We start from the raw sequence: 144,179 nt of genomic DNA on the forward strand, positions 1-144,179 counted from the left end.
TCCATCACTCCCCTGCAGCGCGTCGACTGTGTTATTTTAATAAAATGATGCCGGAATCAGCGCCTGTTTAGCGCAATATCCGGTGCAATTTTAGTGAAGACACATTTGCAGAGTCTATTCAACAAAATGGCTCCAGAATCCATGCGTGTCCACACCGCACTACAAATGTGTCTTCACTAAAATGGCGCCCGATAGTGCGCTATGCGCATGCGCTGATTCCATCACCACACTCCTCCCTCGGCCTCTGGACAGAACAAAGGCGCCGCAGCAACACTCCTCCTGGTCAGGTATGTTCTTATGGCACCAGAGATCCCTGTATGCCTACGCGTACTGCGATCTCCGGCGCCATACCCCTCTTACCTGTAACGGCTGGATGTGTTCTTCTGTCTGGGGCAAGACTGCGCAGGTGCATCGCGTGCAGTCTATAGAGGCTTCAGACAAACAGACACATCCCTGGTTATATTATAGATGTTATTTTACTGTGGAGGTCATGTGGTTACGTGACAATACAAGTAGGAATTTCAGTCAGTAAAAAAGTCTACTGGTGGGACTTAATGTGCTCATAGTTGGAAAGAGTTGTGAGCACGATCAGGATTTGAAGCAGAAATTTCCTGAGCGTTTCTGCATCTCCTTGGCAGGAAAAACGCTGGCCGTTTTTGATACATTTCTGATGCGGTTTTGATGCATTTTTTATGTTTTTTTATGCATTTTTTTAAGTGTTTTTGTACATCAATGAATGTTTTTTGGAGATAAATAGAGTTATATAGTGGGACATTGCTTAAACCTTCGATTACCATCAGAACTGGGATGAATATATTGGTTAATTTGAATGATTAAAGAATGTGTCTGTTTTAATTCAAATAAAGTGTTTGCTATGTGTCTGTGTGTTTATTTAACTCTTTACTTTACTTTTAATTAGTTTTGGTCATGAAAAGGTCTGATTGACACCTTGTTATCACCAAACAAAAGAGCTAGGTGTCAGCTAGTTCCATTCACCCAATCTTCATTAGCATTTCTATTCACGTAATTTATGCGGCTACTGTGAGCTGGTATTTTTAGCCTGGGAAGGTGCCATTTGCAAACATGGTCCTTGGCCATTAATAACAGTTCACAGTTGTTTTGTTAGCCGCTACATTCCCCCGATCAGCACTCAGCAGCCCTTTGGATGCAGCGCATTTTTGTTGCGTCCAAAATGTGGTGTTCTAATGCTGCACTTTTGTTGTCGGTACATGTGAATCCACCGCATATAATGATACTTCAATCGGTGTCAATCGGTGACACTCTCTGCGTGAAGCCCTCGGTCTCCTGAAAAAAAACGTAAAATAACTAACAACCATATCCCTCATCTGTCCGCCGTAAATGACGTAGTCCATGATTACGCCAACAAGAGTCCCACAGCGATCTGGGTCACTTCTACAGCAGTGACATAAGCCATCCCTGATGTCACTTCTGTAGAAGATAGCAATGAATACTGACAGGAGTGTAAAATCACCCCCTATCAGTATACATGCTGCAGGAGGTGAATGGGGTTGATCAGCTGAAGATCAGCTGATCAGCCCCGGTGAGCTTGCGATCAGCCGCCAAACAGGTGAGTATAGAGGTTTATTTTTTCTTTTTTTCTTATTTTTTTTACAGCGTGTGGTAGCTGGCTTGGCTGGAAAGACTACCACTCCTCCCATCCACGCCACTCCCGCTGTTATCAGCGAGAGCGGTGGTTGGGATGAGAGGAGTTGTAGTCCTCCTCTCCAACCCGGGTACCACACGCACCGCGTTTCCGGCATAATTGAAACACAGCAAATCCACATATACCTGCGGGTTTGCTGCGTTTCAATGGACCTCAATGGGCGCAAATTCACTGCGGGATCTTGCTAGAAATGGTCCTGCTGCGTTTTTTAAAACAATGTAAATTCAGAGTGGAAATTTCCGCATCATGAGCACAGCATTGCTATGCATGGCTGACCTATTAACAAGCATTTTCGCAGCGTTTCTGCGGCGGGAAAAGCGCAGTGAAAACGCATCAAAAACGCATCGTGTGAACTTAACCTAAAAGAAAATTTGCCTTGTGTTATCTATAGTAATCCAATCACAACACAGGTTCCATTTTACCAAAACTGTTTAAAAATGAAAGCTGAGCTCTGATTGGCCCCTGTGGTAAATAGAGAAGAGAGCGATAACAGCCTCAATGGTAGCATAAAGTATCTTCTTCTTTATTAATACATCACATAATACAGGGAGACAGCAATGTTTCGACCTCACAAGATAGACAGCTCTTTATCAGTACTTACAGTATATATTAGTAAGTGCCACAAAATAATAATAATAATCTTTATTTTTATATAGCGCTAACACATTCCGCAGCGCTTTACATACATTTTCGTCGCTGTCCCCATCGGGGCTCACAATCTAGATTCCCTATCAGTATGTCTTTGGACCTCCAACATACGGTATTTGTTAAAATAAAGAAAAAGGCACTTCTTTTGATATTAGTTGCCATTTTTGTGCCAAATTCACCAAATTAGCACACACAATTCATGAATTTGGCGCAAAGTCTAAAATGTTTTTTTTATTCCTGTCTTGAACTGTTTTTACGGCTTTTGCCATCCAAACTCACACTGGCGCCAGAAGTCACAAATATGCACCAAAATGTGGGTGTACTCTGAAATACACCAGAGAGGTGTGTGTGTGGGAGACGGGTACTGGAGTAAAGCTGCCATACATTTTGGGACTTTTTAAAAATTTGCAATTAATGAACAAGGAGAAAAGAACTAGAATCATTAAACTCCTCCCAAAAAGCACAAAACCAAAAAACAGGCGAGCACATATAAAATAAACTTTAAAAAGGTCTCAATAGAATAATGAGTCAGCTGCAAACCAAAAAGGCACAAAACAGGCACAAAGGCAAAGATGAATTGGGGAAATAGTGGCTAAACATAATTTTAACAAAACTTTTGTAATCATAATGTTGCCACAAACATTGTAAGACCTTTGGCATGTCAACTATGACAAAAACTTTATTTTGTTTTCATTTGTCATCAGGGAATAGGTTTTATACACAGTTATAGGATTATAGTCATTTGATAATAGTTGCAACATAATTACATTGAATGTTTAGTTACATCTTACATCAAACAATGGAGTATAGCAATACATTCCTGCTCAGAGGTAAGTGACCAAACTAAAAGGTAAAAAGCAAGGTTCCAGATAGCAATAAAAGAACAGTTGCCAAGCTTGCCACCATGGGGTATGTGCCTGAAAAAGAAAAGAAAATACTATAAGGTACTGTGAAGATTATGTAGCTACTACCTATATCCATCTGTCTGTATGGAGGGCATTACTCAGAAAGATGGATCCCAGTCTTAGCCTTTCACCCAGCCAAATCAGATCTCATACTTTGAACTGATGAGGGGCAATACCCAGAAACACCATATCTATAAATTGAGATTCTGATTTGGCTTTTATCCTAAGTCATATTTCATATTTCAAGGCTTGTTAAAGGGTCGATATTGACTTTTAGAATTGTTACTTCCAAATAGGTGGCGGTAGAATTCAAACCCTCTTCCTCTCTGAAGAGACAATTAGCATACTCAGAAAGATGATATGCACTAGTGTGTGACATGGAAACCAATAGAAGCAAAGTACAAAATTAAATAATTCTAGTTAGATAAATAGTAAATTTGAAAAAAATTGTACCGTCTACACTACCACTAGATAAGGTTCTGCATATATAGATATAAACAAAAATGAACAAAAATAATGCATAATGATGAGCCAAATAATGTCCATGACATATAAAGATAAAAAAACATACAAATTACAAAAATGACATATACCAGAAAATTTTAAAAATAATGTGTGACGCAGCCATCATGGAAGTTTTACACCACACAGTATAAAACTAGCAAAATGCAGAAAATGGGTTGCTGAGAAAAAATACATACAAATGACCACCTACTTATAGCATATACATTAAAGTGCAAAGCAATTGAAAGAATGCACGCGTATGTAAAAAAGTGCAAAAAATACAAGGAAAAAACAAAAAGGGCCAAATAGCCACACAATGGGTTATAGAGCCTAATAGCTCATGGACAAGTCAACAAAACTAATCATATACCCTGGAAGGGAAGTGTGCTATCTCCAATATGGCAGAGATTTCTCTGATCTTCACTATTGGAGAAGGCCTAACACTCTATGTGACGATACAACTTATAATCTTAATCAACCAGATGATTAGACTTGATAAGTCAAGAGAAATACACTATTATATTCATGTTGACTTGCAAATGTGTGTGTGTTTCTGTGGCTGGGGAAAGACAGACCAGTATTTGTATAACCCTGAATGTTGTCTTCTCTTTGATTCTGAAACAATGATATTTATTTACAAGAGCCCCTGCAATACCTACTATGTAAATTGATTAGCTCAAACAATGAGAGCTGAGCTCTATGAGTAATGCCCTCCCTATCCCCGACCAATGACTGATGACCTTTATATGTAAATATTAAATGTTTTTTTTTATCCTGCTGAAGAGAGACTTGAGACAGAAATTGGAAAGAGACTTTACAGGGAGAATCAAAGATCAGACTTTCTGAGACCATCAGCTTGGAAAAATGGCTTTACCCAAAGAGACACAGATTTGGATTCTACATGATTCCGGCCTAAGGGTACGAGGCCCTGTCTGGAAAGATACGGATCTGCTCTATTGACCATCAGCAACAGAGACCATCAGAGAACATGGAGACATACGGAGAAGACAGATTGGGACCAGCCGGTCATCTCGCCCCATGGAAACTCTCGGAGAGGCCAGGGTGGGACTCTCGAGTCTCCTGGCCTTGTACCTCAATGGACTGCTAGCTTTCTAAGCTTGCCGCCACCTTCTCTCTGTGGGAGCCAGGGGGCCACTGGTTGAGGTAGTTGGTCCTGGAAGTCCCAAGGTGGCAGCTGTTCTATCCCAGGCGGGCCAGCGGAAGGATGAGACTGTGTAATTTTGCACCATCTTAAGTATTTGCTGGGACTGTTCTATGTGGTTATTGTACACTTTGTGGTTCAATAAAGTATTGCCACACTGATTTACCCTCACCCTGTGTTGTCTGACTAGTATTACGCCCACAGAAGACCCCGTGTTTTCACACTGTATTACAGTCACTGGTCCTGGTTGTGATGGCATAAGCAGACTACTGGAGTTCATGTGATCAGGACGATGAGTATGCTTGTCATGATGTGGCAACTGTCTACTGTTTCTGGTGAGTATTAGGTTAGGTTCAAACTTATACAGTGCTCTCTGATGAGCACTATGTCGGGGGTTTCTCAAAAAACAAGATTCAGATGGTAAATCTGATAGCTGTCCCATTTTATGAAGCCTCCGGAATCATTATCGACACTATTTCATCTTGGCAATATTCGTCTTTTACAGACATGCACAAAAATGTGGTCTGATACTTTTTTGTTCATGTCTGAAAAAGAAGAATACTGCCAAGATGGAGTTCAAACAGTGTCCAAAGTTACTTCAGTTGGTTCATTTAAATTAATAGCTCTGTTGGGGTTCCTGTCAGAATCCTAATTTTTGAGAATTCGAACAGAAACTGTGACATAGTGCTCAGTAGAGAGCACTGTATGAATGTGAACCTTGCCTTAGGGCAGCGTTCCCCAACTCCGGTCCTAAAGAGCCACCAAGAGGTCATGTTTTCAGGATTTCCTTAGTATTGTACAGGTGATGGATTTCTTGCCTGTCCAGGTGATGCAATTATCACCTGGGCAATACTAAGGAAATCCTGAAAACATGACCTGATGGTGGCTGACGCGCCCCCTGGGCCATATTCTTTTAGGGGGAATATCCGGAGCCGGATCAGATGGGGGTTGTAGTCTTCCGAGTGGCTGTGACCCGGTCCGTGCCCAGGGTGTCAAACTCAGTTGTATGTGGCAGTCATACAGATGTTATAAGTTCTTTATTTGTCGACTACGCCACCCGTTGTGTTGCGGTCACTGTGGCCGCCGCTGCAGCAGGGTCCGCTGAGGCTGGTGGTGTAGGTGCAGCTTTGGTGATATAACCCCCAACGGGTGGGGTATAGCCTCAGGGGGATCAGGTGCAGAGGATGGGAGTTGTGGTGATGCAGTGTAGACGGCAATCAGAGACAGAGTCGGGTTATGCAGTTTAGGATGTTTTACTCACTGCTGATGTTCTGGTCACTCCAGCTTCGAGTGACCTCCCGAGCCGTGCTGCGTCCACCAGGTTCTGGATCCAGCCAACTCCCAAATAAGTCCGGAGCGTGACCCTGAGCTCTCCTTCAGTCCTTTCTCTGGCCGTCCCCACTATTGATCCACCCAGGTCCAGCTCCCTCGGGCCTTCTGTTGGGACACCCTTGGCCTTGGGTTCCCTGACCCTCCTCGTGGTATGCCTTCGTGGTGGATGTGGTGGGTGACCGTGGCAAACGCTGCCCACGGTCTCCGGTCTCTGGCTGGGGAGTGTTTTTACCCCCACCAGCTTGGGTTCCGGTACCCTGATGCCGACTCTTCACCCGGGGATTTAAGTTGGGTTCTTGGAGTCCTTTTCTGCTGTTTCCCCCTCTGGGTCTCTCTTTCTCCTCTCTCACTCTGGGTCTCTCTTCTCCTCTGCTCCTGACTTTCTCTCTGCAACTGACCCTGTTCTTAGTTGGTGCCCACCTTATATACACCCTCTATGTGTGAGCTCAGGTGACCAGCACCCAATGAGCTCCTATCTTTACCCAGGCTGCTCCCCCTATCTGCCCCTACACTACTTGGGATGTACCACCCCCCTCCCACTCCAGCCAGGAACATACTCGGTCGTACCTGCACATTTCTAAGTGGGAGTACCGTCGGTCTGCTCCTCGGAAATGGGATGTGTGTAGTGCATGCAGCCTACCGAGCTCAGTTCCACACTCCTTCCTTACCCGGGAGTGGAATATCACACCTCTGGGTTGAGGTGCAATACCCCTGTAGCAGCCGAATCCTCAGGGTGCTACATTCCCCCCTGGTAAATCACAGCACGTCCTCGGGCTGTAAGACAAAAAAAACAACACCAAAACATACAAATTTTTTTTCATAAACATATAAAACATATAAAACATTATATAAGTTAGCAGCATCAATAAAACTTTTTTTTTTTTATAATAAACATTCTCGTCGTCTCTTGTTCCTCCTCCGGTCACTGTGCAACGTGTGACCGGGTAAAGTGCGACAGTCTCTCTGGAAAACTGGTTTTCCTATAAAACCGGTAGGGGGCGCTTTAGGACGCGCAACTATATACAGGGGATATGGCCGCTCTCAGTCCTCGGCCAGGTAATGGGAATAGGGATGACCGCTCTCAGTCCTCGGTCAGTTAAGGAGGGAAAGGGAATGGCTGCTCACAGTCCTCAGCCTGTGGGATTAAGGGTAAACGGGTAAACAGTTCACTCAGCTGGTCCCAACGGGGACTATATTTGCAGTAACAGTTTCTTTATACCCCGATCGGGTAACTATTTACAGCATCTACTCCGCTGTACTCAACAACGTCTTCCTCCTGCTCTTTCTTTGGGGATCTCAGCTTCAGACCCGTCCGGGTCCTCTTGCTCTTCCTCCTCACACCGCAGCTCTTCCTCCGTCAGGCGATGCACATGGAGGGCGTAGGGACCTTTGGCACACTTGTGCCGGGTGAAGGTGACCTCGTCCCCGATGTAAAGGTCACGACCTCTGTGTCCCTCCGGTAGGTGGGACTCAACGTCTCTCCTGGTTACGAAGACGTCGCCTAGGGTGTGGTGGTCTCGGATGAAGCCCCACCCATGCTGCAGGTTAAACTTTATCACAGTCCCGGTGGTGCGGGGACTATGCGCTGCACGGGGGTCTCTCCTGGCCCGGCTCTTCTGCTCCGCGCTCCTTATTTGAGCTTGTTGTTCCCGGACCCGCCTCTCTCTCCGCTCCCTCTCGAAGTCCTCGAGCTGTTGGCGGCAGCACTCAGCACGCTCCGCTGCAGCTGCCCTGGTTTCTTGAGTGAACCCCATTAGGTCTTCTCCGGTGGGGTCCCACTCAAATTGGGTCTCTTCAAGCGGGGGCGAGATCCTTATCACGGGCTTCGGAGCCGGAATCAGGGGTGCACACATGGCCCCAACCCTCCTCTGGTGCTCCAGTTCATAATATTTCTGGGGCCAGATGAAAGGCTGCCCGTCCGGCCACGTGTGCTGGGCAAACAAGTCCTCTCCCAGACGCGGCACCCTTGGTTTTACGGGTGCGGGCGCGGTGGTGGTGGCGCCCGGGTTGCCCAGGCCTTGCGGCCAGGCCTGGGGCACCTGGAAGGTGAAGGGCACCGTCAGGACGGCGGCGCCCTGGGCTACCTGGCCTTGCGGCCAGGCCGGAGGCTCCGCGGAGGTAGGGGGCGCTGTTGGTGATGCGACGCCCGGGAATTCTAGGCCCTGCGACCAGGCTGGTGGTACTTCCTGCTTGGTCACGCTCGGGGTCGAGGCGTGTGACGTCACAGGGGTCGCGGCTGCGGCTTCCGGTTGAGGCCTAGTCTGTGTCGGTGACATGGCGTTTTCGGGCACAGCAGGGGGACTTTCGGGCTCTGCGACGGGGAGCTGGGGCAGGTAAGCGGTGTCCTGGTTTGGGGTATAGACGTCCCCTTTACCTGTCTCCATGCGTTCGGCTCCCTTCTCGGCGTCGTCTCCGGCCTTGGGTCCTCCCGCGCCATCCTCAGAGGCGGTCTGTCTCCTCATCTTGGCTGGCGTGCTCCGGGTCTTGGTTTGCTGGGCCATCTCTCGGCTCCACTCCGCCAATGTCTCTCGCTGTACCCGGGCCATCCTCCGTGCGAGGCCCTCCAGGGCAGTCTGTGCACACTCCCGGTCTCGGGGGAGCTGTGCGAGGACCTCCACTAAGCCTAGTGGGGTCGTGGTTTCCAGCAGGCTCCTGACCAACGGGTCGGTGCTGCTCTGCTCTTCTTCCAGCAGGCTCCTGGCCAGCGGGCCGGTGCTGCTCTGCTCTCTGGACATCTCCGGGTGAGCTTCTCTGCTCCTCCTCTCCAGGCTTCTTGCCTCCGGGTGCGCTCGCTCCAGACTGCTCCAAGCGACACCCATCTTCGCTCTCTCCTTTCGTCTCCTCCCCCTTCGAGGGCGGTCCCGGGGCCACTTGGTGACTGTCAGCTCCAGGGGCTGTTCTTTCACGCTGACAGACACCTCTAGCATCACAGTCTCTGTTGGTGGGGGCGGTTTCCACTTTTGGCGCCATTTTCGGTCCTGGCCCACGATGGGAGGTGGCCTCTTGCCACCCTCTGGCACGCCCATAATGGCGTCCGCTCTGACAAGGCGGGAAACCTTTGGAAATGGCGGGAACCGCTTCCCAGTGGCGGGAAACTCTGCAGATGGCGGGAAAAAGCTGTTAATGGCGGACAACCGGCGGGAATCGACTGGTGATGGGGTCCGATGGCGGGGACCCTCCGGAACCGGCAGGAGACTTCTTTTTGAGGTAAACTCGCACTTTTCTTCAGGCACGCAGTACCCGGTTGTTGCGGGCACGTTATCCTGCCGACTACGCCAAAGTTGACGCGCCCCCTGGGCCATATTCTTTTAGGGGGAATATCCGGAGCCGGATCAGATGGGGGTTGTAGTCTTCCGAGTGGCTGTGACCCGGTCCGTGCCCAGGGTGTCAAACTCAGTTGTATGTGGCAGTCATACAGATGTTATAAGTTCTTTATTGTCGACTACGCCACCCGTTGTGTTGCGGTCACTGTGGCCGCCGCTGCAGCAGGGTCCGCTGAGGCTGGTGGTGTAGGTGCAGCTTTGGTGATATAACCCCCAACGGGTGGGGTATAGCCTCAGGGGGATCAGGTGCAGAGGATGGGAGTTGTGGTGATGCAGTGTAGACGGCAATCAGAGACAGAGTCGGGTTATGCAGTTTAGGATGTTTTACTCACTGCTGATGTTCTGGTCACTCCAGCTTCGAGTGACCTCCCGAGCCGTGCTGCGTCCACCAGGTTCTGGATCCAGCCAACTCCCAAATAAGTCCGGAGCGTGACCCTGAGCTCTCCTTCAGTCCTTTCTCTGGCCGTCCCCACTATTGATCCACCCAGGTCCAGCTCCCTCGGGCCTTCTGTTGGGACACCCTTGGCCTTGGGTTCCCTGACCCTCCTCGTGGTATGCCTTCGTGGTGGATGTGGTGGGTGACCGTGGCAAACGCTGCCCACGGTCTCCGGTCTCTGGCTGGGGAGTGTTTTTACCCCCACCAGCTTGGGTTCCGGTACCCTGATGCCGACTCTTCACCCGGGGATTTAAGTTGGGTTCTTGGAGTCCTTTTCTGCTGTTTCCCCCTCTGGGTCTCTCTTTCTCCTCTCTCACTCTGGGTCTCTCTTCTCCTCTGCTCCTGACTTTCTCTCTGCAACTGACCCTGTTCTTAGTTGGTGCCCACCTTATATACACCCTCTATGTGTGAGCTCAGGTGACCAGCACCCAATGAGCTCCTATCTTTACCCAGGCTGCTCCCCCTATCTGCCCCTACACTACTTGGGATGTACCACCCCCCTCCCACTCCAGCCAGGAACAGACTCGGTCGTACCTGCACATTTCTAAGTGGGAGTACCGTCGGTCTGCTCCTCGGAAATGGGATGTGTGTAGTGCATGCAGCCTACCGAGCTCAGTTCCACACTCCTTCCTTACCCGGGAGTGGAATATCACACCTCTGGGTTGAGGTGCAATACCCCTGTAGCAGCCGAATCCTCAGGGTGCTACAGTGGCTCTTTAGGACCGGAGTTGGGGAACCCTGCCTTAGAACATATCGGAACCATAAATATCGGAGCCCGGTAAATTTTTATTATGAATGTTCTAATAGGACTGCTGACCTTTATCTTTGTGGTTAGTAAAAAAAGGATGTTAATTTGGATAACCCTGCCTGAAACATCACTCCTTATGATGGATACCAGCAGTACCACCACCATTGTTAATTGCTATATGTCTTTTCAAGGGTTAATATTTTCCCAATAGACAAGTTGACAAATTAATATTCAGTGCTTACCTCCAACAACGGTGCTGAGAGTGGTATCATCTGCCAATACAATAAAATGTTTGTTAGAGAAAAGAAAATGGGGTCATCTTCAATTTAGAACAGACATCTGAGACCACAGGACTGATTTTAAGAACAATTTCTATTGAAAGCACAGTAGTCTAGAAGTGCTCGTATGACACAAGTAATGATAAGAACAGGCAGACCCCAGTAAATGGGGTAACATTCTAGGGATCGTGGAAAACAGGTACTACTAAGAGCAAAGCGTAAGGGGTCTTCCATCTCAAAGGAATTCAAGATGACTTTAGATAATGGAAGAGGAGTCTTGAAACTTGAACATGGTCTTATATCATCAGATGAATTTTCTCTGATTAGTGACATCACTGTGTTTATTATCCTTATTCTATGACATCACGCTGCACATTACGTAACTTCTGTGTTATGTCCATGACTACTAGGTGCTTGCATTCTGTCTAACTTTGCTTTCCGCTGTCTGTTTTTAAGGTAAATCTGTCTTTAGTAACAGAAACGCTAAGATAGATTACAAGAAGTGCAGGGCAGGTCATTCACTATGAAAGGCAGGATTTCATCTTACAGAGAATCTTTTCTCTAAGCTACAACATCTCTCCTGTGTTAAATGTTGAGTCAACAATCCAGACTCTAGAGAATAAACTCCATATATCTGTTCCACGATTATTCTACTTTAGCTGGATCACTTTTAGGCTATGTTCACACATCATGGTTTTTTCAGCGGTTTTTGATGCAAATTTTCAGCTGCGTTTTGCAGTACCATCAAAGTCTATGAGATTTCAGAAATCTCATGCACACATCATGTTTATTTTTTTGTTCAGGATTTTGTTTTTTGCATGTTTTTTTTGTAAAATAGAGCATGTCACTTCTTTCAGCATTTTTTCACCCATTGGAAGTAATGGGTGGTGAAAAAAAACGCACCAAAATGCAGGTGTCAGGTTTTCAGCGTTTTAACAGCATTTTTTGTGCCTAAACCAGAATGAGATTTTTTTTGTCACTCAACTTTATGTACATGCATAACAGGGACAAAAGGACAGTAAATAAAAAGGCTGAAAAAACGCACCAAAAAAAGCAAGAAACAGCAACAAAAATCCTGAACAACCTCCTGGAAAGAGATCAGGTTTTGCTGCAGAAAATCGACACTGAAAAAAACACTCTCTAACATATGCCTTACCCTGCATATATTAGAGAGCTGTTTCGCTGCAGGGTATCTCACTTTTGTATATCTGTGTATATCTGCTCACAGTGATGCGTAAGATGGCAATCTGCAGTATGTCAGCTCTGTAATACTTGCAGAAGAGTGATTTCTCATAACCTAAATACTTGCAGAAGAGTGATTTCTCATAACCTATCACTCATTAAGCTTCCATAGCATTTTATAGGTGGAACAGGAGGCATTTGTAGCACCCTGAGGATTCGGCTGCTACAGGGGTATTGCACCTCAACCCAGAGGTGTGATATTCCACTCCCGGGTAAGGAAGGAGTGTGGAACTGAGCTCAGATAGACTGCATGCACTACATACATCCCATTCCAGAGGAGCAGGCCGACGGTACTCCCACTTAGAAATGTGCAGGTACAACCGAGCCTGTTCCTGGCTGGAGTGGGAGGGGGGTGGTACATCCCATGTAGTGTAGGGGCAGATAGGGGGAGCAGTCTGGGTAGTGATAGGAGCTCATTGGGTGCTGGTCACCTGAGCTCACACATAGAGGGATATATAAGGAGGGCACCAACTTAGATCAGGGTCAGACGCTGAGAACAAGTCAGTTGGAGAGGAGAGAGAAGGAAACAGCAGCCCTGGAGAGAGAGAGAGTGGAGCAGAGAAAGACCCAGAGGGGGAAGACTGAAGGGACCCAAGAACCCAAATTAGAGCACCGGGTGAGGAGTCAGCATCAGGGTACCGGAACCCAAGCTGGTGGGGGCAAAGACATTCCCCAGCCAGAGACCGGAGACCGTGGGCAGTGTCTGTCACGGTCACCCACCACATTCACCCCGAAGGCACACCACATGAAGGGTCAGGGAACCCAGGGCCAAGGGTGTCCCAAAAGAAGGCCCGAGGGAGCTGGACCTAGGTGAATCACTGGTGGGGACGGCTGAAGAAAGGACAGAGGGAGAGCTCAGGGCCACGCTCCGGACTTGTTTGGGGGTTGGCTGGATCCAGGACCTGGTGGACGCAGCACGGCTCGGGTGGTCACTAGCAGCTGGAGTGACCAGTACAACATCTGCAGTAAGTAAACACCCTTAACTGCATAACCCGAGTCTGTCTTCATTGCCGGCTGCATCGCACCACCACAACCCCCATCCTCTGCGCCTGTCCCCTCTGAGGCTATACCCCTCCCGTTGGGGGTTATCTCACCAAGCTGCGCACCCACCATCAGCCTCAGCGGACCCTGCAGCAGCGGCGGCCACAGTGACCGCATCACAACGGGTGGCGTAGTCGACACAAAAGAACTTTAGTAACATCTGTAAAGCTGCCACATAACACTTAGCTTGACGCCCTGGGCACGGGACCGGGTCACAGCCGCTCGGAGACTACAACCCCCCATCTGATCCGGTGCCGGGTATTCCCCTCAAAAAGGAATATGTCCCAGGGGGCGCGTCAACTTTGGCGTAGTCGGCAGGATTACGTGCCCGCAACACCCGGGTACTGCGTGCCTGAAGAAAAGTGCAAGTTTACCTCAGAAAGAAGTCTCCCGCCGGTTCCGGAGGGTCCACGCCATCGGACTCCATCACCAGTCGTTTCCCGCCGATTGTCCGCCATTTCCAACTTGTTCCCGCCATCTGCAGAGTTTCCCGCCACTGGGCGACGCTTCCCGCCAAAACCGCAGATTTCCCGCCTTGGAAGAGCAGCGGACGCCATTATGGGCGTGCCAAAGGAGGGCAAGAGGCCACCTCCCATCGTGGGCCAGGACAGAAAATGGCGCCAAAAGTGGAAACCGCCCCCACCAACAGAGACTGTGATGCTGGAGGTGTCTGTCAGCGTGAAAGAACTCCCCCTGGAGCTGACAGTCACCGAGTTGCCCCGGGACCGCCCTCGAAGTGGGAGGAGACGAAAGAGAAGAACAAAGATGGGTGCCGCCTGGAGGAGTCTGGAGCGAGCGCACCCGGAGGCAAGAGGTCTAACAAGGAGTAGCGGAGAAGCTCACCCGGAGATGGAAAGAAAGCAGAACAGCACCGGCCCGCTGGCCAGGAGTCTGCTAGAGACCGAGGAAGGAGGGCAGAGCAGCACCGGCCCGCTGGCCAGGAGCCTGCCGGAAGCCGAGCAGAGCAGCACCGACCCGATGGTCAGGAGCCTGCTAGAGTCCACAACCCCGCTAGGTCTAGCGGAGATCCTAGCGCAGCTCCCCCGAGACCGGGAGTGTGCACAAACTGCCCTGGAGGGCCTCGCACGGAGGATGGCCCGGGTACAGCGGGAGATACTGGCGGAGTGGAGCCGGGAGATGGCTCAGCACGCAGAGACCAGTCAGCGGAGCACGCTACCCTGGAAGAGGAAGCAGACCGCCTCTGAGGATGGCGCGGGAGGACCCAAGGCCGGAGACGGCGCCGAGGAGGGAGCCGAACGCATGGAGGCAGGTAAAGGGGACGCCTATACCCCAAGCCGTGACACCGCTCACCTGCCCCAGCTCCCCGTCGCAGAGCCCGAAAGTCCCCCTGCTGTGCCCGTCGCCGCCACGTCACCGCTATGGACTAGGCCCCGACCGGAAGCCGCCGCAGCGACCCCTGTGACGTCACGCGCCTCGACCCGGAGCGTGACAAAGCAGGAAATACCACCAGCCTGGTCGCAAGGCCTAGTACCCCCGGGCGCCGCATCACCAACAGCGCCCCCTACCTCCGCGGAGCCTCCGGCCTGGCCGCAAGGCCAGGTAGCCCAGGGCGCCGCCGTCCTAACGGTGCCCTTCACCTTCCAGGTGCCCCAGGCCTGGCCGCAAGGCCTGGGCAACCCGGGCGCCACCACCACCGCGCCCGCCCCCGCAATACCTAGGGTGCCACACCTGGGGGAGGACCTCTTCGGCCAGCTCACATGGCCGGACGGGCGGCCCTTCATCTGGCCCGAAGGGTACCCTGAGCTGGAGCGGCAGCAAAGACTAGGGCCCTTGTGTGAGCCCCTAATCCCGGCTCCGAAGCCCGTGGCTCGGGTCTCGCCTCCTCTAGCAGAAGCCCAATTCGTGTGGGACCCCACGGGAGAAGATTTGATGGGGTTCACCGGAGAAACTCGGGCAGCCGCAGCTGAACGTACTGAGTGTTGCCGTCAACAGCTGGCAGAGTTTAAGAGAGAACGGGAGGAGAGGCGGGTCAGAGAACAACAGGCCCAAATCCAGAGCGCGGAGCAGAAGAGCCGGACTAGGAGGAACCCCCGTGCAGCGCATTGTCCCCGCACCATCGGGACAGTGATAAAGTTCAACCCGCAGCATGGGTGGGGCTTTATTCGGGACCGTAACAACCGCGGTGACGTTTTTGTGACCCGCAGAGACGTCGAGTCCCACCTGCCGGAAGGTCACAAAGGCCGTGACCTCTACGTCGGAGACGAGGTCACTTTCACCCGGCACAAGTGTGCCAAAGGACCTTACGCCCTCCACGTACACCGCTTGACGGAGGAGGAGTTGCGGTACGGGGAGGAGGAGCCAGAGGACCCGGACGGGTCTGAAGAAACATCATATCAAGAAAGAGCAGGAGGAAGACGCCGTTGAGTGCGGCAGAGCAGGAGTTGTAAATAGTTACCCAATCGGGGTATATAGAAACTGAAACTGTTGCTGCTAAAATAGTCCCCGTTGGGACCAGGGAACTGTTACCCGTTAACCCCTTCATCCTACAGGCTGAGGACTGTGAGCAGCCATTCCCTACCCTCTACCTGGCCGAGGACTGAGAGCGGCCAACTTCCAACTTCCCCTGTATATAGTTGCGCGTCCTAAAGCGCCCCCTACCGGTTTTATAGAAAACCAGATTTTCTAAGAGACTGTCGCACTTTTCCCGGACACACGTTGCACAGTGTCCGGAGGAGGAACCAGAGACAAGAGAAGTCTACGAGAATGTTTATATAAAAAGTATTATATATATATAATGTTTATATGTTTTATATGTTCATATAAAAATTTTGTATGTTTTGGTGTTTTATGTCTTTACAGCCCGAGGACGTGCTGTGATTTACCAGGGGGGAATGTAGCACCCTGAGGATTCGGCTGCTACAGGGGTATTGCACCTCAACCCAGAGGTGTGATATTCCACTCCCGGGTAAGGAAGGAGTGTGGAACTGAGCTCAGATAGACTGCATGCACTACATACATCCCATTCCAGAGGAGCAGGCCGACGGTACTCCCACTTAGAAATGTGCAGGTACAACCGAGCCTGTTCCTGGCTGGAGTGGGAGGGGGGTGGTACATCCCATGTAGTGTAGGGGCAGATAGGGGGAGCAGTCTGGGTAGTGATAGGAGCTCATTGGGTGCTGGTCACCTGAGCTCACACATAGAGGGATATATAAGGAGGGCACCAACTTAGATCAGGGTCAGACGCTGAGAACAAGTCAGTTGGAGAGGAGAGAGAAGGAAACAGCAGCCCTGGAGAGAGAGAGAGTGGAGCAGAGAAAGACCCAGAGGGGGAAGACTGAAGGGACCCAAGAACCCAAATTAGAGCACCGGGTGAGGAGTCAGCATCAGGGTACCGGAACCCAAGCTGGTGGGGGCAAAGACATTCCCCAGCCAGAGACCGGAGACCGTGGGCAGTGTCTGTCATGGTCACCCACCACATTCACCCCGAAGGCACACCACATGAAGGGTCAGGGAACCCAGGGCCAAGGGTGTCCCAAAAGAAGGCCCGAGGGAGCTGGACCTAGGTGAATCACTGGTGGGGACGGCTGAAGAAAGGACAGAGGGAGAGCTCAGGGCCACGCTCCGGACTTGTTTGGGGGTTGGCTGGATCCAGGACCTGGTGGACGCAGCACGGCTCGGGTGGTCACTAGCAGCTGGAGTGACCAGTACAACATCTGCAGTAAGTAAACACCCTTAACTGCATAACCCGAGTCTGTCTTCATTGCCGGCTGCATCGCACCACCACAACCCCCATCCTCTGCGCCTGTCCCCTCTGAGGCTATACCCCTCCCGTTGGGGGTTATCTCACCAAGCTGCGCACCCACCATCAGCCTCAGCGGACCCTGCAGCAGCGGCGGCCACAGTGACCGCATCACAACGGGTGGCGTAGTCGACACAAAAGAACTTTAGTAACATCTGTAAAGCTGCCACATAACACTTAGCTTGACGCCCTGGGCACGGGACCGGGTCACAGCCGCTCGGAGACTACAACCCCCCATCTGATCCGGTGCCGGGTATTCCCCTCAAAAAGGAATATGTCCCAGGGGGCGCGTCACATTAGTAGGGGCGGAAAGTATAGGGGGCATTATAGCAGATTGGAGGCACAAAAGAAGCACTGTCACAGGTTGGAGGCACAGGAGAGGGGGTATTATTACCAGTTGGAGGTGCAGATAATTCATTATTACAGTTTTCAGGAACAGAGGGGGCATTATTATTAGAGATGTGCGTTGTTCTACTCGAACTGTTCGCCAATCTCAAATTCGAGCTGTTTTGGGCGGTGTTCGAGCCGTTCGGCGAACACGAACAATTTGAGAAAAATTCGGCTGTTCGAGGTTATGTTCGATAACTGTTCGTGCACCAAAATCATAACTGGATTTTTTCTCAGTAATGATGAAAATTAATGTTAATACGCAGTTTGAGTGTACAGCGGGGTGGGGGGAGGGGCAGGGGATGGATCTCTGCAGGAACAATGAAGATCTCCATTTTTTTTCTCTTTCCCGCATTTGCAGTGGGGAGGTGCAATCTGTCAGCCTATCAGCAGTGCACACACGGAGCGAAGTGCTTTTTTTTCACACAAGCAAGGGCATGTGTCATTGGCAGTGTATGTCACATGTCCTTGCCCTATAAGACCAAGCCATTTTCCCCGTCGCCACCATTTTCTCACTGCTGCAGCTGCGTGTTAGACGGCACCGCTGTTGCTGTGTGCACTATACCTTGTTAATTTCAAGCCAATTTTCGCACAAATCTACAGATAGCTTGGGAGTAGGGAATAGTTGTGATTGCAGTCCTTTTAAGGACTAGGTTACAGCATTTCCTACGACTTTTATCAGGCAGGTCTGTGCTCTTAAATAGATAGATTGTGGGAGTAAAGACTAATTGTAATTGCAGTCCTTTTCAGGACTAGGTTACATCAGTTCCTATCAGTTTTTGCCAGGCAGGTCTGTGCCAGTGCTGTGCAAGTTTTTTTCACAGCATTTGGCTGAATCTAGCAAAGCTAATCCTTTTTGGCCTATTGCAGAGTGTGTTAGTCAGTGGAGTAGCCTCTCTGTGTTGCAAGATATACCACCTGTGTATAGAATACCATTTTTTTTACTGCACCTAGTGAAGTAAAATCTTTTGGGCATAGCATCATTCTATTAGTCCATCTATACTGACCTCCATCAGGTTGCAAATTGAATATAATTTTTTTCTGCATCTAGCTCTGAAAAAATATTGGGCTTCTAGCTGTGTGTGGGACTTGTTGTATTAGTCCATCTATACTGACCTCCATCAGGTTGCAAACTGAATATATTTTTTTCTGCATCTACCTCTGAAAAAATATTGGGCTTCTAGCTGTGTGTGGGACTTGTTCTATTAATCCATCTATACAGACCTCCATCAGGTTGCAAACTGAATATATTTTTTTCTGCATCTACCTCTGAAAAAATATTGGGCTTCTAGCTGTGTGTGGGACTTGTTGTATTAGTCCATCTATACTGACCTCCATCAGGTTGCAAACTGAATATATTTTTTTCTGCATCTACCTCTGAAAAAATATTGGGCTTCTAGCTGTGTGTGGGACTTGTTCTATTAATCCATCTATACAGACCTCCATCAGGTTGCAAACTGAATATATTTTTTTCTCCATCTACCTCTGAAAAAATATTGGGCTTCTAGCTGTGTGTGGGACTTGTTATATTAGTCCATCTATACTGAGATCCATCAGGTTGCAAACTGAATATATTTTTTTCTGCATCTACCTCTGAAAAAATATTGGGCTTCTAGCTGTGTGTGGGACTTGTTCTATTAATCCATCTATACAAACCTCCATCAGGTTGCAAACTGAATATATTTTTTTCTGCATCTACCTCTGAAAAAATATGTGGCCTTCTAGCAGTGTGTGGGACTTTCTCTATTAGTCCATCTATACTGACCTCCATCAGGTTGCAAACTGAATATAATTTTTTTCTGCATCTAGCTCTGAAAAAATATTTGGCCTTCTAGCAGTGTGTGGGACTTTCTCTATTAGTCCATCTATACTGACCTCCATCAGGTTGCAAATTAAAAATAATTTTTATCTGCATCTACAGTACCTCTGAAAAAATATTTGGGCTTCTAGCTGTGTGTGGGACTTGTTCTATTAGTCCATCTATACTGACCTCCATCGGGTTGCAAATTGAATATAATTTTTATCTGCATCTAGCTCTGAAAAAATATTTGGCCTTCTAGCAGTGTGTGGGACTTTCTCTATTAGTCCATCTATACTGACCTCCATCAGGTTGCAAATTGAATATAATTTTTATCTGCATCTAGCTCTGAAAAAATATTTGGCCTTCTAGCAGTGTGTGAGACTTTCTCTATTAGTCCATCTATACTGACCACCATCAGGTTGCAAATTAAAAATAATTTTTATCTGCATCTACCTCTGAAAAAATATTTGGGCTTCTAGCTGTGTGTGGGACTTGTTCTATTACTCCATCTATACTGACCTCCATCAGGTTGCAAACTGAATATATTTTTTTCTGCATCTACCTCTGAAAAAATATTTGGGCTTCTAGCTGTGTGTGGGACTTGTTCTATTACTCCATCTATACTGACCTCCATCAGGTTGCAAATTAAAAATAATTTTTATCTGCATCTAGCTCTGAAAAAATATTTGGCCTTCTAGCAGTGTGTGGGACTTTCTCTATTAGTCCATCTATACTGACCTCCATCAGGTTGCAAATTAAAAATAATTTTTATCTGCATCTACAGTACCTCTGAAAAAATATTTGGGCTTCTAGCTGTGTGTGGGACTTGTTGTATTAGTCCATCTATACTGACCTCCATCAGGTTGCAAATTGAATATAATTTTTATCTGCATCTAGCTCTGAAAAAATATTTGGCCTTCTAGCAGTGTGTGGGACTTTCTCTATTAGTCCATCTATACTGACCTCCATCAGGTTGCAAATTGAATATAATTTTTATCTGCATCTAGCTCTGAAAAAATATTTGGCCTTCTAGCAGTGTGTGGGACTTTCTCTATTAGTCCATCTATACTGACCTCCATCAGGTTGCAAATTAAAAATAATTTTTATCTGCATCTACATTACCTCTGAAAAAATATTTGGGCTTCTAGCTGTGTGTGGGACTTGTTCTATTAGTCCATCTATACTGACCTCCATCAGGTTGCAAATTGAATATAATTTTTATCTGCATCTAGCTCTGAAAAAATATTTGGCCTTCTAGCAGTGTGTGGGACTTTCTCTATTAGTCCATCTATACTGACCTCCATCAGGTTGCAAATTAAAATTAATTTTTATCTGCATCTACCTCTGAAAAAATATTTGGGCTTCTAGCTGTGTGTGGGACTTGTTCTATTACTCCATCTATACTGACCTCCATCAGGTTGCAAACTGAATATATTTTTTTCTGCATCTACCTCTGAAAAAATATTGGGCTTCTAGCTGTGTGTGGGACTTGTTGTATTAGTCCATCTATACTGACCTCCATCAGGTTGCAAATTAAAAATAATTTTTATCTGCATCTACAGTACCTCTGAAAAAATATTTGGGCTTCTAGCTGTGTGTGGGACTTGTTCTATTAGTCCATCTATACTGACCTCCATCTGGTTGCAAATTGAATATAATTTTTATCTGCATCTAGCTCTGAAAAAATATTTGGCCTTCTAGCAGTGTGTGGGACTTTCTCTATTAGTCCATCTATACTGACCTCCATCAGGTTGCAAATTAAAAATAATTTTTATCTGCATCTAGCTCTGAAAAAATATTTGGCCTTCTAGCAGTGTGTGGGACTTTCTCTATTAGTCCATCTATACTGACCTCCATCAGGTTGCAAATTAAAAATAATTTTTATCTGCATCTACCTCTGAAAAAATATTTGGGCTTCTAGCTGTGTGTGGGACTTGTTCTATTAATCCATCTATACAGATCTCCATCAGGTTGCAAACTGAATATAATTTTTTTCTGCATCTAGCTCTGAAAAAATATTTGGCCTTCTAGCAGTGTGTGGGACTTGTTCTATTAGTCCACCTATACTGACCTCCATCAGGTTGCAAATTAAAAATAATTTTTATCTGCATCTACCTCTGAAAAAATATTTGGGCTTCTAGCTGTGTGTGGGACTTGTTCTATTAGTCCATCTATACTGACCTCCATCAGGTTGCAAATTGAATATAATTTTTTTCTGCATCTAACCCAGCCAATAGTTTTGGCCTAATACCACAGTTTGGCCATTCAGCTCTGCTCGGTTCCCATCCATTGTTTTTTTGTGCAAACAACTCCAGAGTTGTGAATTAGTTAACCACCAAAATGAGTGGAAAAAGGCCTGCTGCTGGTGGAAAGGGGAATAGGCGTGTTGGGAAGGGGAAAAAAGGTTGTGTCCGTGGGGTAGGTGTTAAAGCAACAGTAACATCTGCAGAAGAAAGACCATCTTCCAGCCAAACTAAAATGTCTACTTCTTTTAGCGGACAATGTGATAAGATCCCTTTCTTACGGCCACGCCAATCGCTACAAATTCCAGATGAGGCACAAAAACAGCAGGTGCTTCAATGGATATCAAGTGCTCCTTTAAGTGGGCTCTCCTCCACATCAACTTCAACATCACAAATACTCCAGTCCTCAAAGGTGTCACCCCAATCGCACTTGCTTCCTCACAGCTCCCAAATCTCCAGCTGCCCGTCTGAGTATGAGGTAGAACAGATGGTTGAGTCTGCAGAGCTGTTTACTCATACTATAGCCTGGGAATCAGAGGTCGACTCCAGCGCTTCTGTGAATCCAGACGAGGAAATGATCTGCACTGATGCCCAGAATCTTTATGAGTCGGATCCAGGACCAGATGCAGAAGGTTCTGACCATAATGTAGACCCTCATTCCCAAACTGTAACTCTTGTTGGTGGAGACAATGAGGAAGACGATGATAAGACTCAAATACCTGATTGGAGCGACAACTTTAGTTTTTTGTCAGGGCAGGAACAGGTTGGCTCTGAGGACGACGGGTGTGATAACGCACAGGGTGATGATGATGAGGTTGGAGATCCCACTTACTGTCAACCCACAGTCAGCCAAGAGATGAGGTCAGCAGAGGAGGTGGAGGAAGATGCTAGTGACGACGAGGTCAGGTTGCGCCTTCCTGGACAGAGACGTAGTACTGGAAGCACGTCAACAACTGCATCCTCAAACACAACTCTGCCACTCACCACAAGTCGTGGTGGCTCTTCAGGTCGCATGGGTGCTAAGCCTTGCATAGCCTGGGCATTTTTTCAGATCGATAAAGATGACCCAACTCGTGTTATCTGTAACATTTGTCAGCAAAAGCTAAGTAGAGGCCAAAAAATACATAGTTTGAGTACTTCATGCATGAACGGCACATGGACATGAAGCATAAGTTGCAGTGGGAAGCTCAGTGTGCTACAATGCGGCCTAGCCGGCCGGGCCAACCACCGTCTGCCATATCTTGTGCATCCGCGGCCTCTTCATCCTCTGTGACTGGGGGGACAGTAGTCACACCTGTTTTGGGGCGCAGACCTGCCACCTCTTTACCCGCAACAGCCAGCGTGATTGGCAGGTCATCATTTTCTTTGGAGGTGGTAACACCAGCTGGTGTTGAGCGCTGTCTGACATCGATAGCACCACCTTTGGATCAAGGCAACCTAACATGTCCGCCTGCATCTTCCTCACAGACCGGCAGTTTGCCGGGGACACCCTTATCAACCCCGTCTAAGCACAATAGCCAGCCCTCGGTCCCTCAGATGTGGACAAGTAAAAGACCATTTCCTCCTAGCCATGAGAAAGCTAAGAGGTTGAATTTCACCATCTGCAAGCTCTTGGCTACAGAAATGCTGCCTTTCCGCCTGGTGGACACAGAGGATTTTCGAGACCTTATGTCCGTCGCAGTGCCGCAGTACCAGATGCCCAGTCGGCACTACTTCTCAAAGAAAGGTGTGCCTGCGCTCCACCAGCATGTCGCACACAACATCACCGCTTCTTTGAGAAACTCTGTGTGTGACAGGGTGCATTTCACCACAGACACTTGGACGAGTAGGCATGGACAGGGGCGTTACATGTCGCTGACTGGGCACTGGGTAACTATGGTGACAGCAGGACAAGGGGCTGCTGTCCAAGTCTTGCCGTCCCCACGAGTTGTGCGTCAATCCTCTTTATGTCAAAGTTCCTCCACTGCTTCTGCCTCCTCAACCTCCTCTCGGTCTTCCACCTGCACCCAAAGCCTGTCTGGTCATGCCACAAGCTTTCTAACTGCGCAGAAGGGATCCTGCACACCTCCTTACTATGCTGGCAGTAGGGCTCAACGTCATCAGGCGGTTTTTACATTGAAATGTCTGGTAAATGTGAGTCACACAGCTGAGGAGTTGTGGTCAGCTCTGGAGAACCAATTTCATGAATGGTTGTCTCCACTGGACCTGAAACCAGGGAAGGCCGTGTGCGACATTGCTGCAAACCTGGGTGCGGCCCTTCGCCGGGGCAATGTCACACACGTGCCTTGTATGGCTCACGTGTTGAACCTGGTTGTCCAGCAATTTTTAGCCCACTATCCCAGACTAGATGGCCTTCTGCAGAGGGCACGGTCACTGTGTGCTCACTTCCGCCGTTCGCATCCCGCAGCTCAGCGACTTACATCTCTACAGAAGTCGTTGGGCCTGCCACTTCACCAGCTAAAATGCGATGTGCCTACCCGGTGGAATTCAACTCTGCACATGTTGCAGCGACTGTGGCAGAACCGACAAGCCCTGGTGCAATACGTTCTGACGTATAGCCTGGGCCAACGAGATCCAGACGTGGGGCAAATCACGCTGGAGGAGTGGTCTCAGATCAGGGACCTATGCACCCTTCTGCACAGTTTTGAAATGGCGACGAAGATGTTTAGTGCTGACGATGCCATTATCAGCATGACTATTCCGGTGATTTACATGCTGGAGCACATGTTAAACAGAATTCGGAGTCAGGTGGTGGCACAAGAGGAGGTGGAGGAAGTAGAGGAGGAGGAGTTGTATGCGGAAGGGCTAACATCTGCAAGGTCCAGACGGTCGGCAGCACCAAGGCTGCAGGCATGTGAGGGTGGGGGAGATGGTTTTACCAGGGTGCATGGTAGCAGCCAAACTAGTGATGTTTCGACCTCACAAGATAGACAGCTCTTTATCAGTACTTACAGTATATATTAGTAAGTGCCACAAAATAATAATAATAATCTTTATTTTTATATAGCGCTAACACATTCCGCAGCGCTTTACATACATTTTCGTTGCTGTCCCCATCGGGGCTCACAATCTAGATTCCCTATCAGTATGTCTTTGGACCTCCAACATACGGTATTTGTTAAAATAAAGAAAAAGGCACTTCTTTTGATATTAGTTGCCATTTTTGTGCCAAATTCACCAAATTAGCACACACAATTCATGAATTTGGCGCAAAGTCTAAAATGTTTTTTTTATTCCTGTCTTGAACTGTTTTTACGGCTTTTGCCATCCAAACTCACACTGGCGCCAGAAGTCACAAATATGCACCAAAATGTGGGTGTACTCTGAAATACACCAGAGAGGTGTGTGTGTGGGAGACGGGTACTGGAGTAAAGCTGCCATACATTTTGGGACTTTTTAAAAATTTGCAATTAATGAACAAGGAGAAAAGAACTAGAATCATTAAACTCCTCCCAAAAAGCACAAAACCAAAAAACAGGCGAGCACATATAAAATAAACTTTAAAAAGGTCTCAATAGAATAATGAGTCAGCTGCAAACCAAAAAGGCACAAAACAGGCACAAAGGCAAAGATGAATTGGGGAAATAGTGGCTAAACATAATTTTAACAAAACTTTTGTAATCATAATGTTGCCACAAACATTGTAAGACCTTTGGCATGTCAACTATGACAAAAACTTTATTTTGTTTTCATTTGTCATCAGGGAATAGGTTTTATACACAGTTATAGGATTATAGTCATTTGATAATAGTTGCAACATAATTACATTGAATGTTTAGTTACATCTTACATCAAACAATGGAGTATAGCAATACATTCCTGCTCAGAGGTAAGTGACCAAACTAAAAGGTAAAAAGCAAGGTTCCAGATAGCAATAAAAGAACAGTTGCCAAGCTTGCCACCATGGGGTATGTGCTTGAAAAAGAAAAGAAAATACTATAAGGTACTGTGAAGATTATGTAGCTACTACCTATATCCATCTGTTTGTATGGAGGGCATTACTCAGAAAGATGGATCCCAGTCTTAGCCTTTCACCCAGCCAAATCAGATCTCATACTTTGAACTGATGAGGGGCAATACCCAGAAACACCATATCTATAAATTGAGATTCTGATTTGGCTTTTATCCTAAGTCATATTTCATATTTCAAGGCTTGTTAAAGGGTCGATATTGACTTTTAGAATTGTTACTTCCAAATAGGTGGCGGTAGAATTCAAACCCTCTTCCTCTCTGAAGAGACAATTAGCATACTCAGAAAGATGATATGCACTAGTGTGTGACATGGAAACCAATAGAAGCAAAGTACAAAATTAAATAATTCTAGTTAGATAAACAGTAAATTTGAAAAAAATTGTACCGTCTACACTACCACTAGATAAGGTTCTGCATATATAGATATAAACAAAAATGAACAAAAATAATGCATAATGATGAGCCAAATAATGTCCATGACATATAAAGATAAAAAAACATACAAATTACAAAAATGACATATACCAGAAAATTTTAAAAATAATGTGTGACGCAGCCATCATGGAAGTTTTACACCACACAGTATAAAACTAGCAAAATGCAGAAAATGGGTTGCTGAGAAAAAATACATACAAATGACCACCTACTTATAGCATATACATTAAAGTGCAAAGCAATTGAAAGAATGCACGCGTATGTAAAAAAGTGCAAAAAATACAAGGAAAAAACAAAAAGGGCCAAATAGCCACACAATGGGTTATAGAGCCTAATAGCTCATGGACAAGTCAACAAAACTAATCATATACCCTGGAAGGGAAGTGTGCTATCTCCAATATGGCAGAGATTTCTCTGATCTTCACTATTGGAGAAGGCCTAACACTCTATGTGACGATACAACTTATAATCTTAATCAACCAGATGATTAGACTTGATAAGTCAAGAGAAATACACTATTATATTCATGTTGACTTGTAAATGTGTGTGTGTTTCTGTGGCTGGGGAAAGACAGACCAGTATTTGTATAACCCTGAATGTTGTCTTCTCTTTGATTCTGAAACAATGATATTTATTTACAAGAGCCCCTGCAATACCTACTATGTAAATTGATTAGCTCAAACAATGAGAGCTGAGCTCTATGAGTAATGCCCTCCCTATCCCCGACCAATGACTGATGACCTTTATATGTAAATATTAAATGTTTTTTTTTATCCTGCTGAAGAGAGACTTGAGACAGAAATTGGAAAGAGACTTTACAGGGAGAATCAAAGATCAGACTTTCTGAGACCATCAGCTTGGAAAAATGGCTTTACCCAAAGAGACACAGATTTGGATTCTACATGATTCCGGCCTAAGGGTACGAGGCCCTGTCTGGAAAGATACGGATCTGCTCTATTGACCATCAGCAACAGAGACCATCAGAGAACATGGAGACATACGGAGAAGACAGATTGGGACCAGCCGGTCATCTCGCCCCATGGAAACTCTCGGAGAGGCCAGGGTGGGACTCTCGGGTCTCCTGGCCTTGTACCTCAATGGACTGCTAGCTTTCTAAGCTTGCCGCCACCTTCTCTCTGTGGGAGCCAGGGGGCCATTGGTTGAGGTAGTTGGTCCTGGAAGTCCCAAGGTGGCAGCTGTTCTATCCCAGGCGGGCCAGCGGAAGGATGAGACTGTGTAATTTTGCACCATCTTAAGTATTTGCTGGGACTGTTCTATGTGGTTATTGTACACTTTGTGGTTCAATAAAGTATTGCCACACTGATTTACCCTCACCCTGTGTTGTCTGACTAGTATTACGCCCACAGAAGACCCCGTGTTTTCACACTGTATTACAGTCACTGGTCCTGGTTGTGATGGCATAAGCAGACTACTGGAGTTCATGTGATCAGGACGATGAGTATGCTTGTCATGATGTGGCAACTGTCTACTGTTTCTGGTGAGTATTAGGTTAGGTTCAAACTTATACAGTGCTCTCTGATGAGCACTATGTCGGGGGTTTCTCAAAAAACAAGATTCAGATGGTAAATCTGATAGCTGTCCCATTTTATGAAGCCTCCGGAATCATTATCGACACTATTTCATCTTGGCAATATTCGTCTTTTACAGACATGCACAAAAATGTGGTCTGATACTTTTTTGTTCATGTCTGAAAAAGAAGAATACTGCCAAGATGGAGTTCAAACAGTGTCCAAAGTTACTTCAGTTGGTTCATTTAAATTAATAGCTCTGTTGGGGTTCCTGTCAGAATCCTAATTTTTGAGAATTCGAACAGAAACTGTGACATAGTGCTCAGTAGAGAGCACTGTATGAATGTGAACCTTGCCTTAGGGCAGCGTTCCCCAACTCCGGTCCTAAAGAGCCACCAAGAGGTCATGTTTTCAGGATTTCCTTAGTATTGTACAGGTGATGGATTTCTTGCCTGTCCAGGTGATGCAATTATCACCTGGGCAATACTAAGGAAATCCTGAAAACATGACCTGATGGTGGCTCTTTAGGACCGGAGTTGGGGAACCCTGCCTTAGAACATATCGGAACCATAAATATCGGAGCCCGGTAAATTTTTATTATGAATGTTCTAATAGGACAGCTGACCTTTATCTTTGTGGTTAGTAAAAAAAGGATGTTAATTTGGATAACCCTGCCTGAAACATCACTCCTTATGATGGATACCAGCAGTACCACCACCATTGTTAATTGCTATATGTCTTTTCAAGGGTTAATATTTTCCCAATAGACAAGTTGACAAATTAATATTCAGTGCTTACCTCCAACAACGGTGCTGAGAGTGGTATCATCTGCCAATACAATAAAATGTTTGTTAGAGAAAAGAAAATGGGGTCATCTTCAATTTAGAACAGACATCTGAGACCACAGGACTGATTTTAAGAACAATTTCTATTGAAAGCACAGTAGTCTAGAAGTGCTCGTATGACACAAGTAATGATAAGAACAGGCAGACCCCAGTAAATGGGGTAACATTCTAGGGATCGTGGAAAACAGGTACTACTAAGAGCAAAGCGTAAGGGGTCTTCCATCTCAAAGGAATTCAAGATGACTTTAGATAATGGAAGAGGAGTCTTGAAACTTGAACATGGTCTTATATCATCAGATGAATTTTCTCTGATTAGTGACATCACTGTGTTTATTATTCTTATTCTATGACATCACGCTGCACATTACGTAACTTCTGTGTTATGTCCATGACTACTAGGTGCTTGCATTCTGTCTAACTTTGCTTTCCGCTGTCTGTTTTTAAGGTAAATCTGTCTTTAGTAACAGAAACACTAAGATAGATTACAAGAAGTGCAGGGCAGGTCATTCACTATGAAAGGCAGGATTTCATCTTACAGAGAATCTTTTCTCTAAGCTACAACATCTCTCCTGTGTTAAATGTTGAGTCAACAATCCAGACTCTAGAGAATAAACTCCATATATCTGTTCCACGATTATTCTACTTTAGCTGGATCACTTTTAGGCTATGTTCACACATCATGGTTTTTTCAGCGGTTTTTGATGCAAATTTTCAGCTGCGTTTTGCAGTACCATCAAAGTCTATGAGATTTCAGAAATCTCATGCACACATCATGTTAATTTTTTTGTTCAGGATTTTGTTCTTTGCATGTTTTTTTGTAAAATAGAGCATGTCACTTCTTTCAGCATTTTTTCACCCATTGGAAGTAATGGGTGGTGAAAAAAAACGCACCAAAATGCAGGTGTCAGGTTTTCAGCGTTTTATCAGCATTTTTTGTGCCTAAACCAGAATGAGATTTTTTTTGTCACTCAACTTTATGTACATGCATAACAGGGACAAAAGGACAGTAAATAAAAAGGCTGAAAAAACGCACCAAAAAAAGCAAGAAACAGCAACAAAAATCCTGAACAACCTCCTGGAAAGAGATCAGGTTTTGCTGCAGAAAATCGACACTGAAAAAAACACTCTCTAACATATGCCTTACCCTGCATATATTAGAGAGCTGTTTCGCTGCAGGGTATCTCACTTTTGTATATCTGTGTATATCTGCTCACAGTGATGCGTAAGATGGCAATCTGCAGTATGTCAGCTCTGTAATACTTGCAGAAGAGTGATTTCTCATAACCTAAATACTTGCAGAAGAGTGATTTCTCATAACCTATCACTCATTAAGCTTCCATAGCATTTTATAGGTGGAACAGGAGGCATTAGTAGGGGCGGAAAGTATAGGGGGCATTATAGCAGATTGGAGGCACAAAAGAAGCACTGTCACAGGTTGGAGGCACAGGAGAGGGGGTATTATTACCAGTTGGAGGTGCAGATAATTCATTATTACAGTTTTCAGGAACAGAGGGGGCATTATTATTTGAGATGTGCGTTGTTCTACTCGAACTGTTCGCCAATCTCAAATTCGAGCTGTTTTGGGCGGTGTTCGAGCCGTTCGGCGAACACGAACAATTTGAGAAAAATTCGGCTGTTCGAGGTTATGTTCGATAACTGTTCGTGCACCAAAATCATAACTGGATTTTTTCTCAGTAATGATGAAAATTAATGTTAATACGCAGTTTGAGTGTACAGCGGGGTGGGGGGAGGGGCAGGGGATGGATCTCTGCAGGAACAATGAAGATCTCCATTTTTTTTCTCTTTCCCGCATTTGCAGTGGGGAGGTGCAATCTGTCAGCCTATCAGCAGTGCACACACGGAGCGAAGTGCTTTTTTTTCACACAAGCAAGGGCATGTGTCATTGGCAGTGTATGTCACATGTCCTTGCCCTATAAGACCAAGCCATTTTCCCCGTCGCCACCATTTTCTCACTGCTGCAGCTGCGTGTTAGACGGCACCGCTGTTGCTGTGTGCGCTATACCTTGTTAATTTCAAGCCAATTTTCACACAAATCTACAGATAGCTTGGGAGTAGGGAATAGTTGTGATTGCAGTCCTTTTAAGGACTAGGTTACAGCATTTCCTACGACTTTTATCAGGCAGGTCTGTGCTCTTAAATAGATAGATTGTGGGAGTAAAGACTAATTGTAATTGCAGTCCTTTTCAGGACTAGGTTACATCAGTTCCTATCAGTTTTTGCCAGGCAGGTCTGTGCCAGTGCTGTGCAAGCTTTTTTCACAGCATTTGGCTGAATCTAGCAAAGCTAATCCTTTTTGGCCTATTGCAGAGTGTGTTAGTCAGTGGAGTAGCCTATCTGTGTTGCAAGATATACCACCTGTGTATAGAATACCATTTTTTTTACTGCACCTAGTGAAGTAAAATCTTTTGGGCATAGCATCATTCTATTAGTCCATCTATACTGACCTCCATCAGGTTGCAAATTGAATATAATTTTTTTCTGCATCTAGCTCTGAAAAAATATTGGGCTTCTAGCTGTGTGTGGGACTTGTTGTATTAGTCCATCTATACTGACCTACATCAGGTTGCAAACTGAATATATTTTTTTCTGCATCTACCTCTGAAAAAATATTGGGCTTCTAGCTGTGTGTGGGACTTGTTCTATTAATCCATCTATACAGACCTCCATCAGGTTGCAAACTGAATATATTTTTTTCTGCATCTACCTCTGAAAAAATATTGGGCTTCTAGCTGTGTGTGGGACTTGTTGTATTAGTCCATCTATACTGACCTCCATCAGGTTGCAAACTGAATATATTTTTTTCTGCATCTACCTCTGAAAAAATATTGGGCTTCTAGCTGTGTGTGGGACTTGTTCTATTAATCCATCTATACAGACCTCCATCAGGTTGCAAACTGAATATATTTTTTTCTCCATCTACCTCTGAAAAAATATTGGGCTTCTAGCTGTGTGTGGGACTTGTTATATTAGTCCATCTATACTGAGATCCATCAGGTTGCAAACTGAATATATTTTTTTCTGCATCTACCTCTGAAAAAATATTGGGCTTCTAGCTGTGTGTGGGACTTGTTCTATTAATCCATCTATACAAACCTCCATCAGGTTGCAAACTGAATATATTTTTTTCTGCATTTACCTCTGAAAAAATATGTGGCCTTCTAGCAGTGTGTGGGACTTTCTCTATTAGTCCATCTATACTGACCTCCATCAGGTTGCAAACTGAATATAATTTTTTTCTGCATCTAGCTCTGAAAAAATATTTGGCCTTCTAGCAGTGTGTGGGACTTGTTCTATTACTCCATCTATACTGACCTCCATCAGGTTGCAAATTAAAAATAATTTTTATCTGCATCTAGCTCTGAAAAAATATTTGGGCTTCTAGCTGTGTGTGGGACTTGTTCTATTACTCCATCTATACTGACCTCCATCAGGTTGCAAACTGAATATATTTTTTTCTGCATCTACCTCTGAAAAAATATTTGGGCTTCTAGCTGTGTGTGGGACTTGTTCTATTACTCCATCTATACTGACCTCCATCAGGTTGCAAATTAAAAATAATTTTTATCTGCATCTAGCTCTGAAAAAATATTTGGCCTTCTAGCAGTGTGTGGGACTTTCTCTATTAGTCCATCTATACTGACCTCCATCAGGTTGCAAATTAAAAATAATTTTTATCTGCATCTACAGTACCTCTGAAAAAATATTTGGGCTTCTAGCTGTGTGTGGGACTTGTTGTATAAGTCCATCTATACTGACCTCCATCAGGTTGCAAATTGAATATAATTTTTATCTGCATCTAGCTCTGAAAAAATATTTGGCCTTCTAGCAGTGTGTGGGACTTTCTCTATTAGTCCATCTATACTGACCTCCATCAGGTTGCAAATTGAATATAATTTTTATCTGCATCTAGCTCTGAAAAAATATTTGGCCTTCTAGCAGTGTGTGGGACTTTCTGTATTAGTCCATCTATACTGACCTCCATCAGGTTGCAAATTAAAAATAATTTTTATCTGCATCTACATTACCTCTGAAAAAATATTTGGGCTTCTAGCTGTGTGTGGGACTTGTTCTATTAGTCCATCTATACTGACCTCCATCAGGTTGCAAATTGAATATAATTTTTATCTGCATCTAGCTCTGAAAAAATATTTGGCCTTCTAGCAGTGTGTGGGACTTTCTCTATTAGTCCATCTATACTGACCTCCATCAGGTTGCAAATTAAAATTAATTTTTATCTGCATCTACCTCTGAAAAAATATTTGGGCTTCTAGCTGTGTGTGGAACTTGTTCTATTACTCCATCTATACTGACCTCCATCAGGTTGCAAACTGAATATATTTTTTTCTGCATCTACCTCTGAAAAAATATTGGGCTTCTAACTGTGTGTGGGACTTGTTGTATTAGTCCATCTATACTGACCTCCATCAGGTTGCAAATTAAAAATAATTTTTATCTGCATCTACAGTACCTCTGAAAAAATATTTGGGCTTCTAGCTGTGTGTGGGACTTGTTCTATTAGTCCATCTATACTGACCTCCATCTGGTTGCAAATTGAATATAATTTTTATCTGCATCTAGCTCTGAAAAAATATTTGGCCTTCTAGCAGTGTGTGGGACTTTCTCTATTAGTCCATCTATACTGACCTCCATCAGGTTGCAAATTAAAAATAATTTTTATCTGCATCTAGCTCTGAAAAAATATTTGGCCTTCTAGCAGTGTGTGGGACTTTCTCTATTAGTCCATCTATACTGACCTCCATCAGGTTGCAAATTAAAAATAATTTTTATCTGCATCTACCTCTGAAAAAATATTTGGGCTTCTAGCTGTGTGTGGGACTTGTTCTATTAATCCATCTATACAGATCTCCATCAGGTTGCAAACTGAATATAATTTTTTTCTGCATCTAGCTCTGAAAAAATATTTGGCCTTCTAGCAGTGTGTGGGACTTGTTCTATTAGTCCACCTATACTGACCTCCATCAGGTTGCAAATTAAAAATAATTTTTATCTGCATCTACCTCTGAAAAAATATTTGGGCTTCTAGCTGTGTGTGGGACTTGTTCTATTCGTCCATCTATACTGACCTCCATCAGGTTGCAAATTGAATATAATTTTTTTCTGCATCTAACCCAGCCAATAGTTTTGGCCTAATACCACAGTTTGGCCATTCAGCTCTGCTCGGTTCCCATCCATTGTTTTTTTGTGCAAACAACTCCAGAGTTGTGAATTAGTTAACCACCAAAATGAGTGGAAAAAGGCCTGCTGCTGGTGGAAAGGGGAATAGGCGTGTTGGGAAGGGGAAAAAAGGTTGTGTCCGTGGGGTAGGTGTTAAAGCAACAGTAACATCTGCAGAAGAAAGACCATCTTCCAGCCAAACTAAAATGTCTACTTCTTTTAGCGGACAATGTGATAAGATCCCTTTCTTACGGCCACGCCAATCGCTACAAATTCCAGATGAGGCACAAAAACAGCAGGTGCTTCAATGGATATCAAGTGCTCCTTTAAGTGGGCTCTCCTCCACATCAACTTCAACATCACAAATACTCCAGTCCTCAAAGGTGTCACCCCAATCGCACTTGCTTCCTCACAGCTCCCAAATCTCCAGCTGCCCGTCTGAGTATGAGGTAGAACAGATGGTTGAGTCTGCAGAGCTGTTTACTCATACTATAGCCTGGGAATCAGAGGTCGACTCCAGCGCTTCTGTGAATCCAGACGAGGAAATGATCTGCACTGATGCCCAGAATCTTTATGAGTCGGATCCAGGACCAGATGCAGAAGGTTCTGACCATAATGTAGACCCTCATTCCCAAACTGTAACTCTTGTTGGTGGAGACAATGAGGAAGACGATGATAAGACTCAAATACCTGATTGGAGCGACAACTTTAGTTTTTTGTCAGGGCAGGAACAGGTTGGCTCTGAGGACGACGGGTGTGATAACGCACAGGGTGATGATGATGAGGTTGGAGATCCCACTTACTGTCAACCCACAGTCAGCCAAGAGATGAGGTCAGCAGAGGAGGTGGAGGAAGATGCTAGTGACGACGAGGTCAGGTTGCGCCTTCCTGGACAGAGACGTAGTACTGGAAGCACGTCAACAACTGCATCCTCAAACACAACTCTGCCTCTCACCACAAGTCGTGGTGGCTCTTCAGGTCGCATGGGTGCTAAGCCTTGCATAGCCTGGGCATTTTTTCAGATCGATAAAGATGACCCAACTCGTGTTATCTGTAACATTTGTCAGCAAAAGCTAAGTAGAGGCCAAAAAATACATAGTTTGAGTACTTCATGCATGAACGGCACATGGACATGAAGCATAAGTTGCAGTGGGAAGCTCAGTGTGCTACAATGCGGCCTAGCCGGCCGGGCCAACCACCGTCTGCCATATCTTGTGCATCCGCGGCCTCTTCATCCTCTGTGACTGGGGGGACAGTAGTCACACCTGTTTTGGGGCGCAGACCTGCCACCTCTTTACCCGCAACAGCCAGCGTGATTGGCAGGTCATCATTTTCTTTGGAGGTGGTAACACCAGCTGGTGTTGAGCGCTGTCTGACATCGATAGCACCACCTTTGGATCAAGGCAACCTAACATGTCCGCCTGCATCTTCCTCACAGACCGGCAGTTTGCCGGGGACACCCTTATCAACCCCGTCTAAGCACAATAGCCAGCCCTCGGTCCCTCAGATGTGGACAAGTAAAAGACCATTTCCTCCTAGCCATGAGAAAGCTAAGAGGTTGAATTTCACCATCTGCAAGCTCTTGGCTACAGAAATGCTGCCTTTCCGCCTGGTGGACACAGAGGATTTTCGAGACCTTATGTCCGTCGCAGTGCCGCAGTACCAGATGCCCAGTCGGCACTACTTCTCAAAGAAAGGTGTGCCTGCGCTCCACCAGCATGTCGCACACAACATCACCGCTTCTTTGAGAAACTCTGTGTGTGACAGGGTGCATTTCACCACAGACACTTGGACGAGTAGGCATGGACAGGGGCGTTACATGTCGCTGACTGGGCACTGGGTAACTATGGTGACAGCAGGACAAGGGGCTGCTGTCCAAGTCTTGCCGTCCCCACGAGTTGTGCGTCAATCCTCTTTATGTCAAAGTTCCTCCACTGCTTCTGCCTCCTCAACCTCCTCTCGGTCTTCCACCTGCACCCAAAGCCTGTCTGGTCATGCCACAAGCTTTCTAACTGCGCAGAAGGGATCCTGCACACCTCCTTACTATGCTGGCAGTAGGGCTCAACGTCATCAGGCGGTTTTTACATTGAAATGTCTGGTAAATGTGAGTCACACAGCTGAGGAGTTGTGGTCAGCTCTGGAGAACCAATTTCATGAATGGTTGTCTCCACTGGACCTGAAACCAGGGAAGGCCGTGTGCGACATTGCTGCAAACCTGGGTGCGGCCCTTCGCCGGGGCAATGTCACACACGTGCCTTGTATGGCTCACGTGTTGAACCTGGTTGTCCAGCAATTTTTAGCCCACTATCCCAGACTAGATGGCCTTCTGCAGAGGGCACGGTCACTGTGTGCTCACTTCCGCCGTTCGCATCCCGCAGCTCAGCGACTTACATCTCTACAGAAGTCGTTGGGCCTGCCACTTCACCGACTAAAATGCGATGTGCCTACCCGGTGGAATTCAACTCTGCACATGTTGCAGCGACTGTGGCAGAACCGACAAGCCCTGGTGCAATACGTTCTGACGTATAGCCTGGGCCAACGAGATCCAGACGTGGGGCAAATCACGCTGGAGGAGTGGTCTCAGATCAGGGACCTATGCACCCTTCTGCACAGTTTTGAAATGGCGACGAAGATGTTTAGTGCTGACGATGCCATTATCAGCATGACTATTCCGGTGATTTACATGCTGGAGCACATGTTAAACAGAATTCGGAGTCAGGTGGTGGCACAAGAGGAGGTGGAGGAAGTAGAGGAGGAGGAGTTGTATGCGGAAGGGCTAACATCTGCAAGGTCCAGACGGTCGGCAGCACCAAGGCGGCAGGCATGTGAGGGTGGGGGAGATGGTTTTACCAGGGTGCATGGTAGCAGCCAAACTAGTGAGGAAGGTGCAGGAGCCCACTAAGAAGTGGAGGATGAACTGATGGAAGACTCATCAGATGAGGGAGACCTTGATCACATTTCTGTTGTGCGAGGTTGGGGGGAGAGGACAGAGGAAGGAAGCATGATTGTTACCTCGCCACCAACACAACAGGGACTTGGTGCTCCTGGATGCGCAACACACATGAGTGCCTTCTTGCTGCACTACCTGCAACATGACCCTCGAATTGTGAGAATTAGAAATAATCCTGACTACTGGGTTGCCACACTGTTAGATCCCCGGTACAAAAGTAAATTTGCAGAAATTATTCCTGCCATAGAAAGGGATGCACGCATGCAGGAGTATCAGCAGAGACTGTTGCAGAATCTTACATGTGCTTTTCCACAAAATACCAGTGGTGCACGTAGTGAATCTCACAGTTCCAACTTGCCAACCGTGGGACCGTCAAGTGTTCAGCACTCAAACCGTAACAGAACCACAGTATCTGCTGGTAACATCAATTTTGCGGTATCATTCCACCACTTTTTTAGCCCATCCTTTGCAAGGCCACAGGAGACAAGAAGTCTGACACATAGTCAACGCCTAGAGACGATGGTACAGGAGTATCTCCAAGTAAACATTGAAGCCATGACTGTGTCACTGGACCCTTGCTCTTTTTGGGCTTCCAATCTGGATAAATGGCCGGAGCTAGCCACTTACGCCTTGGAGATCTTGTCATGCCCCGCAGCCAGCGTTCTGTCTGAACGTGTGTTCAGCGCTGCTGGTGGTGTGCTGACAGATAAGCGCACGCGGCTCTCCACTGATAATGTAGACAGACTCACGTTCATAAAGATGGACAAATCATGGATCCGAAACGACTTTTCTACCCCTGTGTCATCCTGGGGAGAGTAAAAGCTTGATGATTGGTTAAAATCACCCTACCAACCGTTTTAAGCTTTCAAATTACTAATCATGTTTATCTGTATCTTGGCTGGAAAATAATTTGGGCTTTGTAGCAGTGTGCAGCACTGATTCTATTAGACCATCTATAATAAGCTCCACCAGATTTTAAATTACTAATCATGTTTATCTGTATCTTGACTGGAAAATAATTTGGGCTTTGTAGCAGTGTGCAGCACTGATCCTATTAGGCCATCTATACTAAAGCTTCACCAGATTTAAAATTAATAATAATTTTTAGCTGCATCTAGCCCGGAAAATAATTTTGGGGCTCCGAGATGCGCAAGACACATAAGTGCCTTCTTGCTGCACTACCTGCAGCATGACCCTCATATTGTCAGAATTCGAAGTAATCATGACTACTGGGTTGCCACACTTTTAGATCCCCCAAACTTTTCGATCAACCTTTTCATTTTAATAAAGACCAAAAAAATGGTCATTTTTGAAATTATAAGCATTAGCAGGTTGTTAGAAACTGAAATCAAACAGTTTTCAACTCAAAACTTTATTCTAGGTGATGTTACATTTTCACATAGGACCCCTTGTTCGAAAGGAGCTTCTGAACTCTCTCGTCCATTGAATTTGTCAGGTTTTGGATGGTTTCTGCTTCAATTGTTTTGCATGAGGACAGAATACCCTCCCAGAGCTGTTGCTTAGATGTGAACTGCCTCCCGCCATCATAGACACTCCTTTTAATGATGCTCCAAAGGTTCTGAATGGGGTAGAGGTCAGGGGAGCATGGGGGTCACACCATAAGTTTGTCCCCTTTTATGCCCATATCAGCCAGAGATGCAGATGTTTTATGTGCAGCATGAGATGGTGCATTATCATGCAAAAAAATGATCTTGCTGTGAAATACACGGTTCTTCTTCTTGAACCATGGCAGGAAGTGCTGTTTGAGAAAATCCACATACATTATGGAGTTCATCTTTAGCGCCTTCAGGGATCCTAAAGGGGCCGACAATCTCTCTCCCCATGATTCCAGCCCAAAACATTACTCCACCTCCTCCTTGTTGGCGCTGTAGCCATGTTTGCGTGGGGTGTCCATCAACCAGCGATCCTCCACTCCATCCATCTGGACCATCGAGCGCTGCACGGCACTCATCCGTGAACAAAACAGTTTTGAAATCAGTCTTCATGTAATGTTTGGCCCACTGGAGCCGTTTTTGCTTGTGTGAAGTGGATAGAGGAGGTCGACAGGATGGCGTATGCACAGCTGCAAACCTCTGAAGGACCCTGCATCTTGTTGTTCGGGGGACGTTGGAGGCACAAGCAGCTTCAAAAACTTGTCTGCTGCTATGACAAGGCTTTTTTGCCGCTGCTCTTTCAACCTGACGTAATTGCCTGTAGGAAAGAGTCCTCAATTTGCCCTTATCAGCACGCACACGTGTGTACTGTGAATCAGCTACATACTTCTTGATTGCCAAGACACTTCATCCTGATCATCGCACAATGTTGATTGTAGTCATGCCTTGACCTAAACACTCCACAATTTGTTGCTTCTCAGCAGCCGACACATCCTTTTTCTTTCCCATTTTGGCAGAAAATGTAGGCTGCTTAATAATGTGAGACAGCCTTCTTAAGTAGTCTTGCCTTTCATTGGACACACCTGCCAAACTAATTAGCACAGGTGTCTGCAATTGCTTACAGTGATATAAAGAGCCCTGACACACATCACCATCAATGAGTTTAACTGACAAACAAACAAATTCTTCCCTTATCACTCCTAAACACTTTTTGCATAATAATTTGGAACACAGTGTACATGTGCTTTTCCACAAAACACCAGTGGTTCACGTAGTGAATCTTACAGTTCTAACTTGCCAACCGTGGTCTGTATGGAGTTGTTCAATAAAGGGCCCAAAATTAAGATAACATAGATGGGAGAGGTCTCTATGAATAGGAATTCCTAAGTATTTGATACCCTGTGAGGGCCAGGCAAAGGGAAAGTTGGACTGGATGGAATCCTATATGGATTTGGGGAGGGAGACATCGAGGGCCTCAGACTTCGCTGCATTGATTTTAAAATTTGACCATGTAACAAAGTGATCTATTTCAGCCATAACAGCATGGATGGATATATGTGATTGAGTGATATATACTAGGACATCATCAGCAAATAGAGAGCACTTGTACTCGGTGCCTCCCACCTCAATCCACCTAATATTGGGGTTATGGCGAATTGATGAGAGCAGGTGCTCCGTCACTAGGATGTATAAGAGAGGGGACAGAGAACATCCCTGCCTTGTCCCATTGGTGATTGTGAAAGGTGATGAAAATGTTCTGACGCGCCCCCTGGGCCTTGGGACACCCGGAGCCGGACCCTTTTTGGTGGATGCTGGTGGTTGTAGTCTCCTTGGCGGCGACCAGGTTCCGTGGCTCAGGGCGGTCAAACCAGTGGCGGAACTATTTATGTGGTTTTGATGTTTAAATGTCCGACTACGCCACCCGTGGATTGCGGTCAGAGTGAACCGCCGCTCCAGGGCAGACCGCTGAGGCTGGTGTTGTGGGTGCAGCAGAGCGTAGCATAACTCCCCACGGGAGGAGTATAGCCTCAGGGCAGTGTATGCGGAGGATGGGGTGATGGTGCAGGGCAGCAGCAGTAACGACACGGAGTCAGTGATGCAGTCCAGGGCCTTTACTCACAGTTCTTATTATCCAGACCACGTCTGCAGGTAACGGCTGCCCACGTCGTACTGTGCTCACCAGGTGAGGGGCTCAGACAACTCCCAGATAACTTTGGAGCGCTTCACAGGACCCCCTTTGTGTGTCTTTTGTCTGGCCTTTCTTACCAACCCTTCTGTCCGGCTGCCTCGGGCCTCCTCTTGGTAAACTTGGCGCCAGTTTCCCTGACCCTATGTGGTGCCTTCCTAGCAGGTGTAGCGAGGGGCTGCGCCATATAAAATGTCACAGCCTCCTGTTTCTAGCTGAGGGTCGTTTCCTGCCTCCACTAGTTTCGGGGACCGGTCTCCCCCTTTGGCCTGACCCCTCCACGCAGGTGGATTCGGGCGTGCGGTGGCGACTCGCCCGTCCGCACCCCTGGGATCCCTTCGTTCCTCGTTCCTGGAGCCTTCTCCGCTCCTCTTCCTTCCTTCTCCCTCTTCCAGGCCTGGGCCTCTGTTACTAGGCCCGCCTCCGGAGCAGAGCTCATGCAGAGCCCCTGCTCCCTGCCACTTCTGCTCAGACTTCTCTGCACTGAACTAAGATGGTGCCCAACTTTTATACTCCCTTCTCAATGCACCCAGGAACTGCTTCCTCCCTGCTCCTGCACTACAGGGTTCCCCTTCCTCAGTGTTCCCTCCCCCCACTCCAGCCAGGGACAGGGACTGTCGTGCCCATCTCAGGGGCATATTAGTCGCCCTGCCCCACGGCAATGAGGTGTAATGCATGCAGGTGTCGGGTCCTGATCCACACTACATCCTTACCTGAGAGTGAGATATCACACCTCTGGGTGAGGTGCAATACCTCTGTAGCAACTAAGCCCTCAGGGTGCTACAGTTCCATTTATCTTCAGCCTAGGTGACGTATTGCGATACAGGGCCGTGATTTTGGCTATAAAAGGGTCCCCTAGACCCCTACCCCAAGCTTTTTAAGAGAATCATATATGGCGTGCCAGGAGACTCTATGGAATGCTTTCTCAGCATCCAACGAGAGTATCTAATTACAAATTTTTAACTGCATCTAGCCCAGGAAATACTTTGTGCCTAGTAGCAGTGTCTGCTAGTCAGCGGATTATCCCGGCTGTTAAGCAAGTTACACCACCTGTAGTTTGGACACTTAATTTTTTCAAAGGAAATGCTTCGGGACCACGGGATACTCAGTGAAGAGCATCAGGAGGCACCCCAAGGCATAGGGGCTGGGACTGGCAGTAGGATGCCTTGCGGTGGACAGCCGAGCTCGATCCTTATAAAAGCTTTTTAACTGCAGCAGCTTTAGTGGACGCTACTGGAGCTGGAATTACGCGGCTGCTGGCATGAGACTTGCCCTCCAATAGATCCTTGTAAATGGATTTAAAGTGTATTCATTCAAATTAGAGAGACAATTTAAATTAAAAAGCTTAGAGCTGCCTCCACCACAGGGGGGCTCGCTCGACTCACCAGCGGACAGGCACCAGTATTGGGAGAGGGGGGCTGGCCGTCAGGGTTCACCGCGGCTCTGGCACAAACCCGGCGACGCGGAGGTGGCACGGGCAGGAGCGGACTGAACGTGTCGGCTTCTCACTTTTTGGATTTTAGAAGGGCATGACATGCCTATATCTGTGTCTCCCCCTCCTTTTACTCCTCCACCTCTTTTCTTTTCGCATGACTATATGTACTTGTCACTTTTCCATGTGTTAGTTGTGTCTTCTGAGCAGTTTGTCAGCTTTTGGACACCTTTGAAGGTGTTTTCTATGTGTTTCTATGTGTTTTTGTTTGCCTGCCATTGGTTTTAACGGTGTTCGAAGGTGTTCGACGAACAGTTCGACGAACACACGGGTGTTCGACGAACCGAACCGAACTCGAACACTACGGGGGTGGCTCAACACTAATTATTATAAGTTGGGGACACTGAGACATCATTATAGGTTGAAGGTACAGAGGACACATTGTTACAGTTGAGAAGCAAAAAGGAGGCATTTTTTCAGGTTGGAGGCACAGAGGAGGAATTATTACTGATGGGATGCACAGAGGGGGCATAATTACCGGTTGCAAAAACATAGGGGGCATTAGGTTGAGGGAACAATGGAAGCATTATTATAGGTTGATGGCATTGAGGAGACATTATTACAGTTGAGTGGCAAAGAGGAGTCATTTTTATTGGTTGGAGGCATAGAGAAGGAATTATTACTGTTTCAGTGTAGAGAGGGGACATAATTACCGGTTGGAGGAACAGACGAGGCATTATTTTAGGTTGGGCACACAGAAGAGGCATTTTTAGAAGTTGGAGGCAAAGAAATGGAATTATTAATGGTGGGATGCACAAAGGGGGCATTATTACAAGTTGGAGAAACAGATGGGGCATTATTGTAGGTGGGGCACAGAGGAGGCAATTTTACAGGTAGGAGGCACAGAAAAAGCATTATTACTAGTGATGAGCGAGTATGCCTCATTAACTCTTTCGGCGAGCACGCTCGGATGCTCGCCAAGTATTTTGGCATGCTCGAGGTTTCATTCATTGTCGCCGCACCTGTTCGCCAGGCTATCTCTGCATGTGTCACAGCTGTCAAACAGCCGTGACACTTGCAGGTGCAGCGACAATGAATGAAACCTTGAGCATGCCAAAATACTTGGCGAGCATCCGAGCATGCTCGTCGAAAGAGTTAATGAGGCATAATCGCTCATCACTAATTATTATTGGTGGGATATATGTAAAGGGAATTATTACAGTTTGAATAATGACATAAATAATAATAATAACAAACAATAATAGAGAGAAAATATTTTTATAACTGTTAGCTTCTTATTGGTCAATGCATGTTGGGAAGTAAGGTAAAGAAAGTGCCTGTATGTTCAGCGAGGGCAGACTGCTTACACTGCTCACTCCCCCGCGATAGAGTGGATGTCAGGAAGGAGCACAGCAGAATTGTGACACCATAAGAGGGAGATAAACCGGGTAAGAGCAGGAAACATACTATAAATGGCATCTATAATGGAAAAGGAAGAAGCAGATGAATTTACTTCATAATTAGTGTTGAGTGATACCTTCCGATATCAGGAAATATCGTATCAGATTGGATCGGGCCGATACCCAAAAAGTATCGGATATCGCCGATTCCGATACCGGAAACCAATGCAAGTCAATGGGACACAAATATCGGAATGAAAATAAACCCTTTCTTTCCTTGTAGGTTAATTCTACATGAAGTAAAACAACTAAGAATAATGTAGAATGACATGAAAAGCCGGCAATTCATCAGCGCATACACCGGTACCCGACAATTTACAACAGAAAGAATAGAGCTTCACACATAGATTAGATAGATAGAAACATGTCAGTCACATATATATGAAGTACAGTGACAGTGTTGATTACTGTACTTGTCATTTAGTGTAAAGGATTTATTTTAAAAAATATTAGTGTTTTCATGCACCGTCTCTTTAAAAAAGCCGGCCGGCAATTCAGCATCTGTACCCCACAATTTATAACAGACAGAATAGAGCTTCACACATAGATTAGATAGATAGAAACATGTCAGTCACATATCTATGAAGTACAGTGACAGTGTTGCTTACTGTACTTGTCATTTAGTGTAAAGGATTTATTTAAAAAAATATTAGTGTTTTCATGCACCGTCTCTTTAAAAAAGCCGGCCGGCAATTCAGCAGCGGTACCCGACAATTTATAACAGACAGAATAGAGCTTCACACATAGATTAGATAGATAGAAACATGTCAGTCACATATATATGAAGTACAGTGACAGTGTTGCTTACTGTACTTGTCATTTAGTGTAAAGGATTTATTTAAAAAAATATTAGTGTTTTCATGCACCGTCTCTTTAAAAAAGCCGGCCGGCAATTCAGCATCTGTACCCGACAATTTAGAATAGAAAGAATAGAGAATCATACATAGATTAGATAGATAGAAACATGTCAGTCACATATATATGAAGTACAGTGACAGTGTTGCTTACTGTACTTGTCATTTAGTGTAAAGGATTTATTTAAAAAAATATTAGTGTTTTCATGCACCGTCTCTTTAAAAAAGCCAGCCGGCAATTCAGCATCTGTACCCGACAATTTAGAATAGAAAGAATAGAGAATCATACATAGATTAGATAGATAGAAACATGTCAGTCACATATATATGAAGTACAGTGACAGTGTTGATTACTGTACTTGTCATTTAGTGTTAAAATAAAGGATTTATTTAAAAAAAAATTGGCGTGGGGTTCCCCTTAATTTTAGGCTCTAGCGGAGGTTAAGCAGACAGCTGGGGCAAATGTTTGAAGCCTGGGAAGGGGGTAATACCCACGGAGCTTCCCAGGCTACTAATATCAGCCCCCAGCTGAATACCTAGCCTTTACTAGCTATTAAAATGGGGGAACCCCCCCAAAAAAATAACGTGGGGTCGCCCCTAATTTAATAGCTAGCAAAGGCTAGGCAGACAGCTGGGGGCTGATTTTAATAGCCCAGGAAGGGTGCCATGAATATTGGCCCCCTCCCAGGCTAGAAACACCAGCCGTCAGCCGCCCCAGAAATGGCGCATCCATAGGATGCGCCAATTCTGGCACTTAGCCTCGCTCTTCCCACTGCCCTGTAGCGGTGGCAGTGGGGTAATAGGGTTGGGGTTGATGTCAGCTTATAATGCCAGCTGACATTAAGCCCAGGTTAGTAATGGAGAGGCGTCTATAAGACACCCCCATTACTAACCCCATAGTCAAAGTTAAAAAAAAAAACACAAACACCCAGAATAAAGTCCTTTAATTGAAATAAAGACACAATTCTTTATTGTTCTAAATTAAACCATACTTACCATCACGCCCATTCCAGCTGAAGCCAACGATCTCCTGCAATAAAAGAAAAATAATAAAGCAACCTCATCCTTACCTTTCCATGGTTCCCACGACAGCTTCAGCTCTGCTACATCGAGATGACAGGCTGGACCGCAGCAGAACGCTGCCATCCAGACTGTCATCCCGCAGACACTGAGAAGCGCTGGCATGCTTGCGCTCCTCAGTGTCTCTCTGTGACGTCATCCAGATGAGCCGAGTTCATGTCCAATGAACTCAGCTCACCTCATGCACGTCACTGACAGCGTGGGAAAATTCTCACGCTGAAGTGCTGAGTGCAGGAGAATTTTCCCACGCTGTCAGTGACGTGCATGAGGTGAGCTGAGTTCATTGGACATGACCTCGGCTCATCTGGATGCCGTCACAGCGAGACACTGAGGAGCACAAGCATGCCTGCGCTTCTCAGTGTCTGCGGGATGACAGGCTGGATGGCAGCGTTCTCCTGCGGTCCAGCCTGTCATCTCGATGTAGCAGAGCTGAAGCTGTCGTGGGAGCCATGGAAAGGTAAGGATGAGGTTGCTTTATTATTTTACTTTTATTGCAGGAGATCGTTGGCTTCAGCTGGAATGGGCGTGATGGTAAGTATGGTTTAATTTAGAACAATAAAGAATTGTGTGTTTATTTCAATTAAAGGACTTTATTCTGGGTGTTTGTGTTTTTTTAAATACTTTAATAGAAATTCATGGTGGTCATGTCTAATATTGGCGTGACCCCATGAATTTCGGGCTTAGGGCCAGCTGATAATGCCAAGCTGGCCTTAACCCCTTTATTACCCAGTGAGCCACCGCACCAGGGCCCTGGATGAGTTGGGTACAGCGCCAGAAGATGGCGCTTCTATGAACGCGCCATTTTCTGGGGCGGCTGCGGACTGCAATTTGCAGCGGGGGTGGCCCAGAAAGCTTGGGTCTCCCTGCGCTGCGGATTCCAGCCCCCAGCTGCCTAGTTGTACCTGGCTGGACACAAAAATAGGGCGAAGCCCCCCGCATTTTTTTTTTAAATTATTTCATGAAATTCATGGAATAATTAAGAAAAAAAGGGCTTCCCTATATTGTTGTGTCCAACCAGGTACAAAGAGGCAGCTGGTGGTTGGGGGCAGCCCATTCCTGCCTGCTGTACCTGGCTGGACACAAATATAGTATGAAGCCCCACGTCAATTTTTTTTTAATTATTTCATGAAATAATTTTTTTAAAAAAGGGCTTCCCTATATTGTTGTGTCCGGCCAGGTACAAATAGGCAGCTGGTGGTTGGGGGCAGCCTGTTCCTGCTGCTGTACCTGGCTGGACACAAATATAGGGCGAAGCCCCACATCAATTTTTTTTTAAATAAATCCTTTATTTTAACACTAAATGACATTTGAGGAGTTAATAAAGATGCAGTCCCTAAATTATTATTTCTTTTTTAATTAATTTTTCCCAAAACTTTTGACGTGGGCTTCGCCATATTTTTGTATGCCAGCCAGGTACAGCATCCAGCTTGTATGAACGCGTCATTTTCCGGGGTGGCTGCGGACTGCAATTTTCAGCGGGGGGGGGGGGGCAGAAAGCTTGGGCCTCCCTGCGCTGCAGATTCCATCCCCCAGCTGCCTAGTTGTACCTGGCTGGACACAAAAATAGAGAGAAGCTTCACGTATTTTTTTTTTTTAATTATTTCATGAAATTCATGAAATAATTAAGAAAAAAGGGCTTGCCTATATTGTTGTGTCCAACCAGGTATAAATAGACAGCTGGTGGTTGGGGGCAGCCCGTTCCTGCCTGCTGTACCTGGCTGGACACAAATATAGGGCGAAGCCCCACGTCAATTTTTTTTAAATCATTTCAGGAAATTCATGAAATAATTAAAAAAAATTGATGTGGGGCTTCGCCCTATATTTGTGTCCAGTCCGGTACAGCAGGCAGGAACGGGCTGCCCCCAACCACCAGCTGCCTATTTGTACCTAGCCGGACACAACAATATAGGGAAGCCCTTTTTTTCTTAATTATTCCATGAATTTCATGAATTTAAAAAAAAAATACGTGGAGCTTCGCCCTATTTTTGTGTCCAGCCAGGTACAGCAGGCAGGAACAGGCTGCCCCCAACCACCAGCTGCCTATTTGTACCTGGCCGGACACAACAATATAGGGAAGCCCTTTTTTAAAAAAATTATTTCATGAAATAATTAAAAAAAAATTGACGTGGGGCTTCGCTCTGTTTTTGTGTCCAGCCAGGTACAACTAGGCAGCTGGGGGCTGGAATCTGCAGCGCAGGGAGGCCCAAGCTTTCTGGGCCCCACCCGCTGCAAATTGCAGTCCGCAGCCGCCCCGGAAAATGGCGCGTTCATAGAAGCGCCATCTTCTGGCGCTGTACCCAACTCATCCAGGGCCCTGGTGCGGTGGCTCACTGGGTAATAAAGGGGTTAAGGCCAGCTTGGCATTATTAGCTGTCCCTAAGCCCGAAATTCATGGGGTCACGCCAATATTAGACATGACCACCATGAATTTCTAGTAAAGTATTTAAAAAAAACACAAACACCCAGAAAAAAGTCCTTTAATTGAAATAAACACACAATTCTTTATTGTTCTAAATTAAACCATACTTACAGTCACTCCCATTCCAGCTGAAGCCAACGATCTCCTGCAATAAAAGTAAAATAATAAAGCAACCTCATCCTTACCTTTCCATGGCTCCCACGACGGCTCCAGCTCTGCTACATCGAGATGACTGGCTGGACCGCAGCAGAACGCTGCCATCCAGCCTATCATCCCGCAGACACTGATAAGCGCAGGCATGCTTGCGCTCCTCAGTGTCTGGCTGTGACGGCATCCAGATGAGCCGAGGTCATGTCCAATGAACTCGGCGCACCTCATGCACGTCACTGACAGCGTGGGAAAATTCTCACGCTGAAGCGCTGAGTGCAGGAGAATTTTCCCACGCTGTCAGTGACGTGCATGAGGTGAGCTGAGTTCATTGGACATGACCTCACCTCATGTATGTCAATGACAGCTTGGGAGAAGTCTCACGCTGAAGCGCTGAGTGCAGGAGAATTTTCCCACGCTGTCAGTGACATGCATGAGGTGAGCTGAGTTCATTGGACATGACCTCGGCTCATCTGGATGCCGTCACAGAGAGACACTGAGGAGCGCAAACATGCCTGCGCTTCTCAGTGTCTGCGGGATGACAGGCTGGATGGCAGCGTTCTGCTACGGTCCAGCCTGTCATCTCGATGTAGCAGAGCTGAAGCTGTCGTGGGAACCATGGAAAGGTAAGGATGAGGTTGGTTTATTATTTTACTTTTATTGCAGGAGATCGTTGGCTTCAGCTGGAATGGGCGTGACTGTAAGTATGGTTTAATTTAGAACAATAAAGAATTGTGTGTTTATTTCAATTAAAGGACTTTTTTCTGGGTGTTTGTGTTATTTTTAAATACTTTACTAGAAATTCATGGCGGTCATGTCTAATATTGGCGTGACCCCATGAATTTCGGGCTTAGGGCCAGCTGATAATGTCAAGCTGGCCTTAACCCCTTTATTACCCAGTGAGCCACCGCACCAGGGCCCTGGATGAGTTGGGTACAGCGCCAGAAGATGGCACTTCTATGAACGCGCCATTTTCCGGGGCGGCTGCGGACTGCAATTTGCAGCGGGTGGGGCCCAGAAAGCTTGGGCCTCCCTGCGCTGCAGATTCCAGCCCCCAGCTGCCTAGTTGTACCTGGCTGGACACAAAAATAGGGCGAAGCGCCACACATTTTTTTTTTAATTATTTCATGAAATTCATGGAATAATTAAGAAAAAAAGGGCTTCCCTATATTGTTGTGTCCGGCTAGGTATAAATAGGCAGCTGGTGGTTGGGGGCAGCCCGTTCCTGCCTGCTGTACCTGGCTGGACACAAATATAGTGCGAAGCCCCACGTCAATTTTTTTTAAATTATTTCATGAAATAATTTTAAAAAAAAAGGGCTTCCCTATATTGTTGTGTCCGGCCAGGTACAAATAGGCAGCTGGTGGTTGGGGGCAGCCCGTTCCTGCCTGCTGTACCTGACTGGACACAAATATAGGGCGAAGCCCCACATAATTTTTTTTTAATTATTTCATGAATTTCCTGAAATAATTAAAAAAAAATTGACGTGGAGGTTCTCCCTATTTTTGTGTCCAGCCAGGTACAACTAGGCAGCTGGGGGCTGGAATCTGCAGCGCAGGGAGGCCCAAGCTTTCTGCCCCCCCCCCCGCTGAAAATTGCAGTCCGCGGCCGCCCCGGAAAATGGCGCGTTCATAGAAGCTGGATGCTGTACCTGGCTGGCATACAAAAATATGGCGAAGCCCACGTCAAAAGTTTTGGGAAAAATTAATTAAAAAATAAATAATAATTTAGGGACTGCATCTTTATTAACTCCTCAAATGTCATTTAGTGTTAAAATAAAGGATTTATTTTAAAAAAAAATGGCGTGGGATCCCCCATAATTTTAGTCTCTAGCGGAGGTTAAGCAGACGGCTGGGGCAGATGTTTGAAGCCTGGGAAGGGGGTAAAACCCACGGAGCTTCCCAGGCTACTAATATCAGCTCCCAGCTGAATACCTAGCCTTTACTAGCTATTAAAATGGGGGACCCCCCCCAAAAAAATGACGTGGGGTCCCCCCTATTTAAATAGCTAGCAAAGGCTAGGCAGACAGCTGGGGGCTGATATTAATAGCTCAGGAAGGGTGCCATGAATATTGGCCCCCTCCCAGGCTAGAAACACCAGCCGTCAGCCGCCCCAGAAATGGCGCATCCATAGGATGCGCCAATTCTGGCACTTAGCCTCGCTCTTCCACGCTGCCCTGGTGCGGTGGCAGGGGGTAATAGTGGTGGGGTTCATGTCAGCGCCAGCTGCCATGAAGCCCAGGTTAGTAATGATGGCCGTCTATATGACACCCCCATTACTAACCTACAAAGTGTTAAAAAGAAAAAACACACTACACCCAGAAAAAAATAATTTATTTGAAATAAAACACACCATTTTATTTAATTCTTAGTTTACTAAAAAAAAATAGTTACCTGTCCACGTTCCTGCGCTGATCTCCCATGCACAGCTGTCACATCTGGAGATGGTGACAGCTGTGCATGGCTGCTGTAAGCTCACGCTGCCGGGAACACGTCCGCTCCCGGCAGCAGGAGCCACTGACTGAGGTCACCGGAGTGCATTCAGGCAGCGCAGCTCCGGAGACCTCCTTTACGGCACTGCTGTACCGTGGGAATTTCTCACGATACAGCAGTGCCGTAAAGGAGCTAACCGGAGCAGCGCTGCCTGAACTCCGGTGAACCCTTACGGCCCCGTCATTCTAGCGGCGGCAGCGGTTCAGAGCGGTCACATTCTATGTGGCTGCTCTAAACTGGAGATCTTCGTGGGACACTCGTGGACTACTACGGAGGGGTAAGGATAAGGTTGTGGTTTATTATTTTATATTTTATTACAGGAGATCGATGGCTTCGGGGAATTAGGTGTCTAGGTGAGTATAGGTGTAGTTTTTTATTTTTTACTTTATTTTAGGTGACGATCGGCGGGGACAGGTAATGTATGAACTAATTTCTTTTAGGTAACCACTGGCCACCAATGACATGTATCTAACATTTATTGGGGACACAGTAGGGCAATTTAAATAGCAGGATCAGGCTAATGGGAACTACTGCTCCCATCAAGCTGATCCTGCTGGCACGAGTGGACGGGGGACAGACATAGGCCGATGGGAGTAGTAGTGTCACATCGGCCTATGTCTGCCTGCACGCACAGACACATCGCACAGACACCCCGCACACAGACACCCCGCACACAGACACCCCGCACACACACACCCCGCACACACACACCCCGCACACACACACCCCGCACACACACACCCCGCACACACACACCCCGCACACACACCCCGCACACACACTAATCACGACGGGTCCGGGAGGTGAGGCTGACCTGTGCGGCCGTGGGAAAGTTCATGTGAGTTCATGCAATGCAGTCAAGCATGAACTCACATGAACCCTCTGAGGGCACCGCGGCGACTTCAAATGAACAGCTGATCGGCATCACCTGATACCTCAGCTGTTCATTTGAAATAACCGGCGGGAAAGCGCAGCACAGAACGGGAAAGCCGGCGGTGAAGTCTTTTCACTGCCGGCTTCCCCGCCCGAGTCCTTCACTCCTTGGTGCTGCGCTCCCCGCCCGGTCCTAATTTACGATTGGGATTGGAGGTGGTGAGGGGAGCGGAGGATCGGGGTGGGAGGCTGCGGGGAAGCGAGTATGGGGCTGAGTGATTGTTTAAAAGCCGGCGGCTTTTTACCGCCCGCCGGCTTTTAAACAATCAGGAGAATTCTCCCCCGCTGGGATGGCATTCTGATGACAGGCTGGATCTCAGCTGAGCGCTGCCACCCAGCTTGTCATCCTTCAGAGACACTGCAGAGCGCAGGCATTATGGGAACTTCCGAGTCCGGTATTCGATATTATAAAAGTATCGGAATTAAGTATCGGAATTCCGATACAGTGAATATCGGCCGATACCCGATATTTCAGTATCGGAATGCTCAACACTATTCTTAATGCATCCAAACGATGGGCACATGGAATTGCTGATGTTCGATATTGCCCAAGTCAAGATGTATAACTTGAATGTTGACTTGAATGTTATCAATAACTTTTCACTGTCACCTAAATAAAAAATTCTAACTGATAATAAAATATACAAACCTTGTCTAATTATAGGGCCCACAACCAAATGGGCATCAGAGGTAACGCTTTCACTGGTGCTCGCAGCTCTCGCTCCAGTGCAAACCTAAAAAATAAAAAGATTTGATGCAAGTGTAAAAACTGCAAAAATCACTCATATTAAGATTTTATTCACAGATCAGTTTTTTCTTTACTATTTCATCCGTATTCATAAGTCAAAACCACGAATGACCTCAATAGTGAAGAAAAAAAAGAAAGATATAATTAATTTGTGCCACTCCTGATTTTGGCTTAGAAATAATTTTAAAATATTGACAAAAATATTGATGTGTGTATATGGCTGACGTAAAGGATGGTCTCATTAAAGGGTTTCTCTAGGCAGTATTTCACCTATTCTTAGATGGATATGGAGTGATGTTATTGCTCCCTGGGCTATATGGTTTTTAAGGCAAATGTTTGACCACTGTAGGACTTTTGCATTTTCCCCATAAATTAGAATAGAGTCCAAGTGCAATACTCATTAAGCAGTGGATAGTTGGCAAAGCAACAATACAGCCCTGCATGCATTAGCATCTTTCCAAGCCTGTAATAAGATTGGGTGAGAGATTATGTCCTGGTAACCCTGTTTTTCTCTAAAAACAGACACTGTAGGTGATTTGGTATTGCATGTCAGCCATTCCTAATAATTAGTGTCCATGTAATATATAGTCAGGCATAGGGCAAAGTCAGATGGTCATATAAATTGGAGCAAGATCGGAATGCAGTGCAAGGACTGGCCAGCAGCTCTCCCAACCCGAGCGTGACAGCTGTATAGAAATACATGATGTCACGCTCAGGTTGGGAGAGCTGCTGGCAAGTCTGTGCACTTTTTTCTTCTACAATGCAAATTTCCCATTGAAATCTATAGAAGGTGGTTTGTACTCAAATTTCTCTTGGGTTTAGGTGAAGAATATGCACCAATATCTCTGTGTAAATACTCCTTATACAATATGTCTCATAGAACACAATTAGTTTTAATTACAATCAGAAGTTTCGACTCTATTGTACTTGCATTTAATTCCTAATTTTTTAAAGATATCTGATTGCTTTCAGTGCATTACCCCTTCCTGATGTAGAACGCAACAGTAAGTCTTAGGCCACATTCACATGTTCAGTATTTAGTTCAGTATCCTGGTTTTGTAAGCCAAAACCAGGAGTTGGTGAGAAATGCATTAGTGGTGATGTGTTTCTATTATACTTTTCCTCTGATTGTTCCACTTCTGTTTTTGGCTTACAAATACTGATGTAAAAAAACTCACTAAATACTGAATGTGTGAATGTGGCCTAGCATTTGGGCTGCATGTATGGAGCAGGATCAGTAGTAGTGTCCACACCATACCCGGCATATGATGGCTGTCTTATACATCTGCCTGTAACAACTGCAACCAGAGCTCTGATTATTGTTGTTTAATCATTTAAATGTCTTTGTCAATCACTGACAATGGTATCTAAATGGCTTGGCTGCTGTGCACTGGCTTCTAGCCACCCCTCCAATGCCATTGTGGTGTACTGATGAGTTGTCGTGGGAGGACAAGATTGAAGACCACCAGTGCTGCCATCTTGGTCCTACTATGAAGTCCATCCTGTGGGCTTCATAGAAGAATGTAATTTCCATTATATACTACAATGCTGTGGTATTGTGGTATAAAAAACAAGCTACCGAATGTCTGCAAAATCAAGTACCCTAAGGTGACTAAAAAATAGTTGCATAGGTTGAAAAAAGACAGGTCCATCAAGTTCAACCTTACAAAGCATTTTTCATCACTTAAATAAGAAAAAAAAGAAAAAAAAAGGTAAAAAAAGAAAACTATACAAGGAATTGCCATAATCATGGTGACTTGGAGGATCATGCTGCCGAATAGTTTTTATCGCACAATGAACCATCCACCATTTCACCCCAGTTTGATTTTTTTTCCATTTTCTAGTTCATTGAATGGTACTAGAATAGTGAAATTCAAAATTACAACTCGTCCTTTTTATTGTTTTATGTTTGATACATAAACTAAAGTAGCGAGTAATAGCAATACTAAACTTACCGGTGCGCAGGTCTTATTACAAATATGGACATCACAGTACAGATACACAATATTTGAATCCTTTAGGTATCCAAAAAGCTGAACAGAAAATTGTGCATTCACAGATACTCCATTTTTGATCACATTAATGGTAGAATCTTGTTTGCTGGGGCAGCTGAAAAAAGAGTCATTCAGGTATCAGTATTAAGGCACAAATTCAGGGAGTATAAGGGGTAAAGTTTCTCCATGTGGAAAAATGGGAGAGGAGAGGACAGGAACATTAGCTCCACTTATTGGATGAAGCAATCCTAAAAATTAATATTGAATATTGTCACATGACTTAGGATAAAAAGCCAAATCAGAAGCTCTATTAACAGGTGCACGTTTCGGAGTGTTTTCCCCTCAACAGTGCAAAGCAGGAGAGCTGATTTGACTGGGTGAAAGGTTTCTGAAAAGGGATTTAAAGGAGTGTCTCCTTCTAGAGAGTGCCAAGCAGTGTCTGGCTGGTCCATCAGAACAGCAGACTACACACTGACACACAAATGGGTCCCAAAGGGCGAATACACGTCATCCATATCTGATTTTGGAGCTAATCACATTCCACTAGGATCTCTTTCCTATGGGATGACTCACGATTACCACATTAGATCTTATTGACAATACTTCCATACTTACCAACTAATATATTGGTAAAATAAGGATTTTTAAGATCAGCCCCAGGTAACGCCTCTAAGAATTTCAAAGTAGATAGAACCACCATTTACTGGGTGAGATTTATATAGACAAATTTTGCCCGGGTTGTGTCTGAAATTTTGGGACAGTTCATGCAAATTCGGAACTGTTGGATCTATGTACGTCCTACTGTATTTGTACAATAATGACAAAGTTTATGATGGGAAAAAGTGGATGTGCATGTGATCGCTATGGGTGATGGGAGAGTCCTCAGGATCATATCTTCTTATTGGGCCATAGAATTCTAGTTTGGCATATAATCTATGGGAACCATAAGATAAGCGACACATCAGCAGAGAAACTTCTTGTATACTAATGAAATACATACCTGTCCTTAATGACGTCATATTTAGATGTGGCGTTTGCTGAGGCTGCAGCATAGCAATTTGTTATCTGCACTGCATATTGAGAAATGTCTCCGATTTTCAGCATAATTCCAATAAACAGATTGGTCTTAGATGTCATTAGAACCTCAGATCCTTCATAGGGAGCTGTGTAAGTTGAGTCTTTATAGAGAGCCATAGCTAACTCCAACTTTCCTGTACCTACAATTTCCACAATGACTGAGCTGTAATGATAAGTAAAGTCTGTGTGAGGACACTAGAATATTTTTGGGGTGACAGAGACACAACTTGAAATTCCTAGCCCAAATGTCAAAAATCTGTAACAAACCCCTCATCTACCATTTATAAAACTTTCTTCTCATGTGGTAAAAGGTCCATTGGACACCTTTAAGGACCATGGTCTGAGTGGCACTGCTATCTATATACCCTAAATGTTATACCCAGAATGGTTTGGTCTATATAATTATTTTTATGGGCTGTATATATAAAATATTGCAGAGCACAATCTCATAATGTAGAAAACCTATAGCCAAAAGTGAACTAAATGGTAGATGTCAAGTGTGAAAATTTTTGGAATGTTGGAAGACAGACATACAAGAGCATGGACAGATCAATTGGATTGATCACTAGTAGTATAGATTTTGTGAAAGAAACAGCTACCACAATGTGAAAGATAATGAGTTGTATACATGCTGTATATATACAGTTTATATATATATACACACACATATATATATATATATATATATATATATATATATATATATACAGTACAGACCAAAAGTTTGGACACACCTTCTCATTTAAAGATTTTTCTGTATTTTCTTGACTATGAAAATTGTACATTCACACTGAAGGCATCAAAACTATGAATTAACACATGTGGAATTATATACTTAACAAAAAAGTGTGAAACAGCTGAAAATATGTCTTATATTCTAGGTTCTTCAAAGTAGCCACCTTTTGCTTTGATGACTGCTTGGCACACTCTTAGCATTCTCTTGATGAGCTTCAAGAGGTAGTCACCGGAAATGGTTTTCACTTCACAGGTGTGCCCTGTCAGGTTTAATAAGTGGGATTTCTTGCCTTATAAATGGGGTTGGGACCATCAGTTGTGTTGTGCAGAAGTCTGGTGGATACACAGCTGATAGTCCTACTGAATAGACTGTTAGAATTTGTATTATGGCAAGAAAAAAGCAGCTAAGTAAAGAAAAACGAGTGTCCATCATTACTTTAAGAAATGAAGGTCAGTCAGTCCGAAAAATGGGGAAAACTTTGAAAGTGTCCCCATGTGCAGTTGCAAAAACTATCAAGCGCTACAAAGAAACTGGCTCACATGAGGACCGCCCCAGGAATTGAAGACCAAGAGTCACCTCTGCTTCCGAGGATAAGTTTATCCGAGTCACCAGCCTCAGATATCGCAGGTTAACAGCAGCTCAGGTTAGAGACCAGGTCAATGCCACACAGAGTTCTAGCAGCAGACACCTCTCTTCAACAACTGTTAAGAGGAGACTTTGTGCAGCAGGCCTTCATGGTAAAATAGCTGCTAGGAAACCACTGCTAAGGACAGGCAACAAGCAGAAGAGACTTGTTTGGGCTAAATAACACAAGGAATGGATATAGTGGAAATCTGTGCTTTGGGCTGATGAGTCCAAATTTGAGATTTTTGGTTCCAACCACCATGTCTTTGTGTGACACAGAAAAGGTGAACGGATGGACTCTACATCCTGGTTCCCACCTTGAAGCATGGAGGAGGAGGTATGATGGTGTGGGGGTGCTTTGCTGGTGACACTGTTGGGGATTTTTTCAAAATTGAAGGTATACTGAACCAGCATGGCAACCACAGCATCTTGCAGCGGCAGGCTATTCCATCCGGTTTGCGTTTAGTTGGACCATCATTTATTTTTCAACAGAACAATAACCCCAAACACACCTCCAGGCTGTGCAAGGGCTATTTGACCAAGAAGGAGAGTGATGGGGTACTAGTCCAGATGACCTGGCCTCCATAGTCACCAGACCTGAACCCAATCAAGATGGTTTGGGGTGAGCTGGACTGCAGAGTGAAGGCAAAAGGGCCAACAAGTGCTAAGCATCTCTGGGAACTCCTTCAAGATTGTTGGAAGACCATTCCCAGTGACTACCTCTTGAAGCTCATCAAGGGAATGCCAAGAGTGTGCAAATCAGTCATCAAAGCAAAAGGTGGCTACTTTGAAGAACCTAGAATATAAGACATATTTTCAGTTGTTTCACACTTTTTTGTTAAGTATATAATTCCACATGTGTTAATTCATAGTTTTGATGCCTTCAGTGTGAATGTACAATTTTCATAGTCATGAAAATACAGAAAAATCTTTAAATGAGGTGTGTCCAAACTTTTAGTCTGTACTGTATATATATATATATATATTTATATACAGGTGCATCTCACCAAATTAGAATATCATCAAAAAGTACATTTATTTCAGTTCTTCAATACAAAAAGTGAAACTCATATATTATATAAAGTCATTACAAAAAGAGTGATCTATTTCAAGTGTTTATTTCTGTTAAGGTTGATGATTATGGCTTACAGCCCATGAAAACACAAAAGTCATTTTCCCAGTAAATTAAAATAATTAACAAAAAACACCTGCAAAGGCTTCCTAAGCTTTTAAAAAGGTCCCTTATTCTGTTTCAGTAGGCTCCACAATCATTGGGAAGACTGCTGACTTGACAGATGTCCAGAAGGCAGTCATTGACACACTCCACAAGGTCCCAGAGTGTCAATTTTTATTTGGAAATCAAGGTCCCAGAGTCTGGAGGAAGAGAGGAGAGGCCACAATCCAAGCTGCTTGAGGTCTAGTGTGAAGTATCCACAATCAGTGATGGTTTGGGGAGCCATGTCATCTGCTGGTGTAGGTCCACTGTGTTTTATCAAGACCAAAGTCAGTGTAGCTGTCTACCAGGAGATTTTAGAGCACTTCATGCTTCCCTCTGCTTTTTGGAGATGAAAATTTCATTCTCCAGCAGGACTTGGCACCTGTCCACACTGACAAAAGTACCAATACCTGGTTTAAAAACAACAGTATCACTGTGCTTGATTGGCAGCAAACTCACCTGACCTTAACCCCATAGAGAATCTATGGGGTATTGTCAAGAGGAAGATGAGACACCAGACCCAACAATGCAGACAAGCTGAAGGCTGCTATCAAAGCAACCTGGGCTTCCATAACACCTCAGCAATGCCACAGGCTGATCGCCTCCATGCCACACCACATTGATGCAGTAATTGATGCAAAAGGAGCCCCGACCAAGGATTGAGTGCATTTACTGAACATACATTTCAGTAGGACAACATTTCGGATTTTAAAAACATTTTTTAAGCTGTTGTTATAAAGTATTCTAATTTACTGAGATAATGACTTTTGTGTTTTTATTGGCTGTAAGCCATAATCATCAGTATTAACAGAAATAAACACTTGAAATAGATCACTCTGTTTGTAATGGCTCTATATAATATATGAATTTCACTTTTTGTATTGAAGAACTGAAATAAATTAACTTTTTGATGATATTCTAATTTAGTGAGATGCACTTGTGTGTGTGTGTATGTATATATATATATATATATATATAGTTACCTTGAAAATGGATCCAGTGCTGTTTCGAGGGACAGCTGCATGTCTAGTGGATATACACAGGAATAACTAATTTCCAGCACATCTTCTCCACCAAGTGATGAGTTTGTTTCCATGGACAGGAAAATGGTGTTTTTATAAGTAACATATGAGCCATTTATCTGTAAATGAAAAAATAAAACAAAAAAAAGAGAATACAATATTGTTATTTGATTTTCTTGGGTGTTGGTAGGATGGGCCTCACAAATAGAAACTCATTTGAGCTTAACTGTGAATTCCTCAAATTCCAGCATTCCCCAGAAACCTAAATCCCATATCCATACTCACCCCATAAAAGTCAATTAGGTTTATTCACAATTGATGTATGAAAACAAACGCCGTACTTCTGTAAAAAGAAGATTGCATACGGACGACAATACAGATGGAAAAATTGTCTAATTTTTCTGAATGAAAAGTAAACAAATTTTTTATACGATTCTGTGTGCATAGTTTTATAGGTGTGTATTCTCATGCAAATAAATAGGGTTTAGTCTACTACAAACATTTTTCTGAAGTGAAAATGTGGCGCCCCTGAAGGGTTCAGTCGCCACAGAGGTACTGCATCTCATTTAATGGTGTAGTATCTCCTCTCCCAGGTAAGGATGGAGCATCATCCAGAACACCACCTTTGCACTCAACACTACACCATTTTAGTTCTTAGGGGGCCATATAGCACCAGGGTGCTGCCCCGGGCAAGAATAGTAGAGATGGGGGCGGGAACCATGTAGTGGGTGAGGTGGAGGAAGCAGTCACAGTAGCTCATTAACATAAGCATATATATTAGCCAGTCATCTTGGTTCTTGGTTCTTTGATTGTGAGGTCTTCAGCTGGGAGCTAGCAAGAGTCTATAGCCACCTGAAGATACACGGTCATCGCTCTCAGGCCTCGAGGCGAGGAGCAGGCAGAGGTAACTAGAGCACTCTGTCCTGGTCAAAGTCCTTGAACCAAGAAGGCCCTGGAGGGAAGCAGAGGAGAGAGGCTCCACAGGCAAAAGGATCCCAGGGGGATACGGACGGAGTGGAGTCGCCACCTGTGTTCTTCACTCTGGCCTAGTCAGAGGGACTCCTGCTGCAAAAGGGGTGACCGGCCCCCGATATCTGACTTTGCACTTCACGTCACTGTTAGAGAAGCCCGGCGGCCTAGAGGATCCCAGGGGAACACACAAAGTGAGAGAAGGAAGGAAGGAGAGAAACACACTGACGGGATCCTGGCGGATGCTCTTGATTACCTGAGAAGTGCTGAACCCCTTCCTGGTGGCCCCAGTGCATTACATGCAGCAGAAAGAAGCTTTGCGGCTAAAGTGCACTTAAAGTGAGTAAAGACCTGGAGGACTACAACATCTGTCTCAGTCTGTCTTTATTGTGCGGCACTGCACCCACCATTCTCCACTACTCACACACTGCCCTGAAGCCTAGCTCCGCCTGTGGGGAGCTATACCAACACAGTTGCAGTAACACCGGCTTCAGAGGACTGTAGCAGTGCTGGTGACCCTCACCAGACACCACGGGTGGCGTAGTCGAAAATCTACCACAAAGCCCATCTTTTCATGTGACAGCCCTGGGCACGGACTGGGTCACGGCCGCGACTTACACGACAACACACCACCCATTGGCCCGGCTCCGGGTGAGAGACTGCTACCCGAGGAGGAGAGAGAGAGGGAGCGGGACAGTCTTGAGCTCAGGGAGGGCGTCACAGAAAGCCATTGAACGACAATGAGGGGTGAAGGTTTTTTTTCAAGCTCTTGAATCAGTAAAATTGCAAAGTGTTTGTTAAAACAAGTTTTTAAGAATCTTCTCTGTTCTCAATTTTTATGCATACCATTTATTGCTTAGGTTATCAGCCACCGCTGCAGTCAATCAGTGGTAGCCAGTCTCCTAGGCAAACTCAAACTCACAGAGGGTTAAACTCAAACTCAAACACACAAAAGGCAAAACTGAAACACAGAGGGCCAAAATTAAAAACTTGGACAAAGTCGCGGGCTAACCAGTATACAGTATAATGGGCCCCACACAGTCCTCCTTACAGAATAATGAGCCCCACATAGTCCTCCATATAGAATAATGGGTCCCACATAGTCCTATACACAGAATAATGGGCTCTACATAGTCCTCCATGTAGGATAATGGGCCCCACATAGTCCTCCATACAGTATAATGGGCCCACATAGTCCTCCATACAGAATAATGGGCCCCACATAGTCCTCCATGTAGGATAATGGGCCCCACATAGTACTCCATACTGAATAATGGGCCCACATAGTCCACCATACAGAATAATGGGCCCCACATAGTCCTCCATACAGAATAATGAGCCCCACATTGTCCTCCTTACAGTATAATGGCCCCACATAGTCCTCCATACAGAATAATGGGCCCAACATAGTCCTCCATACAGAATAATGGCCACGCATAGTCCTCCATACAGAATAATGGGCCCCACATAGTCCTCCATACAGAATAATGGGCCCCACATAGTCTTCCATACAGTACAATGGGCCCCACATAGTCCTCCATACAGGATAATGGGCCCCACATAGTCCTCCATACAGAATAATGGGCCCAACATAGTCCTCCATACAGAATAATGGGCCCCACACAGTCCTCCATACAGAATAATGGGCCCCACACAGTCCTCCATACAGAATAATGGGCCCCACACAGTCCTCCATACAGAATAATGGGTCCACATAGTCCTCCATATAGAATAATGGGCCCCACATAGTCCTCCATACAGAATAATGGGCCCCACACAGTCCTCCATACAGAATAATGACCCCACATAGGGGTAGTGGTTCTGGGGTCGCGGGCTAAATATAATCACCCCGAGTGCCAGATTTGGCCCACAGACCAGAGTGTGACATGTATGCATTACACTGATGCCACGGAGTTGCAGAACCAGTGAGTTCACAGTTCAGGCTAGTGTTACAAACATAAAATCAATTTGGAACGCACCACTAACCGAGAAGAAGGAAGCTACTGAAAATCAAGTGACCACACCTTTAATCCTCTTCTGAGTCTGCACATCCATGGCAAATATCTGCTGGTCAGTCTAAGGGCAGGTGAAGGTGGCCGTAGATTCTTTCATCCAAGATAATGTGGTTGATTATGCAAGTGACACTCAGATCAGAGTGTGATCATAGTGTGATCCAATTCTCTCAGATGAGGAGAAGATGGAGAAAAGAATTTCTCCATCTTCTCCATTCTGTGAGGCTGCAGAAATCAGAGCACACTCAGATAACATCCGAGTGCGTTCAATGTTTCCCACTCACTCATTGACTTGCATGGCCGAGTGCGATCTGAATATCGGCTTAAACTTGGTCATGCTGCGATATTTTTCTTCGGACAGACACTGGTCCGGGTGCAATTCCATGTTTTGTTGGATAGCACTCAGACCGAAAATACGCTCGTGTACACAGGCCCTTAGATTTCAACCATGGAAATACACATCAAATTGTAATTCTAATTTGTGAATCCATTGACTTCAGTGTTTTTTTACAGATATTTTTAGATCCCATTGACATATGGGCCCATTTTAGAGACAACCTGCTCTGGTATTAAGGGAAAATAGTCATGTAGGCATCAGCAACTCCTGTTGTGGGTAAATAGTGTTGTTGTGTCATGCAGCTCCTGAGAGTGGCCTATTTTCTATTTTTACTGTGACCCTCTTTTCTGCCTATGTAACTTTAGGGAAATTCTGAACATTACAAATGGTGTAATTGTTCATATAGCATAAGACAAATATGCTACTAATAATATTTTGTTCATCTCTACATACCACCAGCTCATTTCCACAGACATTCTTCTTCAGGATTGATACTACAGTTATGATGTTTGTCATGTTGAAATCGTTGAATCCTCTGCAGGCGCTGTCTTTTAGATGGATATTAGTGGTGTCAAGATTGAATTTTTTCAGATGACATTTCTGGAAAGAAGCTTTTATTTCCTGATTACCACACGTAAGTACCGGCCGGATTTTATCTATAGCTGGAAAAGAGGACACAACATAGGGTAAGTTCATGTGTCAAATGATCCTATAGCAAAGCTGACACGGATATAGTAGAGGAATCGTGAAAGAAATCTGAGGTTGACACTTAGATTTAGATCTCGGATGGGCAGTTTGATTGGGCAGTTTGATGTGTCACGGTCATGGATCCACTCAAGGATTAATCACATTCAGTAGTGCAAATGAGTGTTGGGCTAATTTATTGCCTTTACCATAATTAATCTGCAAGAGTTAGTGACGTGATATTCTCACTGATTTTGTGGTGTGGACAAAAATTAACACAAAGAGACCAATACATCACACAACACTGGTGTAAAACACTTTGAACAGTCTCAACATCTTTTCGAAATGCAAAATTGCAAAAAAATGTTGAAACTTTTGGCATTTTCACACCAGTTTCAAGCTGCTTTGCCAAAATGGGTCAGCTAGGGAGAAGTCAAGTTGAAATATAACTTCACCTGCTCATCAGAATCATAGAAGGTTGTAGTGTTTCTAATGTCAGAAATGTTACTCTAGTCTCTGACTAGACTAGCATACAAAACGTCAGTGTTAATCAATCGGGGCAAGTTATTTTCCTGTGCCTGTAAATGGTGCTGTGCAAACCCTATTTAGGCAGATTTGTTGCAGATCTGATACAGATTTTGGCGCAATCAAAATGGTTGTTATTCCTCTAAATAGCAAATTTGCCTAGTTTCTACATTTTAGAACAATTATATAGGGCAGAGATCCCCAACCTTTCCGACCTTGAGAGCCACATTCAGCTCTGAGAGAGGGCTGTGAGCCACGTTAAGATCCTGCTCCACTCAGAGTAGTGACACCCAGAACCCCCATTACCGGAATAATGACAGCCAAAGCTTTTCCACTGAAATCACACCAAGGCAGTATGCCAAGCTCCAGGTTTTCCTATTTTCCACCCATTCAGATTTGCTCTTCTGTGCAGGGCTACACACAAAAGTCACCATCTAGAGATCTACTCTTCATAGTTGTTTGCTTCACCTGGTACTAATGCACCAAGCTGGCAGACAGCCGCGAGCCACACATCACGGACCCGAAAGCCACATGTGGCTCTCGAGCTGCAGGTAATAGGAGAATATTTGAAAACAATCACAATTGCTTCAAAAAATTAAAGTTAAATACTTTGTAAAAATCCCCTTGCTACCTTGATACTATCACTTTTTTCCATTTCCAACAGTGTTGCTCTACTACAAAGATATTAACATTTATTTCTTTTGGAGCACAGTATTTGAAATCTCTGCTAGCAGTTCAACTGGGTGTTTCTTCAGTCTTCTCTGCGGCGCATGCTCTTTAACCCCTCCCAAATAATGCCAATTACAGCCGAGCAGCTAATCTAGAAGTCTAGCAGTGTCAGGTGCTGTTGAAGTGTAATTGACAGCATCCTGTAGGTAGGGGTGAAAGCCCGCACCCCCAAAGAAGACTGTGAAGAAATTGGTCGTAAATAGAGATTCCACATATTGCGCTCCAAATCCAACAAATGTGAATATCTCTACAATGGAGCGACACAATGGAAAATGGGAAAAAAGCTTCAAAATTACGGAAACTCAAGGATTTTTATAGGGTATGTAATTTTTTCGAGCAAGTGGACCCGTCTTCTTTGAAGTGGTATGACTATAATATCTCAAGATCTATGCTTTATACATATAGCTTCTTTGAACATACCTGAAACAAAAACTTCATTTTTGCAGTAGCAGCCGTAACGTCCACCAACTGCTTTACATTCTTCATCATCAGCGCAGGAACATGATTCGGGGATTGTGGTTGGATCTAAAAAAAAAGTAAAATTTGTTACATTGTAAGCAGGCATTATCTACTAGTACTATTTCACAGTGCTTCAGTGTGTGTATAACATCATAAAAGTGTACTCAATTCAAGTTCATTTATTCCATATATTTGACCTATTGGTGCCATTTTGACTGCACTGTAAATTGATTTTATTTTATGTATCATTTATAAAACAGGTGTTACAGCTCATTCTACCTATCATATGAGAGACTATTTGGATACATCTACTCTGACCTTTGCCTACCCTGACTGATGTCATCCATATTTCTTTATACAATCCTATCATGTATGTAATGAATTTGATGATATTTTAAATTTATGTAATTATGTTCTTTTTTTTATATCACATGATGTTAATGAAAGTCCATTGTGGAAGCTGGGGACAGCCACACATCTTTCTGCTGTGGCTACTGAAGGGGTATTAAATGGCGCTCATTTAAAGGGAATTTGTCACCAGATTTTTGCTACCTTATCGTAGAGTAGCATAATGTAAGAAAAGAGATCCTGATTCCAGCGATGTATCACTTAGTTTACTGGGTGCAGCAGTTCTGACACAATCAGAGTTTTAGATGTAGCATGTGGCAGAGCTCAGAAAGTTAATCCCGCCCACACTAGGATCTCTATGTATATTGTCTATTTACAGTTAGCTACTTATCAGAAGAGGGGGTGTGGTTGGACCAGAGCTCATGTGCCCTGTAGTCCAGGCAGTGATAATCTTCTGGTGATAAAGCATTAATTGTATGGAAACAAAAGCACAGAGCCTAATAAGTGACACATCCCTAAAATCTGTGTTTTATCCCCTACCTCATGCAGTCCTCAGATTACATAACAAAAACCTGCTGACAGATTCTCTTTAAATAAAATATATTGTCCAGTTAAGTGCTTCAGAGCATAGCCACTCTTTGAAACAGCTATCAACTCTATCAAAAGGAAAAAATTACGAATAAGGCACATGGCAAAAACAACCCCTATATGTTTATTTATGAAAGAAAACAATCACAATTAAAAATATAGATGTTATCTCAAGTACATTATAAATGTGATAGCAGATTTATTTTCTTACCTGTGCAATATCCTGAATAGTACATCGGAGGCCAACTGAATTTATATACATGAAATCCTCCAGGACATGCCTTAATCATCACATTTGAGGTCCACTGGCAACAAACGCCACTATCAGAAGTACAAATTATACGATTCACAATTCCATCTGCGGGTTCTGGATGAATCCCGTTCAACCACATGGGGTACCTGGTGTAACAACTTCCATAGGAAGGACAAAACTCTGCCATGCGGATTCCGCCACTCCCCATAAAACGATACCAACCATTTAAGTAGTAGTCGGAACGTCCATAATAGTAGTAGTAGTAATAATAGTAATCGTAATCATGGTATGATGTGCTCCTGGAAGGTTCATTCAGGGTGGTATAACTGAAGCATGGATCAGAACAGGTATGGGACCCACCAGAATTAACACATTCTCTACCAAACCCACAAACATCTCTTGCACATTCATCTAATGTACATGTATATCCATCTCCATAATATCCAGCTGGACAATAACATGAATAAGACCCAAGGGTATTGCTACATATTGCATGTGGGTCACAGTTATTCAGATCGGGTACAGAACATTCATCTACATCGGCACAAGTTCTATGTTCCCATGTGTAGCCACTTGGACAAATACAGTAGTATGAGCCATATGTGTTGATGCAGGAACCAAGGGAACATGGATTTGGATATCGGTAACTGTCACATTCATCAGTATCATAACATGAAAATCCGTCTCCATTGAATCCTTCTTTACAGATACAGGTGTAGTCAAGTAAATCCTTTTGACAATTAGCGTTGATGTCACATTTTGAGCAAAATGCTGAAAAAAAAACACATAGGTTGGCACTTACAAATTAGAAGTTACATTTGTTTTATATTCTATACAGATCAATGATGTACTGAATAGCTAGATAAAAGGATGATGATGTTCTATTCAGAATAATTTGAGGTTTTTCTTTGTTTAGAAAAAAATTTCTCAAAATTATCCTCATTCAACGGAACGGAGATGAAATGCAATACCAGATACAGCCCATGGACTACTCTGGCGCAGTTCATAAAAAAGCAAAAACAAAAAAAGAAAGCACACCTTTTCTTTTTAACCATAGAAAAACACTAAGACAAACCCAATAAGCTTACGCTCCATTTTTCACCATGCCTACAAGAGGAAAAATGTAATTTGAAGTTTCTCACTAGACTTTTTAGAAAAACTTTGTAGAAAAACATGGGGGCGAGGGCTATCTGTCAAAACTTACCATTAGTACTAGATTAATTTTCTTCACTATTTTACAACACACTATATCCAGTATTTGTCCAGTGCTTTATGACTTTCTCTCACTTTTTTACTCTAGAACAGGACTTCTGGCTGCGACCAGGCCTCAGAGGTCACTGGTCGCACGATCCCACGACATGCACCCCATCAGTATAGCACACAGGGATGTCGGAGGCCTAGTTTTGGTCGGAAGTCCCATTCTATAGTGAAGAGGCCTTAAATGCAGTGCACGATGGCGGAAAGAGGAGGCGTGGAGGACTGGACGGCAGCAGCAAGCAGTAGGGATAACGTCACAGGTAAGTGGTTAGGTGAGTACTATTTTTGGGGTTATCTTTTTCATCTTATGCTTACTATGCTCTGGAGTCTGAAGAAACTGCAGAGCATAATAAAGATCCTTCAATTTGTGGAAAATATCTTTGAGTAAATTGGCAGGTAAATTCCAAATTTTGACAAATCCACTGATCTCTATGCAAGATGTTTACAAGTATAATCATTTATACTACAGGACTTAAATAACAATATAAGATTATGGCCTATAAATGTGATACACAGTATACTTACATGATTCATTGACTTTGATACCTTCCAAATAAAGAAAAAAAAGTCAAACAAAGTCAAATAGCAGATAATACATTATATAATTTACAGTTGATCTAATGAAGTGATGAAATGTATGTATTAGTGTTGAGAAATAATTGGTCATTCATAGTTGAGAAGATAGTTGTAAAGATCTTTGCAGAAATAAAGTTTGAAATTCATATATTAAATGCTTGTATACTGTATATCATGGCACACACTGTGGCTGCTGCACTTATTGGTGTATATATATATATATATTTATGTATGTATATATATTTATATACAGTGAAGGAAATAATTATTTGATCCCTTGCTGTTTTTCGTAAGTTTGCCCACTGTCAAAGACATGAACAGTCTATAGTTTTAAGGGTAGGTTAATTTTAACATTTAGAGATAGAATATCCAAAAAAAATCAAGAAAATCACATTGTATAACGAAGATAATTTGTTTGCATTTTGCAGTGAGAAATAAGTATTTGATCCCCTACAAACCATTATGAGTTCTGGCTCCTACAGACCAGTTAGACGCTCCTAATCAACTCGTTACTTGCATTAAAAACAGCTGTGTTACAAAGTCACCTGTATAAAAGACTTATGTCCACAGACTCAATTAATCAGTCAGACTCTAACCTCTACAACATGGGCAAGACCAAAGAGCTTTCAAAGCTGGAATGGGCTACAAAACTATAAGTAAGACGCTGGGTGAAAAGGAGACAACTGTTGGTGCAATAGTAAGAAAATAGAAGAAATAAAAAATGACTGTCAATCAACATCGATCTGGGTCACCATGCAAAATTTCACCTCGTGGGGTATACTTGATCATGAGGAAGGTGAGAGAGCAGCCTAAAACTACACGGGGGGAACTTGTTAATGATCTCAAGGCAGCTGGGACCTCAGACACCAAGAAAACCATAGGTAACACATTGCACTTTAAAGGTTTAAAATCCTGCAGTGCCTGCAAGGTCCCCCTGCTCAAGAAGGCACATGTGTAGGCCCGTCTGAAGTTTGCCAATGAACACCGGGATGATTCTGTGAGTTATTGGGAGAAGGTGCTGTGGTCAGATGAGACAAACATTGAGCTGTTTGGCATTAACTCAACTCGCTGTGATTGGAGGAAGAGAAATGCTGCCTATGACCAAAAGAACACCGTCCCCACTGTCAAGCATGGAGGTGGAAACATTATGTTTTGGAGGTGTTTCTCTGCAAAGGGCACAGGACTACTTCACCACATCAATGGGAGAATAGATGGAGCCATTTACTGTAAAATCCTGAGTGACAACCTCCTTCCCTCCACCAGGACATTAAAAATGGGTCGTGGCTGGGTCTTTCAACAAGACAATGACCCAAAACATATAGCCAAGGCAACAAAGGAGCGGCTCAAAAACAAGCACATTAAGGTCATGTAGTGGCCTAGCCAGTCTACAGACCTTAATCCCATAGAAAACTTATGGAGGGAGTTGAAGCTCCGAGTTGCTAAGCGACAGCATCAAAATCTGAATGATTTAGAGATGATCTGCAAAGAGGAGTGGACCAAAATTCCTCCTGACATGCGCACTACAAAAAACGTCTGACTGCTGTGCTTGCCAATAAGGGTTTTGTCACCAAGTATTAAGTGTTATTTGCCAGAGGGATCAAATACTTATTTCTCACTGCTAAATGTAAATAAATGTATCTAATTTATTAGTGTAGAGCGAGCATTAAAATGATCGGGTGCTCGAAGCTCGGGCTGAGCTCACTGTGATAATCGGGTGCTCGACCCGAGCAACGAGCCCAATGTTAGTCTATGGGAGACCCGAGCATTTTTGCGGGGGCAACCCCGGCAGTCTGTAGAAAGCCTAACAAGTGCCCAAAACGATAGTGACAGTGCCTAAATGACATGGGGACAGCATGGGGATCACCCCAGGAAGCATTTATGACTAGGGTTGAGCCACCCCCGAAGTGTTCGGGTTCGGTTCGGTTCGTCGAACACCGGGATGTTCGAGGAACTGTTCGTCGAACTGTTCGTCGAACACCTTAGAACACCGTCGAACACCGTTAAAACCAATGGCAGGCAAACAAAAACACAGAGAAACATATAGAAAACACCTTCAAAGGTGTCCAAAAGCTGACAAACTGCTCAGAAGACGCTCTCTTTAAAAAAGCCGGCCGGCAATTCAGCAGCGGCATACAACGGTACCCGACAATTTAGACAAGAAGGAATAGAGCATCACACATAGATTAGATAGATAGAAACATGTCAGTCACACATATAAGAAGCACAGTGACAGTGTTGCTTACTGTACTTGTCATTTAGTGTAAAGGATTTATTAAAAAAAATAATTGTGTTTTCGTGCACCGTCTCTTTAAAAATGCCGGCCGGCAATTCAGCAGCGGTACCCGACAATTTATAACAGAAAGAATAGAGCATCACACATAGATAGATATAAACATGCCAATCACATATATAATAAGTACAGTGACAGTGTTGGTTACTGTACTTGTCATTTAGTGTAAAGGATTTATTTAAAAAAATAATTGTGTTTTCATGCACTGTCTCTTTAAAAAAGCCGGCCAGCAATTCAGCCTTGGTACCCGACAATTTAGAACAGAAAGATAGAGCATCACACATAGATTAGATAGATAGAAACATGTCAGTCACAAATATATGAAGTACAGTGACAGTGTTGATTACTGTACTTGTCATTTAGTGTTAAAATAAAGGATTTATTTAAAAAAAAATTGGCGTGGGGTTCCCCGTAATTTTAGTCTCTAGCGGAGGTTAAGCAGACGGCTGGGGCAGATGTTTGAAGCCTGGGAAGGGGGTAATACCCACGGAGCTCCCCAGGCTACTAATATCAGCCCCCAGCTGAATACCTAGCCTTTACTAGCTATTAAAATGGGGGACCCCCCCCAAAAATTGAAGTGGGGTCCCCCCTATTTAAATAGCTAGCAAAGGCTAAGCAGACAGCTGGGGGCTAATATTAATAGCCCAGGAAGGGTGCCATGAATATTGGCCCCCTCCCAGGCTAGAAACACCAGCCGTCAGCTATCCCAGAAATCGCGCATCCGTAGGATGCGCCAAATCTGGCACTTAGCCTCGCTCTTCCCACTGCCCTGTAGCGGTGGCAGTGGGGTAATAGGGCTGGGGTTGATGTCAGCTTATAAAGCCAGCTGACATCAAGCCCAGGTTAGTAATGGAGAGGCGTCTATAAGACACCCCCATTACTAACCCCATAGTCAAAGTTAAAAGAAAACACAAACACCCAGAATAAAGTCCTTTAATTGAAATAAACACACAATTCTTTATTGTTCTAAATTAAACCATACTTACCGTCACGCCCATTCCAGCTGAAGCCAACGATCTCCTGCAATAAAAGTAAAATAATAAACCAACATCATCCTTACCTTTCCATGGTTCCCAGGACAGCTTCAGCTCTGCTACATCGAGATGACAGGCTGGACCGCAGCAGAACGCTGCCATCCAGCCTGTCATCCCGCAGACACTGAGAAGCGCAGGCATGCTTGCGCTCCTCAGTGTCTCGCTGTGACGGCATAAAGATGAGCCGAGGTCATGTCCAATGAGCTCGGCTCACCTCATGCACGTCACTGACAGCGTGGGAGAATTCTCACGCTGAAGCGCTGAGTGCAGGAGAATTTTCCCACGCTGTCAGTGACGTGCATGAGGCTGATATTTAAATTTGGCGCACAAATCGGTGATTGGTCGCGGGCAGCGTCCGCGACCAATCAGCACAGTAGTGTTTAACTTTGGCGGCAAGATCAGTGATTGGTCGCGGTCAAGACGGCGACCAATCACCGATTTGTGCGGCACATTTAAATAGCGGCCGCGACCAATTGGATGTCCCCGGTCATCTCTTCACGCCCTAGCCGCATGGATGTCAGCGGCGCTGCCTGTGCGGATACTTCCGCTGCGAGAACCCGGTACATGAGCGGGCGCTCGGAGCAGAAGTATCCCGACCCGCAGCGCCGCTCCCCGGTCCTCCCTTCACACCCTAGCCGCTGATGTCCCCACAGTATCCGCATGGTGTTACAAAGGTCCGGACATTTGTGTTAAAAATCGCTGATTGGTCGCTGACGCTACCCGTGACCAATCACCGATTTGGGCGCCAAATTTAAATATCGGCCGCGACCAATCACCCATCTTGGCTCCACATTTAAACACCGCTGTACTGATTGGTCGTGGACGCTATTTAAATGTGGCGCCAAAATCAGTGATTGGTCGCGCCCAGCGTCGGCGACCAATCAGCACAGCGGTGTTTAAATGTGGAACCAAGATCGGTGATTGGTTGCGGCCGATATTTAAATTTGGCGCCCAAATCGGTGATTGGTCGCGGGCAGCGCCAGCGACCAATCAGCGATTTTTAACACAAATGTCCGGATCTTTGTAACACCATGCGGATACTGTGGGGAGATCAGCGGCTAGGGTGTGAAGGGAGGACCGGGGAGCGGAGCTGCGGGTCGGGATACATCTGCTGCGAGCAGTCGCTCATCTCCCGGCTTCTCGCAGCGTAAGTATCCGACCAGACAGCGGCGCTCCCCGGTCCTCACCAATACGATTCGCTGATTGGTCGCGCTTTCCGCACGCGACCAATCAGTGATCTTGGCGCTAAAGTTAAACACCGCTCTGCTGATTGGTCGCGGAAACTGCCCGCGACCAATCACCGATTTGGGCGCCACATTTAAATAGCGGCGGCGACTAATCAGCATTATTGGTGCCAAATTTAAACACCGCTCTGCTGATTGATCGCGGTTGCCGGCCGCGACCAATCAGAGATTTTGGCGCCAAATTGAAACACCGCTCTGCTGATTGGTCACGGCCGGCGATTGCGACCAATCAGCATTATTGGCGCCAAATTTAAACCCCGCTCTGCTGATTGGTCGCGACCGCCGGCTGCGACTAATCAACATTGTTGCTGCCAAATTTAAACACCGCCCTGCTGAATGGTCGCGGTCGTGACCAATCACCGTTATTGGCGCCAAATTTAAACACCGCTTTGCTGATTGGTCGCAACCGCAACCAATCAGCATTATTGGTGCAAAATTTAAACACCGCTTCGCTGATTGGTCGCGGAAACTGCCCGCGACCAATCACCAATTTGGGCGCCACATTTAAATAGCGGCCGTGACCAATCAGTGAGATTGGCGCCAAATTTAAACAACGCTCTGCTGATTGGTCGCGGATGCCGGCCGCGACTAATCAGCATTATTGGCGCCAAATTTAAACACCGCTCTGCTGATTGATCGTGGTTGCCGGCCGCGACTAATCAGCGATTTTGACGCCAAATTGAAACACCGCTCTGCTGATTGGTCGCGGCCGGCGATTGCGACCAATCAGCATTATTGGCGCCAAATTTAAACCCCGCTCTGCTGATTGGTCGTGACCGCCAGCTGCGACTAATCAACATTGTTGCCGCCAAATTTAAACACCGCCCTGCTGAATGGTCGCGGTCGTGACCAATCACCGTTATTGGCGCCAAATTTAAACACCGCTTTGCTGATTGGTCGCAACCGCAACCAATCAGCATTATTGGCGCAAAATTTAAACACCGCTTTGCTGATTGGTCGCGACCGCGACCAATCAGCATTATTGGCGCAAAATTTAAACCCCGCTCTGCTGATAAGTCGCAACCGCCGGCCGTGACCAATCAGCGATATAGTCGCCAAATTTCAACACCGCTTTGCTGATTGGTCGCGGTTGCTGGCCGCGACCAGTCAGCAATTTTGGCGCCAAATTTAAACACCGCTCTGCTGATTGCGCCGGGTCTGCCGCATACATATTCTAGAATACCCGATGCGTTAGAATCGGGCCACCATCTAGTTTCATGAAATAATTAAAAAAAAAATTGACGTGGGGCTTCGCACTATATTTGTGTCCAGCCAGGTACAGCAGGCAGGAACGGGCTGCCCCCAACCACCAGCTGCCTATTTGTACCTGGTTGGACACAACAATATAGGGAAGCCCTTTTTTTCTTAATTATTTCATGAATTTCATGAAATAATTAAAAAGAAAATACGTGGGGCTTCGCCCTATTTTTGTGTCCACCCAGGTACAACTAGGCAGCAGCTGGCTGGAATCTGCAGCGCAGGGAGGCCCAAGCTTTCTGGGTCCCCCCCGCTGCAAATTGCAGTCCGCAGCCACCCCGGAAAATGGCGCGTTCATAGAAGCGCCATCTTCTGGCGCTGTACCCAACTCATCCAGGGCCCTGGTGCGGTGGCTCACTGGGTAATAAAGGGGTTAGGGCCAGCTTGGCATTATCAGCTGGCCCTAAGCCCGAAATTCATGGGGTCACGCCAATATTAGACATGACCGCCATGAATTTCTAGTAAAGTATTTAAAAAAAACACAACACCCAGAATAAAGTCCTTTAATTGAAATAAACACACAATTCTTTATTGTTCTAAATTAAACCATACTTACCGTCACGCCCATTCCAGCTGAAGCCAATGTCTTCTGCAATAAAAGTAAAATAATAAAGCAATCTCATCCTTACCTTTCCATGGTTCCCACGACAGCTTCAGCTCTGCCACATCGAGATGACAGGCTGGACCGCAGCAGAACGCTGCCATCCAGCCTGTCATCCCGCAGACACTGAGAAGGGCAGGCATGCTTGCGCTCCTCAGTGTCTCGCTGTGACGGCATAAAGATGAGACGAGTTCATGTCCAATGATCTCAGCTCACCTCATGCACGTCACTGACAGCGTGGGAAAATTCTCCTGCACTCAGCGCTACAGCGTGAGAATTTTCCCACGCTGTCAGTGACGTGCATGAGGTGAGCTGAGATCATTGGACATGAATGAGCTCACCTCATGCACGTCACTGACAGCGTGGGAAAATTCTCACGCTGTAGCGCTGAGTGCAGGAGAATTCTCCCACGCTGTCAGTGACGTGCATGAGGTGAGCTGAGTTCATTGGACATGAACTCGTCTCATCTTTATGCCGTCACAGCGAGACACTGAGGAGCGCAAGCATGCCTGCGCTTCTCAGTGTCCGCGGCATGGCAAGCTGGATGGCAGCGTTCTGCTGCGGTCCAGCCTGTCATCTCGATGTAGCAGAGCTGAAGCTGTCGTGGGAACCATGGAAAGGTAAGGATGATGTTGCTTTATTATTTTACTTTTATTGCAGGAGATCGTTGGCTTCAGCTGGAATGGGCGTGGTGGTAATTATGGTTTAATTTAGAACAATAAAGAATTGTGTGTTTATTTCAATTAAAGGACTTTATTCTGGGTGTTTGTGTTTTCTTTTAACTTTGACTATGGGATTAGTAATGGGGGTGTCTTATAGACGCCTCTCCATTACTAACCTGGGCTTGATGTCAGCTGGCATTATAAGCTGACATCAACCCCAGCCCTATTACCCCACTGCCACTGCTACAGGGCAGTGGGAAGAGCGAGGCTAAGTGCCAGAATTAGCGCATCCTATGGATGCGCCAGTTCTGGGGCGGCTGACGGCTGGTGTTTCTAGCCTGGGAGGGGGCCAATATTCATGGCACCCTTCCTGGGCTATTAATATCAGCCCCCTGCTGTCTGCCTAGCCTTTGCTAGCTATTAAAATAGGGGGGACCCCACGTCATTTTTTTTGGGGGGGTCCCCCATTTTAATAGCTAGTAAAGGCTAGGTATTCAGCTGGGGGCTGATATTAGTAGCCTGGGAAGCTCCATGGGTATTACCCCCCTCCCAGGCTTCAAACATCTGCCCCAGCCGTCTGCTTAACCTCCGCTAGAGCCTAAAATTATGGGGACCCCCACGCCAATTTTTTTTAAATAAATCCTTTATTTTAACACTAAATGACAAGTACAGTAAGCAACACTGTCACTGTACTTCATATATATGTGACTGACATGTTTCTATCTATCTAATCTATGTGTGATTCTCTATTCCTTCTATTCTAAATTGTTGGGTACCGCTGCTGAATTGCCGGCCGGCTTTTTTAAAGAGACAGTGCATGAAAACACTATTATTTTTTTTAATAAATCCTTTACACTAAATGACAAGTACAGTAAGCAACACTGTCACTGTACTTCATATATGTGACTGACATGTTTCTATCTATCTAATCTATGTGTGATTCTCTTTTCTTTCTATTCTAAATTGTCGGGTACCGCTGCTGAATTGCCGGCCGGCTTTTTTAAAGAGACGGTGCATGAAAACACTATTATTTTTTTTGATAAATCCTTTACACTAAATGACAAGTAAAGTAAGCAACACTGTCACTGTACTTCGTATATATGTGGCTGACTTGTTTTTATCTATCTAATCTATGTGTGGTGCTCTATTCTTTCTGTTCTAAATTGTCGGGTACCGGTCTATGCCGCTGCTGAATTGCCGCTTTTCATGTTTCACTGTTGGCACTGTTCCCATCGATTTGGGCCATCACTGTAATGCCACAACCACCATGGCTGTGGCATTACAGTGAGTGGCAGGCAATCCCTGCATGATTGGTGCTCAAAATAGCGCCAGACATGCAGGACACGCTTTTGGTGCACGAACAGTTATCGAACATAACCTCGAACAGCCGAATTTTTTGCAAATCGTTCGGGTTCGTCGAACAACTCGAACACCGCCCAAAACAGCTCGAATTTGAGATTGGCGAACAGTTCTAGTCGAACACCGCTCATCTCTATTTATGACCCCCAGGTCACTGCTGTCACCAACGTGCTCAGAGGTATTAAGCCACTTTTACGGGCTCACAGTAAAACATTCAAAAAAGAAACTGAAACTGTTTTCCTGTGAAATATGTTAAGGAACATCCTTTCCAGGTTAAAGACTTGTGTATAAGGTAAAATAAATAACCAAAAACAAAAATACTCCTCCACAGCTTGGGCTATGTTCACAAGTAGCATTTTTTATGCGTTTTTGCACTTTTGTATTGCTTTCAACCGTGACAAATGCATTCAACGGGAAATGTAATTTTAACATTTTACAACCTTATCTGGCCATGTGCTGTGTGACAAATGCATACAGTGCTGAAAAGACATGGGAACAGCTTGGGGAAGACCCCTGGAAGCATCGCTGACTCCCAGATCACTGCCTAAAAGTGTGCCCATCAGAAGTGATCCTTGCCGCATCAGAAGATGCAGACTTGCAACTATCCCCGTGCAAGTCCTTGTCCCAGGGCAGTGTTCAATTGAAAGGCAAAAAGGTGGATTACACCCAGATTTGAACCGTGGAAGAGGAAAACCACAGTTCTAATTTCCTGGCGTATATCAGACTTTTTTAAATAGATATATTTGTGTCTGAACAGTCAGCGAGACACTCAAACTGTTTTTTTTTTGGAAAAAAGGCAAAAAAGTGGATAATACAGAGATTTGAACCGTGGAACTTCAAAATCACAGTTCTAGTTATCTGGCCGAAACCAGACTCTTTTAAACAGATATATTTGTGTCTGAACACTCACAGACACACTCAATTTTTTTTTTTTTGGTGGGGGGAATACCAAAAGGATAATAAGACTGGTATTTGTACAGTCTGACTGAGGGGAAAAAAAAAAGAGGATTTAGATGAAAAAAAAAAGGATTTTTCCTGGCCCCTGAGACCTGGGGCTAAGTCTAGCAATTTGAGGAGGAGCAGCACACAGGACTGTAATGCAGTGTTTGTTGGTATAACCACTGCGTCTCCTATACAGCCTGCCTGCCTGATATCTGGGATGGATATTAGTCCTCAGAAGGACTGTTTGTTTGATTTTGCAGGCTTTACAGTCCCTACACTAAGTTTTTCGCAGCATAAATCTCTCCCTAGCTCAGCAGCACTTTCCCTACACTGTCTGATCCGGAGCGACTGTGTCCAAGATGGCGGCGCCCGGTTTTAAATACTCGAGGTGACGCTGTGCGGCCAGCCAATCACTGTAATGCCCACAACCAACATGGCTGTGGCATTACAGTGACTGGCTGGCAATCCTTGTATGTTCATTGGCTCTGTAAAGAGCGCCAAACATGCAGGGCGGAGACCCGAGCTCCTGCCCGAGTAACCCGAAAATACTCGGTGCTCACCGAACATCCCGAGTAGTGAGATGCTCGGGTAAGTACCGAGCAGTGTCGAGCATGCTCGTTCAACACTATAATTTATACAATATAATTTTCTTGATATTTTTTGGATATTCTATCTCTCAATGTTAAAATTAACCTACCATTAAAATTATAGACTGTTCAGGTCTTTGTCAGTGGTCAAACTTAAAAACACAGCAAGGGATCATATAATTATTTCTTTCACTATATATAAATATATATTGCATAGTGATAAGCGAGCATGCTCGTTTAACCCTTTACAAACAGGCAATCCCTGCATGTGTCACAGCTGTCTAACAGCCACGACACATGCAGCCACGGCAGATAAAACCTAGATGTTGAGCATACCGAAACTACTTGGTGAGTACCCGAGTGTGCTCGTTTAACCCTTTAAACTCGCTCCTCACTAATATTGCAGTTGCAGCAGCTGGCACCTGTTCATATTTGCTTCACTCTATTAGCTGTGTTGGTCAATTTTTTCTTTCTTTGTAGCACACATTTAGAGATGGTGACTACCTCTGTAGTTGGTTAAGGGCTCCTCCCATAAGTCAAAATCTGTTTTGATTTATCATTGGATCGTACCTACTCTTTACACTTAGGGCTCTTTCACATTTCAGTATTTCCGGTACTTATGTTGACAGTTTCCACATGTACCGGAGACACTGACACACCCAGACCTATTGTAGTGTGTTTTCACAGACCGTTTCTGCGTGTGACCCACAAGGAGACATGTCTGTTTTTGGCCGGCAGCATGGATCACATGGACTCACTCAAGTCAATGGGTTAGTGTAAACACTTATCGCACACAAATGCTATCCATGTGGCATGTACCGGCACTTGGGAATCAGTGTACAGTTAGCGCTGTTCCCAAGTGCCAGGTACTGAACACTGCCCTCATCATGGTTCCCTTCCAGCACTGCGAACAGCACTAGCAGGGACAATGATGAATGTAGTAGTGTCTGCTCCCGCAGTGTCCGACTGTAAAAATAAGAATAAAATAAAAAATCCTTATACTGACCTAAGTGTCCCCTGCTGTAATCCATGCGACTGCTCATGTCATGGGTGAGTCAGAAGTGACAGACAGTCACCCTGCAGTTGGTTGCAGGAGGTCTCTACATTTGGCATTACCGACACCTTTTTAGAGGCTGTCTCTAGGACCCATTGGCTACCTTCCTCTAGCTAATTAACACTCTGTCCTTGGTGTATAAATACCTGCTGTGTTCCAGAGGGAGGTGCCGGCGATATTCATTAATCTTTGTGAAGGCTTGAGTGAGAGCAGCGCTTCTTCCTCTCTGGTGTTGAGGATGTGTGTGCAGTTGTCTGGAGTCATCTAAAGCTAAGCAATTCCCCTTTGTTTGTTCCCCTTTATTATCTTTAGTGTCAGTGGGGATCGACTAGTGCTTATCTTCTCCCCTCCCTAGCCTTAGCCAAACACAAGGGAAAAACAGGGCAAGGAACGCTTGCGGAGATTGGTGAAGAGTAAATATAGGGATGTTAGGGGGTACAGGGTGATATTCTATCTGCCAGGAGGTCTCCACTTCCCCTTTTCCCTAGAGTCTGGGCTTCCTTTCCCTCTTCCCTTGTGTTGCACTAAGTCTTTCCCACACCTTGTGTGACAGCTCAGCAGAGGAGCAGGGGACAATGACTCCTGCTGCAAGCGGGCCCCGGAGCTGTGCTGAGCGGAGCTCACCGAGTGACAGGACACCACTCCTGAGCTCAGCAATAGTCCGGTGATTATAAGGATTAGGTGATTATAAGGATTTTTTATTTTATTCTTATTTTTAAAGTTGGACACTGCAGGAGCAGACACTACTACTCTCATCATTATCCCTGCTGTTGCTGATCGCAGCACCGACAGGGATCCATGATGAGGGCAGTGTTCAGCACCCATCACTTGGGAACAGTGCTAACTGTACACTGATTCCCAAGCGCCGGTACATGTGATCCTGATGCGGCACATGACTGCCACATGTGTGTCACATGTGTGCCACACACAGACACAGAGATCTCCGGTACAGGTTTTTGTGGTACCAGAAATATCTTGACGTGTGAAACCGCCCTTATAGTCTTTAATTCAGGAGATCAGATTTAAGGTCCCATCAAACAGAGCAACGCAGCTGTCACTGATGGGCAAGCACAAATTGGCCAATTTGTGCACTAAATACCTTATAAGCTTAGTCTGCAGTTTAACATTCATATATCCAATGTTTGCATACATCTTAGAGCACATAGTGTGCTGTTGTACTATTTAGAATATAGATAAATAAATAGATAAATAGGTAGATAGATAGATAGATAGATAGATAGATAGATAGATTGCATTTTTATCTTCTACTTACCCAAACTACTATCAGCTGAAAAATAAAAAAAAAAAATAGAAAATCATTATAATTACCAATTACTTGTACTTTTTAAACAGTTTTGACTACTATTCATACTTTCCAACTTCAAGTAAATAGGACAAAGCTGAAATACCTAGCACTGTTAAAGGGGTTGTCCACTACTCGGACAACCTCATCTCAATCACTTTATTTTCCATATGTAAAAAAACTAAAAAACAATACTCACCACCAGTGATGGGAGGACTGTTCCAGCAATGTTGGTGCCTGGTCTCCAGAGCTCGCGTGACGTTTTTTAACGTGAGCGTTGCACCAATTAGCGGCTGCTTCACTCTCCTCACCTTCATACAAAGCTGACATCTGAAGGAAGTCAGAGAGCAGCAGAACTTCTTCCAGGAATCAGTTTTGTCCGAAAGAAGTGTCTCACGTAAAAAAACAACATCACACAAGCCCCAGAGATTAGGTGCCAACATCACAGGAATGGCACGGGCACTGGGGGTGAGTACAAGCTTTTTTTTATTTCACATTGCTGAAATATATTGATTGAGAAGGGGTTGTCAAAATAGTGAACAACCCCTTTAAATGTAACAGAGTAAACAAAGAGGCTGCAGAACTCCGCAGCTGATCCATGGGGAAAGAGGAATGCTGAGATTTGGACTCTAAGTCATTAATATTAAAATCCCTAAAAACCTTTACTACATCTATAGTGTATAATATATAAAGAGAAATATATACAGTACAGACCAAAAGTTTGGACACACCTTCTCATTTAAAGATTTTTCTGTATTTTCTTGACTATGAAAATTGTACATTCACACTGAAGGCATCAAAACTATGAATTAACACATGTGGAATTATACACTTAACAAAAAAGTGTGAAACAACTGAAAATATGTCTTATATTTAGGTTCTTCAAAGTAGCCACCTTTTGTTTTGATGACAGCTTTGCACACTCTTGGCATTCTCTTGATGAGCTTCAAGAGGTAGTCACCGGAAATGGTTTTCACTTCAAAGGTGTGCCCTGTCTGGTTTAATAAGTAGGATTTCTTGCCTTATAAATGGGGTTGGGACCATCAGTTGTGCTGTGCAGAAGTCTGGTGGATACACAGCTGATAGTCCTACTGAATAGACTGTTAGAATTTGTATTATGGCAAAAAAAAAGCAGCTAAGTAAAGAAAAACGAGTGGCCATCATTACTTTATGAAATGAAGGTCAGTCAGTTCGAAAAATTGGGAAAACTTTGAAAGTGTCCCCAAGTGCATTTGCAAAAACCATCAGGCGCTACAAAGAAACTGACTCACATGAGGACCGCCCCAGGAAAGGAAGACCAAGAGTCACCTCTGCTTCTGAGGATAAGTTTATCTGAGTTACCAGCCTCAGAAATCGCAGGTTAACAGCAGCTCAGATTAGAGACCAGGTCAATGCCACACAGAGTTCTAGCAGCAGACACATCTCTACAACAACTGTTAAGAGAAGAGTTTGTGCAGCAGGCCTTTATGGTAAAATAGCTGCTAGGAAACCACTGCTAAGGACAGGCAACAAGCAGAAGAGACTTGTTTGGGCTAAAGAACACAAGGAATGGACATCAGACCAGTGGAAATCTGTGCTTTGGTCTGATGAGTCCAAATTTGAGATGTTTGGTTCCAACCACCGTGTCTTTGTGCGACGCAGAAAAGGTGAACGGATGGACTCTACATGCCTGGTTCCCACCGTGAAGCATGGAGGAAGAGGTGTGATGGTGTGGGGGTGCTTTGCTGGTAACACTGTTGGGGATTTTTTCAAAATTGAAGGCATACTGAACCAGCATGTCTGCCACAGCATCTTGCAGTGGCATGCTATTCCATCCGGTTTGCGTTTAGTTGGACCATCAATTATTTTTCAACAGGACAATGACCCCAAACACACCTCCAGGCTGTGTAAGGGCTATTTGACCAAGAAGGAGAGTGATGGGGTGCTATGCCAGATGACCTGACCTCCACAGATGATTTGTGGTGAGCTGAACCGCAGAGTGAAGGCAAAAGGGCCAACAAGTGCTAAGCATCTCTGGGAACTCCTTCAAGATTGTTGGAAGACCATTTCCGGTGGCTACCTCTTGAAGCTCATCAAGAGAATGCCAAGAGTGTGCAAAGCAGTCATCAAAGCAAAAGGTGGCTATTTTGAAGAACCTAGAATATAAGACATATTTTCAGTTGTTTCATACTTTTTTGTTAAATATATAATTCCACATGTATTAATTCATAGTTTTGATGCCTTCAGTGTGAATGTACAATTTTCATAGTCAAGAAAATACAGAAAAATCTTTAAATGAGAAGGTGTGTCCAAACTTTTGGTCTGTACTGTATATATAATATATATATATATATTTATATATATATATCGGTTTTGATTATATTGTTAGATAATTCTAGTTATTAGAAAATGACGCCATTGTTTGCTTGTCAAATATAAGTCCTGGCAAAGGGTCATTAATTTCTGATTTCTGGCCCATTATTCCCAGTTTTGATTTAAAATGAACTACTGGTGGCTACAAACCAAAAAGGGCCCCTGTGCATGACCAGTATATGGGCCCTTTGCAGTTCAATAGCTCATCAAGGTGGAAATGGGTCCCCTTTTGGCCCCCTGTGCGGATGCATAGGTTGCACCAAAGATATGTCCGCCCCTGAAATGAACATATACTCTTCAAACGTCAGATAAAGCTTAAACATTTACCTTTGTATCCTTCAATACGTATGGAAGAACTTTCTGCACTGCCTTCAAATATCCATAATCCAGAAATAGGATTTTCCAAGTAAAATACTGAGCCCCAAGATTCTGAGAAGAAGGTTGTGAGATCTGCCAAATTGCCTAAAAATTAAAATATAACTCTTTAAATCTAGCTATGATCAACTGTGTACAACAAATTATATAATTATAGGTGTCAAGAGATAAGTTTCAGTTCTACAATAGGTAACCTTTTCACTAAAATCCAGATATGTTTTATCTAGAATACATTAGAAATGAAGACTCAGTCAATGAGTCAACTATTATAGGAGTTTTTGAGATTTAACAAAATTGTTCAATAGTATAACAGATGTTATAAATGTAAGAAATGTTCTAAAATAAAGAAATAACAATTACTGGAATCAAATCTATGTATTACAGTACATTGGTCTATTGGAAATCATAAGTATGGAGCTATTCTTTATTGACTCCATATTAAATTGGAGGTATAGCAAGGCACTAGGTTCTTCTGTAGATGTCTGTTAAGTCCTCTAAAATCCTATGCAGTTTAATTTACATTAGGCCTTAGGCCACAGCCCCACAATCAGCATTTGGTCAGTTTTCGGTCAGTATTTTTACTCAGGAGTGGGAGCCAAAACCAGGAGTGGGTGATAAATGCAGAATTGGTGCATTTGTTTCTACAGTGCTGGCCAAAAGTATTGGCGCCCCTGCAATTCTGTCAGATAATAGTCAGTTTCTTCCTGAAAATGATTGCAATCACAAATTCTTTGGTATTATTCTCTTCATTTAATTTGTCTTCAATGAAAGAAACACAAAAAGAATTGCCCTAAAGCCAAATTGGATATAATTCCACACCAAACCTAAAAAAGGGGGTGGACAAAAGTATTGGCACCCTTTGAAAAATCATGTGATGCTTCTCTAATTCGTGTAATTAACAGCACCTGTAACTTACCTGTGGCACCTAACAGGTGTTGGCAATAACTAAATCACACTTGCAGCCAGTTAACATGGATTAAAGTTGACTCAACCTCTGTCCTGTGTCCTTGTGTGTACCACATTGAGCATGGAGAAAAGAAAGAAGACCAAAGAACTGTCTGAGAACTTGAGAAACCAAATTGTGAGGAAGCATGAGCAATCTCAAGGCTACAAGTCCATCTCCAAAGACCTGAATGTTCCTGTGTCTTCCGTGCGCAGTGTCATCAAGAAGTTTAAAGCCCATGGCACTGTGGTTAACCTCCCTAGATGTGGACGGAAAATAAAAATTGACGAGAGATTTCAACGCAAGATTGTGCGGATGGTGGATAAAGAACCTCGATTAACATCCAAACAAGTTCAAGCTGCCCTGCAGTCCGAGGGTACAACAGTGTCAACCCGTACTATCCGTCGATGTCTGAATGAAAAGGGACTGTATGGTAGGATACCCAGGAAGACCCCACTTCTTACCCCGAGACATAAAAAAGCCAGGCTGGAGTTTGCCAAAACTTACCTGAGAAAGCCTAAAATGTTTTGAAAGAATGTTCTCTGGTCAGATGAGACAAAAGTAGAGCTTTTTGGGAAAAAGCATTAACATAGAGTGTACAGGAAAAAAAAGAGGCATTCAAAGAAAAGAACCCGGTCCCTACAGTCAAACATGGCGGAGGTTCCCTGATGTTTTGGGGTTGCTTTGCTGCCTCAGGCACTGGACTGCTTGACCGTGTGCATGGCATTATGAAGTCTGAAGACTACCAACAAATTTTGCAGCATAATGTAGGGCCCAGTGTGAGAAAGCTGGGTCTCCCTCAGAGGTCATGGGTCTTCCAGCAGGACAATGACCCAAAACACACTTCCAAAAGCACTATAAAATGGTTTGAGAGAAAGCACTGGAGACTTTTAAGGTGGCCAGCAATGAGTCCAGACCTGAATCCCATAGAACACCTGTGGAGAGATCTCAAAATGGCAGTTTGGAGAAGGCACCCTTCAAATATCAGGGACCTGGAGCAGTTTGCCAAAGAAGAATGGTCTACAATTCCAGCAGAGCATTGTAAGAAACTCATTGATGGTTACCGGAAGCGGTTGTTCGCAGTTATTTTGGCTAAAGGTTGTGCAACCAAGTATTAGGCTGAGGGTGCCAATACTTTTGTCCGGCCCTTTTTTGGAGTTTTGTGTGAAATGATCAATGATTTGATTTTTGCTTCATTCTCTTTTGTGTTTTTTCCTTGCAAGCAAATTAAATGAAGAGAATAATACCAAAGAATTTGTGATTGCAATCATTTTCAGGAAGAAACTTAGTATTATCTGACAGAATTGCAGGGGTGCCAATACTTTTGGCCAGCACTGTATTATATCTTTTCTCTGATTGTTCCTCACCTGGTTTTGGCTCTCACTCCTGAGAAAAAATACTGACCGAATACTGACCAAATACTGATAGTGGGGCCGTGGCCTTATTCAGAGACATAATAGTTGGTGGCTAACAGAATCTTCCTTGCATTTTTTGTGAGTTTACATACATTGTCATCACCATTATAGATGACGCTCTTTAAAGGTAAGCGGTCACTCGAATTCATGCTGCACAAACCACGGACAGCATGAAACAAAGCCTGGTATGATTGCAGTCAAGTATGTTACCTCTGAAACGCTCTGGTGTTTCAGAAAAAAACTAGTTTTATGTGCTTGTTGGCACAGGCTGAGACTAGTCTACTGTAGTGTCGCCCTGTTGGTTTTTCTCAGCGCTGCTCAAGGTGATTGACAAGTTTCTTACCCATGTGTACATAGGGAGAGACCTATAAATCACCTGGGGGTGATGTCGGATTAGTATCGTCTCTGCCTATAGTCTCTGGCCAGATCTTCTAAAACCAAATCTACGTCAGCAGCAGCTGGGAGACCGTCCAGCGGAGGAGTATTGCTCAGAGTTCTGTAGGTGATCTACGGATACTAGGTGGAATGACCCAGCTGTCCGTAGTCAGTTCTGTCAGGGGCTTTCTGAGAGGATAACAGATGCCTTTGCTCTGTATGAGACCCTGGTTTCCCTGGAGACGGCCATGTCTCTAGCTATACGAGTGGACTGCCATCTTCCTTAGAGACATAAGGAGGCACCTCAATTTTCAGGGGGTTAGGGGACAATGGAACCTAGGGATGAGTTTACCGAGGAACCCATGCATTTGGGGGGGACAACTCATTTTACCGGTACTCCTGTAGTTTTGCGCAAAGAGGAAGTGTGTTTTTTCTGTGGTAAGAAGGGTCATTTTGTTGGTACTTGTCCATCTATACGTAACTGCAAACAGCCACTGGAAAACTAAGGAGCCCGGGTTGTAAGGGAAGTTAAGGTAAGGGTGTACATATGTCCTTTGTGGTTAGGTCACAATTCTTTTTACCAGCCGAGATCCATTTTGATGAAAGTAAGGTGAGTATTGCAACCTTTTTGGACAGTGGGGCGGGTTTAATCTGATTGATGCCTGGTTCCTCCAGGACCAGGGTTTCAATACTCATAAATTGTCTAGATCTATACCTATAATCTCTATTGATTCTGCACCCTTGTGCCAGGGGCATTTTACTCAGGTTATTCGAGGGATACGTCTGCAGGTGGGGTCCAGGTGTTAGGAATCATGATTCCATGCTCCCACCTGGAAATGGAGGAGGTCCAGTGATATGCTTCTCCGGTTGCAGGCGCCGTCATTGTCCTGACCTTGGAGGCGGAGCTACTACACATGCATGGAGACTGTCCCAATCTTATGGAGCATCACGTTCTGGTGTTGTGGGGTGTGAGGATGTGGGATGCTATGTCTCTCACTGATTTCTCCTGTTGCCAGGCAACACAGGACACTGCTTTGGCACTAAGCAGTTGTGGAATCATGTTTATTCTGCTGTGCAAGCTAGCAGAGAGTGGCTCTCTGGGGATGACTGGGAGGTATTCAACACCTGATCATTAGGCGGACTATTTAATCCTGCTCCCTGCTCAGTGCTTCTGTTTAGTGCAGTTCTTATGTGCTTGGTGGCGAGTGTTGCTAGCACTTGTGTTGCTATCTTTTCAGGGGTTTTCTCATTTTCTCTTCTGGTTTCACTTCCTGGGGTTCTTGCAGAGGTACTCACCTGGTTCTTGTCTACTCACCAGCCACATCATCAGATGCCAGCTGTCTGGCAACAGTGAGCCTGGGAAGGGTTCTGCCAAAGTCCCCCTTCCAGCTACTGGGAGCTGGGTGAAGAGTATTCCTGGCCCTCAAGGGCTCGCCTAGCTGGGCAGCTTGTGCCAAGTGTGTCTGTGGCTGCACCTTTTCTGGTTTGGTGCCAGTCTTGCTGGGTCCCTCTACATAACACCTTGCACTAAGGAGCAATAAATTGTTATGTGCTATAGGGCTTGCCCTTTCCTTAAGTTCTTGGACTACCATGGCTGACATTGCACACTCCCATGATGGACTGGCAGATTCAGGAAGTAGTAAGTTGGAGCGAGTACTGTCAAAGTCACCGCTTGGGCACCCGTTTGTCCAGAGTTGATACCCGGTCTCTGCCAGAATACCTGTCTGATTTTGAGGTTGTGTTCTTGGAACAGGGGAGTCAAGAACTTCATCCTCATCATCCTTATGATTGTGCCATTAATTTAACTTTTGGGACTAAATTGCCTAGGAGCAGGTTGTATAATATTTCAGGTCCGGAGAAGCAGGCCATGAAGGACAAGATCTCAGAAAGTCTGGCTAAGGGTCCTATCAGACCTTCCTGGTCTCCCGTTGCAGCAGATTTTTTCTTCTTTATTAAGAAAAAGGACGGGGAATTACATCCTTGCCTATATTTCCATGGATTAAATTGGATCACGGTTCGGGATCCATAGCATCTCCCTCTCATTCCAGACCTCTTTAACCAAATCATCGGAGCTAAGTGGTTTTCTAATCTAGACCTCAGGGAGGCATATAATCACATCTGTATAAAGGAGGGGAATGAGTGGAATAATGATTTTAATATACCAGAGGGACACTCTGAAAATATTGTTATGCCATTTGGGTTGACTAATGCACCCGTCGTTTTTGCCTACAGGAGCATGATAACATACTATGAGGGCCAACTAGTCTGGGGAAAACAATGCTCCCATCGACTAGTCAAAGGCCTAATAAGCATATGAAATTCAAAGTTTCTAAAGACTTTTTTTAAAACATGTATCTAGGGGTTAAACTCTATGGAGGGCTCTCATTTGACAGGGTATTTAGCAACAAATAGTCTAATGCTGGTGGGTTGGAGGGCATGGGGGACCTGTCAGATTCCCTTTAACATTCATTTTGTCTTGTCTATGTGCCTTGTGTGTCCAAAAGATGGCAATCTTCCACTGATAAAAGAACCCCAAATGATCTCTATGAGTAAGCAATGCAAAGAATGATAGTCATTTTTTGAGGAGTCCACTTCGGTGACACAGCTGGAGAAGGTAATTTTTAAATTACAATCATTTTAATATCATATCAAATAAATCCTTACCAGATGGGTCATAAAGATTCACTGAGTAGTTGGACCCAGATGCTGATATGATGAGTGAAGTTAGACCACTTGGTACCGAGAAACTATAGCGAGAGTCTCCCAAATTCTCCAAGGAAAACAGACGTGATGTACTGTTGACTGGAATTTTCAGAAAGAAGTTGAGCAGGTCCGCTATCTGGTGAAAAAGATGAGAATAGTAAAAAGAAAAATGTAAAGCTTCCTGGCCCCAATGTAAAATCTGTTGCAGAATTCCCCATATACCATGTGCCATTGATAAGTTATCTACTTATGTGGCCAAGTGGCCAAAGTATTCTTAAGGGAACCTGTCACCATGAAAATACAATCAAACTTAGATTCACAATTTTACTGAGCAGGGAGAGCTGAGAAGATTCATATATGTATAGTTTAGGAATAAAATATTCAGTATAACCTGTGTTTTAATAATTTATTCCACTGCTCTTTCTTGGATTTTCGGTCCAGTGGGCGGTCATATCAGTGACTACAGCTATCTGTACTGGACCAAAAATCCAGAGCAGAGGATTAAATGATTAAAACACAGGTTATACGCAATATTTTATTCCTAAACTATCTATCAATCTACTTAGCTCCCCCTGCTCTATATCATGGTGCCTGTAGATTGGATTGCATTTTCATGGTGACAGGTTCCCTTTAACTTGTATTCGCTGTTAAAATATTGGCACTGGGTTAGAAATTAACATTGGGTGCGAGAAGACAAAATGTTAATTATTATTATTCATTATGATTTGATTATTCAGCGCCATCATATTCCACACCGCTTTACAGATATTGTTGTCACTTGGGAACACATTCTAAATTCCCTATCAGTATGTCTTTGGAATGTGGGAGGGAATCGGAGGACCCACGCAAAAAAGGGGAGAACATACAAACTCCTTGCAGATGTTAAACCTATAATTACCTTACCCAAAAACAGCACAAATAAATGCTCCCCCCCAAAAAAAATCAATATCCATAAATATATCCACATTTTATTAATTAACAAATGAATACACAAACACTGAAGAAAAAGATAATTAAAACACCCCATAAAACCCAAATTATAAAGACAGCAAGCAGTATAGTCAATTATAAATAACATTATGGCAAATGAAAATCAATCAGTAAATCAAAATAGTGTGGGCACAACAACCACCTAATTAGACATAAATTACACAAAGAGCTCTAAGGCAATAAATAAGCAACCATATAATAAATAAAGGTAACGTGATGTCAAAGAAGAGGTAAAAACCCTGTGCCATAACGTTCTCTGTAATTTGACCCCTGACAAAGCAATACGGGAAACGCGCGTTGGGGTCCTGGACAGTGTGGTCTATAATAGCTATGACTTGTGGTGGGTACAAGTCTTTTGAGGGCTATTACAGGGGGGTTTTACCTCTTTTTTAAGGTCAAGTTACCTTTATTTATTATATGGTTGCTTATTTATTGCGTTAGAGTTCTCTGTGTGATTTATGTGGTAATTGTACCCCCACTATTTTGATTTACTGATTGATTTTCATTTGCCTTAATGTTATTTATAATCGACCACACTGTTTGCTCTCTTTTTAATTTGGGTTTCATTTGGTGTTGTTAATTATCTTTTTCTTCAGTGTTTGTGTATTTATTTAATTAATAAAATTTGGATATGTTTATGGATATAGATTTTTTGGGTATTTATTTTTACTGTTTTTTTTTTTTTTGGGTGGGGGGGTCAGGTAATTATAGGTTTAATTGAATGTTTTTTTGATGCCCCAAAAATATTTAACTCTGTTGACTGAAATGATTCTGAATATGGGTCTGATTTTCCAGTTTTGATTATTCCTTGCAGATGTTGTCTTTGGTGGGATTTGAACACAGGACCCCAGTGCTGCAAAACCACAGTGATAACCACTGAGTCACCATGCTGCCCAGTGATAGGTCACATTACTACTGCCTATGCTTTTTACAACATCCATACTCCAATTTGTGTGTACTCTTAGGATGGAATTCTGTGCTCTCCTCTGTAGAGATATGCACTATTCAAGACATTTTTGAGCAATCACCGGGGAACTCATGAAATTAAATGAAAATTAAAAAAAGATATATTTGCTTGCTCTTAATGGATAGTTTATATCAATAATCTTATTTATCTTTTCCTATATTGGTACTTACATTAGTGGTTGGATAGTAAATTTGAAAAACATGGCCATAACTTCGGGAGGCAATATCTTTATAAACCTGAAATTCATACAAACTTGTATCGCCACAAGAGCCAGCGAAAATAAAGACCTGTGTAGAGAAAAAAAAATGAGTATAAATAGTTTATATGAAAACAGTATAATAGAAAGTCACCCGCAATCACGATTTGTGTTTGCAACTTTGTGTCAAGTACAGGCGCATGGAAAAAACTTAGGCTAAAGTTTATGAAGAGGTATAAAAAATGCATGACATGAATAATATTGGTCATATACAATACAATACAATAGGTATGAAATTCTTAGAGCACTCTTCCGGATGTCTTACCTTAACTTGCAAAGAATCTAATAGAGAGAATATTTTGTTGACTGTATATGTGTCACCACTGTCCTTGGCTGATGCATCTGTCACTAACACAACAAATGAACCAAATGGGCTGGCTTGTAGGGCTGTCAGTAAGCCCAACATTGAGTATTCTGGACAATCACCCCCATCATGGGCATAAAGGTAATAAAGTGAATTGAAGAACTCGGTAGAGGAGCAGGTAACATGAAGGGGTCCAACACCTGAAGAAAGAGATCATAATGTGAAATTCTTATAACTAGATTGTGGGAAAATTGATTTAATCCAGTTTTGTCACTGTTATCTATAGTTAAGAACAGAAAATGACCACCTTGTTTCCTCCATATCACCTACAGTTAAAGCATCTTAACTAGTGATGAGCGAGCACTAAAATGCTCGGGTGCTCGAAGCTCGGGTCGAGCACATTGGAATACTCGGGTGCTTGACCCGAGCAACAAGTCCGATGTAAGTCTATGGGAAACTCGAGCATTTTTCTGGCTGTCCCCCCCGGCGGTCTGCAGAAGGTCAAAAATTACCCAAATCGATAGGAACAGTGCTAAATTAAACGTCAGGCAGGCACAATATATAGGCAGACAGGCAGGCAGGGTATATAGGAGGGTGCATGAAAAACATAGCAGGGCGCTTGGAACACACTAGTGCCCTCCGATTTTCATGCACCCGTCTTTAAAAAAGCCAGCCCGCAATTCATCTGCGGCATACACTGGTACCCGACAATTTAGAACAGAAAGAATAGAGCATCACACATAGATTAGATAGATAGAAACATGTCAGTCACATATATAAGTACAGTGACAGTGTTGATTACTGTACTTGTCATTTAGTGTTAAAATAAAGGATTTATTAAAAAAAAAAAAAATAGTGTTTTCATGCACCCATCTCTTTAAAAAAGCCGGCCAGCAATTCATCAGCGGCATACATCGGTACCCGACAATTTAGAGCAGAAAGAATAGAGCATCACACGTAGATTAGATAGATAGAAACATGTCAGTCACATATATAATAAGTACAGTGACAGTGTTGGTTACTGTTCTTGTCATTTAATGGATTTATTAAAAAAAAAATTAGCGTTGGGTTCCCCGTAATTTTAGTCTCTAGCGGAGGTTAAGCAGATGGCTGAGGCAGATGTTTGAAGCCTGGGAAGGGGGTAATACCCACGGAGCTTCCCAGGCTACTAATATCAGCCCCCAGCTGAATACCTAGCCTTTACTAGCTATTAAAATAGGGGACCCAAAATAAAATGACGTGGGGTCCCCCCTATTTTAATAGCTAGCAAAGGCTAGGCAGACAGCTGGGGGATGATATTAATAGCCCAGGTAGGGTGCCATGAATATTGGCCCCCTCCCAGGCTAGAAACACTAGCCGTCAGCCGCCCCAGAAATGGCGCATCCATAGGATGCGCCAATTCTGGCACACAGCCTTGCTCTTCCCACTGCCCTGTAGCAGTGGCAGTGGGGTAATAGGGCTGGGGTTGATGTCAGCTTATAATGCCAGCTGATATCAAGCCCAGGTTAGTAATGGAGAGGAGTCTATAAGACACCCCCATTACTAACCCCATAGCGAAAGTTAAAAAAAGACACAAACACCCAGAATAAAGTCCTTTAATTGAAATAAAGACACAATTCTTTAATGTTCTAAATTAAACTCTACTTACAGTCACACCCATTCCAGCTGAAGCCAACGATCTCCTGCAATAAAAATAAAATAATAAGCCAACCTCATCCTTACCTTTCCATGGTTCCCAGGACGGCTTCCTCTGCTACATTGACATGACAGGCTGGAACGCAGCAGAACGCTGCCATCCAGCTTGCCATGCCGCAGACACTGAGAAGCTCCTCAGTGAAACTCCTCAGTGTCTGGCTGTGACGGCATCCAGATGAGCCGAGTTCATATCCAATGAACTCAGCTCACCTCATGCACATCACTGACAGCGTGGGAGAATTCTCCTGCGCATGCGGTGCCGGCAAATGACGTCACCGCTTGAGCAGCAGAATTTTACCACGCTGGTACGGCATTGAGATGGCAGTCTGGATGGTAGCAGAACACTGCCATCCAGCATGCCATCCTTCATAGACACTGCGGAGCGCAGGTAATGTCTCTGAAGGATGACAAGCTGGATGGCAGCGTTCTGCTACCATCCAGCCTGCCATCTCAATTCCATCCCAGCGTGGGAGAATTCTCCTGTTCAAGCGGTGACGTCATTTGCCGGCACCGCATGTGCAGGAGAATTCTCTCACGATCTCAGGGACGTGCATGAGGTGAGCTAAGTTCATTGGACATGAACTCGGCTCATCTGGATGCCGTCACAGCGAGACACTGAGGAGCGCAAGCATGCCTGTGCTTCTCAGTGTCTGCGGCATGGCAAGCTGGATGGCAGCTTTCTGCTGCGATCCAGCCTGTCATGTCAATGTAGCAGAGCTGAAGCCGTACTGGGAACCATGGTAAGGTAAGGATGATGTTGGTTTATTATTTTACTTTTATTTCAGAAGACATTGGCTTCAGCTGGAATATGCATGACGGTAAGTAGAGTTTAATTTAGAACATTAAAGAATTGTGTCTTTATTTCAATTAAAGGACTTTATTCTGGGTGTTTGTGTTTTTTTTAACTTTCACTATGGGGTTAGTAATGGGGGCATGTGGAGTGGTGTGAGGGGGCCGGGATATGTCTCCAATCTCATTTTTTATAATCATGGTCTCCTTTCTTTGATATACTATTTAGATAATTCCCTGATTAGAGGGTTTACATATAATAGGACTGGATTTTTTGCAGCCAAAATCTTTCATTAGCGCTTTATTCTCATAGCAGCAGTTAATCATTAGATTTTTCTTTCCCCTCTCATAATTCAGTATTTGGCAATTAATTACACATATATGTATATATATTTACTGCACAAGCACTTTATATTTATTTATATACATTGTTTTTGATATATTAATATTATGCTGCTATTAGAGGTAATTATGTATGTTTAATCAACTACTATGAATTAAATTTGGTTGCCATTCAAATACATATATATATTTTTTACATAGGTGATCCATGTTTAATATTTATTGTGAGCATCCCCCTCCCCCCTCCTGAGCTGTATTTTAATCATGTTTTATTTATATTTTTTCATTTTTGTCTTGTAGTCTGCTTTTTAATTGTTTGTTTTTGAATCTAATAAAATTTATAATTTATACTTGTCAATATTGTAGTTTCTTTATACCTTTTTCTGTGGTTTGCATTGTGAATTTTGAGGTATTTAGATTTTTTTTTTTGAAACTTGTGGTATATCCTTCTTTTATAGGATTTATTCATTTTTACTTCTTGCTGAGTTCACCTTTAAAGGAGTTTTCCCACTAACAAAGTTCATTTTAATCAATATTTTAATCAATAGATCTTTGAATAATAATACGTTCGACAACTGGATGTGTTTAAAAAAATGTTCCTGTGCTGAGATAATTTTATAAATGTGCCCCTGCTGTGTACTGTGTAATGGCTGTGTCTGACCGTGTATGGAACATGGTCTGATCATACCACCTCTCCTGGGCAGGGGAGGAAGCAAAAGAGTATACAGACAAGACAGCAGGGGATCACAGCTGATTCATTGAGGTAAAACATTGCTTAAAAACATGTAGTGAAATGTTTTGCCTCACAAAAAGATCCCCTGCTGTAATGTCTGTTTACTCTTTTGCTTAATCCCCTGCCCAGGAGATGTGGTACCTTGAGACCATGTTCCAGCAGCCATGACACAGCACAAAGCAGAGGCACATTTATAAGATTATCTCAGCACAGGAACATTTTTTTTAAAACATTCAGTTGCGGAACTTACTTTTATTCAAAGATCTATTGATTAAAATGTACTTTATCCCTTTAACAGTCAGGTAAATAAGTCTACTGAAACCTCGCCATTTTTCTGTAATTATGGTTTTCATCCCCATTTTGGAGAATTTTCTAGGCTTAGTTCTGAATGTCCTGGAGTGGAGGTCGCCCTGCAAACACTTGGGGATGTTTGTAGGGAGGTTCAAAAAAATATTGAGATTGCTCAGATTCACCAAAAAACGGAAGGCTGATAGAAAGCGTTCGGTGGGTCCTGTCTTTACAATTGGGGATATCAAACTTAAAGTGCCATGGGCGAAGTTGAGTCCAAAGTGTATTGGTCCGTATAAGATCCAAGAGGTGGTCAATCTGGTGGTGTTTAGATTAAAGCTTCCTTCATCCCTTTGCAACCCTAATATTTTCCAAAAGTCTCTATTAAAGGAGTTTGTCCCTCCCTCATCCCCTCCTTCTCTGGTTTCGGTAGAGGTGGCTAGGAGTATGAGATTCAGAGGATTGTGGATTCTTATAGGGTCCAAAATTCCCTCCAATATCTCATCCACTGGAGGGGATATGGACATGAGGAGATGTGAAGGCCAAGCGGTTAGCCAGAGTCTTTCATCTGAAATTTCCTGGGAATCCTAGGGGTCTGGTGGCCCCCCTAGAAGAGGGGGTACTGTCACAATACCACCCCTCAGTGTGTCTTGAATGTAGTGATTGACAGCTCAGTCATCCGGTCTGGGGCAGGAGCATGCTTATCTGTCTGTGTTTTGATTGACAGCTCGACGGTCCAATCTGAGACTGGGAGGTGCTGAGCGTCTGTCAGGTGTTCCCTATTACTAATGATTACCCAGCCACTTAACTTGACTGGCAAGTCAGTGTGATTTGATTCTCTGTGGCTTGTGCTTTTCTTGTAGATCTATTGCTTTCAGACCTTGGACCTCATTTTGAAAACTTATTTGCCTAGCCTCTTTACTCTGATCCGCTATCTTCCTGGTATTCTGACCTTGGACTGTCACCTGACTACGCCTCTGTCTTTTCCCTCTGTTTGTCGTACCCTCCCCAGTCTTAACCTCGGACTCCTTGACTACTGTGACTCATGGCTTTTCTGTGAGAAGTGACTCATTGTCACACTGGCTGAGTGCATTCTTTGTGTTCACTTTTTGTACTGGCTGACTGCTTGCACTGTGTTCACTTTTTTTGCTGGCTGACTGCATTCACTTTTTGTACTGGCTGACTGCTTTCACTGCATTCATTTTTTGTGTTGGCTGACTGCTTTAACTGTTTGTGATGGTTGACTGCATTCACTGTTTGTCTGGATGACTGCATTCATGGTTTGTGCTGGCTGACTGATTTCATGGTGTTCACTGTGCTGGCTGACTGCGTTCATTTTTCGTTCTCGCTTACTGCGTTCACTGTTTGTGCCTGCTGACTGAGTTTATGGCGTTTACTGTTTGCATTGGCTGACTGCACTCACTTTTTGTGCTGGCTGGCTGCGTTCAATGTCTTTATCCAAAATATACGTACAAAAGTTCACTGTCTTTACTGTTTGTGCTGGCTGACTGCGTTCTCGGCCTTCATTTTTTGGTGCTGGCTGACTGTGATAACTGCATTCACCGTTTGTGCAGGCTGACTTCAATCACTGCATTCACCATTTGTGCATGCTGACTGCGATCACAGTGTCCACCGTTTGTGTAGGCTGACTAGGATCATTGTTTGTGCTGGCTGACTGCGATCACTGTGTTCACTATTTGTGCATTCTGACTGCGTTTACTGTGCTCACCGTTTGTGCAGGCTGACTGAGATAATTGTGTTTGCCATTTGTGCTGGTAAACTGAGATAACTGCATATACTGTTTGTGCTGGATGACTGCGATCACTGAGTTAATCATTTGTGCAGGCTGACTGCGATCACTGCATTTACTGTTTGTACTTGCTGAGATAACTGCATTCACCATTTGAGCAGGGTGATTGTGTTCACGGCATGCACTGTTCACTCTGACACAGATGGCACCTGCTTCTTGTGCTGGCACCACCCCCTGTTTTTACCACTCCCTGCATCTGCTTGGATTCAAAGATCACATCAACTCCCTGTGCCGGCTACGCCCTCCTCTGCTAAGCACTAGCTGTGTCAACATAGAACGTAGACAGTAATTAGTAGAGGGGGTGGTGCCAGCTCAGGGGGTGGTGCCAGCATATGGTGTGGCTGCCATCTTAGATTTTGAGCTCCGACACACAGGTCAACACTGGTCCAACCGACTCTCCATTTTCCCCTTACAGAGAGCTAGTTGGAGCAAGGTTGAAGTGTGTCCTGACCCCCGGGCCACATAGAATGACCGAGGACCTTGAATTTGACACCTATGACATAGTCACATGACGTATTTTTTTGTGTTGGATGAGTTGTACTTTTGATGGCACCATTTATTTTACCATATAATGAACTGAAACATGGGGCAAACATTCCTAGTGGGATTAAATGGTGAAAAAATATGCAATTCCTCCTTTATTTTTAAGGTTTTGATTTTATGGCTTTTATTGTATAATAAAAATGACCTGGGAAAATGATTGCCACATCAGTCCAATTATGGCGATACTAAATATGAATAGATTTTTTTTTCTATTTTAGTGACGAAAAAAATTCCGAATATTGCAATTATTTATTTTTTATTTTTTGCTTTCTGTCACCATTTTCCAAGACCCATAACATTTTTATTTTTTAGTTCATCTGGTTGACTTTGGGCTTGTTCTTTGAGCGATGAGCTACAATTTTTATTTATACTAATTTTGTATACATTCGATGCTTTGATTACTTATTATCCATTTTCAGTGAGATAAGCTGATAAAAAAAATTGCAATTCTGTTTTTTTTTTTTTTTTTTTTTCGCTTTACAACATTTACCGATTGGGTTAATGAATTCCAAAATTTAGTAGATTGGAGTTTTATTAACGCGGCGATATCAAATATGTATATGTATATATTTTTCTTATTTCTTTACTTTTAATGGGGGAAAGAGGGGTGATTTGAGCTTTTATATTTAATAAAAAAATGATATTGATAAAAAACTTTTTTCTTTATTTTTTACATTATTTTTAGTCCCTTTAAAAGACTTGAACCTGTGATTGTTTTATCGCACAGCACTCAGCCATGTTTAATTCTGACGATTCAATTTATTTTCTCTTTATGGCATTTACCAATCGGGTTAATTAATTTTGCATTTTGATAGATCAGACATTTATGGAGAGAGTCAATAAGTCATATTTACTTTTTTAATTTATTTTTATTGTTTATTTTTAATGGAAAAACGGATCGGTGATTCAAATTTCTGCATAAATTTCATAAACTTTTTTTTCTCTCTTAGGCCACGTGCACACATTCAGTATTTGGAGAGTTTTTTGCCTCAGTATTAATAAGCCAAAACCAGGAAAAAATGCAGAAATGGTGCACAAATTTCTATTATATTTTTCCTCTGATCGTTCCACTCCTGGTTTTGGCGTACAAATACTGAGTTAAAAAACTCACCAAATACTGACAATGTGAATGTGGCCTTAGGGGTCTTGAACCTGCAATCAATTGATCATTTAAGTTATACACTGCAGTTACAAGGTATTACAGTATATAGCAAAAATCATAGCCTCATATAAAGCCAAGGCTGGTCTTAATATGAGTACCTTCATGAAAGGTATGTTGCCTTTAACAGGCCCTGGCTGTTTTGGCAGTGCATTGGCACCCGTGAATTCGTCACAGCGGGACGATTGGCACTCATGGAATGCACCACTCCGAGGATGGCCCCATTTCAATGTCTCTGTCAGATATTGACAGCAGCATTGAAAGAGTTAACAGCAGTGGGCGAAGCTCAGCTCTACTAGATGCTATTAGAGGCAGATATTGGCTGTATAACATAGCCAGCCTCTACCGTATATGATGCAGGCTCAGCTGCTGAGCTCGCATCATACACGGGGACCTGACATAAGACATACCAGTACGTTCATTGCCAGAAAAGTTTTAAGGAATACTAGAGAACTTCTCTTTTAAATTGTTTCCACTCTTTGTATTTGGTAACCTCTAGAGGTGAGCAAAATGATTCACAGGACCCTGGTCCGATGGCAATGTCAGTAGCCCTACAAACTGCTTACTACATGTAAGACCCCCTTCACCTCTTTTGACTAAATAGGCTGCTGTAACATCATGCTTGCGTTTTTAAGTATCATAATGATGTAATGGGGCCTGCAAATCAGAAGAGGCATTGGGAATGCCGCACATAGAAGGAGGTTCGCAGTATTTTGGTCCTGCGCCCCCAATGACTATTGATGTGGGCGCAACCTCAGGGTCCTGCAAATCTTTTGGTTCAACTGAAGTAATCTCCATACTTCTGACTTTTATGATCTGAGCTACAGGACAGCCAATTAATGGTTATATGCTTTTTGTTTCCATATTTAGTCTCTGTTCAAATCCCATGTTAGGGGTACACATGGTGCAACCTACAGGCTTTGATCACATTAAAGAAAAACATGTAATGTTGCCTGCCTGGAGGATGTCAAAAAGAAATTGGAATTTATTGGATCGATTGGAAATTATCTCCAAGAACATATATAAGGATTACCAAACATGGTGTGAACAGAGCCTTCTGTTACTCTCAGTCATGGAACAAACAGCACCACATAAAAGCTTGGGTCACACCATTGTATTTTCTCTTATCTGAGAGAATCAGGTCGACTATGCTATTGAGTCTCTGATCAGAGCGTGATCCAATTTTCTCGGATGAGGAGAAGATGGAAAAGTTTCTCCATCTTCTCCATTCAGCCTGTAGAAATCGGACTGCACTTAGATATCATCTGACTGCAGTCTGATGTTTTCCACGCACTCATTGACTTGTACGGCTGAGTGTGACCCAATAATTGGATGCAACTCTGGCATGCTGAGATTTTTTCTTCGGGTTGGCTCGGTCCAAGGAAAAAAATCGGACATATGCACGGCCCCATAGAATTGCATTGGTCCAAGTGCGATGCGATGTTTTGTCGGATCGCACTAGAACCGAAAACACGGTGATGTGAGCAAGCCCAAAATATAAGGTATTAAGGATAACAATGACTTACTTGGATCATTAAATTCCATCAGGGTGTATTGTCGTGTCACATTAGCAGATGATGCTGAAAGACGAGTGGAAAGATACCTGGCAATGTCTTGAAACTGATATAGATAGGTATACATTGAACCAGTTGTGTCCATAGCCAGAGTAAACGATGGGAAAACTAGAAACACAGAGTTATGAATGTTATCTGAAGGCAATTCAAGAAATATGATCTAGTAGTAAGATTTTTAGTATCTAAATATATCCTTGCCAATGATAAGGAAAAATAGGACCCCTGGCACTATGCGGATTCCAAAATTCTTTGGGTCTTATCCTCTAATTTTAGAATATTTGAACTAATTTTCATGACATTTCCATAGGCTTTAGTGGGATAGTAATGGGCAGGGGCTCCTTAGTCCATTCTAGTTGGCGGGAATCCATATATTGTGACCACCTGAAATTAGTAGAATGTGGGATTAAGAAATATTCTACAGGGTTAATGAAATCTAGGGTTAATGAAATCTAGGGTCACCATTTTTAGCTCAGAGATCTGGAAATTTTAAAGCTACAATCCAAAGGAGCAGAAATTTTGTAGTGACAAATAAGACTTTTGGGTCATGGGTCTTCAAATATGTAATTTCTTTACATATCTATATGATATGTGTTTTGGTATGACATTAAACAAAATATATAATCCACTCTAAAGAAATAAAAAATCATAAGCAATTTAAAGTGGTTTTTCAAGGTAAGAAAAAACTGGTCTGCTTATTGGCTGTTTATTCAGAAACAGTGCCACTCTTGTTCAGGGGCTGTCTCTGGTATTGCATCTCGGATTATTTTACCTGCATTACCAGACACAGTCCATGGATAAGAGTGGTACTGGCCTTTTAAGTCTGGAAACACAGCAGACGTTTTTTTTTCTCAAGCCAGACACCTCAAGGTTCTTGCAATCTGTTACAAAACATTCTGTTAATCTGTTTCATAGTTTTATCTAGTCCTAGACTAGGAAAGTTGAGTACCAGACAACACAATTTCGTGATAATTTGTCACGAGACATTTATGTTATGTGTGTGTGTGTATATATATATATATATATATATATATATATATATATATATATATATAGCCGGTGAAAGATTTTGCTATCCTATAGCGATAATGTATTACATTTGTATTGTGAGAAATCGGAATCATTATTAAAATTCATGGAAAGTTAAAAAGAACCTGTCACCAGGTCATTTTATTCCTTCTGCTCCCCTGAATATTCAGTGTTTCTCTTTTTAAAATCCGAAATATGGTTCCATAGTGTGACAACGGTGGGTGCTGGCCCACGGCTCAACTGGCTGGGCTTACTCTGGAGGGACATGACTAAGTGGCTACCTTATATACAAAAAAACACTGCACAGCTGTTTAGAGTGGTGCACGAGTAGGGGCCGAACCCGTACTGTACTGAAAATAACCTCGGCACTCAATGGATATGAAAGAATAGAATTTTTTATTGCCACACCACATGGCAGCGCTCTCTACCAGCGGGGCATACCGCGTAGCCTAAGCCATATTCAAGTCACCGTTCAGGCAGCCTTAGAGACTTACTGTCCGGGCCGTTCAGCCACGCACACTTGCATTGGCAGTCTGCAATACTGATGAAGGTCAATTGTGACCGAAACGTTTATTTTTCTTTTGGACTGCATAAATTACAATAAAAAATTCTATTCTTTCATATCCATTGAGTGCCGAGGTTATTTTAAGTGGCTACCTTGTCTTCACTAGGGCCTCTGATGGTGAGGATATGCTTGGTCGCAAGATAGCCACCAGGTGCTACTCCAGGGCAGTGCCCGGACCTGCAGCAGCTGACCAACAGGTTAAAGCAGGAATACAAGCTACAGAAGGCACAGGGAGAAACATAGTCAAACAATCTGAGGTCGGAGCAGGCAGCATAGGTTCAGGATACAAAGTTGAGGTCAGGAGTGGAGAGATCAGACGGAATAGGTGGACAAGCCAGGTCGGTAATAGGAGACAAAACAGGAACACACCTAGACTGGAAGATGATAGCAAACAAGAACCAAGCTCAGGCAAGTAGTGAAGGGAGGAGCTGCCTAATATATCTCATGCTGGCAGAGGATAGCTAGGGAGGCTAATCTCTGCAGGACACAGAAGGGTTAAATTTCTGTAGAGACTGACCTCACCTCCCTGTAGCCTGGTGGAAGCATCAGTAAGATGACGCAGTACTGAGGAGTGGGGAGTGCTGCAAGAGGCAAACTCAGCAACACAGCCTGGCATGAGGAGAAGCAGAGCGGTGACTGCAGTAAGTAGTACGGCGTTGAGAAGGCGTGTGAGCTACCGGCGTTACATATAGATATTCAACTTGTTAGTTATTGCACTCAATATGCTAATTTATATTGTCTTTACCAAGAAGGCATTAGTCATGGTAATAATGCAGAGCAGCTTTAAGTTAGGCCCTCAGAGAATGCTGTGAGATATGCCCCCTTGGTATAGACCACAAAAATTAGCATATTTTGAGCACTAAGTAAGAAGGCCTATATGTCTAGAAACATATAGCGGATTTATAAGAGAAAAAAGAATAATGGAATACTCAGAGGAGAAGCAGAAATAAATTAGGAGCAAAAACTGGACACTTTTGACCTGGTCACAAGTCCTTTTTAAGGATGAACTTGACTGTTGGTCCAATCAGAATTCACACAACTACAGGAATAAAAGAGCCTCTAGATCTGATCTTAGATCTGATGGTAGTCTTTAACTGAAAAAACACCAACTGCATTACTGTTACACAAGGGCTTGTCTACTAATGGGTTAAAATACATTTGTGTCAGTAACTTTTACAGTAATACCTTCACTTTATGAAATCCTACTATGATCTTGCTGCCCACTTTTTAAATTTTCTTTATATGGAGGCCATTATATTGTTTGGAGGGCTATATGGGGCCAATTATACTCTTTGAAGGGCTATAAGGGGACAATTATATTGCTTGCATGGCTATGTGTGAGTCATACTATTTGGAGGGCTAGTGGGGGGACATTATACTGTATGCGAGCAATTATATAGTGTGGATGTTTGTGTTAGGTCCATCATACTGTTTGAAGGGTTGTGTGGGGAGCCATTATATTGTTTAAAGGACTATGTGAGGGCCTTATACTGTTTGTAGGGCTACTGTTGGCCATTATACTGTGTTAAATCCATCATACTGAGTGGAGGGTTGTGTTGGTGCCAACATACTGTGTGGAGGGTTGTGTAGGGTCCAATATACTGTATGGAGGGCCATTACACTGTATGGAGGGCTGTGTTGGGACGATCATATTGTGTGGAAGGCTGTGTTGGGATCACTGTAGGGATATCATACTGTGTTTGGAGTCACTTTTATTGGCATCATACTTTATGGGGGCCAGGAAAGGGGTATTGTAATTTGTGGAACACTAAGGGGTTTCAATTGGAGCAAACATATTTTGCAACGACTGCAAAGTTGTGAAATATGCTCTTCTGTTACCCCGCCGAATAATATATATTTTTATTTTATGGGAGGGCCCAATTGGGTCTTCTGCTATGGGGCCCTATGATTTCAATGTACACCCTTGGCTACTGTTAACTCGTACCAATATAATACCTGAGTAGAGTATTCGGAAATGGATTTTCTACACAAGAAAATCCCTTTATATTAATAGATATGAGTTAAATAGGTTGAATTGTGGTGTATTTTCACTTTATCGCGTAATATTTGATAATCTTAAATTGAGCAGAGACTACCATTGATGATATATTGATATTGTATATTTAGTAAACTTTTTCAGTATCTTTTACCTATCTTATCTTAACATGTATCCTATTCTGTACCTGTTTCTCCATCATTGCAAGATACATCAGAGCTGCTGCTGCCGAGGAAGATAATATCGTAACCTGAAAAGAAAAATAAACACTCAATGGCATACATAGAAAATAATGGTGAGTCAATGCAAAAATAAGAATGTGATGTCCATTATAGAGGTGGATTTTGCCTATATTTTACGTCCGTGTGGCATCCAAATTTATACATCAAGATTTTAAATTGTACTTGATCAAATGCAGTTTCCTAGGATAATAATGGCAATAAATCCATAAAAATCAGGTGCAATTTTTTTTTGAGCACCCATAGACTTGAATGGGCAAGATTCATCCAATGTAAGCTATAGAATAGTGCATGCTATTGTTTTTTGTCACACGGACTCTTGCAGCAAAAGAGCAATGGAGATAGAACCAACAAGGATGAACTCCATCTTTCTGCTTTTATATTACAGCGGAATTGCACAATGCAGGCAATCAACGGCGTTGCTGATTCCTGTGACTGATGCTCTAACTATAGAGCAGCAGTCACAGGGAAAACCCATCAGTGCAGCAGTACAATCTTAACTACTAAAAATGTAACATCTAGGTGGCTAACAGAAGGAGAGTGTTCCTTCTGTCATCCAATAATCCCATCAACGCAATTTTGGGCAGCCAAAAAGTAACAATGCCATTTCCTTACAAAGACCTCCACACTATCCATGGCCTGTCATTGCCCGATTTAATGCTTGTTTGTTTAGTGCTATCAGGCAATAATGGTTTGCCATATGAATAAGTAGTTTACATTGTGAAGCCACTAGGACAAATAAAAAAAAAAATAATCAAATAAGCTATAAAAAAAAGTGTTAATAAAAAAAAATTCTTTGCAAAAATGTTAAAAAATATATATCTCTAAATGTAACAACGTGTATAACAAACCTCTACATTGACAAAAATGAAGAAAAATATAACTTTTGGAATATGTAAGCATTAGTAGTAATTTATGAAAGCTCTCTGAATCCAGCAACATAACAACAGAAATGAGAAAACATTTATTTCTAATAAGCTTTGCAATTAAGGAGAGTAAATTTCCCGATAATGCTGCGGTTAACATTATTCAGAAATGTTTATTTTTTCCTTCTCTATTTTTTTTTCTTTGCATTTGTAGCTTTCATTGCCCTCGTCTTTGAATTTAGATTTTTCCTACATTTAATTAATCGCTCAATTCAATTTAATCCCATCATGAAAATGTGACAGCTTCTCTACAAAGCATCATATCAAACTTTCCTTCCACTTAATTGTATTTACTTCCTTCTTTTGGATTTCGTTTTGCCTTTAGGAATAGTATCCATTTCTTGTTTCATTTACATGGTACATTATTCTGTATTAATTTCCGTCAATTTAACTGTATTGAGTTCTATAAAGCGGTAGCTGTAAAATCAGAAGACTGAGCAAATTTGGTATTTAGTACATAATTGTTATCATATAAAGGTTAAAAATTCAGAGGAATAGATAATATTTAAGTAACAGATATCACCAGATGGGCCATTTTAAAATACTTACCACTGGTTGTACTTATAAATGGCGGAAATGTTGTGTATTCATCTTCCGTTGCAGGGTACCATGTGGTCCATCCTGATGCATATGTGCATAATATCAGAAGTAGACCTACGATGTGATGCTTCATGATTATGTTTAACCAACTAGCTGTCGTGTGTAAAAGAAGTGGCGATATTTATATATTTGGCTGCACCTACTGCTCCACTCAGAACTTGCAAAACCACATTATTAACAAGTTTCAAAAGGAAGCAGTTCTAAGAAAATCTTCTATGTACTGTATATGGTATGTCAACTATTAAAGATTTATTTGTCTATACTACTGAAAGAACCACAGCAAAGAAACAAAACCTGCTTCATTTTTTTCAAGATCTATAATCACACTATCGTTCACTCCACCGGCAAAATTTGATATGACTTCTAATACGACTGCATGCATGAGGGCACTAGCAATCATATAGTTCATAAATAATAGCGCTACATAGTGCATTGGTATTGTCATACAGAGAAGAAAATCCTACTACCACCAAATTATATTTTAATACAGTCAACAAATAAGTTCAATAAATAGTCATTACATAATACCAATCTAAGCAGTCCAAATAGTAATTCCCAAATCGGTCAAGTGCAATAAATACAGAATCACAAACTGACCTCATATCATTACATTATGCAGAATAAGTGCCATAGAGTGTGCAGGGAGTATCATTGTATAACATAGAAATAATTTCACCTGTGTTACCAGCGATGTCCATTCAGCAAATTGATTGTTAGTAAAAAAGATTTGCACTACCGGTCTAGCATCCATTTTGGCACAATGGGGCATCAGGACCAATGACGAACTTCCTTGACTGTCACTGAATTCTTGGCATACTGGGCATCTCTCGTTATGAGGCCCCCGTGACATGACATCATGACAATGCATCTAGACACATGTCATGATGTTACAAGAGACCAAACAAACTAGGCGTCATGAGAAATCATGATGTTGCTGAAGTCTAATCACCACAAGTGATGCCCAGGATGTTGGCAATCGAGTGTTGGCTTCAACCTGGATTGGTTGACACGTACTACCAAAGTGGATTCTGGATCAGTGTAGTGCAGATCTTTTATCTCAACTCTATTTGTTAATGATTTATTAGTTCTTCTTATGGGGGAGAGATATTTTGGGCCCTCAGGTTTGGTCTTGCCTGCAGCTAAACTCTGCACCTGTGCCACTCTTCTTAGATAATCTGAAGATGGTTTTATTGCTGCGGTTGGTAATAAAAAATATAAAAAATAAATTGCAAAATTGCATAAAAAATTGTTACAGGACAACAGTTACGTCAAGAGTTTGACCAACACACGGGGCCCAAAAACGAGACTGCAGCATAAATCATATGACAGTTATTTTCAAAACTAAGAAGGAGTGATTCACAGTTAGGCTAGATATGGAATGGCAACACAATAAATAAGTGCAGCAGGACTATGACATGAACTGGTGGGAATCAAGGAGAGAACATGGTGTTGTAATTTGTAATGTGTTGGGGTGGGGGAGAGAACATGGTATGATAAAGAGTAGGGGATGGGAGGAAAACATGGTATTGTAATGTGTTGGAGATGGGATAGAGAGGACATGGGACTGTACTGTATTGGGATTCCGGGAGAAAGGACATTGGATTGTAATGCACTGGGGTGGAGGAAAGGATATGGCATTGTAATATAATGGAGTTTGGGGACAAGACATGTGATAGTAATGTATTAGAGGTGGGGAGAGAGGGCAAGGTATTGTAATGTATTGGGGATGAATGAAAGGATATGGAATTGTAATGTGTTGGGGGTGAGTACATAGGATTGTAATGTATGGAGAAGGGTAAAGGGCACAGGGTATTGTGGAGAGTGCACTTGGTATTGTAATGTATATGTGGTGGGATAGAAAGAACGTGGTAATGTAATGTGTTGGTGGGGAAGAGAGGACATTGGGTTTTAATTAGTGTTGAGCGAGCATGCTCGACACTGCTCGGTACTCGCCCGAGCATCTCACTACTCGGGATGTTCGGCGAGCACCGAGCATTTTCGGGTTACTCGGGCGGGAGCTCGGGTCCCCGCCCTGCATGTTTGGCGCTCTTTACAGAGCCAATGAACATGCAGGGATTGCCAGCCAGTCACTGTAATGCCGCAGCCATGTTGGTTGTGGGCATTACAGTGATTGGCTGGCCGCACAGCATCACCTCGAGTATTTTAAACTGGGTGCCGCCATCTTGGACACAGTTGTTCCGGACAGGGAGAGTGCTGCTGAGCTAGGGAGAGATTTATACTGCAAAATAGGTAGTGTAGGGTCTCTAAAGCCTGCAAAATCAAACAAACAGTCTGATTTTTGAGGACTAATATCCATCCCAGATATCAGACAGGCAGGCAGGCTGTATAGGAGCTGCAGTGGTTATACCAACAAACACTGCTTTACAGTCCTTTATGCTGCTGCTGCTCAAAATGCTAGACTTAGCCCCAGGTCTCAGGGGCCAGGAAAAATCCTTTTTTTTCATCTAAATCCTCTTTTTTTTTCCCCTCAGTCAGACTATACAAATACCCGTCTTATTAACCTTTTGGTATCCCCCCCCCCCAAAAAAAAAATAAAAAATTGAGTGTGTCTGTGAGTGTTCAGACACAAATATATCTGTTTAAAAATGTCTGGTTTCGGCCAGATAACTAGAACTGTGGTTTTGCAGTTCCACGGTTCAAATCTCTGTATTATCCACTTTTTTGCCTTTTTTCCATAAAAAAAACAGTTTGAGTGTCATGCTGACTGTTCAGACACAAATATATCTGTTTAAAAGATTCTTGTGTAGGCCAGAGAACTAGAACTGTGGTTTTCCTCTTCCACGGTTCTAATCTCCTTTTTGTTACCCTTTTGCCATTGATAGTGCGAGTGTAAGCTATTTTACTTCATTTAAAATGGGCAAGGCGCATGGCAAGGGACGTGGAACTGGACCTTCTGGTGATGGTGCGTGCAGAGGACGGAGCCATGGCCACGGTGAAAATGTGCCACAACCAACAGCCACATCTTCTCGCTCCCAGTTCTTGACCGAATTACTAGGGAAGCACACAACAACACTACTATTGCGAACTGATCAGTGTGAAGAGGTTATTAATTGGATAGCAGATAATACTTCCGGTCACCTGGGCACCACCACCTCTGGTCTGTCTTCCACACGGTCAAGTCTTAGTAGCCGTGAGTCTCGACCGCATACTCCTCCTCACCCTGATGCTCCTTCCTCCCACCATGCCGAGTGTCGTCAGACAGCAACTGATCCCACAGTTGGACACTCTGAAGAGCTGTTCATTGGTCCTTTTCCATATTTGGGCCCCTAGCCTGCTCTGCTTGAAGTGGTGGAAGAGGAGATCCCATGTAGCGATGGCCAAATATTTGAACAGCCACGGCCACAGGAAGGCGACGCTGGTAAATTGTCACAAGAGGTGGACGATGACGAGACACAATTGCCACGAAGTGAGGAGGAGTACCGTGGTGCGGAAGTGGAAGAGGAGGAGGTGATGATGATCTAGTAACTGACCCAACGTGGCAGCAGGACATGCAGAGCGAGGCCAGCAGCACACAGGGTGAGGGAGGCAGAGTACCCCAACAGGCAGGAAGAAGCAGTGTGGTGGCCGCAGACAGAAGGCGGGCAACCGTTCCCCGTAACACCAACACGAGGGACGTTGCCAGTACAACCGGTAGGTCTTCCAGAGTCTGGAATTTTTTCAAAGACTCTGCTGATAACCCCAAAAAGGCCATTTGTACCACCTGCCAGGCCAGCATCAGCACGGGTGACAAAACTACCAGCCTGACCACCACCAACATGATCAGGCACATGGCAGCTAAGCACCCGACTTTGTGGGGCAAACCCCAGGGTCCACGACCAGTGTCAGCGGATGTCACCACTGCTTCTAAGTGCGTGTAAGAGAACCCCTGTTGTGTGTGCAAGGCAATCCCCTGTCCATACTGCATGCAAAGATGCCCCCTCCTCTCAGTCTTCACTTGTTATGGGCAGTTTCTCAAGAAACAGCATCAACGTCCACGTCTCACCGCAGCGTTAAATTGTCCATATCCCAGACCTTTGAACGAAAGTGCAAATTCGCAGCCAACGCCCCACAGGCCACAGTCCTAAATTCGCACATTTCAGGACTGCTTGCGTTGGAAATGCTGCCTTTTAGGCTGATGGAGATGGAATCCTTCCGCAACCTTATGTCAGTGGCCATCCCTCGGTACTCGGTCCCCAACCGACACTATTTTGCCCAGTGTGCCATCCCCGCACTACACAAGCACGTGTCCCAAAACATCTGCCGTGCCCTCAACAATGCAGTTACTGGGAGAGTCCACCTGACAACGGACACGTGGCAAGTGCTTGTGACCAGGGATGGTACAGCTTCCTGACGGCACACTGGGTAAACATAGTAGAAGCCGGGACCCAGTCGGACCTTGGGACGGAACACATCCTCCCCACACCGAGGATTGCGGGCCCTATATCAGTCAGAGTTGCCCCCACAGTGTATAGCTCCTGCGCATCATCCTCCTCCTCCTCCTCATGTTCAGCCTCCATCTCAGATATCACCACATCAGTTACAAGCTGGGAGCACTGCAGTACTGCCTCAGCCAAGCGGCAACAGGCTGTGCTGAAACTCCTAAGCTTAGGTGATAAACCTCACACTGCTTGTGAGTTGTGGACAGCTGTGAAAGAGCAGGCAGATCTGTGGCTGAGACCGCTGAACCTACATCCAGGCATGGTCGTGTGTGACAATGGCCGTAACCTGGTGGCGGCTCTGAGGCGAGGCGAGATCACACACGTACCATGCCTGGCTTATCTGCTTGGCCTCGTGGTTCAGCAGTTTCTTAAATCGTACCCCGAGTAGCCAGATCTGCTCGTCAAAGTCCGCCGCCTGTCAGCTCATTTTCGCAAGTCGGCTACAGCTTCCGCTGCCCTTGCTGTGTTGCAGCAGTGTTTGCAGCTTCCGGCACACAGACTGGTGTGTGATGTCCCCACACGTTGGAACTCCACTCTCCACATGTTGCAAAGGATTTGTGACAGAAGAGAGCAGTTGTGGAGTACAAGCTGCAACAAGGCCGTCGATATTCAAGTCAGACTCCACACATAAGACCTCAGGAGTGGAGCTGGATTTCTGACATATGTACCATCCTGACAAACTTTGAGGAGTCCACAAAAATGGTGAGTGGCGATGATGCCATCATTACCGTCAGCATCCCACTTGTCTGTCTTTTGCAACGCTCTCTGCAGAGAATTAAAGAGGAGGCATTGCAGCCAGAGTATGATGAGATGGATCAAGAAGCCATAGCGGGCGATTACACACAGCCCAGCCTCATCTCATCCCAACGTGCATTGGAGGACAATGAGGGAAAGGAGGAGGAGGAGGAGGAAGAAAAGGAGCTGGTATCATGCGCTGTAGACGGTTGCACCTGTACAACTGCCATACCATCGGTTCAGCATGGGTGGCCTGAGGACAGGGGGGAGGAGGAGGAAGAGGAGAGCATGATCAGTCGTCACCTTGGTGAGGACACGGAAGTCTTGCCCATTACCAGTCTGGCAGGCATGGCTGACTTTATGTTACGCTGCCTTAACCTTGACCCTCGCATTGTCAAAATGTTGGGTGACAGTCATTACTTGTTGTTGACACTTTTAGACCCCCGCTACAAGGAGAACTTTCACTCTCTTATTCCTGAGGTGGAGAGGTCTACAAAAATGTGGCAGTACCAGAAGGCCCTTGCTGCAGAACTATTAAAAAAATTCCCATCTGAACACGCTAGCAGCAGAGGTCACAGTTCGTTTCCCAACCAAGGGGTAAAGGCGAGAGAGACGCAACTCCAACCCAGCAGAGGCAGGGGAACACTGTTAATGTTCTTGGACAGTTTTCTGAGACCCACCCAGCTTACAGGCCCTGAGGCGCGGGGTACTCTCACAAGGAGTGGAAAGTTTCAAAAGATGGTGAGGGAGTACCTTGCCGACCGTACCAGCATCCTCCGTGATTCCTCTGTGCCTTTTAATTATTGGGTATCCAAGCTGGACACTTGGAATGAACACGCTTTGTACGCCTTGGAGGTCCTGGCCTGCCCTGCCTCTAGCGTGTTATCGGAGCGTGTTTTTAGTGCCACTGGGGGAATTATAACTGATAAGCGCACTCGCCTGTCAACTGACAATGCAGACAAGCTGACCCTTATCAAAATGAACAAGGGCTGGATTGGGCCAGACTTCTCATCACCACCAAATAACAGCAGATTAACATAAAGTCAAATCCACTGCGTTATTTCGGGAGGTGTATTCCCATACACCGCTTCACACCCACACATGGGTATACGCTTCATTTCGGCTGTTTTTTGCTCTTCTCCTTATCCTCAGCCTCCACCACCACTATACCACCAGGGTGACCGTAGTCCATGTTGCCAGCATTGCAAGTTCCTGCGTCCTAATTTTTGGCAGCTTTTGCTTGGAAGGCATAGGCAAAGACTATGGGAGACCCACTCCCCAATAATGGGAATAAGGTTTTTAATATGCTGTACTGCATGGCTCTTGTAAGGGGCATTGCAAGTTCCTCCATCCTAAATTTTGGCAGCTTTTGCTTGGAAGGCATAGGCAAAGACTATGGGAGACCCACTCCCCAATAATGGGAATAATGTTTTTAATATGCTGTACTGCATGGATCTTGTAAGAGGCATTAAAATCCTCTTTTTAAGCTACAGTGACCTCCACATCTCTTCCAAGGGTCATTGATATTGTCTTTTTATTTCACTGGGACTTCCACATCTCTTCCAAGGGGCATTGATATTGTCTTTTTTTTCCACTGTAACCACCACCACTCTTCCAAGGGGCATTGATATTGTCTTTTTATTCCACTGGGACCTCCACCACTCTTCCAAGGTGCATTGATATTGTCTTTTTATTCCACTGGGACCTCCACGTCTCTTCCAAGGGGCATTAAAACAGTCTTGTTAAACCACTCTGAACTCCACGTCTCTTCCAAGGGGCATTAAAACTGTCTTGTTAAGCTACTGTGACCTCCACGTCTCTTCCAAGGGGCATTAAAACCGATTGTTAAACCACTCTGAGCTCCACAGCTCTTCCAAGGGGCATTGCATTTCCTCCTAATTTTAGTCAGCTTTTGCTTTTCAATGCATAGACAAACACTATGGGAGACCCACTCCCCAATAATGGGTAGAAGGTTTTTAGTACGCTGTAATCCACGTCTGTTTCAAGGGGCATTGCAGTTCCTCATAATTTTTGGAAAGCCTTCCATTCACTGCTTAGGCCAACAGTGTACAGGAGACCCAGTTGCTAGAAATGGAAAAAATGGTTTAGTTAAGGCCCTCTTAACCAAACCAACCAAGGGGCATTGGAGTGCCTCGAAATTTTGGTAGGCATTGCACTCACTGTATGCCCTATAACTGTGTAGCCGAACCGCTCCTTTTGGTACAGAAATATATCCTACAAGACATGTGTGGTTGACTGGCTTGATATTGATGTGAATGGTGCCTGTTCCTCCTGCTCTTTCTCCTTTGCCACCACCTCATCCATCATTCATTACCTGAAGCTTTGTTTTAACGGGAGTCATAGAACTGGGATAGTAGCAGGAAAACATCCAGCACTCCTCGGAGGAGGTAGGATATGCGCCAAAACGCTGACCACCTCAGGCCTAGCCGCTACTACATACATGCGCTTGCATTCCAAGGAACAGAATGCTAAGGACATGGATGGCCTCATGATCATGAATAATTTACTCATTGTGTAGGAGGCTGACCACTGCTGCTGTGTACCTTCTGAACTTTGTGTTGTAGCCTGATTGACCGAGGACCCGCAATCCTCTATGTCTGGAGGACGTGTTGCATCCCAGTGTCCAACTGTGTCCCGGCTTCCACAATATTAACCCAGTGTGAAGGCGTCAGTGAGATGGACCATCCCTGGCCACATTCACTTGTCCACGTGTTTGTGGTTATTCTGTCCTTCCCACTAAATGCACTGTGGAGGGCACAGGAAATGTTTTGGTATGCGCGCTTGTGTATAAGGTGCACCGGGACAAATCGGGGTGGCTGGGGACCGTTTATAGACATCCGGCCCCCCCAGGCGGCTGGGGACTGTGTTTGGGCACCCGGCCGCGGGGTGGCTGGGGACCGAGTATGTACACCCGGCCGCCCCCCTCGTGGCAGGGGACCAAGCGTGGACACCCGTCAACCGGGCGGCTGGGGACTGAGTATGGATACCAAGCCGCCGACGCAGCCATGACGTGGTGGCCAGATTCCGCTTCCACATTCCTAAAAGGCCCAATTTCAAGTGCAAGCAAGCAAGCAGTATGGTAATGCAGCCTGGGGGTGGGTGGGTGGCAGGCTGCATACTTGCGCTTGCATTGCAATGAATGGGGGAGGTACAATTGAACACTTCCCTGTGACAAGGACTTGAACGGGGATAATTGCAAGTCTGCAACGACAGGTGCATGGCGGTAGGCATCTTCGCATGTGCCATGAACAGGGGGTTGGCATGCACACACTACAACGGAATAGGCTGTCCTTCCCACTAAATGCACTGGGGAGGGCATAGGTAATGTTTTGGTATGAGCGCTTGTGTATAAGGCGCAGCGGGACAAATAAGGGCGGCTGGGGACCGAGTATGGACACCCGGCTGCCCCCTGGCGGCTGGGTACCGAGTGTGGACACCCAGCCGCCGGGCGACTGGGGACTGAGTATGGATACCAGGCCGCCGACGCAGCCATGACATGGTGGCCGGCGTCTGCCTCCACAAGCCTAAAAGGCCTCATTTCAAGTGCAAGCAAGCTAGCAGTATGGTATTGCAGCCTGTGGGTGGGAGGCAGGCTGCACACTTACGCTTGCATTCCAAGTAAACAAAGCAGATGCTAACTTCTATCATCATCATCATGCTCCTCACGTTGGCACTCTCAACTCCCCTGATGGAGAAGCCAGGGCCCGCCGGAGGAGTCTCTGGTTGTCTGGTGGGCTCGTCCAATGTTGCCCTAAAGCAGGCCAGGCTTAGAAAAGTGTGGGGAACGTTCCCGGGACAAATAGTGGCGGCTGGGGACTGAGTATGGAGACCTCGCTGCCGACGCAGCCATGAGGTAGTGGCCAGCTTCAGCCTCCTCCAAACTAAAAGGCCCCATTTCAAGTGCAAGCTAGCAGTATAGTATTGCAGCCTGCGTGTGAGTGGGTGGTTGGCTGCATATTTGCACTTGCATTGCAAGGAATGGGGGAGGTACAATTGAACACTGCCCTGGGACAAGGACTTGCATGGGGATAGTTGCAAATCTACATCTTTTGATGCGGCAAGGATCACTTCTGATGGGCACACTTTTAGGCAGTGACCTGGGTGTCAGAGATGCTACCAGGGGTCTTCCCCATGCTGTTCCCATGTCTTTTCAGCACTGTATGCATGTGTCACACAGCACATGGCTAGATAAGGTTGTAAAATGTTAAAATGACATTTCCTGGTGAATGCATTTGTCACGGTTGAAAGTAATACAAAAGTGCAAAAACGCATAAAAAATGCTACTTGTGAACATTGCCCAAGGTGTGGAGGAGTATTTTTGTTTTTGGTTATTTATTTTACCTTATACACAAGTCTTTACCCTGGAAAGAATGTTCCTTAACATATTTCACAGGAAAACAGTTTCAGTTTCGTTTTTGAACGTTTTATTGTGAGCCCGTAAAAGTGGCTTAATTCCTCTGACAACGTTGTTGACAGCAGTGACCTGGGGGTCAGAAATGCTTCCTGGGGTGATCCCCATGCTATCCCCATGTCATTTGAACACTGTCACTATTGTTTTGGGCTCTTTTTTAGGCTTTCTACAGACTGACGGGGGTGCCGCCGCAAAAATGCTCGGGTCTCCTATAGACTAACATTGGGCTCGTTGCTCGGGTCGAGCACCCGAGTATCACGGTGAGCTCGGCCCGAGCATCGAGCACCCAAGCATTTTAGTGCTTGCTCAACACTAGTTGTAATGTATTCAAGATAGGTAGAGGACATGAGTTTGTAATGTGTTTGGGGTGGGGGAAAGGTCATGGGATTGTAATGTGTTGGAAGTGGGGTAAAGGATTTGGGACTTTAAAGTTTTGGCCAGTGGGAGAGAGGACATGGGATTGTAATATATTGGAGGTGAGGGCGAGAGGACATGGGATGTAATGTATTGGGGATAGGGAGAGGACATAATATTGTAATGTGTTGGGATAGGAAAGAGATGATATGGTATTGTAATTATTTGGGGTGGGGGAGGAGATATGGGATTTTAATGTGTTGGAGTTGGGGTGTAAAGAACATGGTATTGTAATGTGTTGGGGGTGGAGTTGAGAGAACATGGGATTATTATGTTTTGGAGATGGGGACAGGACATAAACTTGTAATGTTTTGGGGGGTGAAAGGATTGTAATTTTTCAGAATTGGATTTTAATATTTTGGAGGGTGGTAGAGAGAGGACATGGGATTGTATTGTATTTGTATTGGGTGGGAGATAGTACACAGGATTATATTATATTGATGATTCAGCCAAGGACATGTTATTGTAAATAGTGATGGGCGAGCACTAAAATGCTCGGGTGCTTGATGCTCGGGTCGAGCAAATTGAAATGCTCGGGAGCTCGACCCGAGCAACGAGCCCAATGTAAGTCTATGGGAACCTCGAGCATTTTTCAGGCGGTTCCCCCCAACGGTCTGCAGAGGGCCTAAAAATTGCCCAAATCGATGGGAACATTGCTCAAATGACATGGGAACAGCATGGGGAAGACCTCTGGAAGCATTTCCGACTCCCAGGTCACTGCTGTCAACAATGTTGTCAGAGGTATTAAGCCACTTTTACGAACTCAAAATAAAACATACAAAAACAAAACCAAAATGGATTCTCCTGGGAAATATGTCAAGGAACATCCTTTCCAGGGTATTGACTTGAATATAAGGCAAAATAAATATTCAAAATCAAAAATGCTCCTCCACACCTTGGGCTATGTTCACACATAACGTTTTTGATGCGTTTTTGCACTTTTGCTTTGCTTTCAACCAAGACAAATGCATTCACTGGTAAATGTCATTTTAACATTTTACAACCTTCTCTGGCCATGTAGTGTGTGACACATCATCAGACACATCCTGTTTAATTTATGATGGAGGGAATCTGAAAGTCACAAAGCCTATTTTTATAGGGTCATCAGGTGGCCCTTACTATTCTTAAAGGGCCAGCAGTTGGCCTTCGCTAATGTTAGAGAGCCATCAGCCGGCTATGCTTTGTTGTTCCCATTATTAACAAGTGGGTCTCCTATACTGTTATTGCGTATGAAGTGACTGCAAGGGCTGCCGAAAATTTGGAGGCACTCCAATGCCCCTTGGAAGAGACGTAGATATTGGAGAGCCTCCTAAAAACAATGTTCCCATTATTAGGGAGTGGGTCTCCCATATTGTTTGCCTATGCAGTAAATGCAAAAGCTGCCTAAAATTTGGAGGACCTCCAATGCCCCTTGCAAGACACATAGAGGAGGTGGCATGGTAGATATAGGGGTGAATGATATGGTGATGGAGATGGTGAAGCATATACCCATGTCAGGGTGTGAAGACAGAGGTGCATGGGAATAGAATTAGACCTCCCAAAAAACACACTGTTTTTGAGTTTAGGTTATGCTACTATCATTCGGTGGTGTTGAGTAGCCTGGCCCAATCCAGCCCTTGTTCATTTTTATAAGAGTCAGCCTGTCAGCATTTTCAGTTGCGCCTGTCGGTTATAATTCCACTGGCGGCACTAAAAACCAGCTCTGATAAAACGCTAGCGGCAGGGCAGGCCAGGACCTCCAAGGCATAGAGAGCCAGTTCATTCCATGTGTCCAGCTTGAATACCCAGTAATTATAAGGCACAGAGAAATCACGGAGGACGTTGGTACGGTCGGCAAGGTACTACCTCAACATCTACCCAAACTTTGCACTCCTTGTGAGAGTACCCCGTGCCTCAGGGCCTGTAAGATGGGAGGATCTGAGAAAACTGAGGTTGGGCTGTGAGTAATCACACTGTATGGTTCCTTGCTCCATCTCATCGTGCTCCACCTGCAATGCATCCTGTTTGATTGTGAGCAGAGAGTGTTTCAGAAGACAGAGAAGTGGGATGGTGATGCTAATTATGGCATCATCGCCGCTCACCATCTTGGTGGAGTCCTCAAAGTTTTGAAGGACGGTACATATGTCCAACATCCATGTCCACTCCTGAAGTCTTATGTGTGGAGTCTGAAGTGAATACCGATACCGTTGATGCTGATAGTTAACAACTGCCCTCTTCTGCTCACAATTCCTTACTAACATCTGCAATGTGGAGTTCCAATGCATGGGGACATCACATACTAGTCAATGAGCCGAAAGCTGAAAACGCTGCTGAAACACTGCAAGGGCGGCGGAAGCTGTTGGTGACTTTCTAAAATGGACACACAGGCGGCGTATTTTGACAAGCAGTTCCAGCAGCTCCAGGTAGGTTTTGAGAAATCGCTGAACCACGAGGTTAAGCACATGGGCCAGGCACGATACATGTGTGAGCTCACCTCGCCTCAGAGCCGCCACCAGGTTCCGGCCATTGTCACACACGACCATGCCTGGCTGTAGGTTCAGCGGTGTGAGCCACAGATCTGCCTGCTCTTTCAGAGCTGTCCACAACTCTTCCGCATTGTGTGGTTTGTCACCTAAGCATATTAGCTTCAGCACAGCCTGTTGCTGCTTTGCCGAGGCAGTGCTGCAGTGCTTCCATCTTGTGACTGATGTGGTCATTTCGGAGATGGATACTGAAGAGGAGGAGGAGGTGCAGGAGCTGTAGAATGTGGGGCAAGCCTGTTTGACACAGGGCCCACAATCCTCAGCGTCGGGAGGACGTGTTCCGTCCCAAGGTCTGACTGGGTCTTGGCTTCCACAGTGTGCCATTAGCGAGATGTACCTTCCCTGCCCACAAACACTTGTCCACATGTCCGTGATTAAGTGGACTTTCTCAGTAACTGCGTTGTTGAGGGCACGGCTAACGTTGTGGGACAAGTGCTCTTGTAATGCGGAGATGGCACAGCGGGAGAAATAGTGGCAGCTGGGGGCTGAGTACTAATGAACAGCTGCTGCCATCAGGTTGCGGAAAGCTTCCATCTCCAAGAGCCTAAAAGGCAACATTTAGAGCGCAAGCCTTCAGGAAATGTCTGAATTTAGTAGTGTGTCCTGTGGGACGTTGGCTGCGTATTTGTGCTTGCGTTCCAAGGACTAAGGTAGGGACAACTGAACGCTGCGCTGGGACAAGGACGTGGACATGCTTGCTGATGGTTGTAGCATCCCCTCACCGCCGCTGTCCCAGTCCGGCGTCTTCCTGCTCCCCTCGTGCTGCTGCTGTGGCGCACATCACTCTTAGCTTCCTGGGTACTGTGCTTAGGGCGCTCTCACGCTCCCTCCCTCTTAAAGGGACTGCGCGCACCGTCCTAAAGAGTCCCCGACCAATGGCCAGTGGACTTCCCCTATATTAGGCACCTCCTCCAAAATGGTAGTGCCTGTGCAAGATTGTTGTTTGTGTGCTAACACTTTCCTCAGCCCTCAGGTCCCACTGCCTGTCAGCCTTGCCCCCCAGTCTGTCTAACAGTTCAGCCCGCCTGTCTGTCTATCAGCCGTGCCTGCCAGCCTGCCTACCCGGAGCACCTGCCAGTTATCTGCCGTGCCAGCCAGCCTGCCTACCCAGAGCACCTGCCAATTACCTGTCGTGCCCACCTGCCTGCCTTCCCGGAGCACCTGTCTGGCTGTCAGCCATACCTGACTTATTATCTACCCGGATCACCAGCCGGCCTTCCTGGAGCACCTGCCAGTTACCTGCTGTGCCCACCAGCCAGCCTACCCGGAGCTCCTGTCTGGCTATCCGCTTTACCCGCCTGCTTGCCTTCCCGGAGCACCTGTCTGGCTGTCAGCCGTACCTGCCTTATTATTTACCCCGATCACCCGCCGGCCTTCCTGCCATGCTCATCCGCTGTACCGGTCAGCTCCTGTCGTCTGACCCGTGGGAGTCACCTGCTTTCACACAAGGTCGGTCCCAGAGAGGCACCTGGTTCACCAACCCGGTCCCTCCCTGGTTCACGGAGTCGACTAAGCCGCCGTGTGACCTGGGTCAGTCCGAGTAGGCACTTAATTACACTCCTCTGGTCCCTCCTTGCACCGAAGCACAGAGGTTCCACCACCCGGACCCGTAACAATGGTGCTAGTTGAGAGTGTGCAACGACAGGTGCAGTGCAGGAGGCATCTTCGCATGCGCCATATACAGAGGATTGGCTTGCACGCACAACAGCGGAAGAAGCAGTGGTGCCACCCACAGACACTGTTCCTGGACCCTAGGATTTGGCCCACTTAGTCAGGTGCTTTGCTACCATGTGCCTGATCATGCTGGTGGTGGTCAGGCTGGTAGTTTTGCTACCCCTGCTGATGCTGGCCTGGCAGGTGATGCAAATGGCCCTTTTGGGGTTATCAGCAGAGTCTTTAAAAAACAACCAGACTCGGGAAGACCTAACAGTTGTACTGGCAACTTCCGTTGTGTTGATGTTTCGGGGAATAGTTGTCCGCCTTCTGTCTGCGGCCACCACACTGCTTCTTCCTGCTTGTTGTGGTGCTGTGCCTCCCTGTGTGCAGCTTTCCTCGCTCTGTATGTCCCCCTGCCAGGTTGGGTCAGTTACTATATCATCCACCACCTTGTCTTCCTCTTCCGCACCCTGGTCCTCCTCCTGACTTTTTGGCAGTTATGTCTCATCATCGTCCACCTCTTGTAACAGTTTCCCACCGTCGCCTTCGTGTGACCATGGCTGCTCAAATATTTGGGCATTGTTACATGCGTTCTCCTCTTGCCCCGCTTTAAGTGGACCGGGCAAGAGGCCCGAATCTATAAATGGAAAAGTGAACAGCTCTGGAAGTGACTGGAAGCAGTATCAGCTATCCAACCAATAACCTTTTCACACTGCTCTGTGTTCAATAGTGGTGTTCTGCGGTCCAATATTAATTGACACAGCGAGAAGATGTGGGTGTTTGTTGTGGCACAATTTCAGCTAGCCCGCGGCCTCAGCCTCGTACTCTGCATGCACCATCATCACCATCACGTCCATTTCCCCATCCTTTGCCATGCGCCTTGCCAATTTTAAATGGAGGACAATTTTTTCCACGTTCACTACAAATGGCAGGATTTGAACCGCAGTGATATGTGATACGTGTGACGGAAAACCACAGTTTTAAATAGCTGGCCTTTAGGTTTGTGGCTTTAACAACGAACTGGTGTCAATAACTTCGCTAACATACAGCAACAAAATTTTTAATGGGGTTCAGAAATGGCAGAATTTTTACCGCACTTATATGTGATCAGTGTGACGGACAAACCATTGTTTTAAATAGCTGGCCTGTAGGTAACTATTTTTAACAGCAAACTGGTGTCAATGACTTCACTGACACACTGCAACAAAATTTCAATGGAGGCCAGGAATGGCAGAATTTTCAGCTCACTTATATGTGATCCATGTGACGGACAAACCACAGTTTTATATAGCTAGCCTGAAGGTAACTATTCTTAACAGCAACTTCATGTCAATAACCTCACTGACAGACTGCAACAAAATTTCAATGGAGGCCAGAAATGGCAGAATTTTCAGTGCACTTATATGTGATCCATGTGACGGACAAACCACTGTTTTAAATAGCTGGCCTGTAGGTATCTATTTTTAACAGCAAACTGGTGTCAATAACTTCACTGACACACTGAAACAAAATTTCATTGGGGGCCAGTAATGGCAGAATTTTCAGCGCACTTATATGTGATCCGTGTGACGGACAAACCACAGTTTTAAATAGATGGATTTTTAGTGCTGTATTATGGAAAGGATCTGGATGTATTCTGCAATGCCAACAAATGGAGCAGAAAAACTGTGTTCTCTGGATTGCTTTTTAAGCAAATAATCAGGATTAAGATCCAAGAAAAAATTATTCCTGGCCCCTGATACCTGGTGCTTCTTCTAGAAATATCTGTAAAAGCACCAGCAGCAGACAGAACTGGAATGGACCCTCTTGCTATGTGCAGTGCAGTCTGCCACATACACTGCCTGCCTGCCTAGCACTGATATCTATGCAGCTGGATTAGTCCTCAGAAGGACTGTTAGTTGAGATGGATATGTGAATAATATATGCTGGTATATCTACACTAACTAAGAAACAGTCAAATCTCTCCCTAACTCAGCAGCACCTCTCCCTACACTGCCTGATTCCGGAGTAGACAGTGACAAGCATAGCGGCGCCAGGTCTGATATAAACCTGATGACGCTGTGCAGCCAGCCTATCACTGTAATGCCACCACCAATGCTGCCGTATTACAGTGTGTGTCAGACAATCCTTGCAAGTTCATTGGCGCTGTAAAGAGCCCCAAACATGCAGGGAGGGGACGCAAGCTCCCGCCGAGCAACCCCAGAATTACTCGGCGAGCGCCGAGCATCTCGAGCAGTGAGATGCTCAGACGAGCACCGAGCAGTAGCAAGCATGCTCGCTCATCACTAATTGTAATGTATTGGGGATGGGAGAGAGGACATGGGATTGTAATATATTGGAGGTGGGGGAGAGAGGGAGAGAGGATATGGGATTGTAATGTATTGGGGATGGAGAGAGGACATAATATGGTAATGTATTCGGATAGTGCAGAGATGACGTGATATTGAAATATATTGAGGTGGGGGAGCGTATATACAGTATGATTGTAATGTGTTGGTGACGCGCCCCCTGGGCCATGTTGTTAGGGATACCCGGAGCCGGATCAGATGGGGGTTGTAGTCTCCGAGTGGCTGTGACCCGGTCCGTGCCCAGGGTGTCAAACTCAGTGTGCGGCAGTCCTTGCAGATGTTCTTAGTGTCGACTACGCCACCCGTTGATTTGCGGTCAAAAGGCCGCCGCTGCAGAATGGTCCGCTGAGGCTGGTGGTGTGTGTGCAGCTGTGGTAGTATAACCCCCAACGGGAGGGGTATAGCCTCAGGGGGTCAGACGTGGAGGATGGTTGTTGTGAAGGTGCAGCAAGGAGACTCAGAGTCAGGAGGTGCAGTTCAGGGTTTTTACTTACTGCTGTTCTGTTGGTCACTCTGGCCTTGAGTGACCACCCTGCGTCCACCAGGTCCTGGACTCGGCCAACCCCCCAGGCAATTCTGGAGCGTGGTCCTGAGCTCCTTTCTGACTCTCCCTTCCTCTGGCCGTTCCCACCAGGGATCCACTTATGGCCGGCTCCCTCGGGTCTCTTGGTGGTCAAGCCTCCTCAGGGCTCCCTGACCCTATGCTCGGTGTGCCTTTCTAGTGGATTTGGTGAGGGTCGTGGCAGATCCTGCCCACAACCTCCGGTTCCTGGCTAAGGTGTGCTTTGGACTCCGCCAGCTTGGGTTCCGGTACCCTTGTTCGCCAACTCCTCACCCTTCTGTCCTTATTCTGGGATCTTGGGGTTCCTTCTTGTTTCCTCTCTGGGTCCTTCTCACTCCTCTCTCTCTCTCTCTCAGCAGGCTCTGTTCTGGAGCTGGGCCCAGACGGAGCCACAGCTCTCTGTCAGCCCTCCTGGCTGAGCTCCTCTGCTCTGCTCCTCAGGCTAAAGACTCTCACTGACTGACCCTGTTCTAAGATGGTGCCCACCTTATATACTCCCTCTATGTGTGAGCTCAGGTGACCAGCACCCAATGAGCTCCTATCTTTACCCAGACTACTCCCCCTATCTGCCCCTACACTACTGGGATGTTCCACCCCCCTCCCACTCCAGCCAGGGACAGACGCTGTCGTACCTGCACATAAAACTGGTGGGAGTACCGTCGTTCTGTCCCCCGGAAATGGGATGTATGTAGTGCATGCAGCCTACTAGCTCAGTTCCACACTCCATCCTTACCCGGGAGTGGAATACCACACCTCTGGCTTGAGGTGTAATACCCCTGTAGCAGCCGAATCCTCAGGGTGCTACATTCCCCCCTGGTAAATCACAGCACGTCCTCGGGCTGTAAAAGAATAAAAACATCCACAAACATACAAATTTTCTTTCAAAAACATCATAAACATATAAAACACTATATATATATCATCAGCATAAAACTTTTCATATAAAACTTTTCATAGTAAACATTCTTGTTCCTCCGGCTACGGTGCAACTTGTGACCGGGTAAAGTGCAACAGTCTCTTGTAGTAAAAACAACAGTTTCCTATAAAACCGGTAGGGGGCGCCTTAGAAAGCGCAACTATATACAAGGGGAATATGGCCGCTCTCAGTCCTCGGCCAGTGGGGAAAAGGAATGGCTGTTCACAGTCCTCAGCCTGTGGGAATAAGGGATATACGGGTAACAGTTCAATTTGCTGGTCCCAACGGGGACTATATTTTAACTAGCAGCAGTAACAGTTCTTATACCCTGACGGGTAACTATGTATAGTCTCTTTACCGTACTTTAATGACGGCGTACTCCTGCTCCTCCTTCAGACCCGTCCGGGTCCTCTTGCTCCTCTTCACACCGTAGCTCCTCCTCCGTCAGCCGGTGTACATGGAGGGCGTAGGGTCCTTTGGCACACTTGTGCCGGGTGAACGTGACCTCGTCCCCTACATATAGGTCACGACCTCTGTGTCCCTCCGGCAGATGGGACTCCACGTCTCTTCTGGTCACAAAGACGTCGCCGGGGGTGTGGTGATCCCTGATGAAGCCCCACCCGTGCTGCAATTGAAACTTAATCACAGTCCCGGTGGTACGGGGACCATGAGCTGCACGGGGGTCTCTTCTGGTCCTGCTCTTCTGCCCTGCGCTCTGTTCCTGCAGCCGCTGCTCACGGACCCACCTCTCTCTCCGTTCTTGCTCGAAGACTGCCAACTGCTGGCGGCAGCACTCCACACGCTCCGCTGCGGCTGCCCGAGTTTCCTGAGTGAACCCCATGAGGTCTCCTCCGGTGGGGTCCCACTCGAACTGCGCTTCTTCCAGCGGGAGCGGGGTCCTCTTAACGGGCTTCGGAGCCGGAATCAGGGGCTCGCACAGGGGCCTTGCTTTTTGGAGTTCCAGTTGGTAGTACTCTGGTGGCCATCTAAAGGGCTGCCCATCCGGGCACGTATGCTGGGCAAATAGGTCTTCACCCAGGTGTGGCGCTGTGGATGTTGAGGGCGCGGTGGTGGTAGCGGCGCCCGGGTTCGCCAGGCCTTGCGACCAGGCCTGGGGTACCCTGAACGTAAAGGGCACCGTGAAGACGGCGGCGCCCGGGGTTACTTGGCCCAGCGACCAGGCCGGTGGCTCAGTGGAGGTAGAGGGCGCTGTTGGTACTGCGGCGCCCGGGGGTACTAGACCTTGCGACCAGGCCTGTGGTGTTTCCTGCTTTGCCGCGCTCAGGGTTGAGGCGCGTGACGTCACAGGGGTCGCGGCCGCGGCTTCTGCTTGAGGCCTTGTCTGGAGCGGTGACGATGCAGCGACGGGCACGGCAGGGGGAATTTCGGGCTCTGCGACGGGGAGCTGGGGCAGGCACGCGGTTTCTCGGCTCGGGGTAGTGACGTCCCCTTTACCTGCCTCCGTTTCTTTAGCTCCTTCCTCGGCATCGTCTCCGGCCGTCGTCCCTCCTTCGCCGTCCTCAGAGGTGGACTTGCTCCTCGCTGCGGGTGGCATGCTTCGCTGGCAGGCTCCAGCCTGCAGGGCCATCTCTCGGGTCCACTCCGCCAGCGTTTCCTGCTGCACCCGGGCCATCCTTCGTGCGAGGCCCTCCAGCGCGGTCTGTGCACGCTCCCGGTCTCGGGGGAGCTGTGCCAGGATCTCCAGCAGGCCCTCCGGAGTGGCGGCTTGCAACAGGCTCCTGACCACAGGGTCGGTGCTGCCTGACTCTCCCTCCATCTCCGGGTGCGTTCTCTCTGGACTCCTCTCCAGACTCCTCATCTCCGGGTGCGCTCTCTCCAGACTCCTCCAGGCTGCACCCATCTTCGCTCTCTTGTTCTGTCTCCGCCCACATTGGGGGTGGTCCTGGGGCAACTTTGTGATTGCCAGTTCCAGGGGCAGTTCCTTCACGCTGATGGACATATCAATCATCACAGTCTCTGCTGGTGGGGGCGGTTTCCACTTTTGGCGCCATTTCCGATCCTGGCCCACGATGGGAGGTGGCCTCTTGCCATCCTCTGGCACGCCCATAATGGCGTCCGCTCTGCCAAGGCGGGAAATCTTCTGAAATGGCGGGAATCTTCTCCCAGTGGCGGGAAACTCTGTGGATGGCGGGAAAAGACTGCAGATGACGGGCAAATGGCGAGAACTGATCCGAGATGGCGTCCGATGGCGGGGACCCTCTGGAATTGGCGGGAGACGTCTTTTTGAGGTAAATGCGAATTTTTCTTCAGGCACGCAGTACCCGGTTGTTGCGGGCACGTGATCCTGCCGACTACGCCAAAGTTGACGCGCCCCCTGGGCCATGTTGTTAGGGATACCCGGAGCCGGATCAGATGGGGGTTGTAGTCCCCGAGTGGCTGTGACCCGGTCCGTGCCCAGGGTGTCAAACTCAGTGTGCGGCAGTCCTTGCAGATGTTCTTAGTGTCGACTACGCCACCCGTTGATTTGCGGTCAAAAGGCCGCCGCTGCAGAATGGTCCGCTGAGGCTGGTGGTGTGTGTGCAGCTGTGGTAGTATAACCCCCAACGGGAGGGGTATAGCCTCAGGGGGTCAGACGTGGAGGATGGTGGTTGTGAAGGTGCAGCAAGGAGACTCAGAGTCAGGAGGTGCAGTTCAGGGTTTTTACTTACTGCTGTTCTGTTGGTCACTCTGGCCTTGAGTGACCACCCGAGCCGTGCTGCGTCCACCAGGTCCTGGACTCGGCCAACCCCCCAGGCAATTCTGGAGCGTGGTCCTGAGCTCCTTTCTGACTCTCCCTTCCTCTGGCCGTTCCCACCAGGGATCCACTTATGGCCGGCTCCCTCGGGTCTCTTGGTGGTCAAGCCTCCTCAGGGCTCCCTGACCCTATGCTCGGTGTGCCTTTCTAGTGGATTTGGTGAGGGTCGTGGCAGATCCTGCCCACAACCTCCGGTTCCTGGCTAAGGTGTGCTTTGGCCTCCGCCAGCTTGGGTTCCGGTACCCTTGTTCGCCAACCCCTCACCCTTCTGTCCTTATTCTGGGATCTTGGGGTTCCTTCTTGTTTCCTCTCTGGGTCCTTCTCACTCCTCTCTCTCTCTCTCTCAGCAGGCTCTGTTCTGGAGCTGGGCCCAGCCGGAGCCACAGCTCTCTGTCAGCCCTCCTGGCTGAGCTCCTCTGCTCTGCTCCTCAGGCTAAAGACTCTCACTGACTGACCCTGTTCTAAGATGGTGCCCACCTTATATACTCCCTCTATGTGTGAGCTCAGGTGACCAGCACCCAATGAGCTCCTATCTTTACCCAGACTACTCCCCCTATCTGCCCCTACACTACTGGGATGTTCCACCCCCCTCCCACTCCAGCCAGGGACAGACGCTGTCGTACCTGCACATAAACTGGTGGGAGTACCGTCGTTCTGTCCCCCGGAAATGGGATGTATGTAGTGCATGCAGCCTACTAGCTCAGTTCCACACTCCATCCTTACCCGGGAGTGGAATACCACACCTCTGGCTTGAGGTGTAATACCCCTGTAGCAGCCGAATCCTCAGGGTGCTACATTGGCAGTGGAGAAGAAAGCATGGGATTGTATTATGTTGGGGTGCGGAATATGACATATTATTGTATTGCTTTTGGGGTGGTGGTACTTACATTTTATTGTATTGTATTTGGTGTGCAACCAAATATTAGGTTGAGGGTGTTAGCAATTTTGTTTGTCACATTTTTGGGGCTTTGTGTGAAATTATGTTTAATTTGCCTTTTTTTCTCTGTTTTTTGTGTTGTTCCAATACACAAAATGAAATAAGCATGTGTATAGCAAAACATGTGTAATATCAAGAATTTTCTGAAACAATTTCAAAGGAGCCAAGTTGCCAACACTTTCGGCCATGACTTTATATAACTCCACAAGCCCCCTACATATAATAAACTTGCACCCTTTAGTGCCTTTCATGTGCCACTAAAGAGTGTTTAACCTGGTTTAACCAATTAAATAAATAGTTTATAGAAACAACGTGGGGTCCCCAATATTTTTGATAACCAGCAAAGATAAAGCAGACAGCTGAGAGCTGATATTATCAAGCTGGGAAGGTCCGTGGTTATTGGGCCTTCCCAGCCTAAAATACCAGCCAGCCCCCGCCCCAGAAGTGGTGCATTACATTAGATCCACCAGTTCTGGCGATTTGCCTTCTTTTTTTCCGATTGCCCTGGTGCAGTGGCAATTGGGGTAATGTGGCTTGGGGTTGATGTCAGCTGTGATTTGTCAAAAATCACTGCTGGCATCAAGCGCTGCGGTTAGTAATGGAGAAATGTCTATAAGAAACCCTCATTACTAACCCAGTAATCAAAGAAAAAAATACACAGACACCAAAAAATACTTTATTTGAAAACACACTCCCCAACACTTTCCGTGGGTCACCAATTTATTAATAAAAAGAACACCAGGTCTGCTCTAGTCCAGGGATTCTGACATAGTCCACAAATAGATACCTGAAAAACATAAAAATAAAAAAAAATAAAAAACAAGACACTTTCCGTCGTTCACCAATTTTTTTTAGAAAAAACGTTCCCACGCAGGTCCAGAGTAGTCCAGTTTTCCCTGAATCTGGCCTCGGCGACTGTAAATAGAAGAAATGTTACTGCTATTTACAGTTATCGGGTACTGATGTCAACACTCATCATAGTCGCAGACTCATGCTGCGATGTAAGTGCTCAGCATAGAGCGCAGGATAAATCTAATCCAAAATGTTATGTATATGTTTACAATAAAAGCTTCAACTGAATCCATAAAAAAGCCCATACTCAGGTCCATAATCTGTCAATGGAAATATAGTGGGCTTACATGTTAATGGTAGCACAAAGGCTCTGGGAAAGTGCTATGGCTCATTGCCCCCCAAAAGAAAGCTAGTGAATTCTGCAGTCCAAAATCCAAATTCCCTACCCTTCTGAGCCCCAGTGTGTCTAAACCGCATTTATCATCCACTTGTTTGGCATTTCTGAAGAGACGTGAGCCTGCATAATTTAGGGGGAGCATGTTTCCATAATCACAAACTGGGAACAATGTATGTGCATTAAAAGTATGGGCACTGCTATGTACTGGGCACTACAACATACTGGGCACTGCAATGTGTGGGCACTACAATGGCAGATTTGCAATTTTCACTCAGCAACCTCCACTGATGCTTGTTTCTAGAAAACACCCATTGAGTCAAAATTGTCACTAAACCTTTACATAAATTCTCAGAGGGGTGTAATTTCCAAAATGGGGTCAATTGAGGGGGAATTCTGCTTTTCTGGCACTTAAGGGCCCTGAATATGGAGTCCATGAGCTATTTTACGATAATTTATTCTCCCAGAGTCAAATAGGGGTCCGTCTCTCCCGAGTCTCTTGTGACTAAGCAGTACTGTATAGCCACATATGGGGTATTGCCAGGTTCAGCAGAAGTTGTGTGACAAATTTTGGTGCCATTTTCAGACATTTCCTCATGTACAAAAAAAAATGTAAAGTATGGGGCTTAAACAAAATTTTTGTGGAAAAAACAAAATAATTTTTTCTTTACTGCAAAATTGTATAAAATTCTGTGACACCTGTCTCGTCAATATGATCACTGCACTCTTAGATAAACTCATTGAGAGATGTAGTATGTAAAATGGGGACACTTATGCAGGGGTTCTGCTATTCCGGCAACTCAAGGGCTCTACCAATGTGATATGTCACCCTTAAATCATTCCAGCAAAATCTGCAACATGGTGACTGCTATCTATTCCAGCCAATTTTGTACGCCAAAAGTTGAATGGTGCTCCTTCCCCTCCAAGCCCTGCCTTGTGCCAAACAGTAGTTTTCCTCCACATATGGGGTATCAGCATACTCAGGAGAAACTGCAGTACAAATTGTACTGTCCTTTTTCTCCTGTTACCCTTTTGAAAATGCAAAATTTGAGGCTAACGCAACATTTTTGTGGGACAAAGTAAAATTTTCATTTTTTCCTTCCACATTGCTTTAATTCTGGTGAAGCTAGTTAAGAGTTAAAACTTTATTAAAAGTTTATAAGCAATTTTTCATTTTTCCAACAAAGTTAAAAAATAATAATTTTTAGGGACCACATACCATTTGAAATTACTTTGAGGGGCCTATGTGACAGAAAATACTCAAAAGTAACACCATTTTAAAAATCATACCCCTCGAAACGACATTCAAGAAAGTTTGTATAACTTTCTAACAAAAAAAAATGATGTTTCAAAAAGGTTGATGTGAAGTACACATGAGGTAAATATTATTTATTAGTAGTGTTGAGCCACCCCCGTAGTGTTCGAGTTCGGTTCGGTTCGTCGAACACCCGTGTGTTCGTCGAACTGTTCGTCGAACACCTTCGAACACCGTTAAAACCAATGGCAGGCAACAAAAACACATAGAAACACATAGAAAACACCTTCAAAGGTGTCCAAAAGCTGACAAACTGCTCAGAAGACACAACTAACACATGGAAAAGTGACAAGTACATATAGTCATGCGAAAAGAAAAGAGGTGGAGGAGTAAAAGGAGGGGGAGACACAGATATAGGCATGTCATGCCCTTCTAAAATCCAAAAAGTGAGAAGCCGACACGGCCAGTCCGTTCCTGCCCGTGCCACCTCTGTGTCGCCGGGTTTGTGCCAGAGCCGCGGTGGACCCTGACGGCCAGCCGCCCTATCCCAATACTGGTGCCTGTCCGCCGGTGGGTCGAGGCCCCCCACGGTGGGGGGGAGTAACATCTGCAGAAGAAAGACCATCTTCCAGCCAAACTCAGATGTCGCCTTCTTTTCGTGGACAATGTGATACGATCCCATTCTTACGGACACGCCCATCGCTACAAATTCTAAATGAGGCACAAAAACAGCAGGTGCTTCAACGGATATCAAGTGCTCCTTCAAGTGGGCTCTCCATCACCTCAATTTCAACATCACAAATATTCCAGTCCTCAGAGGTGTCACCCCAATCGCACTTGCTTCCTCACAGCTCCCAAGTCTCCAGCTGCCCGTCTGAGTATGGGGTAGCACAGATGGTTGAGTCTGCACAGCTGTTTACTCATACTATAGCCTGGGAAACGGAGGTCTGCTCCAGAGCTTCTGTTAATCCAGATGAGGAAATGATCTGATCTGATGCCCAGAATCTTTATAAGTCGGATCCAGGACCAGATGAAGAAGGTTCTGAGCATAATGTAGACCCTTGTTCTCAAACTGTAACTCCTGTTGGTGGAGACAATGATGAAGACGATGATGAGACTCAAATACCTGATTGGAGCGACAACTTGACTTTTCGGTCAGGGCAGGAAGAGGTTGGCTCTGAGGACGACGGGTGTGATAACACACAGGGTGATGATGATGAGGTTGGAGATCCCACTTACTGTCAACCCACAGTCAGCCAGTCGATGAGGTCAGCAGAGGAGGTGGAGGAGGATGTGACTAGCCCTGGGGATGGGGATGACTCGGTACCCGGGCATTTGCATGGCCTTGGGGATGTCGCGGTGGTCGGCTCCCTGGCCCGTACCCTGGGGTCTCTCTTTAAAAGGGTGGATAATTGTTAATTTTATAAGAGTTCATGATGCCACCTGTGGTATCTGGTGACAAGCACCAGCGCTGCAGCAGTCCACTGAGGCCGGTGATAAGGCAGCTCGATGGTATAGCTCCCCACAGGTGGACCTAGGTCTCAGGACAGCGTATGCAGGGGGAATGCAGGACAGGCGAGACCCAGCTGGGTCAGAGCAAGAACGGAAACGGACACGGTAGTCACTTCAGTACCTTTTACTGGTGGAAATTCAGGCACATCCCGGAGCACTGTGGGGTGAAGGGTGCATATCAGGATCCTCCCCAATGAGCGGGTGTAGGGCCTCCTGTTTCTTGCCTCTGCGTAGTAAGTTTCTGACCTGCCTGGAGCTAGGCCTAACTTTGTCTCTGTCCTGCGCTGGCTGACCTTGTGGTAGGGCCCTCTCTTGGAGTTCACGCTCCCAGTATGCGGGGCCTAAGCGTCTCCTGGCTCTGTTACATATCAGCACCTTAGCGATCCTGGGACTTGTAGTTCTCCAGGGATTCCGGTTATGCCTTACTGGGTCATAGAGATACCGGTAAGCTCAGATCCTGTGTCCGGTAAATGCTTCGGGGTGAGCTGGTTAAGCTCCTCTGCCCCTTATGTACTAACTCGCCACTCGCCTTCGGCCTACTCGGGCCCTCACTAGGCTATACACACTAACGGCAGCTTGCCGCGCTTCACTGATCTTACGGCACCGGCACACCTTAAGCTCTATCTGGGCTCCCTGAATCTAGCAAGCAGGAGCCTCGTGCTCCACTGCTGAACTATTAACTGCGTTCTCTAGACTAGACTGAGCTCCACTGCAGACTGACCTCTCTTAGGCTTCTCTACTGCAGGAACTCTTCAGAGGAACTGAACTGCCTAGCTCCACCTTCCCTATTTATATCCCTAACGGGCTCCCTCTGCTGGTCTGAGGTGGAAGGTGGAGATGTGTGAATGTTTATGGGGGCCTCTTGTGGAGGATTCCATCAATGCACTCTTCTAGGATCTGTGATACCAAGCGCAGCGGGGCATCACAGATGCTATTGACGACGAGGTTAGGTTGCGCCTTCCTGAACAGAGACGGAGTACTGGAAGCACGTCAACAACTGCATCCTCAACCACAACTCTGCCTCTGACCACAAGTCGTAGTGGCTCTTCAGGTCACATGGGCTCTAAGCCTTGCATAGCCTGGGCATTTATTCAGATCGATAAGGATGACCCAACTCGTGTTATCTGTAATATTTGTCAGCAAAAGCTAAGTAGAGGCCAAAAAATCCATAGTTTGAGTACTTCATGCATGTACCGTCACATGGATATGAAGCATAAGTTGCAGTGGGAAGCTCACTGTGCTACAATGCGGCTTAGCTGGCTGGGCCAACCACCGTCTGCCCCATCTTGTGCATCCGCAGCCTCTTCATCCTCTGTGACTGGGGGGACAGCAGTCACACATGTTTTTGGACGCAGACCTGCCACCTCTTTACCCGCAACAGCCAGTGTGATTGGCAGGTCGTCAGTTCATTGGGAAGTGGAAACACCTGCTAGTGTTGAGCGCTCTCCGACATCGAGAGCACCACCTTTGGATCAAGGCAACCTAACATGTCCGCCTGCATCTTCCTCACAGACCGACAGTTTGCCGGGGACACCCTACTCAACACCGTCTAAGCACAACTGCCAGCCCTCGGTCCCTCAGATGTGGAAAAGTAAAAGACCATTTCCTCCTAGCCATGAGAAAGCTAAGAGGTTGAATTTCACCATCTGCAAGCTGTTGGCTACAGAAATGCTGCCTTTCCACCTGGAGGACACAGAGGATTTTCAAGACCTTATGTCCGTCACAGTGCCCCAGTACCAGATGCCCAGTCGGCACTACTTCTCAAAGAAAGGTGTGCCTGCGCTCCACTAGCATGTCGCACACAACATCACCGCTTCTTTGAGAAACTCTGTGTGTGACAGGGTGCACTTCACCACAGACACTTGGACGAGAAGGCATGGACAGGGGCGTTACATGTCGCTGACTGGGCACTGGGTAACTATGGTGACAGCAGGACAAGGGGCTGCTGTCCAAGTCTTACCGTCCCCACGAGTTGTGCGTCAATCCTCTTTATCTCGAAGTTCCTCCACTGCTTCTGCCTCCTCAACCTCCTCTCGGTCCTCCACCTGCACCCAAAGCCTGTCTGGTAATGCCACCTGCTTTCTAACTGTGCAGAAGGAATCCTGCACACCTCCTTACTATGCTGGCAGCAGGGCTCAACGGCATCAGTGTTTACTTTGAAATGTCTGGGAAATGTGAGTCACACAGCTGAGGAGTTGTGGTCAGCTCTGGAGACCCAGTTTCATGAAAGGTTGTCTCCACTGGACCTGCAACCAGGGAAGGCCATGTGCGACAATGCTGCAAACCTGGGTGCGGCACTTCGCCGGGGCAATGTCACACACGTGCCTTGTATGGCTCACGTGTTGAACCTGGTTGTCCAGCAATTTTTAGCCCACTATCCCGGACTAGATGGCCTTCTGCAGAGTGCACGGTCGCTGTGTGCTCACTTCCGCCGTTCGCATCCCGCAGTTCAACGACTTACATCTCTACAGAAGTCGTTGGGCCTGCCAGTTCACCGGCTGAAATGCGATGTGCCGACACGGTGGAATTCAACTCTGCACATGTTGCAGCGACTGTGGCAGCACCGACAAGCCCTGGTGCAATGCGTTCTGACGTATAGCCTGGGCCAACGAGATCCAGAGGTGGGGCAAATCACACTGCAGGAGTGGTGTCAGATCAGGGACCTATGAAGTTGACGCGCCCCCTGGGCCATGGGGTACCCTGAGCCGGGCCGGTAGACGCTGGAGGTTGTAGTCACTGTGGCGGTGACCCAGTCCGTGACCCAGGGCGGTCAATCCAAGGGTAATTTGTATATATGGATTTTATAATGTCTGACTACGCCACCTGTGGAGTGCGGCCAAAGGGGCCGTCGCTGCGGAACAGTCCTCTTAAGCTGGTGGTTTTGCAGCAACGGTATTATTACTCACCACAGGAAGAGTGTAGCTTCAGGGCAGTGTGGGTGGATGATGGTGATTGTAGTGCAGGCAGTCAGTAATGAACCCAGAGTCCGTGTGATGCCGTCTCAAGATATTACTCACAGTTGTTGTAGTCCAGATTACAGGTACCAGAGCAATCTCCCCCGTCGTGCTGTGCATACTCAGTGAGGGGCTCAGTCCACCCCCAGATAGCTCCGGAGTACTTAGCAGGACCCCCTTCTGTGTGTCCTTTCTCTGGCCTTCTCCCTGCACCTCACACCCAGTGACACTTCTATCCGCTATCCTCGGGCCTTGGCGGGTGACGTGTGTACCGTCCCCTGGGTCCTATGTGGCTACCTTCTTAGTGAGACTGGTGTGGACTTTGGCCTGCAGTACATGAAATGCAGCAGCCTCCGGTTTCTAGTTGAGCCTTGCTGTTTCTCCGCTAGTTGAGGGACCGGTTCCCCTTATCTGGCCTGACCCCTCTACCTCCTGGTAGCAGCGGGAGTACGGGTGGCCTTCTGCACGGCCCGTAGCCGTAGGGTCCCTTCGGTTCCTGGAGCCTTCCAGCTCCCACTCCTCTCTTCTCTCCTTCAGTCCTGGGCCTCCCAGGCTAGGCCCGCCTCCGGAGCAGAGCTCATGCCTAGTCTCTGCTCCTGTCACTTTTCCTCCTCTGTCTGGCTTGCTCTTTCTAAGATGGCTTCCTATTTATACTCTCCTTGTCATGTGCTCCCCTAAGCTGCTCCCCTAAGCACCCACTACATAGGACCCTCAAACCAGCTAGGGACCTGGGATTGTGCTCTCCCTTAGGAGCAATCTCGCCCTACCCCCACTGCGGGTATGTGTTGGATGCAGAAGTCAGGGTCCCGAGCCATACGCCTTCCTTACCTGAGGGTGAGATACCACACCTCTGGGTGAGATGCAGTAACTCTGTGGCGACTGAACCCTCAGGGGCGCCACACACCGTTCTGCACAGTTTTGAAATGGCGACGAAGATGTTTAGTGCTGACGACGATGCCATTATCAGCATGACTATTCCGGTGATTTACATGCTGGAGCACACATTAAACAGAATTCAGAGTCAGGTGGCGGGACAAGAGGAGGTGGAGGAAGTAGAGGAGGAGTCGTATGCGGAAGGGATAACATCTCCAAGGTCCAGACGGTTGGCAGCACCAAGGCGGCAGGCATGGGAGGGTGGGGGAGAGGGATTAACCAGGGCGCATGGTAGCAGCCAAACTGTTGAGGAAGGTGCAGGAGCCGAGGAAGGAGTGGAGGACGAACTGGCGATGGGCATGGAAGACTCATCAGATGAGGGAGACCTTGATCACATTTCTGTTGTGCGAGGTTGGAGGGAGAGGGCAGAGGAAGGAAGCATGATTCTTACCTCGCTACCAACACAACAAGGACTTGGTACTTCTGGATGCGCAAGACACATGAGTGCCTTCTTACTGCACTACCTGCAACATGACCCCCGGATTGTCAGAATTCGAAGTAATCCCGACTACTGGGTTGCCACACTCTTAGATCCCCGGTACAAAAGTATATTTGCCGAAATAATTCCTGCCATAAAAAGGTATTGACGAATGCAGGAGTATCTGCAGACGCTGTTGCAGAATCTTACATGTGCTTTTCCACAAAACACCAGTGGTGCACGTAGTGAATCTCACAGTTCTAACTTGCCAACGGTGGGACTGTCGAGTCTTCATCACTCAAACAGTAACAGTAACACAGTATCTGCTGGTAACAGCAATTTTGTGGAATCGTTTCACCACTTTTTTAGACCATCCTTTGCAAGGCCACAGGAGACAAGAAGTCTGACACATAGTCAATGCCTAGAGAGGATGGTACAGGAGAATCTCCAAGTGAACATCGAAGCCATGACTGTGTCACTGGACCCTTGCTCATTTTGGTATTCCAATCTGGAATAATCGCCGGAGCTCGCCACTCACGCCTTGGAGATCTTGTCATGCCATGCAGCCAGCGTTCTCTCCGAACGTGTGTTCAGCGCTGCTGGTGGTGTGCTGACAGATAAGCGCACGCGGCTGTCCACGGAGAATGTAGACAGACTCACGTTCATAAAGATGAACTAATCATGGATTCGCAAGGACATTTCTACCCCTGTGTCATCCTTGGGAGACTAAAAGCTTGGGGATTTGGTAAAATCACCTCACCAACCGTTTTAAGCAACAGTGGGGCAATTGATACCACTTAACCCTAGAACGCATGACCATAAAAATCTACACTTTCACATACCTGGGGCCCTTTAGGCCCGTGTGCAAATAACATGGAATAACTCAAACTCAAATGACAAACAACTATATACATGAAGAATACCTAGAGTTTCAAAATTCTAACTAAAGTAATCTTGCAGAAAATAGAAAATAATTAACTGGGTGGGCCTGCAAGGCCACAGGTATGCGTTCTAGGTTTAAGTGGTGTCTGTGCCACAATTTTGGGAGTCCCCTTGCTGTGTCTTACGTGACGTTGGCATCGTCAATTCCAGGTGGGTTGGGTCGCACCCCCCCCCCTTTTAACTGTAAGAAACTACATATACTATGGCTTGGGGTAACACAGATGGTTGAGTCTGAAGAGCTGTTTACTCAGAGGTCTGCTCCAAATCTTCAGTGTCTGCTAGTCAGCGTAGAATTTTTAAGTGCATCTAGCCTAGGCAATACTTTGGGCGTAGTAGCCCAGCTGCGAAGCAAGCTGCACCGCCTGTGTATCTAATAAGAATTTTTAAATGAATCTAGCCTAGGCAGACTGTGGGGACCCCCAACCAAACCCAGACGCTCAGCCCCCCTACCGCCCCCCTTTCATGGACAATACAATAATGTAACTCTTACAACTGGATGGGTGAGGATCGGTCACAGCTTTATTAACTCTTTATACTCATTCCATTAGAAAGGCATTTTATTTCTAAAATAATTCAGCTTGTTGCAGCATGCCCTGGGTCCCCACTCCGGCAAGTTGGCCAACAAGTGTAACTCTCCAACATGTCCTTTCTATTTCCAGGCCACGGAGGATCCAGCGTACTCGTATGCAGGACTCTGACCCCCACCCATCACTCTTAACGCTTGTTCCACTCCATCCTGGAGTCCTGACAGGAATATGTCCAGTCCAATATCTATTAAGTGAACACCGTCGGGCCGTATGAGGCCTGCTTTATCTCCTTCCAGTTGTCGATGTCATATCACTACACCGCCTCTGTCTCTTCTAAATTTTGCAATCCGAATATTTATTACACGCCTTATCCATTCGATGGCCATGATGTCTCGCGCACCTTGCCATACCGCTATCGGCACAATCTCTGACCATACTATAGCTAATTTTGTGAAAAATTCTCTGAAGCGCTCAGTGTCTAGTTTCATTATTGCCATTAGTTATGCACTCTTGTGATGACCTAGGTTGTTTCCCCCGGCCTGTATAACTAAGATGACCGGACCTCTTGCCTCTCTCCCTACCTTGATTACCTCCATTAGTACCTGTGGCCATAGCAGGCCTCTAATACCTCTCCATTTGAAATATGTGTTATGAAACTCTAATTTCCTCCAGCCTGGGCGGACTTTCGCCCTTTTTTCTGCCCAATATATATACGAGTGGCCTATCACTCACACTGTTGGCTTAGCGTCACCTGTAAAAGAAACAAACCACGTTAGGATAACAAGTCCGGTCTTATGTATCTCGCCAAACACATGGATCGCCATCTCCCTATCCTCTGAACTTCCGTTTCTGACAGTCCTGCTCTTGCTGCTTCCGTGGCTGCACCTATGCGGAATCAGTGTGTCCCGTAATCTTTGGGGTGGTTCCCTGCCGATGTTATGCATTTATTAAATATAGCTTGGAACAGGTATCTTGATAATGGCGTTCCATCAATGTGTGATATCAAGAAATTACTTTGTGATCTGATGGTTAGATATGTTTTTACTATTGTTACCCGACTCAGTGTACCGTTTGTGGGTTGTAGAAGTACCCAAGTACCCCTGCCCGCTGGAACCGTTTTCGATTGGTGTATGCGTAGACATATTGCATTATTGGCTATGACTACGTCCTGGTGTAATAAGCCTCCACTGGTGGTAATTTTGGATTGAGGGACTAATTCGCTTATACATAGCGCCCCGAAGAAGGCGATCACAAATGCAGTAGACATTAGTGTTGCTTCAAATTGTGAGTGTCATGTTAATGGTGTTAGGGATATGATGTGAGAAATCAGTTTTAGTGACACGGGACGGGACGTCTACATTCCTGACTTGGCTGACCCCTTTTCCACCCTTTTATGGATTGTCTGATGATGAATCTTTGTCACATCTCCCCAATTCAGTAGTTGGAAGTGAAATGCTACTCCGATCAGACACCGCTGCGCTGACGCTCCTGATATGCCCCTCATCATTAGCTGGTGGAGAAATTCTATGGTGACTTGTGATCTGGCTTGTTCACATTGGTCAACCCGTCTGCCTGCTACTAGTCGTGTCCACTCTTCCCATGCCTTACCGTATGCTTGCCACGTTGACGGGGCAACTGACGCTCTGATTAATGGCATCAACTATTCGCCACTAGATCCCATAGGGAGGGTGGGCAACTGTTGCCCGATGGGTGGGCGTTGTGGAAGAGCTCTGTGAAAATCTGCCAATTGAATTGTTATAAAGCGTTAGCAGCAGCTTTATACCCCTCAGCATAGTGGCTAGCGCGGACCCATACATTGTGTTTTAGGCACAGGAATGCTAGCCTGCGTAGTAGGCCTAGCACAGGGAGAGACGATGATGCCATCTTATTAATGCAGTGCGCTAGGCTGGTGTTTTGTGTTATGAAGCATATATTTTTGTTAGCCAGGCGCGTGCCCCATATTTCTATTGCTACCACTATTGGGAAAAATTATTTTCAGGGCTAGATGCAGCTAAAAATTATTATTAATTTCAAAGCTGGTGGAGCTTGGAATAGATGGCCTAATACAAAGAGTCCCACACACTGCTAGAAGCCCAAATATTTTTTCAGAGCTAGATGCAGATAAAAATTATTTTTAATTTGCAACCTGATGGAGGTCAGTATAGATGAACTAATAGACCCAGTCCCACACACTGCTAGAAGCCCAAATATTTTTTCAGAGCTAGATGCAGAAAAAAATGATATTCAATTTGCAGCCTGATGGAGGTCAGTATAGATGGACTAATAGAACAAGTCCCACTCACTGCTAGAAGCCCAAATATTTTTTCAGAGCTAGATGCAGAAAAAAATAAAATTCAATTTGCAACCTGATGGAGGTCAGTATAGATGGACTAATAGAACAAGTCCCACACACAGCTAGAAGCCCAAATATTTTTTCAGAGCTAGATGCAGATAAAAATTATTTTTAATTTGCAACCTGATGGAGATCAGTATAGATGGACTAATAGACCAAGTCCCACACACTGCTAGAAGCCCAAACATTTTTTCAGAAGTAGATGCAGAAAAAAATGATATTCAATTTGCAACCTGATGGAGGTCAGTATAGATGGACTAATAGAACAAGTCCCACACACTGCTAGAAGGCCAAATATTTTTTCAGAGGTAGATGCAGATAAAAATTATTTGTAATTTGCAGCCTGATGGAGGTCAGTATAGATGGACTAATAGAGAAAGTCCCACACACTGCTAGAAGGCCAAATATTTTTTCAGAGCTAGATGCAGAAAAAAAATTATTTTTAATTTGCAACCTGATGGAGGTCAGTATAGATGGACTAATAGAGAAAGTCCCACACACTGCTAGAAGGCCAAATATTTTTTCAGAGCTAGATGCAGACAAAAAAATATTTTTAATTTGCAACCTGATGGAGGTCAGTATAGATGAACTAATAGAGAAAGTCCCACACACTGCTAGAAGGCCAAATATTTTTTCAGAGCTAGATGCAGATATAAATTATTTTTAATTTGCAACCTGATGGAGGTCAGTATAGATGGACTAATAGAGAAAGTCCCACACACTGCTAGAAGGCCAAATATTTTTTCAGAGCTAGATGCAGAAAAAAATTATATTCAGTTTGCAACCTGATGGAGGTCAGTATAGATGGACTAATAGAACAAGTCCCACACACAGCTAGAAGCCCAAATATTTTTTCAGAGCTAGATGCAGATAAAAATTATTTTTAATTTGCAACCTGATGGAGATCAGTATAGATGGACTAATAGACCAAGTCCCACACACTGCTAGAAGCCCAAACATTTTTTCAGAAGTAGATGCAGAAAAAAATGATATTCAATTTGCAACCTGATGGAGGTCAGTATAGATGGACTAATAGAACAAGTCCCACACACTGCTAGAAGCCCAAATATTTTTTCAGAGGTAGATGCAGATAAAAATTATTTTTAATTTGCAGCCTGATGGAGGTCAGTATAGATGGACTAATAGAGAAAGTCCCACACACTGCTAGAAGGCCAAATATTTTTTCAGAGCTAGATGCAGACAAAAAATTACTTTTAATTTGCAACCTGATGGAGGTCAGTATAGATGGACTAATAGAGAAAGTCCCACACACTGCTAGAAGGCCAAATATTTTTTCAGAGCTAGATGCAGATATAAATTATTTTTAATTTGCAACCTGATGGAGGTCAGTATAGATGGACTAATAGAGAAAGTCCCACACACTGCTAGAAGGATAAATATTTTTTCAGAGCTAGATGCAGAAAAAAATTATATTCAATTTGCAGCCTGATGGAGGTCAGTATAGATGGACTAATAGAACAAGTACCACTCACTGCTAGAAGCCCAAATATTTTTTCAGAGCTAGATGCAGATAAAAATTATTTTTAATTTGCAACCTGATGGAGATCAGTATAGATGGACTAATAGACCAAGTCCCACACACTGCTAGAAGCCCAAACATTTTTTCAGAAGTAGATGCAGAAAAAAATGATATTCAATTTGCAACCTGATGGAGGTCAGTATAGATGGACTAATAGAACAAGTCCCACACACTGCTAGAAGGCCAAATATTTTTTCAGAGGTAGATGCAGATAAAAATTATTTTTAATTTGCAGCCTGATGGAGGTCAGTATAGATGGACTAATAGAGAAAGTCCCACACACTGCTAGAAGGCCAAATATTTTTTCAGAGCTAGATGCAGACAAAAAATTATTTTTAATTTGCAACCTGATGGAGGTCAGTATAGATGGACTAATAGATAAAGTCCCACACACTGCTAGAAGGCCAAATATTTTTTCAGAGCTAGATGCAGACAAAAAATTATTTTTAATTTGCAACCTGATGGAGGTCAGTATAGATGGACTAATAGAGAAAGTCCCACACACTGCTAGAAGGCCAAATATTTTTTCAGAGCTAGATGCAGAAAAAAATTATATTCAGTTTGCAACCTGATGGAGGTCAGTATAGATGGACTAATAGAACAAGTCCCACACACAGCTAGAAGGCCAAATATTTTTTCAGAGGTAGATGCAGATAAAAATTATTTTTAATTTGCAGCCTGATGGAGGTCAGTATAGATGGACTAATAGAGAAAGTCCCACACACTGCTAGAAGGCCAAATATTTTTTCAGAGCTAGATGCAGACAAAAAATTATTTTGAATTTGCAACGTGATGGAGGTCAGTATATATGGACTAATAGAACAAGTCCCACACACTGCTAGAAGGCCAAATATTTTTTCAGAGCTAGATGCAGAAAAAAATTATATTCAGTTTGCAACCTGATGGAGGGCAGTATAGATGGACTAATAGAACAAGTTCCACACACTGCTAGAAGCCCAAATATTTTTTCAGAGCTAGATGCATAAAAAAATTATATTCAATTTGCAACTTGATGGAGGTCAGTATAGATGGACTAATAGAATGATGCTATGCCCAAAAGATTTTACTTAACTAGGTGCAGTAAAAAAATTGGTATTCTATACACAGGTGGTATGTCTTGCAACACAGATAGGCTACTCCACTGACTAACACACTCTGCAATAGGCCAAAAAGGATTAGCTTTGCTAGATTCAGCCAAATGCTGTGAAAAAAACTTGCACAGCACTGGCACAGACCTGCCTGGCAAAAACTAATAGGAACTGATGTAACCTAGTCCTGAAAAGGACTGCAATTACAATTAGTCTTTACTCCCACAATCTATCTATTTAAGAGCACAGACCTGCCTGATAAAAGTCGTAGGAAATGCTGTAACCTATTCCTTAAAAGTACTGCAATCACAACTATTCCCTACTCCCAAGCTATCTGTTGATTTGTGCGAAAATTGGCTTGAAATTAACAAGGTATAGCGCACACAGCAACAGCGGTGCTGTCTAACACGCAGCTGCAGCAGTGAGAAAATGGTGGCGACAGGGAAAATGGCTGGGTCTTAGAGGGCAAGGACATGTGACATACACTGCCAATGACACATGCCCTTGCTTGTGTGAAAAAAGCACTTCGCTCCGTGTGTGCCCTGCTGATAGGCTGACAGATTGCACCTCCCCACTGTAAATGCGGGAAAGAGAAAAAAAATGGAGTTCTTCATTATTCCTGCAGAGATCCATCCCCTGCCCCTCCCCCCACCCCGCTGTACACTCAAACTGCGTATTAACATTAATTTTTATCATTACTGAGAAAAAATCCAGTTATGATTTTGGTGCACGAACAGTTATCGAACATAACCTCGAACAGCCGAATTTTCCTCAAATCGTTCGTGTTCGCCGAACGGCTCGAACACCGCCCAAAGCAGCTCGAATTTGAGATTGGCGAACAGTTCAAATAGAACAACGCTCATCTCTATTTATTAGCTATTTTGTGCGGTATAACTATGTGGTTTTAGGGCATAAAAATTAAAAGTTTGAAAATTGCAAAATTTTCACATTTTTGGTCAAATTTTCAATGTATTCATAAATAAACGCAAACCATATTGACCAAAATTTACCACTAACATGAAGTACAACGTGTCACAAAAAAACAATCTCAGAATCACTAAGATTTGTTGAAGCGTTCCACAGTTAAAATGACACTGGTCAAAATTGAAAAAATCTGACCTGGTCAGGAAGGTGAAAACAGGCTGGAGGGTGGACAGGTTAACATTAGTGATGAGCGAGCACTAAAATGCTCGGGTACTCGTTGCTCGGGTCGAGCAAATTGGAATACTCGGGTGCTCGACCCTAGCAACGAGCTCAATGTAAGTCTATGGGAAACTCGAGCATTTTTCTGGCGGCTCCCCCCGGCGGTCTGCAGAGGGCCTAAAAATTGCCCAAATCAATGGGAACAGTGCTCAAATGACATGGGAACAGCATGGGGAAGACCCCTGGAAGCATCTCTGACTCCCACATCACTGCTGTCAGCAACGTGGTCAGAGTATTACGCCACTTTTACGGACTCATAATAAAACCTACAAAAACGAAACCAAAATGGATTTTCCTGGGAAATATGTTATGGAACATCCTTTCCAGGGTAATGACTTGTATATAAGGCAAAATAAATAACGAAAAACTAAAATACTCCTCCACAACTTGGGATATGTTCACACATAGCGATTTTGATGTGTTTTTGCACTTTTGCATTGCTTTCAACCAAGACAAATGCATTCACCAGGAAATATCATTTTAACATTTTACAACCTTATCTGGCCATGTGGTGTGTGACACAACATCAGACACATGCATACAGTGCTGAAAAGACATGGGAACAGCATTTGGAAGACCTCTGGAAGCATCTCTGACTCCCAGGTCACTGCCTAAAAGTGTGCCCATCATAAGTGCGAAGATGCCTCCCGCCATGCACCTGTCATTACAGACTTGCAATAATCACCGTCCACGTCCTTGTCCCACTGCAGCATTCAGTTGTCCCTACTCCATTCCTTGGAATGCAAGCGCAGGTATACAGGCAGCCACCCACCCATCCACAGGCTGCAATACTATACTGGCCAATTTTTGACAGCTGCTTGCACTTGAAATGTGACCTTTTAGGCTCGTGGAGGCGGAAGCTTTTCATAACGTAATGCCGGCGTCGGACGGGTGTCCAAACTCGGTCCCCAGCCGCCACTATATTTCCCGGTATCGCCTCCGCCTTCCACAAGCACGGATCCCACAACATTACCCATGCCCTCCCCAGTGCACTTACTGGGAAGGACCGCCTAACCACAAACATATGGACAGGTGAATGTGGCCACGGACGGTACGGAGCCAGTCCACAGCTTGTTTTGCTAAGAGTTGTATTTAGCTCGGTGAAAGGACTGGCATAGAGGGAAACTACATCTACCCTGCGTGTCATTTCTCCCAGGAAGTCCTCTAAAGCTGCTTGCACTTGAAATGTGGCCTGAACATTTCTGCTGGTACTTTTCTGTGGGACTTTGCTTGCCTCCTACCAGTATGGAATGTTTGCAGCAAACTATGGTACAACGCCATGGTATTAGCACTGCCCCCAGTACCAGTAGCAAAGCCATCCCCAATTTCCTTCTCAGGAATTTTATTTGGTAGACTGAGTGGCTGCCCAAATACATTTTCTCACAAAGGAGCTGAAGATAGAGTGGCAGTAGGTGAAAGTTTCTCCAGCCTGTTAGATATTAGAGGGTGAACGGCAGCACATTGGATCAGTGGTTAGCACTGAAGCTTGCAGCGCTGGGAACCTGAGTTCAAATCCCAGCAAGGAAAACATCTGCAAGGACTGTGTATGTTCTGCCCATGTTTGCGTGTTTTTCCTCCTCAGTAAAAATAGAGTGTCCGGGAACCTTCCCACACACTTTTCTTAGCAAGGACTGCTTCTCAGCAGGGTTGAACGGTCCCACCAGAGAATCCTCTGGTGTGCCTTGGCTTCTACCTCAGGAGAGTTCATGATAGCGCTAACTTTGCAGCTGCTATGGCGCTCTTGAGCGGGGGAGAAAGGTTAGCCCTCAGAATCAAATCCTCTGGTGGGCACAATGTTTTTCAATCTGAAACAGCTTCTCAGTGGGAGTTGTATTTCACCACAGCCATATTCTTTAGCTCGGTGAAAGGACTGGCATAGAGGGAAACCGTATCTACCCCGGCTGTCATTTCTCCGTCACCAGGTTCCGCCCATTGTCACACACGACCATGCCTGGCTGTATGTTCAGTGGTGAGATCCACAGATCAGGCTGCTGTGTTACAGCTTTCAACAACTCTGCAATGCTGGGCGGTTAGTCAATTAAGCATTAAGCATGTTATCTTCAGCACAGCCTGTTGCCGCTAGGCGAAGGTAGTGCTGCAGTGCTGTTAGCTTGTGACTGATGTAGTCATTTCGGAGGTGCATTAGCTGAACAATGTGATTACATTGAGGTTAAATTGGTGACGCTGTTTTTTATACTAAAGAAAGATACTATTGTTTTTTTTCGTTATTTTTTAAGACAAATGCATTCACTGGGAAATGTCATTTTAACATTTTACAACCTT

At 45.1% G+C, this 144,179-nt stretch overlaps 1 protein-coding gene across 1 annotated transcript; it reads right to left on the minus strand.

Annotated features, from left to right (window-relative positions):
- Positions 1 to 51,315: 51,315 nt before the first annotated feature.
- LOC141161334 (uromodulin-like) lies at positions 51,316 to 104,342 on the minus strand. Its single transcript, XM_073646148.1, has 17 exons — positions 104,219 to 104,342; positions 102,692 to 102,754; positions 98,870 to 99,025; positions 89,946 to 90,184; positions 89,595 to 89,711; positions 87,429 to 87,603; positions 81,984 to 82,118; positions 79,275 to 79,289; positions 66,921 to 66,941; positions 65,097 to 65,909; positions 63,911 to 64,015; positions 62,006 to 62,214; positions 58,196 to 58,353; positions 54,560 to 54,799; positions 53,521 to 53,674; positions 51,467 to 51,551; positions 51,316 to 51,383 (listed from the first exon to the last, which is right to left on the minus strand). The coding sequence occupies exons 1-17, from the start codon at positions 104,340 to 104,342 to the stop codon at positions 51,316 to 51,318; spliced, it is 2,877 nt and encodes a 958-aa protein (XP_073502249.1).
- Between the last annotated feature and the right edge of the window lie 39,837 nt (positions 104,343 to 144,179).

Source organism: Phyllobates terribilis, unplaced genomic scaffold (genome assembly GCF_046119375.1).
Source record: "Phyllobates terribilis strain yellow unplaced genomic scaffold, ASM4611937v1 Scaffold_9__5_contigs__length_417890890, whole genome shotgun sequence".
Taxonomy (NCBI): Eukaryota; Metazoa; Chordata; class Amphibia; order Anura; family Dendrobatidae; genus Phyllobates; species Phyllobates terribilis.

Coding starts and splice junctions, on each gene's coding strand:
- LOC141161334 (XM_073646148.1), bottom strand. CDS start 104,342: ATGAAGCATCACATCGTAGGTCTACTTCTGATATTATGCACATATGCA. Junction 65,910..66,920: donor TATCAAAGTCAATGAATCAT/GTAAGTATACTG, acceptor TTTTTTTTTCAG/CATTTTGCTCAAAATGTGAC. Junction 53,675..54,559: donor TATGACGTCATTAAGGACAG/GTATGTATTTCA, acceptor CTCTTTTTTCAG/CTGCCCCAGCAAACAAGATT.